Here is a 141668-nt window from a genome sequence, read left to right on the forward strand (position 1 = left end):
TGTCCAATCTGGGTAAAATCCTATTTTCCTAGTAGCCGGCCAGGTGGAACATACACTCTTGTGGATGGGTATGGGTACGTGTGTGGAGGTTGGATGCCATGCCTCGTGCCATTCAAGCTGTCTACCTTGTTTCTTGTGGGAGACAGGGTCTCCTGGCGTGGAGGAAGGTGGGTTGGGATGGTTGGCTGGTGAGCCCTAAGAATCCACCTGTCTGCCTGCAAAGAGTGGGGGATTACAGGCATACAATGCTGTACCTAACCTTTCAAGTGGATTCTGGGGAATCTAATTCAGGTTCCCATTCAGGTGTGGTAAGCACATCACCGCCTGAACCATCAGAATGGGCTCTCTGATGGCGTTGTGGCCAGGTAGGAATGGCCTGCCTTCTCTGCCTCCTGAAGCTCCTCTCTAAACACCTCTTGGCCCCAACCTTTACCAACATGTAACCAAATTCAGCTGCCAGCATCCATCTCTGCTGTGTTGAGGAGATCTCAGAAGACGGTTGCTCAGAGGACACCCAGCCACACATACCTGGGCCACTGGACTCCTATAGCTCTTGAATTTTCTAAGCTTAATCATTTGTTTGGATTTTTGTTTGTTTGTGTGTGTGTGTGTGTGTGTATTACAATTTACTCCCCATCTCACCTTCAGTTCTAAGTGATCTGCTAATACACGATTGAAAAACGATTTACATTTATTATTACATAAATATGGGGCATACCACGGTCCATGTGTGGAGACCACAGGATAACTCTTAACTTGGGTTCTAAGAATTAGCTCAGTGAACTTACCCACTGAGTCACCTTGCTGGCCCGAATAAACCATTTTTGTTGCTGTTGGGTTGGGTTTTGTTTTGTTTTTTGTTGTTGTTGTTATTGTTGTTTTTAGCTCTAGACTTCCACTTTGGTTCCATCTTATACTTTTGGTACAGCTCCTGTTTTTGCTGCTTCAAAAATATTTAGCAAAATTATATCCATGTGCCCGATAGCTGAGGACACAACTCACTGTTCTGACCAGTTCATTTCCGGCGGTTTCTGTAGATTTGATCACGGGTAGTGTTGCCCTGTGTGTGACTTATTACTCACGAAAATGGAACTTTCTAAGATCCTAAATTCTGGCCTCCAGAAAGGAATGACTCACATCACCTGACTGTTTAAGATCTTCTCTCTCCCACCAGATCTGGTTTTAAGGTAGTTCACCATATTCTGGGAATCTCTTTTCTATCGGGATCCCTTTCCTCTGTGGAGTATGGTGTGGTTTAGGGTGTATGCATAGTTGACCGACCTCCCAGAATGCCCAGTTGTGCAGGTTTCTAAATGGGTAGGGACAGCCTCCAAGTTTCCACATTCGGAGCGTCTATGCCGAATCAGGCCCCGTTCTCTGCTTTGAACCCTGTACCCGGAGCCACGATCATGGCACTGCTGCGGCGGCTGTTTCTACGCAGGCGCAGAGGTCAGCGGTCGGCTCCGGGCAGCCTGTGGCCAGAAGGTCCGTGGCCCTGGAAGACGGTCCGCTCAGCTGAAGCACCGCTCAGTCTCCTTCGGGTCCCCAAGCCCTCCCAGATTCCATCCGCCTACCCTCTCGAAGTCTCTTTCTAGCCTTGTCACCCACCACAGGCCATAAGCGCACGCGTACCAAAGCCACCCCACCCCCCCGCCCCGCGGCTTGACGCCCTCGGGCCTCCGTAGGGCAGCTGCGTCTCCGTGGCGACAGTCTGGGTCGCGCGGCTCCATTGTTAGTGCCTGAACCTCTCGGAGGCGGGGCAGCCGGCGTGCCGGGGCGGAGTCGCAGGTGGGCGTGGAGGCTCGTGGAGAGGAGGAGGGGTGCTGCGGCGTCAATCACCGCTGGCTGGGCTGGACTGGAAGGGAGCGGGCACCTGACTTCGCGCTGTAGGACGGGCCCCCGGGATGGCGGGCGGGGAGTCCGGGGTTGATGGGCCACCGGGCTGTGGGTCTGTCTGCTGGGGGTCCTTTGAACATTGACCTCTGATAGCGCGGTGGTGGGAGAGGACTAGGACTTGGTCCCCTGACCCTCTACAGTGGCCACGCCCCGAGGATAGAAATTGAGGCCCAAATGTTGAGTTCTGCCTAACCAAGTCCCAGTGTGGAAACCGAACCACCAGTCCCTTCAGCTGGTGGTTCTCTCCCATCAACGCATCTTCCTTACAATGTAATCTGTTGGAGGAAGAATCCTTTCCTCCTAATTCTAAGGTGTAGAAAAACAACAACAACAAACCACAGACTATGCAAATACCTGGAGACCTTAGGGAGCCCCATCCCGGGTCAGGAGCAGACCTAGGCTCCCCATGAATTGTACACTCTTGAGGTCAGATCCTTCACTGAAAGTTACCTTCTCATAAAGGAGTGACAGGCAGTCTTTGGACGGAGTAGATGACAGATTATCTCAAACCTATAAGCATTCCGGCCATCGTTTTTGCTGGGATTGTTTTGAAAGTACGCGCTGGTTAAGCAAAAGAATTACTGAACTTTAAGATGCAAGATTGTCATTGCCTAGGCAGAGAATCAAGGCGGAAACAGGAAACAGGCTTACCAGAAACCCCTCCCCATTTTGCTGGTGGCTTGCAGACTTCCCCCTTTGTTTTTATTCTATCATCCTTGCTTTCGCGGGGGTATTTCCCAGTTAAAGTTATATTGAAGCCAGGTATGTACTTGATTATAATTGCAACATTTTCAAGGTAGATGCAAGGAGATTAGGAATTCTGAGCTCACCACAGTGAGTTGGAGGCCTGACTGGGCTGCCTGAACCTATATCTCAGATCATAATAATCATTTTCTTTTTTAAATTTTGTGGTACAGTGTGAGGAGCAAATAATTTAACCAGTGCCTCCTTATGTTCCAATATTTACAACTTTGAAAGCCAAAATCATGGTACTGTTGCTTTTTCAGCAAGTCAAGTCCCTGCAAATGTGCCCTGCTCCCATCCTGTCATGCTCCCCCCCCCCCCCCCCCCCCCCCGCCCCTCCCGTGACTTCTGGTTGCTAGGACCCTCCCCCTTCCTGTTTTCAGGTGACTCCATACCAAGAAGGATGAGCTGTGGCCACTGGAGGGCATCCAATGGAGGACACGGAGGAGGCTGCCAATGATCCGGAGAATGCTGCTGTTGCCAAGGGCATACCTGCTTCCTTTTCCAAAACTGATGAGTCTGGTTTTGAGGGAGTCATCTCTTCCTCACCAGTTTTAGACCTGAGTCAAAGAGGCCTGTGCCATTTGGGAGAGTTATTTAAAGTTCCCACCCTTCAAGTAAGTGTCCCGTTCCTGGGAGGGTGCGGCACACAGGTCTGCCTGCAGCCAGAAGCAGAATCAGCACTGGGCTTTTTGTCCCTCTTGTTAGGAGAGGTGAATTGTAGAAGGAGCGGGAGGGTTAGCTGGGGTTTCACAGGCTGACCACAACAAAGAGCAACTGAGATGCGGTGCCAGGCAACAGAGAGAGCCAGGTGTCAGGATGGGGCAGCCTTCTCTACCCTACAGGGTGTGTTTCTTCATGGGAAACACTCAGGCTGAGATCAACCAGGGTAGAGAGACCACTGTCCAAATAGGTGGGTCTCTGATTTAAACCACGTGTCCTTCTGCAGGGCCTGGGGACTATGAAAACAGTCGGAAGCTTTCTCTCGTTGTCTCGGACTTTACTGATGTACACTGCTTTCCTTTGTGTCAGGCCTTCCTTCAGGGCACTTCCTAGTAATATTGCATTGTCCCCAAGTTTTCTGAAGCAAGCAGTGTTGATGGCAGACAGAATAGAGGATCCCCAGCAGTGCTGGCACGGCTGGCACTGCCCTTGTGTCACAGAATGCCCTTACGTTGCATTCGGCTTCATCTGGAACCTAGAAATGGTACTGTGGTTTGTTGTAAGGTGGCACGGGAACACACGTAGAGCCCTTGTCAGGGACAACAGCGCACTGAGGTGAGCTGCTCATTCCCTCTGTGCATGTCTGCTCTCAAGGCATGCGAGCCAGCTAGCACCCTTGCCCTTCGAGTTTTGTAGACAGGATCTTGCTACGTCGCCCAAACTGGCCTCAGGTTCACAGTCCTCCTGGCAGTGCCTGGCTGTTATCAGCCTCCAGGAGTGCTCTCTTAGTTACAGGGACCCACCTCCTCAGGCGACTGTTGTTTACGTCGCTAAGAAGTGAAGCTCTCCATTCTCAGGAGTCCAGCTAAGCGATGAGATAACCATTGCCTTTATCCAGAAAGGAAGGAGGAAATTCCAGCGTATTTTAGGTCTAATCTAGACTCATACCTGAGAAGACAGGTGTTGCTATGAATGTATTTCTATGGGAAAAAAATCATCCAAGTGGTGGTGGTGGTGGTGGTGGTGGTGGTGCACCTTCATTGTGGGAGCGTACAGAGAGCTGAATGTCCCAGTGCTGTCCGTGGTTCCAAGCAAAGTTGGGACAGTTTCTCAGGGCTCGGATCAGGCCTCACGGATCATGTCTTCCTACCTGGGTGATGGCTTCTTTCTGTGTGGCCGGTCATCACAGATCATGCCACAGCAGAATGTGCCTGTGTCCCGTAGCTTCCTCCTTAGTGCCAACTTGGAATGAGTCAGGCAGGACTCTTACTGTTTGCTCAGTGGGTTCGCTGCGAGCATGGTACTGAGTGTGGCCAAGGAGAAGGAAGACAGTGTTAGGTTTTAAATCTCTGATTCTTGTGTCAACTGTTTATATTCTTTAAGAGCAGCTTTTTTTGTTTGATATGTAGTTGTGGTTGTTTTAATCCTTTTGGAGATGGTTTTTGGATACATCCTGTTTTAAATTTCACTGGCTGATAAAGCATCCTCTGGTCCCCTTCTGTGGAAGCAATTACACCTGCAGAGGAATTCGCTCAGTGAGATTCCAAAGGATTTCTTCCAGTTGCTGCCCAACCTGACATGGCTGGACCTCCGTTACAACAAGATCAGGGCCCTTCCATCAGAAATTGGCTCTCACGGGTAAGCATCTGCTCCTTGGATGTGCAAGTTGATCGTCTTCAACTGGGCTGAGCACTTAGGAAGCAGAGGCAGGCAAATCATTGTGAATCTGAGCCAACTCAGGCTGCATAGTGAATTGCCATCTCAAAATAAAAAATCCAGATGGTTCAGACACTGCTCACAGGTCTGTGGCCAGCCATCCCAGGTGTGGCTAATCGTGTTGTGATGAGCTCTTTGACATGGTAGAAAATGGCAGCCTTAGTGCCCCTGCTATAGAAAGTCCACATTGCTTCCTGAACAGCTGATTCCACCCTGACTCTGCTGTGGGAAGCTGACTGAGATCAAAAGTACCCTGGCTATATAAAAACCCAGCCAGGCATTGCCTTGGGCCCTGGAGAATCCCCCCTGGCTTTTGGGGAAGAGTTTTACCCTGTTTTGGAAAGCTAGAAACCCCCAGGCAAGCAGTATAGACTGTCTTCCCACATTCCTGCCCCTCGGCTTCCCAGGGTTTCCCAGAACTCCCAGTTGCGGAGCCCAGTCCAGCCCACCCTCGACAGCCAGGCTTCCACTCCCTACCCCAGCCACAGACTCACTGCCTCCTTAACTGGGTCTACTCTCTGTGCCACCGCCCCACTCTGTTAGATCTGCCCGGGCTACTCACTTCAGACCCTCCTCTCCCCTCACAGAGCTGAGCAAAGGGAAGGGCAGACAAGTCCCCTAAGTACTCAAGAGCTTACCAGGGGTCAGGGACAAGGTAGGAGACGAGGCTGAGGAAGGTCTTCAGGGTTTGGGAATCTATGCTCTCAACTTTGAAAGAACTGGACGTGGATAGGAATAGAATTAGACTTGGCGCCAGATCACTGCCTGAGGATGGAAGCTATGGGGCAAAGGGTAGAAGGAGTTGGCAGGCAGCCAGGGCAGTGGTCCATGTAGGAGGCTTGGCCAAGTGATTGTAGCTGGGCCTCAAGGAACCTCAGAGCTTTTGGGATTGGCATTGACAGCAGACTAGAAAACAGATGTGTCTAAGGTTGACCTAGTTCCCATGTAACCTCCCAGGGAACTCATCAGTCCGCTGTGCATCAGCATAAGGTTTGCAGAGTGCCTTGCTTGCGCTGAGGGCACCATTTGTTAAGTACTGATCAAACTATATTGTAGCCGGGTGGTGGTAGTGTGCGCCTTTAATCCCAGCACTTGGGAGGCAGAGGCAGGCTGATCTCTGTGAATTTGAGGCCTGCCTGGTCTACAAGCGCTAGTTCTAGGTCAAGTTCCAAAGCTACAAAGAAATCCTGTCTTGAAAAACAAAAACAAAAGAAAGAAAAAAAAAAGTGTGTGGGGGTGGGGAGTGAGCTCCCGGCACAAATAATGGTGAGAGCAAATGCCTTGCCCTTGCCCTCCACGCTCCTGCTCAGCAGTCAGCAGGAGGCAGCTAGTTTTGACACATCTGAGCTGGGGATGCACCAGGAAGCCTCCTGTGGAGTCCTGGAGACCCTGGAACTAGCAGGGTAAGCTGTGCATGGACTGGTGGACTGGTGAGGCAGCAGCACATGCCTGGCCAGCGGGTGGTGACACAGCAGAGCTGGCTCTTGGGATCTTTGGGTTGTTTCCACCCAGTTGTACCTTCCTGGCCAGGCCACCCGGTCTTCTGGGCCTGTGTCCTGTACAGAGTTGCATTCTTCCTCACAAGAACACCATCTTCTGTGCTGGGACAGCTGAGTGGTTTTGGCCACAAATTATTTTGTGGTTAGCATCCATTCTGTTGAGTAGTTGTCCCTGACTGTTAAGGTCACATGAAGTCTGCTGCTGAGGGGTCCACTTCCTGTTTCTTCCACCAAATAGTGCTTAGTTCTCAGATCTGGAATCCTTGGATTTTGACAGCCAAAGCCAGCTGCTTTGTGTTGTTTAATTTATAATTGAGTCTCTGATTTCATACCCATTATGTCATTAAAACTGGATCCACTTGCTCAAGAGCTGAATCATATTCATTAGAAATTTTAAGTAATTGTGGGCTCATTAAAGGCTTTAAAGTTAAAAAAATATATTTAAAACAATAGTATCGTCAGAGCCCCCCCCCCCCACTGTGTGTGGATGTGTGAGTGTGGGTGCAGAGATTAAAACAAGGCATGCTGACTCGTTCTCTGGAGGCTAGAAGCTGGCAGGTGTCTGCTCAGTTGTAAGCTGGTGCTGAGGTAAGCAGCAAGGACAGTCTGACTAGTGATAGAACATACAAGACCAACACAGGTTTATCACCATATGGATATTGTTATATCAGGTAGAAATCACCTGCATACTTTCATCTTAATATTTGGTAAATATTAAATATTATAAATATTCTTCTAAAAGAACTCAAGCGAAATAGACTGGAATGCCTTTGGCTTTGGTGCTGGAGAAGCCCGGGGCACATTGCTGAGTGTCCTGTCTTGAGTCACAACCAGCTCATAGAGAGCAGGCACATCCCTGCTGCCTGTTTCCTTATGAGGCGTTTTAAAGGGCATCACAGCCAAGCCGATGAGCTGAGTCAGGAAGGCTCACATAACCGGCCTTTGTACACATCACGTTAAGTTTCTTAGGGCAGAAGAGACAGTTTGGTGGTTGAACGAGCTTGCTGCACTTGCAGAGAAGTAGGTTAGGTTCTCTGCAAACGCCCACACGGGCCGTTCATGACCATCTCTAACTCCCAGGTTCAGCAGATCTGACACCCTCTTCTGGCCTCCATGGGCACATGGCGCTTGTTCATACAAATAGGCCATAAAAACATGCATACACGTAAAACATTTATTTCAAAAGAGACAAGTTTTTTCATAAAAATATCAAATAAGGCAAGATGTGGTATGTACCTGTAATCTTAGCACTGGAGAGGTAGAGGCAAGAGGATTGTTGAAAATTGGGACTGCCCTGATCTGCATAGCAAGGTCAACCATGCCATAGAGTAGAACTGTTTCAAAAACAGACTTCAAAGCATAAGAATTCCTGAGAAAGTCCACTGTGGAGAACGATAAAGTCAGCAGACATGAGCCTGACCTGGGTGCTGAGGCTGCAGTCCCCCCCCCCACGCCCAAGCACGCCTTCTCTTTATTTCAGGCCCAATCAGATATGGTCACTGTGAGCCCATCAGTCCAGAGGGCAATGGTTTCAGCATCATTCAGAGTCTATGGGGGTAGCTCAGGCCCAAAGCCCTGCCTTCTGCTAGCCCTGAGATAGCCATGAGATAGACCCTATTTTCAAGTAGACAGCACATGAAGGAATAGGCCATCTGAGACCTTGTGCCAGATTTCAGCCGAGGGTCCTAGTAAAGAGAAGGAGAAAGCAATAAATTAATAATGGATACAGTCTTAAGGATTATGATAATCTCAACACTCGGGAGGCAGAGGCAGGCATACCTCTATGAGTTTGAGACCAGCCTGGTCTACAGTTAGTTCTAGGACAGCCAGGGCTATGCATAGAAACCCTGTCTTGAAAAGCAAATAAAAACAAATGAAAAAACAACCAGAATCGGTGCAGGACAGAGTGCAGTGTAGCTCTTCTGCTGTGCTCCAGATCTGAGATGCTTGCTAATGGTACATAGTGCGTGTGCGTGTTAGGATATCCACGACCAAGAAAGGAAAAATTGACACAATATTTTACAGGTGGTCATTTAATCTTCTGTTTTCTAAAGTATTTTGTTGTTGTTTTCTTTTAAAGACATTTGAAAACTTTGCTTTTAGAAAGAAATCCTATCAAAACGTTACCCATTGAGCTAGGTAAGTACCACGACAAAGTGAAAGGTGGATTTTAATGCTTTGAAGTCCGGGGCTTGTGATGGAGGGGAGAGGCATGATGGAGGAAGGGAGGCAGCGAGGTGTTCCAAGGCCCTTTCCCAGGTTGTTAGTTCCTTCTCCAGTTGCTGTGGTAAGGCACCGTGACGAAACAGTCTAAGGGAGGAAAGGTTTGTTTGGGCTCACAGCCCAAAGGTTCATGGTGGCCAACTGAAGATAGCAGGGGTGGGCAGAAAGGAGCAAGTGCTGGTGCCCAGCTCATTTTTCCCTTTTCTACAGTGCAGGATCCCAGCCTGGCGATGGTGCTGCCCACAGTGGCTGGGTCTTTCTCTTCTGTTTAACCTTACCACAACACTCACCCACAGGCATGTCCAGAGGGCCGTCTCCACAGTCCTTCTAGAGCTCATGCCTGTTCTCGGGCAAAGGAGTTGTTAGCACTCACGTGTGTTGTTCATGCCATGGCCAGACAGCTTTGCATTTTGCACACAGCCTAAGAAAACCTGGTCATACAACGCTGCGTGCTGCCGGCATGCGGCTTTGCTCTCCGTGGGAGCCAGGCTTGAGTCTTAGCTGCTTGGGTTCAGTGCCCTCCTTTGGATTTGAACTCGGTTACTTGATTCTTTGACTCACATGTGCTTCTGAGGCCCGAGAGGATGTGAGGGGCCATTGTGTGTGTTTTCTCTGCTATAAATGAGGAAGACACTCATTTCCTCCTTACATACTGATTTGCCTTGGTTTCTGCTTTCTCTTATCTTTGTCTGTTTGAATTTGATTTGCTCGTCTCCCATCTTTGTTGAGTTGAGTTGAAAACTTGGAGTTTGATTTCAGATCTCTTTTCTAACACATTTGAGCTGCACTCTGTCCTAAACACTGCCTTCACCGTGTCATTCAAGGCCTCATGTCTTCTGGTGCGATTCACCCATGGGCTATGTTAAAGTTATTTTCTTCACTGCTCTGACCAGAACAGCTTGAAGGTGGATTTGCTTTGGCTCATGTCACAGAAGGTATTACAGAGTTCACTGGGACAGGATATGCAGCTGGGACAGGTCAGGAAGCAGAAAGCACAGAATGCTGCTGCACATGGCTTTCTGCTTTTTACCTTGATCTATGGGATGTTGCCACTCACATTCAGGTTCCCTTTCCCCTTAGTGAAACCTCTCTGGAGACACTTCAAAGATGCGCCAGAGGCGCGTCTCCTAGGTGATTCCAAATCACCCCAGTTAATTATGAGGACTAGCTGTCATAGCTTGCTGCTTAGATTATATGCAACTAGAGATTCTCCAGCTGGCTTTCTGTGGTGCGTGATGCTTTGCCGTTTAAAAGGCAGAGACTATCAGGCCAGATAAAAATGAGAAGTCAGCTGTATGCAGCCCACTCGCAGTTACTAAAATGCAGGAAGTTTGAGCACCCTCAGCCGGAAGGGAAGGGAATCAGCAGGCAGACAGGAGTGACTTCATGATAGCTGCTTACCATGTCACATGCTCTCAGTAAGCAGGTGACAGTGCTCAGTGTCATTCTATCACTAAAGCACTGTGTGTTTTCAAAAAGGTGGACAGCCATCTTTGACTTCCCTCAGTCTTTCTTCTCAACATCAGTTGGCCATGAAGCCCGTCTAGAAGTGAGAGTGTGGGGGAAGGTGCCCCAGAGGCACACATACGGGAGCAAATCTAGAAGACAATGGCTGGATTTCACCTAGGCTTGAGACTGGGCTGGGAAGTGGATCCCTAGGACATTCTTAGACTTTGTCAATTCAGCTAGGTTTGGAGACTCAAGCCTGTAACCCCAGCACTTGGGCTATGAGACAGGAGGATTGCTGCATGTGAAAACAACCTGAGTTAAATGGTGAAATCTAGGCCAGCCTGGGCAACAATGGAGTGGAACCATCTCCACGGAAACAAAAGAATGAAGGAATGAATGATGGATGTCAATCACCCTCTCCCATCTCCCCATCTCTTCCTTCTCCTCTTCCCTCTTTTGACACAGTCTTTTGTAACCCAAGCTGGCCTTGAACTCCCCAGTTGAGCTCAAGATATCCTTGATTCTACCTGGAATCTCAGGCATGTGCCACCATCCCTAGTTTATGCCTGGCATGGAACCCAGAGCTAGGCAAGAGCTCTACCAACTTAGCTGCATCCCTGCTCCATCTAATACCCACGACTGAGTTCCTCTGCTAGACTTTTTGCTGCAATGATTGCCATGTTCAATTCTAAACCTGTTGGTAATTTTTGATTCTTTGTTTCATTAGCATTCCTATTTGTTTAGGTATTTTGTTACATTCTCCTCAAATTAGCTAGGCATCTCTACTTTTCATTTCCTTGGCTGTGTTTGTAATGGCTGCTAAAGCCTTTGTTTGCTAATCCTGGCATCTGGGCTGCCTGAGGACAGTGACTGTAACACCTGTCTCCTCAGTACAGGTCCTATTTTTTTTTTAATAGTTCATATAGCTTATATGTTATAAAGGGGCATTTTTGGTAATGTAGCCGCTTTCTGCTATGAATTTGACTTGAAGGTTGCTGTTGTTTGGCTTGCTTTTATTATCATCAATTATCTGTCTCCCCTGAAGAGTTTTGCTCACAATTTTTATTACATTTATTTATTTTGTGAGTGTGCAGTTTTATCATGGCATGCGTGTGGCAGTCAGAAGACAACTCACAGGAGTGAGTTCTCTGTTTCAACTAGGTGGGCCCAGGGATGGAATTCAAGTCATCAGGGCCATCTCGCCAGCCCCACCTGCAGAGTTCTTAAAAGAAAACCTCAGGTGTCCGTCACCTCCTCTGCTCCGCAGTCCCTCCTGGGCTGCCCTCTAAGAAGCAGGCAGGGTACTGACGCTCCCCCTCTGCTGCAGGGCAGGTCACTACACTCAAGGCGCTGAACCTGAGACACTGCCCTCTGGAATTCCCACCTCACCTGATCGTGCAGAAAGGCTTGGTAGCCATCCTGACCTTCCTACGGATCTGCTCAGTGGAGAATGCCTTCCCTGGAGGTGAGTCCCCTCAGGGTTTGTAGAGATTTCTATGACTTGATGAAACTGCAAGGTGTGGATCAGAACCAGGAGAGCTGCTTCTCCAGCCTCTGTGGGGCTCACATGGCAAATGCCAGCCCCTACACCGGCCCAGATGCCATGCCTTTCCCTGGCTCAAGTTCACTCTGAACAGTCACACCTGTCTGGGTAGATGTGGTAAAAGTTCATGGGAGAAGCCGGCTGTGGCAGTCTTCACCCCAGCCACTAGCAAGCAGCTACTTTGGGGGTCCTTGTGCTACTCCAGACAGCTTTGTAAAAAGCTCCATGAGGCATATCCTGTTCCTTCCTAGATGCCAGGAACTAGCTTAGTAAGCATGGTGTCCCCCTGTAGGATACTTACTAAACTGTCCCATTTTGTCAACATATTGACCAGCCAGAGAAGAAGGGAGGGAAGGGGAATGGTGACCCAGTCTTTGCCTTGACCCATCATAAATGTCCTGGGTTGTGATGTTTAAAACAGTCATGTTCATAAAAGGACTTAGTTTGTGTCTCCAGAATCAACTCTGAGACAGGGACTCAAGGGCCTGTGGATGGTTTTGGAGGTGTCCCAGGAAACTTGAGAGTGGCAATGGGCAGCCAGGGAGGGTGAGAGGGGCTGCATTTTAGCAAGCTCCTAGGAGACTTTTGTACAGGACAGCTTACAGAGTGCTGGTGCTGAGTCACAAGGGTTCCTGTGCCTGCATGGGGACCTAGCTGAGGGTTCATCTTCGTGTGACATCTAACTGCGGTACCTTAGACTGGCATTGTAAAGGCACATAATTTAGGGAAAGGCAGCATGTAGCAGGCTCTGAGAGGTTGCAATGGCATCCTAAGCCCCTGAAGGACAGGTCGACAGACTAAGAGAAGAGAGGCAATGTGGAAAGCTCTTCATGCCTGGCAGGAGCAGGAGTGAGCAAGGGATTATGGGTTACTGAGAGGCCGGAGTGAGAGTCTGGATGCAGCCACCACTGTGCTAGGGCTTGGGGGCAGGGACTCGGGGCAACACCTGGGCACATGGGCACTAAAAGACGTACATGTCAGACCCCAGTGGAAAAGAAGCACCCTGGCAGTTAATCTGTGCTGTCGAGAAGTGAGGATGCCATCAGGAGGAGGTCAAGCTCTGCTCCACACTGGAGAGGCGCAAGGGCATAGGAGGGTGAATACACAATATGTCCCGGACAGCTTGGGTCTGGTCTGGAGATGGTGCAAGAAGTGTCTCTGGCCCAGCTGTGGGGATGCAGGTCCACCATGACATAACAGATGCCGGGAGTCTGTGTGACACCCTGGCTCTGCAGTAAAGTTTGTGACTGGAATTCACCCCTGCTGTGTGTTTTACCCAAATGTAAGGAGGGGGTTACCAACCATAGTCAGAGTGGCCAAGATGTTTGGTATTTAAGATCAGAAGATGTTAGATGCTGAGGCCCGGTTCTGTCCAGTCCTGCACTTTTTGGCTTGTGGTGTGGAGCCTCTGTCCCTAGTGGGAGGGAGCCACGCTGACTCAGCACTTATCTTTTCTCAATAGTTCACACAGAACTAAAGTCTCTAAAAGTCAGCAAAACATCGCCAAAGAACAGCAGGCACATGGTATAGCCTTTAATTGGAAATAAAGACTCAAGATATCTTGGGTGAGGGGAGCAGGAATGTTCACAAGGGTGGCAAAATTGCCTCATGCACATAGGCTAAAAGATACCAGAAGTGGAGAAGGCTCAGTAGCTCAGGGATCTTCAGTGTGTCCATGCCCTGCCCGGCAGCTGCTGCTCTGTGGTAGCCTGTGGGGTCCAGCTAGTCCTGACCTGAGTGGACTCCCTCCCTCCCTTCTAGACGCCTCAGCAAAGGTACAAAGGCTGTGGCCTTGGCTGGTAGGTGATACTGGAGAGTAGTGTTGACTACAGGCTACTGTTACTGCCAGCTTCTCCTTTTGGTGTGACAGAATGCCTGAGGACTAAGGATAAAGGATAACTGGCGCCTTTAATCCCAGCACTTGGGAGGCAGAGGCAGGCGGATCTCTGGGAGTTCGAGGCCAGCCTGGTCTACAAGAGCTAGTTCCGGGACAGGCACCAAAGCTACAGAGAAACCCTGTCTCGAAAAAAAACCAAACAAAAAAAAAAGGATAAAGGCTATTCTGGCTCCAGGTTTGAGAAGATACAGTCCATTTGGAGGAGTTACAGCAACAGGTACATGAAGCAGCTGGTCACAGTGTGTCTGTGGTCAAGAAGCAGAGAGAGATGAAGGCTGGTGTTGAGCTCACTTTTTTAAATTCAATCAGGATCCCCAACTCATAGGATTGTGCCCCCCACATCCAGGGTGAATCTCCCCTCCTAGTTAAACATCTCTGGAAATGCTCTCATTGTGACAGAGGTGTGTCTCCAAGGTGATTCCAGGTCCAGACAAGCTGACCGTGAAGACTGCCCCCCCCCCCGCAAGGTCTAACATGCCGTTTTACTCCACCAGAAGTCTCCGCCATTAGGATGGTCTTCAATGACCTTCCGTACCCTGTGCTGCCTCAGCCCCATAAAAGCACGTCCAGTGAGAAAGGCCTTAATGTCCCAAGCCATGAGGCAGCCGCGGTGAAGGAGAAGGCTGACTTCTTCCCGCCTATGGACAGGCTAGACCTGAGTGAGCTCCGCAAATCCAGCGCCTCCTCCGAGAACTGGCCCAGTGAGGAGGAGATCAAGCGCTTCTGGAAGCTGAGGCAGGAGATCGTGGAGAACGAGAAGGTGGATGTTCTGGAGAAGAAGCTCTTGGCTGTTGAGCTGCCTCCAAATCTCAAGGCAGCACTAAATGCCAAGGAGAAAAGGCACCGGAACCGGAAGCCAGTACCCACAGGCAGGTAAGGCAGCGCTAAGGTGGACTTGCCTGATCTCCCAGAGCTGTAAAGCTATTTCACAGTCGTGTGAAACACAAGGTCCACTTTCTAAATCCATTATTTAGGGTATGTTGAATAAGACCTGAGTATAGGACCAGAACAGACCAGTGTCACAGAACACACTTGGCAGAGTAGGCCACGTAGAGGAAATTCAGCTCCGGTGTGGTATGTAACGTGTGTACATGCAGCAGGTGTGTGTGCTGAGTATGTATGTGTGGTGCTCATGTATAGAGAATGGAAATGAGATGTGCCATCATATCTCAGGAATCAGTAATGGGCTCCTGAGGGTGACGGAGTCTTAGAGCTGACAATAACCAGTAGTTTAAACTCTTGTCTGAGCATTTGGGAAGATATCCACAGGAGCTGGGGCGTCTGAAGATGACAAGCAGCTGGCCCTTTAACTATACTGTGGTTTTGGATGTGTGTATGTGGGCGGTGTGCATAGGTATGGATGTACTTGCCCATGTGTACAGTATGAAGACTAGAGGGTGACTTCAAATGTCTCACTCTCCACCTTAGAGACAGGGTCTCTGACTGAACCTGGAGCTTGATATTTCTGTTAGTTTATCTGGTCAACAAGCCCCTAGGATCCATCCGTCTCTAGCTCTGGCCTCACAGTGCTGGGGCAGCAGGTGTGCCACTACTCTAGGTTTCTACATGAGTGCCTGGGAGTCAAGCTCGGGTCCTCACATTGTCCCACTGCACTGTCTCTACAGCTCCTGGGCTCGAACAGTCATCTACGCCTTAAAGCATTCATGCATGTTACAGCCAGGAAGTTTTAGAGTTTTTTGTTTGTTTGTTTGTTTGTTTTGGCCCTCTGCACCGTACGTAGCCTGTAGTCCTCGTGGCTGGGACTGCTGGAATGTTCTCATCTCGAAGTCCCAGGCAGAGAACAGTAGCATCTACTCTGCTGTTTGGAAGCCTCTTTCCTCTCCTTACACTGTCGCGATGAATAATAATGATAATTTACTCCAGCAGTCATGGCCACTCTCTAGGAGTACTTCATAGGTCTGTCTCTATGAGACGTAGATACCAGATCTCAGCCCCGGGAGACTGATGTGACTTGAGAGCTTGGGGCATTCAGTGTGTGGCCACACTCCCTCTGGTTCCCTGCTGATACTGTGTCGCCTTCTGGGAATGGCTTAAAGATGTCCGTTCCTATGGACTTGAGCTCAGTAGCTGGTGGGCATCTAGAGGACAGCATCTTCTGCTGACATGGATCAGTACTGATGCTTCCCCTGGATTGCTATAGCTGGGACCACTGACTGATTAGTATCCAGTGCACCCACCAGGCCTGCTATGGAGCTTTTCTGTTATTCACTGGGATCTTGGTTTTGGTTTTTTGGAGTCAAGATCTTAAACTATAACCCTTTAAATCTGCACGTGCTCAGCACTGTATCTCCCGCAGGTGGGAGGGGCCATCATAAAGTTACATTTTCAGCTATAATCATTGTGTGATTTTAGAAAGAAGTCCACCTCCTTCAAAGGAATCTTGCCCAACCTCCCTTCAGTGTACCAAAACACAATGCGTACGAAAAAGCTGGATGACAGTCATATGGCGACTCTCCGGGAACTCCAAGAAAAGGAGACACTGCTGGAGCAGCGGAGGAGGTACGCCTGGGATGGATGACGTCAGGACTGGGGCCCAGTGGCCAACTGTGTGGGTATGATATTGTCTCCAGTCTCAGAAGAGGCCTGATAGCTTCTATTCTCCTTGCCTCGTTTGGAAGCCCTCATACCCTTTGTATGGCCTGTAGTTTTTGAAAAGCCCAAACTCTTGCTTAGCAGTTCAGAGACTTCTCCTTGGACTTGCACAGAGTGGTAGTTCATGGGCATCCTGTGGGCAGTGTACTGTCCCCCGCCTGCTTTTCAAGTGCCTTGAGCTTTTTTGTGTGGGCCCCACCCACCTACCCACCCACCCAAGTGCCTTTTTCCTCCCTTGCCCATCCCTAGGGCCTGCCATCATATCTAAGGAATGTTGTCAGACTGGTCACCTGTTAGCTTCCCTTGTGTTGGTGGCACAATGTCACACTTCCTACCCTTGGTTTCATGCAACCTGCTTGTCACCTATCCCATTCTCAACAACTATTCTCCTTTGCCCTACAGCTCCACTAACAAGCCAGCTGTGTCCTGTCATGGGCCCCCTGCAGCCAGTCAGTGTGGACCACATCCACAGTACCACAGTAGCCCAAGCTTCATGGTTGGGTTTGGACAGTGGGGGATCCCAGTGGAGCTGTGCAGGATGCTGAAAGCCAGGGTCAACTCCCCATGTCCATAGCCACTGCGAGCTCCCTAGTCACATCCCACATGATGCCTTTGACTTCTCTCCTGTTTTGTGTTTCTTACTGTTCTTCCCCTGTCCTATCAGGATCTGGAATCACATCAGGCTTAGATATTTGAAGCCTCTCACTCCTCCCTTCTGAAGCCTGGCTATAAATAAACCTCCCGAGGCCACAATCAGGAATTCTGCCTGTTTGTCTGGGCCCTGATGAGGACAGACTGCTCACAAGCAGCATCTGTGCTAGCCCATGCCAGCATCATACCAGACACCCTGTAGTCAACCCGGTTGTCTTCTTCCATAGCGGGTCACTCACCGTTGTTGAGAACGTGCCTTGTGTACAAAGAACCAGTGAATTATCTCCATTGTCTTACCTCTGTTGTGGTCCCTTGCTGAGCAGCTATGGGGGTTCTTACTTCCCCAATTAGGAGCTTCGTGCAGGGTGAGCAGATCCCTTCTGCTCCTTGTGATGGAGAGGTGGCTAAGTAAATAGAATCCTTTGACCAGGAGCAAGTGGACGATTTGGAGCATGTCTGAACACTGGGAGCTGGGGATTGGGCCATCTAGGCAGGAGGTATAGGGGAGAACTCAGCTCTGTATCCCGTATTGGAACCAGGGAACTTTGGCATCTAGACAGGGGATAGTTCAGAAGAGAGATGGGGAGGCCCAGGCAGGGTAAGCATGAGCCAGTGCACAGGTGTCTCTAAGGAGGGCAAGAAGAAGCTGATCTGGAACAGGATTTGGGGCTCCAGCCACTGGAGCCAATGGCTAAAGTTGGTGCCAACAGGCAGGTGGACTTGAAACAGCAGAGGTGGTTTTAATATAGCAAGGTTTCTTTGTATCTCTGCCTCTCTGGATCTTGTGAACACTCTATCCCTAGAGGCTCACTTGGTCCCTGAGGTTGAACAAGATGGAAGATATACACTATTTAGACCAGTATCCTTGTGAGAAGCTGCCATGATTCTGAGCAGGGTCTACAGCCTAGCTGGTTCCTTCCTGGCCAGTAGGGAACTTGGGGAACTTGGCTGCCACAGCAAAGTAACAGCCTACAGCAGGAAGTACAACCCAAGTCCAGGGGGTCTCAGTTGGAATCTGTCTACCCTGTCTCTGCTCAAAGTGGCTGGAAGAAGCCCAGGAGAAGGGAGGGGCTAGGGAATGGAGGATACTCCCAGCCTCCCACTAGCTCTAAGGACAGGTCGATGGGAGAAGGCTGTGAAGCTGAAATGACAGCAGATCTTGCGAGCTCTGCTTAAAGTAACATCTGGCTTGTGACTTTAATGTGACCGTGCTTTTTCTCCAGAGACAAGAGAACTTTGCAGGAGTGGAGAGAGCAGACCCAGCTGATGAGGAGCAGGAGGGAGGTCAATAAATTCCAGCCACCACATAGGAACATGGTACGTGGCAGACCAGGTGGCTCTGGCCTCATGTGCGAGCTCAGTGGGGCTCACACACAGTGTCTGGGCCATCCCTCTAAGTCGGTGATGCTGCACATAGCCCCCACCCTGTGGCACTGTGGCCGAAGCCTCTGTGTGCCGGACCTGGCCTTTGAGGTTGCCCCCTGCCCACTGACTACTGGCTCCATCTGAAGGACTTGATGTTCCAAGAGGAAATAGGAAGGACTTGAGGGGGAATGATCAAACACCACTAGGTTGAGGAGGAAATAGGAAGGACTTGAGGAGGAATGATCAAACACCACTAGGTTGAGCTATGTTGTGGGCATCATCCTGTAAACTCTGCACCCTCTCATGCCAGTCACCTTGGGACCTAAAGAACAGCAGCCTTACAAGCTATCCCTGACCCCAGGGTCGCCCCCCCCCACAAGGCTGTGTTTCACAGAATGTCTGTGCAGCACCCCTTCTGAATTCCTCCCAGTGCACTTGCAGGTCATGGTCCAGTAGGGCACAGGAAGCGGTCAGCACCAGGGACCCGACTGCTCCTCCAGAATGTGCCTGGCATACTTGTACAGGCCGAGTGCTTCTTTAATCCCTGTACTTAGGGAGGTGGATGGATCTCTGTAGAGTTCCAGGCCAACCTGGTCTTCAAAGCGAGTTCCAGGACAGCCAGAGCTACACAGAGAAACCCTGTGCCAAAAAAAAACAAAAAGAAAAAGTTCCTTGTTAATCAAGCCATTGGGGGCTGGAAAGATGGCTCAGAGGTTAAGAGCACTGGCTGCTCTTCCAAAGGTCCTGAGTTCAATTCCCAGCAACCACATGATGGCTCACAACTATCTGTAATGAGATCCGGTGCCTTCTTCTGACCTGCAGGTGTACATGCAGGCAGAACGCTGTATACATAATAAATAAATAAATCTTTAAAAAAATCAATAGATCCCAAGATTTTGCACAGGCTGTTCTGACCAAACTATGCTGGCCTGCAAGTGAAGTCAGTGTGCACAATTCAAATCTTTAAAACAAACAAAACCCTAATTTTAGAATTTATAGTAAAGTTAGGACATCAATTCAGAATCCATATGTCCCTTCCTCCCTTCGTCTGCTGTTGATATCTTCCCAGATCACAGAGCATTAGTCAGAATAGGCATGCCTGGTGCTGCAATATGAGGACCCAAAGGAAGACTGCACCTCACAAACTTCTCTGGTAGGGTTCTCTTGTCACCTAGCATTCATGTTCCCTGGTGTGCTCTGGCTGGGTGGCTCTGTCTTACTACGTCTTCCTTGACCTGATGCCTTGGGATAGTGCTGAACAATTGTATCTCCATCTGATTTCATCGGATTTAGGTGAGATTTGTTTTCGGGGCAAAGATACCACAAAACGATGTTGTACCTTTCTCTGAGCAGCTTGTGGGTTCATAGTTACCCAGCTGTGGTAGTTTGAATGAGAATGGCCTCTATGGGTTCATATATTTTAATGCTTGGTCTATAGTTGATAGAACTGTTTGGGAAGGGTTAGAATATGTAGCCTTGTTGGAGGAGGTATCTCTAGGGCTGGGATTTAAGGTTTCAAAAGCTCACACCCCTCTCAGTTAGCTCTCTTTCTGCTCCATGGTTGTCTCAACATGCAAGCTTCCAACCACTGTTCCAGTGCCTTGGCTGCCTGCCTTCCTGCCACCATGTCCCCACCATGGCAGCCATGGACTAACCCACTGAAACTGTAAGCAAGCACTCTTCCTTTCATAAGTTGCCTTGATCCGGGTGTCTTTTCACAGTAGTAGAAAAGTAAGACACCAGTCTTGATCCTTTTCAGGGTAGCAAGCTTGTCCCCTGCAGTCATGCTGACCTCTCCTCCATGGCTGATCCAGGCCTTGTGACTCATTCTTACTGATTTCCACCAGGACCCTTCATCACCAGATCTGCAGAAGGGCCTTGCTGGCAGTGTGTCATGCATTCCCCTTGGTCACTGAGTTCTAGTGCAATTTGTCTCAGTCAGCGACCATTGATGGTGTCTTAGCAGGACCCGTTGTCACTGATGTCTGGTGGGTCTCATCTGCAGCAGGGCTGCAGCCGATGGCCAGCTAGGGTTCTGTCCCTGGGTTCCTTTGTCAGCTAACATTCCCCAGGCTGCCATTGTTCATCCAACTCAAACAATGTTTTGTTACTTTAAGAAAAAAGAAAAAAAAACCATGGAAATGTTTGCTACAGTAGAATGCCCCAGGAGAGTGACAGAAGTTAGAGGGTGGGGCTTTCAAGTTCTGTGCAGTTAGGGTCCATGAGTGGTGTGGGCCCCTGCTCATGGTCAGTAGAGGCACAGCTCTATCACCTGTGTGCCACTACTCAATCTCTGGTCAGAGGGTGGCCATCTCTTGGGACGGAAGTTCAAGAGATTTGGGCTCCTCCAGTCCAAACAGGACCCGTTACCTCATGTTATATTGCATTTCTTATCCAGGAAGCCTTTCTCGGGAGTAGGCCCGAAAGTCACCCTGGACCCTGAAACGGGATCTTCCTAAATGATGTAGTCAGGACCATAGAGGCTTTGAGGGAAAGCATGCTGGAGCCAGCCTTGATCCCTCTGTTCCTGAAGGCTGCTCTGTTCTGCTCCAGTGGGGTACTACCTTCTGCATTGTATGTGATGTCAGAGAGGGCTGTGTGTTCCTTGTTCACTTAACACTACACTGTATTATGAGAAGTGTTCACGTTTGTGTCTGTCTTGTTTTCTGTTCCCCAGTTTTTTCATATGTATAAAACGTTAAGGGCTGGAGAGATGGCTCAGCGGTTAAGAGCATTGCCTGCTCTTCCAAAGGTCCTGAGTTCAATTCCCAGCAACCACATGGTGGCTCACAACCATCTGTAATGAGGTCTGGTGCCCTCTTCTGGCCTTCAGGCATACACGCAGAAAGAATATTGTATACGTAATAAATAAGTAAATATTTAAAAAGTATGAATTTAGAAAAAAAACGTTAAAAATATTTCATCAGCTAGGTAGTGGTGGTGCATGCCTTTAATCCCAGCACTGGGGAGACAAGTTTGGTCTACAGAGCAAGTTCTAGGACAGCCAGAGCTACACAGAAGTCCCCTGTCTCAAACACCCCCCCCCAAAAAAGAAGGAATGAAAGAAAGGAAATAGAAAAAGAAAAAAGAAACTGAAGAGGCTTGGAAAGAACAATCAGTGGTTAAGAACACTTGCCATTCTTACAGGGGACCTGGATTCAGTGCCCAGTACCCACATGGCAGCTCACACTGTTACTCCAATTATGAGGGATCCAGTGACCTCTTCTAGTCTCCTTGGGCACCAGGCATACATATGGTACATAGACATACATGTAGGGAAGGAACTCAGTGCACATAAAATAAAAATACATTTTTAAAAAATATTTTTAAAAAGAAATCAAAGATTAAAAGAGAAGTGGACAGAGGAGGAGACGAACAGTTCACAGAGAAAATCCAAAGAGCTAGAAATCCATTTGGTACGCTCTGTCCCACCTGTCCAGTGAGGACCCTGAACAATGAACAGTCTATGAGCACAGCCCCCAGCAGCCTCCTTAGGAAACATCTTAATAATGAGGCAGCAGACTGAGGATGTTGTTCAGCTGAGAGTGCTTTCCTGGCGTGCACAAAGCCCTGGGTAAGAGCCCCCAGCACCACAGAAACTGGGCATGAAATTGGGAGGCAGATACAGGAGAATCGGCTGTGGACTGAGTTTCAAGCCAGCCTGGGCTACATGGGGCCTTGCCTCAGAAACAAACAAACAACAACAAAACTAGTGTTCTTTGGACACTTTTGAGAGTTCATTTTTCGGAGATGACGGCAATCTAATTGAAGCATGTGACAAAGTTGTGTATTTTGTCATCTGCACAAACACACAGTAGGGACTCACAGTAGATGGCATGACCCTGTGCCAGCCTAAGGGAAGCTCTCAGCCTGTACAGGCTCCTGCAGTTGGGCTGGTGATGGCTAGAGGGTGCCAGAGTGCTGTGCATGGCTGGAGGCTGCTGGGCGGAGCTGACGCTCCAGCCTGGAGCTCTGTGTGCCAAGCAGGGGTAATTACCACGTGGAGTGAGGAAAGGCCTTTGCAAAGCCCACTTGCCTTACCTGTGCTTCCTGTGACATGTAAATGTGCAGCTCTTACCCCATGCAGGCGCTGACTGCTAAAAGACTTCTGAGATTGGACACTGGGTGGGACTCCAGGTCTGCCACCCGATTGAGAAAAGGCATACATTTTTCTTCTCCATGTTGTTCTGAAGCCAGCTTTGTCTACAACCTTTGAACCTGTTTTTCTGGGCCTCCATAGCAATTGCATGTTTGACACTCTCTTATAAAGCTGGGAACCTCCCCCAGCACCAGCATTCCCTGTGCCTGAAGGTTTGCCCAGTTTTCAAGCATTTGCATTCTTTTTGTTATTAGGAGATTGGGTATTTGGATGATTTTTTTTTCTTGCCTGTTTTTCTGTAATAGTAAATTATATATAGATGAGCATCCCCCACCCCCAAGCATGTCTTTAATTATTAAAACAAGTAATATCTGGCTTTAATGAGGAAAAAAGGAAACCACCTGGATTTAGCATCATGCATTCTTTCTGTTGGAATTTCTGTGGAAGATTTTTGACCTCCTATGGTAAAGCAGCTGTCACAACCAGCAAGCATGTGGAATTCTGCTGTGTCCCAGCCCTATGCATTTCCGGGGAAGAGCTGTAAAAGAAGGGTGTGGCGGCTCCTGTCCCCTAACTGTATCTTCCTGGGTTCCAGGCCTTTCAGAGAGCCAGGAATGCTGGGTTTGAACTGCACACCCTGGCAGATAAGACCCCAGCCCTGGAAATCTTCAACTGAGAAGGGGAGATACAAGTCTGATAGGGGGGCACAGTCTGGCTGAGCTCAAAGTCCACCCTGGCAGGCAGATAGCACCCAGCAGGAACCCCAGCAGGAGATTCACCCCTCCCCAGGCCTCACACCCTCCACTCATCTCACTCTGTTTAGTCAGCCTTGGAGTCTAACAGCCTGCCTCCCACGAACAGGCAACCGCGCACACACCTTGCACATTGCAGAGATAGACACACACACACTTAAGCTCCTGAATCTGGGGCTGGGCTAGTTCCCCACCTCATCCCCTGGAGGCAGCAGTGAGCAGTGCTGGTCACGTGGTCTTTGTTGCCCTTACCAACACATCCTGTCCAGGCATATCTGCTTGCTGGAGCTGCAGAAACAGCTTCAGATGCCATCTGATGGCTCTGCAGGAAGCCAGCCACTACAGCAAAAGGCCTGGGAGTAAGACAGAAATGTTTGTTTCTGTAATTACTAGGATGAAATCCCTTTACCTCTAGTATTAAGAGGGGACAGGACAGCTCAGGTTCCAAACATTAGAACTGAGCCTTAGGTTGGCTCTGAAGACACATGGGGACTGGGTGGGCGTGGGGAGCTGGGATCAGACAGGAGGTCTCTTTCATAGCCCGAGAAGAATTCGAAGACTAGCCTGGAGCTGTGTCTGTGACATGGAGTAGAAGGGCCCTGCAGGAAGGCCATAGCAGTCAGGAGACAGGGTGACTCAGGCTATAGGGCAGAAGGCAGGACTACTAGGAAGAGAGGCTATGTCTACATAAATCACAGTGGATAAGGAAGGCCAAATGGGGAATGGGTGGCCATTAATCTGAGTGACATCGGGCTGTCCAGGAATGAGGAGTGTGCCCAAGATGCTGCGAGGAGTGGGCTGTGTTTCCTTAACACCAGGTGGCCCATTAACATTAAAAGATCACACGAGCTTCCTCTCTCAGCTGGGCTGATCTCCCATGCTCTGTTCTCACTTCCTACAATTTAGGGAAATCTGAGATGGGAACCACTCAGGCAACATGGCCGAGCGGCTGTGGAATGTCCTAGAAAGACACTGAGAGTACTCTGACCTGTGGAAAGATCTAGAACTACTTGGCCTTGAGGGCCATGGAGTGCAGGGGGGTGGGATGCCAATGGGCACAACCGGATATGCCCTGGTGTCCCTCAGGATGCGGTTTCTTTATGGGAGGGGGGAGAACTGAGTCACTTGTAGGTTGTTACCTGTTCTACTCACGATGTCTAGATCTATGGCCTGCAGGCTAGCCAAGTTCAAGGCCTGTACTTGGTTTGTATTAGCACTTACATATTAGCTTGAAACTTTGTGATTTAAAACTAACTCACACCTGTCTAAACGACTGGAGTCCTGTTACAGTAATGTGTTTTCTGTCACGTGACAGCGTCTCAGGGTATCCTAGGTCAACTATAGCAACTTTGAGCTCACCCAGGGTACCTTGCTCTAAACTGCCTCCACTCCAACCTGGGCTGCTGGGACATTTGAGAGATGCCTGCACCAAGGACCAAGGTGGGAGCGGCTATTAGTCAAGCTATAGGACAGGGAGGCCTATAAAGAATGTCCCCTTGGGTGGCCTAGCAGGGCAGGTGGGCCTGTGGGGAAGCGCAGCCTTTGCATGCATTGCTGGAAATAAGAGCAGCCTTTAATCCCAGCACTCGGGAGGCAGAGGCAGGCGGATCTCTGTGAGTTCGAGACCAGCCTGGTCTACAGAGCTAGTTCCAGGACAGGCTCCAAAGCCACAGAGAAACCCTGTCTCGAAAAACAAAAAAAAAAAAAAAAAAAGAGCAGCCTTTGCATGCATTGCTGGAAATAAGAGCAGCCTTTGCATGCATTGCTGGAAATAGCTTTTTTCATTTTTCTAGATGGCATCAAAGATCCCCTTTGCCACAGATCTGATAGACCATGGGAAAACACCAGCGAATCCACTCGGGAAAATGAAGGCCAGCAGAGAGAGGACAGTGCAAAGGAGTTTCAGGTTGGTGGCAGTTCTGCATTCCCGGCTCCGCAGCTCAGTGCCACAGGCTGCCCAAGGCATGTACCAAGTGCCATGGAATGTCTAGCCTTGTGTGAGCACTCAGCATAGTGGATGATCTAGAAAGACCTGATCCCCATGCTTGGTATTCCATTACCCTACCAGATGACCGGCAGGACTCAGAAGATGCCCACTCCAGGATATAGCTGCAGGCACCACCAGCCTCACCCTTCCCCAGTTGTTCTGGTGCCTGAGCCCTTGTCTCACCCTAAGTCCTGTCTTTTCAGCCCTTAGGACTACACCTAGCCTTCCCATCAGGGTGTGTTGGTCATGGCTCCTGCCAAAAGATTCCATGAAAGAAAGGCAGAACACATGAGAAGGCTGGTTTATGGTCCCTTAGCATTTGACACCCTAGTATTGGAGTCTCTGGCCAAGGAGTCGCCAGGTTGCTAATTGGGAGAGAAGTGTGGCGATTGTCCTAAGAGCTTAGGCTAGCTAGCAGACCCATCTGGAACTCAGGAGAGCATTGAGGAAAGTTGGTGCCAAAAAGGACCAATATTGGGGGTGGGGGATCCCTGAACCAAGCCAGTGGGACAGTGTAGAAGCCCTGCAGGGTCCAGGGCAGGTAGCAGAGAACCAACTGTGTGGGAAGGGAGTGGGAACCTCCTGGCATTTAGCCAGAGATTTCTGGCCTCTTTCTGCCATTCTAAATCATTCTGTTTACGGTCCACAAATAGCAACCTTGGAGTCTCAGCCTGATGTTAGCAGAGATAGAGATGTATTTAAAAATCTCAGGTCAATGAGATGTTCTGGTCTGTCTAAAGGTTCAGTAAAACTGTGTTACCTATGAAAAGGAATGCTGTTCTCCGCATGCACAAATCAGACTGCTAAAAAACAGGCACAGCCACATAGCTCTGGATCTGAAGTTATAGATGGGTGTTAGCCTCCAGGGGGTGCTGGGAACCAAACCTAGGTCCTGATAAGCTCTGGGGTGCTTCTAACCTCTAAGCCACCTCTCCAGCCCCAACTTGAGGGTGTTTAAGCATAATGACCTTCTGGGAAAGATGTCGCCTCAAGGCCAGCATCTCTAGGGAAGGCCGGGAGCCACATGGTACCTCAGATGGCTCATGGGCTGTGGGGAAAGGTTTCTCTATGGTTGGAATGAGGGCTGCTAGCCTAAGGCCAGCATCCAAGCAGTAAGTGTCTGTGTCCCAGCGCCTCACCGTTAGCAGACCTGGAGGAGAAGATAAGGCGGCATACAGAGCAGATCTGTGCTCGCAATTTTCTGGGTACCAACCCACTACAAGACATGAAGATAGCCAACCAGGACCTGGAAACTGTGAGTTCCGTTGCCCTGTTTACGAATGTCTCATTAATGAAATGGAACTCTTTGTATCACTGTGGAGCAAGTGCCCTCTAATGCCTGCCATGTGTGTATGTATTAGGGGCCTCCAGAAAAATATCCTGGCCACATTGTTAGCTCTCAGCTGCACTAGACATAATGGGATACGCATGACAGCTTAGGGCCTCTGAGGACTGATGACAGAACTAGTCCATTCCTTAGTCTGCGCAGTCTTTGCTTAAGGCTTCACACCCAGAGAGCAGGCTGTTGGCTGAAATGGAGCTTCTTAGAGAGGGTTCATTGCTGTTGCCTGGGGAGAGAGCAGTGTGCCAATTCACAGGGATCCGAATGACCACACCTCTGAGCTCCTAAACAGAGCAAATTATACACCTAAATCCTTGTTGTCTAACCACGTTGCCACCTAATGGCTGAAACCATCTGCACCCACCTTTCACCTCAGTACCCTGCTTGTGGGAGAATCCAGAGCAAAGGCCCTTCCTACCCTGACAGGAAGCTGGTAGAAGGAAAAAGAAGTTTTATGATAGTGGTACTTGGGTGCCCATGACCCCACCTTGGCTTAGTTCCAGGTTAATCTGTCATTAGTTCAAAGCAGGCTTTCTTCACAGCCTCTCTGTGGTTGCATTTCTGTTCTGTCCAGACGGACAAAAGTCAACCCTGGCCACAAACCCACCACGCACCCTCCACATTGGCACATCGGCATGTCACATTTTGCACCTAGATTAATCAACACTGCACCACAGCAGGAAGAGAGAAAAAGGCAGAGACAAGACAGCTCTGCGGTGAAAGCCATGAATACCCAGTAACAGCTGCAGGGAGTCTACAGCCCTGGCTCTGGCCTCGCAGAGATGCCACACCCCCTGGTTTTCAGTCACTCTTATCTGACCTTTGCCATAATAGCTGAGCCTGAAACCTAACACATACTGAGGCCAGCAAAGTTTTGTAAGAAGAAAGTCCCTGGAGGTATAGTATTAGGAGCCTGCTGAGAGATAGAGAAAACACCAACCAGTTATGAGGTTCATTCTACAGAACCCTAAAACACAAGACTGCAAACCCAGACCAAATTGTGGCAGCCACATGTCCAGTATGGATTTGTTACCAAGTCCCAGTCTGAGCAGAGAGGCTATTGACAAATGTTAGGTATGTGTGGATCCCCTAGGGGTCTGCCCCTGGTGATAGTCAGTTAACCACACTTCAGTAAGCCACACAGCCAAGAATATTTAGGGGGAACACAAAGTCAGGTAGGTAGGGAGGGAGTGTGAATCTGTGAAGATTGGAAGAGGGTGGAAATACAATGAAAACATGATGGACTTCTGTTTTGGTTTTATTTGTTGTTGTTTTGTTTTTCGAGACAGGGTTTCTCTGTAGCTTCAGAACCTGTACTGGAACCAGCTCTTGTAGACCAGGCTGGCCAAACTCACAGAGATCCACCTGCCTCTGCCTCCTGAGTGCTAGGATTAAAGGTGTGTACCACCACTGCCAAGCTTAAAAATTAAAAAAAAAAGAGTGAAAATCTGGGGACAGTGGGTAAAAGCTGAAAGTCTGTCCCCTGGAGTCACCCACCCAGCATAGCCTGCCTAGGGAAGCAGGATAGAGGTGTGGTGACAGGAGCCACGGGATGCCTTCCTGGCTCTGATAAGGACCTGTCACCCTGGTGTGTGAGGGCACCCTGAGGGTCTGCCTCCAGGTGAGCTGGTCGATGTAGAGGAGCTACTATGGGGTCCTGGGGACCCAGTGTCACTGTCACAAAGCCTCTGCTTTTCACCACCTGGAAGGGCAGGAAGAGCCTTCTCAGTGCACTGCTCTCCGGCCCTCTAACTGACAGATGGCATGGGTGCTCCCTGGAACTGTCCCAGCAGAGTGGCCAGTGGGTTCCCAGCAGCACCTGTAAGGTCTGGTTGTCTTCTGAGGTCTCATCCCGATGCATGGGGAACCCGCCTGTGCTTGGCCTTTCAGGAGAGGCCTCAGCAAGCCTGGAGGAAAGCAGAAAGAGACAGAGACCCAATTAAGAAGTGCACAATAGGGCTGGAGCACTTGCTGCTCTTCTGGAGGATCTAAGATCAGTTCCCAGCACCTACACAGCGGCTTACAAGCACCTTAATTTTGTTTTTGGTTTTTTTTTTTCGAGACAGGGCTCCTCTGTGGCTTTGGAGCCTGTCCTGGAACTAACTCTGTAGACCAGGCTGGTCTCGAACTCACAGAGATCCGCTTGCCTCTGCCTCCCGAGTGCTGGGATTAAAGGCGTGCGCCACCATCGCCGGGCTTACAAGCACCTTTAACTCTTCATTGCAGGGAACCTAGTGCGATCTCTGACCTCCATGGCACCAGGCACATGTGGTGCACATACATTTATGCAGGCAAAACACTCACACACGTAAAACAAAAACATCTAAAACTTTTGAAGCAGTAGCAGCAACAACAGCAGCAGCAGCAACACTTGACAGTGTTAGTCCCTGGGCATTGGTGGAAGCAACTGCTACCATGAACCAGGGCAAGTGCCCGGAGGTGAAATTAAATAAATCCCCCAGGAAGCAGAATGAAAAGAAAATGGAGGTGGATGACAGAATGGAAACAAGATTTTAAGACAGCAACAACCAGAAGATGGGTCTGAGAGGTTCAACACGTGCTGGCATATTTTAGGAGATTCCAGAGCAAGTGAAAGGAACATTTAGAAAGAAACAAATTAGCTTTCCTAGCATCCATGAAACCATGAGTTTGAGCTGAAGTACATGGGACATGATGGCACGTGCTTACAGTCCCAGCACTTCGGAGTAGAGGGAGGAGGATTAGGAGTCCCAGGGTCATACTTGGCTGCACAGTGAGGCTCAGGCTAGAGTGGGGTACACAAGACCCTGTCTCAAAAAAAAAGTACAATTAGAGAAGGGGCATCATAGTCCACGTGTTAGTAGCTCGATGTCCTGACCAAGGACTAGAAAATCCCACCACTAGAGAGCTCGTAGAGGTCAAGGCCAGAGCAGTATAAATTCCACTCAGTCCTTTAAAAATGCTGCTTCCTGCCCAGCCTCTTCAGGGCCATTGGAATGAATTCTGCCTGAAGGGAGTTGTCAGAGGGCTAAATAGAGCAAGAAAAAAATAAAATGCCCCAGGCTGCTTGCCAGGGGCTGAGCCTCTGGCCCAAAGTTCCCCATGACAGGTTTGTCCAGGAGAAGAGGCTTGGGAGGGGTGTCCAGTTTGGGCACACTGAATGGCGGGCACAAAGGACACAGCAACAGCGCAGTCTAAAAAGAGGCAAAGCTATAGACGGGCACTAACAGGACCAACAGCAGACAGTACTCCCTGGCGTGGTGCAGACCTGAGACGGTGTGGCTGGGCTTGAGGAGACAGGCAGAAGAAATGGACAGATGAGCTAAGGTCTCCACCCAAGGATCGGGTGACCTCAGACAGAGACATGACCACCCCGTGGCCTCAGCTTTCCCTTTTCCTGAGTGGCAGATGGGCTGGGCACTATAGGACACAAAGCACACGCCTGATTCCAGGTTGGGCAGTGTCCTTCCTTGGCCCTCTGTCTCTCTGGCTATGTTCGTGGCTAGATTGTGCTTAGAGGGATAGCCATCACAAGCCCCAAGGGTGTTATGGCACCGGCCTCAGGATTCTCTCTTCCTGAGAATGAATTCTTCATTCATACTGCTGCCTGCACGGTATGGGGATGCTGTGGGGACACAAATGCCCACAAGGTGGTTAACTCTGGGGAAGCATCCACAGGTACAAGAGCTGTCAGGAGCCCAGGTTGAGTGGCCCCTCCGTATCAGTGAGGAGACATCACTAAGATGCAGCTTGTGGGCGCTTGGAGGAAAGGCAGCCTGAGTGCTCCCACATATACCTCATCCGCGCCAAAGTGGGGGTTCCTTTGTCCTGCCTGTCTAACTTACACCTCCTCGTCTTCTCACCAAAGGCCAAGAAACTTCAGGAGGAATTAAGGAAACTGAAGCTGGAGATGACCTTGAACAAGGAACACCCATTTGCAACTCTGTCTGAGAACCTTTCGCTTCACCCACCAGCATCACAGCCTCAAAATATATTTTTTAACACAAAATACTAGGAAAGTGGTGTTGTCAGCAGGGATGACAAGTACCTCCCACAGTGCAGAGCTGCAGGCCCCCATGTGGTGTGGGGATTGGCAGGAGGGCAGCTAGTGGGTCTTCAGCTGCTCCACAGGCTGCGGCTTTTGATGGACCCGACTCCTTTCTGAGGCATAGGTTTGTTTAAGTGCATTAAAGGAAGAATGTTGTGAGCAAGCCTAAATGTTCTCTTGTCACTGTTTCCACCAGTCCAGTTGACAGGGGCCTTCAGCCAAAACCACAGAGGTGTCCTAGTTTCCGTTGACCCAGTGGGAAGGGGAGGCCACTGGCCTGACTCCATCTTCATTCAAATGGGACTCAGTGGAGCATGGAGCATGCTATCCTGTGCAAACCAAAGTGTTCTTAGGCTTAGACCCTTTGTCTACACATGCACAGTGACACCTAGCCCCAGGCATGCCTTTGCCCTGTAGGATCCCTAGGCACCCATCACCACCACCAAAATTAAAACCTCCTCTTGATGCCACTCCCACCCCACCCCTGTAATCCCTCTGCCACTCACTCAGGGATTACATGGCAGGTTCCAGCTCTTGGATGTGACTGTAAACTCAGGGCTTTTCCTTCAGGATGTTGGGAGCAGGCATAGAGTTATTCAGACTTTCTGTTTCCTCTTGTGTCAGTTCTTGTTAACTGGGTTCTGTTTTTAATTTCCTTGTCTTGTAAACAAAATAATTTGAAAACATATTTGAAGGGTTATAGAGATGGCTCACAATCATCTGTAACTCCAGTTCCAGAGGATTCAACACCCACTTCTGCCCTCTATGGGCACAAGGCACATTCATGGTGCACATACATACATGTAGGCAACACACACTACCAAAAGTAATTAAAAAAAAAATTGGAAGGAAGTTAAAGACCATTTTTTTAGTGTTTGAGAGAAAAACAAGGCAGGAAAACTGAACATCACAGCAGCTTCTGAGACAAGAGAGAGGGATAAGAAGAAAGCCATCCCTCTAAAATGTCATTACATTTGTGTTGTGCGTGCACATTTGTTTGCATGCACGTGCATGTGCAACAAATACATGGAGATCAAAGGACAATTTGAGATGGTCAGGTCTCTTCATCATGTGGGTTCCTAGGGAATGGAGTTCAGGTCGTCAGGCGTGTCAGCCTTTACTGGCAAAGCCATCTTGCTAGTCCAAGAGACATTGTCCTTAAATTAGAGGTAATCAGCAGTGAGCAGCTGCTTGGGGGTGGAGGTGGGCATTCAGAGAAGAGTGAGAATGCCCTGTGGGTTAGGGCAAGCGGGCTTAGGAGTTTGGCTGACTTTCAAAACAGACATAGAAAGAGGGAGAAGGAGGCCAGAGAGATGGCTCAGCTGTGACCACAGCTTGCTGACATGCCTGATGGCCTGACTTCAGTGCCCAGAGTCCACATGGTAGGAAAGAACCAATGTACACTAGTCTTCTGATCATCACGGGGTTCCATTCCTGCTATCTCCTTAACAAGTCTTTAGATTTGTTATTTGGCCAAGTGATTGGTAGGCCAAGTAGTTAACTCTTTGTAATCTCATGATCCTTTGGGCAGTATAGAATGCCATATCTTTACCTGGGGCCAGAGGCGTAACTCAGATCTTATTTTTTTTTTCTGAGACAGGGTTTCTCTGTAGTTTTGGAGCCTGTCCTGGAACCAGCTCTTGCAGACTAGGCTGGCCTCGAACTCACAGAGATCCGTCTGCCTCTACCTACCAAGTGCTGGGATTAAAGGCGTGCACCACCACCGCCCAACTAAGATCTTATTCTTTTAACCAAAAATCATTTAACAGGAAGCATTAAAAATAAAAGAGAGGGCTAGAAAGATAGCTCAGAGGATAAGCACATTGATTGCTCTTCCAGAGGGCCTGAGTTCAATTCCCAGCAACCACATGGTGGCTCACAGCCGTCTGTAATGGCATCTGATGCCCTCTTCTGGCATAAAGGTGTACACAAAGACAGAGCACTCATACATAAATCTTTTAAAAAAATAAAAAAAGGAGGACTTTTGAGGTCCTAGCCAGCCTTCCAACCCAAGTTCAATCCCTGAAACACAATGTTTAAAAATCATCTTTCAAGCCATAGGCGGTGATTTACATCTGTAATCCCAGCACTCCTACAGTTGAAGTAGAAGGCGAGACAGGAAAATTACACAGAAACTCACAAGCCAGCTAGTATGAAGTATGCTGTATAGCAGCAGAAACAAGAGACCCTGCCTTGACAAGGCAAAAAGCAAGAAATGACTCCCTAAAATTGACCCCCAGGCTTCCATATGTGTGCCAGGATTCATATAGACACATGCACACAATTAACATATATGTATTGGTTTTTTCGAGACAGGGTTTCTCTGTGCTCTGACTGTTCTGGAACTCGTTCTGTAGACCAAGCTGGCCTTGAACTCGCAGAGATCCACCTGCCTCTGCCTCCCAAGTGCTGGGATTAAAGGCATGCGCCACCACTGCCTAGCTTTTTAAGTCATAAAATAGCCAGGCTTTTCCAAGCCCTGCTATCTCCACTTTTGTCTCATAAGGCACTATAAATCAAATAGAGTATTACAGTATTAATGGACCATGATTAAGGTTCATGTGTATACATGACTTTCACAGATGGCCTTGCTCTTTTCCCAGATAGAAACCAAAAACTTTCTGGGAATATCACAAAGACCATAAAATTTTTGCAGTAAGTACTCAACGTCCACATGATTCCGTGTGACCTGGGGTTTTTCCTTATCTGCTGTTGTCCTAGCCGGTGGTACACCAGGAACCATCTCGCTCTTATTTACTGAAGAAAAAAAAAGGCTCCTTAGCAAGCCCTGAGACACTTCAGAAGCTGCCAGATTCAGGATTCTTGGTAAAGACACAAGTGTGACTTTCTTAAGAGGGCCACACCCATGCTTGGTTTTGCCTTATCCTTTCCCTGAGTGTTTTCCCCTTCCCACACCTCAGCCACTATTTAAATGTTAAAATCTCCCCAACTCAGAGCTCCACCTGAATGAAGGTCTCTGATCCCAGGCTGCTCTGAGAGCTGCTCGGAGTGGCGGCGTGGGGTTGTGTTTCCAGCCACTACTCTACTGGTGCCCCCACCCCCTCCAAGGTCACACTGAATACAGCAATCTTAACCCAAAGTCCATACCCTTAGTCAGTGGTTTTCTGGTGAGTTCTTTTCCTAATCATGAGACATTTCCTAATGGGAGAATGTCACAATTATCCCGATTTTTAGAGGGCAGGATCTCTTCAGAGCAGCCCTTGCAGAGTGGTCAGAAGACAGTCTAGCTTCTAACGCTCTGCTCCGTGACCTGTGGGAGGACCAGGATTTCCAGCTACAAAGACTCAATGAGGCCTTGCCCTGAAGGACATCCAGGGAAGTGTGGCCTGCCCACAGTGACCCCCCCCCAATCCCGGTGTACTCCAGTGCCCACTCTACCCAGTACCTAGGAAACCAGGCTTTAGGGCCTGCATACCACCGGCCTTACTCTGTGTCTCCGCCCAGACCAGGCCCTTTGATTCTATCTCAGAAGCCTCAGCTCTGGCAAAAGGGACTGCAAGCCCGCAGGGCCTAGTGAGTTCAGAACAAAGCAGCAGAGGCAGGCCCAGGTATGCTGGTGTGAGTGTGTGTTGTGGATCGCCAGTGGTCTGGCCAGGCAATCCTGGGACAGGCCTGTGGCTGGCTGTGGCAGCACCCTTCATGGTCATGGGTTGGGAGTACTGTGAGTCTCCCCAGTAGAGCTGGGGAGTGAGTCAGTGAGACTCAGAAGGGCCGTGCTCTGCCAAGACCTGCAGAAGTCATCTGTAAGATGGAGGCTAGGCACAGGGCTAGTGACAAGTAGGGGCCAGACAGCTGTACAAGGTGAATCTTGAAGCCAAGCCCAGGCTCCAAAGGGGAAGCAGCTTGCTGCGGGCCTCCTTCCCTGTCCAGGTGGATGGGGGCTGGGAAGAGGCCCTGAAAGGCCTGTGTTTAAATTGCAAATCCATCTCCTTGTTGGCTGCTTAAATATTCTACCGAACTGGTTTTTAAAAATGGCTTCCAAATACACCATTAAAATACACACTACAAAGCTGGCAGGCAGATACAGAGAGCAGCATAAGTGGGCTGTGGCCCCTTCTCGCCACTCCCCGGCTCTGGCCACCGGCAGCCTAGGAGCCTCCTGCCACGGGCTGAACCCTAGGTTCTCTATGTCCCTTGTGTCCCTTACTACGACCGAACTACTCCTGCTGACATCAGGAACTAGTAGAAGCCCCTCACCCACACAATAAGCTGGCAGTTTTCAAGGTGTCCCTCTGTCCTTGCCCCACAACCGAGCTTGACATCTAGCAAACTTACTTTCCAGCCCTTGCCTCTATCACCTGAGGGTCCCTCCACAAGGGCGCCTGCTTGCTCGTGTCTTTTCCCGACTGCCTTTTCCTCACAGCCCCAGCTGCTCATAGCCCGTGGGTGTCCCCAGCTTAGGAGCTACTGAACTGGGGGAGGGGGTCCTGCTGTGGTCTGTCCTCCGCAGGCACCCCCGGCACTCAAGAACAGATGCTCAGTTGGTATCTGGGCTGAGGGAGTGGGCAGCCTCCCACCAGCCATCCACCTGGGACTGGGCTGGCAATGGTTCCTGCAGCCACCATTTTTGCTCCAAATTCTGCTGCATCCAGCTCTGAAGACGTGAGGATAACAGACGCTTGGCGTGGGGGGGGGGGGGCGGGCGGCGGGGGAGTTGCCCCTCAGCCGAACTCCCCCCAGGCTTTCTCATCTGCTCTGAAACTAGGGCTAAGAGGTAAAGAGGCGCCAGAGGCAGCCTCGATTGTCCTTCGCGGCGTCAGTGCCCCGAAGCAGCCCCAAAGCAGGTCCTGCGGGGCAAGAACTCCATTCTCAAGCAGAGAGGAGCATGGGCTCAGGAGACCGGTAGTCAGGGCCTCGTTGCCCTCCTGGTGCCACCAGTGAAGGTGATGCAAACCAGGCTTAGGGGACCGGGTCGCAGACGCCGCCGTTGGTCATTGCAACACGGCCGACCCTTGGGGATAGTCCGGTTACGGGTTCCGAATCCGGATCCAAAGTGCAAGTGCTTGCGGAAGCCGGAGGAGGTCTGGGGTGGCGGTCAGGCGTCCGCCGGGCGCCACCACCTCCCACTCGCTGCCAGCCTACCCCCGGAGGTTCGGCTGCGCGCGCCTGGGAGCCTGGCTCTTGCTCTCGGGGGGCGGCTCTTTGTAAAGTACACTAAGCGAGGCGCTCCGCGGCGCCTAGTCCGAGGAGACCCAAGAGACTGGTCCTAGGGCTCTGGATGGAATTAGCCTCCCCAACGCTAGAGCTGGCCACCCCCGCACACTGTGAGGTCCTCAAACTGCCGCGAGCCCTATAGTCTCTCAGGAGGCGTCGAGCACACCTGGCTAGCCCAGTGCCAGGTCGCCCGTGTCGTCATAGGCCTCTTGCAAGAGTCCCACTGGTGTCCCTCGGCACCCCGAGTCTCCTAAGCCAGGCCGGACTCGCTTCAAACACACGCACCCACAGACTTTCCCAAGTACCGAATGGGCACAGGAGTCGCGCGTAGGAGACGCTGCCAGGGTACACTAGCACAGACTGGTAGGCAGGGGACCCCAGGGTGCATGGGGGAAGGGCCCCAGGCTGCGCCGGGTTCAGGGAGTGGCCCCGGGACAGGATCAGGAAGGAGGTGGGGCCCGGGGTGGGACCCAGAGCAGCGGAGTGGGGGAAGGGCCTGGGCCCGGGGAGTGTCCCCGCCACCCCTCGGTTCCTGGCAGGGCCTCGTAGGGGGCATTCCTAGCCAGCGTGGCAGCAAGACTAACAAACCCTCCTCTCCGCCCGGTGGGGCCCCGCAATGCGTTGCCAGCCCAACTCTGAGAGCCGGCTGTGGGGCTCACGCTGCGGGCGGACCGCCCCACGCCCTCCTGCTCCCGGGAGCGCAGCCCGCGGCCGCGCGCCCCAGCCCAGCTCCGCGGTGGCGGCCGGCAGAGAGAGCTTTGTGACGTCAGGCGGCGTCACGCGGGGCTGACCCGGCGGCGGCGGCGGCGGCGGTGGCGGGCGGGGGCGGCCTCCGGAGGCGGCGAGAGCATGGAGCCGCGGGCCGGCTGCCGGTTGCCGGTGCGGGTGGAACAGGTCGTCAACGGCGCGCTGGTGGTCACCGTGAGTTGTGGCGAGCGCAGCTTCGCCGGGATCCTGCTGGATTGCACGAAAAAGTGAGCGGGGCAGGGTCGCGGGCCCGGGACTCCTCGGAATCCCCCGGGACACTCCCCCGCCGATTCAAGGTTCTGATGCGGGCTCTGGGCAGAGCAGCAAAGCCCGGCGCCCGCTTTCAGTTTTTCTCCGGCCGGGGTTTCGAGGCGCGCCAGCTGGCCGCCGGTCTGGGTGCGAAAGTGGCTCTCTCCCAAAGTCGCGGTGACTTTCGGGGCAGGAGAGCATGCGGTCCCGCATAGGGGCTGCGGGAGCCGGCCGGGACTCACGGGAAGCATTGCCTGAAACTCCGCGCATCTGCCATAATTAACGCACTTTTCTTTGTTCAGAAGCACTGTTGATTCGACTGTTAGCAGAATTGTGATTCGTTTAAGGGGGTCAGTTACTCGGTGGCCTCACCTGTCACAAAAGGGAGAGAAGCCCTATCTCTGTCATGGGTCCCGAGGCTTGTAGGTGTGGCTGGTGGGGACCAACTGCGACGACTGCGGGGTGTAGAAACACTACCGTGGGCGAGGTGCCTCGCGGGGGAGTAGAAGATACAAGTTACAGGGCCAATGCCTCTAACTGGAGGGGCGCGTTGGGCTCAGCTCCTGAGACCACCTGTGCACCCTTTGCAGGGGTTTCTGCAGCGTAGAGCAGCCACCTGAACCCGGAGTCACATGGCAGTGCGCTGTCACTGCCGGATAAATGATTAGGCATTAATCAGACAGTGACTCTTCTGCTCCAGTCTGGCTTTATTCTGGAATTGGGAATGGAGGAAGGCTCTGCTTTCAAAGATCCAACTTTTTCCCTTCCTAAAGCCCAGATTTTCCTGGGTTCCCAGCACAGAGCAGAGCCCTTCCTCCTTTGACAGTTACCCTGCTGACATTATGTCTTCATTAGATGTGCCAGAAGCCATTTATGCACAAGTCACGTGACTTAACATATGGCCTCCCGTGTGACTGGTGCCCCTCTCTTGTTGGTTAGCACAGGGAGTGCCTATGTGTTGGGGTGACATTCAGGGGCTGCCAAAGAGCCCACCTGAAAGCTTCCAGAGAAGGCCCTCCCCCACCCTGCTGTTGGCTGCCCTGGCCTCCCTGGGCAGGCCTGGCTCAGTCCTGAGGCTACAGGGCTGCACCCCTGCTCTACCTGTGCAGCCTGCTCTAGCCTCTCTCCCTAGAGAGTGTCTGCAGCAGAGGACCCGCAGCTCTTCAGGCTCCAGTGCTCAGAATAAGACAGGCCTAGGTAGTCCTAGCTTGTGGCTGAGACTTGTGGTATCCCTGCCCCGAGACCCATGGCTAACCTGGCTTACAGATCCACGCATCCTTCATGAAAAGAAGCTGCTGGGATCTTGAGCATGGGTGATGGCAGCATAGGATGTGTGGATGTCTGTGCCCCACCGACTACCATAACCAGAGCCCCTTGGAGCCCAGCCTCGGTGGTCAATGTTCTCTGCAGTGGCTTTGCTTGCAGCTGTGCCCTTGCAGAGAATCTGAAGATTAAAACTGCCGTTCCCTACCCCTCCAGCCTTCCAAGGCTTGGCCTTGAAACTATTCCTCTATCTTCCCAACCCCTAATCTTTCCTGCAGGCCACGGCCAGTTTTTGTTTCCCGTGTTCTAGCCACAGTATTGTGAGTTTCAATGTTTACAGTCCTCCTTGTCAGGCAGGATCAAATACAGCTTAGGAACCATCTGGGTATTACTGGCAGCAGGGTCTGCTTTCAGCCTACAGGGTCCACACACTGACCTGCCCTCCTCCCAGGTACCAGTTTCTCCTCAGGGTCCAGTACCCGTCCTTGCTCCTATGGAAGCCCAGCCCTTGGATGTGAGCCAGGGAAGAGCTCCCTAGTGCTATTTCCTCCTACCTCAGGGAAGCCTCTAGGGCTCCAAACAGCAAGAGGTCAGCATTCCTGGGGTACTGGTGGGGTTTATAGGCATCAGGGCTCCCATAATTTGGGTACAGACCCAGTGGCCTGGTTGTCCTTTATGGTTCCTGATCACCGTGTGTCTCCCTTGCTAGATCAGAAGTGTCTCCTAGATGGCCCCATTCAGATGGGCTCCTGGGTGGAAAGGGTTGAGACTGGATCCAGCCACCGCCAGTGTTCATTATGGAGTCAGACTGAAAGATGTTTTCTCTTTCAATTCCCTTCCCTGTCTGCAGATGGCTGGGGAGCTCTGAGGGGGTCTTGCCTGCAAGCCACCTGGTACAGTGCCAAGTGCCACCTCCCACTTAGATCCTGAATCTGCTGCCTGGCAGCAGAGCAGCCTGAAGCAAGTTCTCTGCTGCTCTGGGTACCTGTGCATTCACTGCGCAGCCACACTGGGCCAGGGAGTGGGCTGAGCCTCTGCCAAGCTGCCCGTGATCCCTACTTGCAAACTTGAGGATCCCTTCCGAGGTGTGCTGACCCAAGTCATTGACGAAGGGTTGGGATTGACACTATTCTGCAGATAGTGTAGAGGTAGGTCTCTTCTGACTGAGTACCAGGTGAGGTAACCTCGGCTAAAGGGTAGCCTGCAAGCAGCCAAGGCTCACTGACTCAGGACTTCTAATCTGAGCTGTTGATTCTTAAACGTCACCACGCAACCCCTGAGCCCATCTGCTGGGGTGGTCAGCGTGGCATCCTCTGGGACTAAGACCACAGCCACTGCCTGTTACCAGACTAAAGGGCATCAGGTTCTGTCCTGGAATATACCGTCCAGGATGGAGGCTCAGCTGCTGATGGGTAGTCGTGAGATTATGTGGTAGGCGCAGAGGTTACAATAGCGCTCCTGCTTCCTCCTTGCTCTCAAGGAACTGGAGGGTCCCAGGTGCTTTGTGCATCACAGCTGGTGTGCTGCGGTCCAGGCTGACATGCTGGTCTTGGGGCCTTTACCATAGAGATGTAGGCTGACTAGACAAGGAAGACATGGAGGTGGGATGGGCTTGGTCTGAGCTTGTAGGGGAGCTTAGGGCTTTGGGACAGTATTGGTGCTATTGTATGTATGTAGGGACAGGCAGGTTCAATTGGATGCTCTGGAGAAGGGTCCTCTGGTGTCCAGGCTGTGACTTATCCTGAAGATCTACTCACCTTAACTCCCAGAGCAGAGGTGGCCCCTAGAGTCCTTGGTACACTTAGCAGTCCTGAGCAGCCCACCCTGCAAGACCTTCCTGCTCAGAGCCCTGTCCAGTTCTAGTCCTATTGCTCCCTGGCTGTTTGCTGGGCTATGGAGAGACTGCATATACTTTCTAAACTAAGCAAGCCCTGGTGAACAGCCCAAGGTGGGGCCTTGGGTGTTTGGACTTGGGCCTTCCTGGGGCTTGCAGGCTCCTGGCAGCATAGCTCTGTAGAGAAGTTTCCGCAGGCTCCCGCCCAGCTTTGCACATCCGCATGCCTCTGCTCCAGGAGCCTGTTGACTCAACCCTCAGGCAGTGGCGGGATGGCCTCTGCCACCACAAGCTCAGGGAGGAAGGCCCCAGACAGACGGAGTGGGTGGGGGCGGGGGGCTGCCACTTGGGCGCCAGCAGCCCCATGAGTCCAGGGTCTGCCTGAGGATCTGGGAAGCAGGGTGGAGGCAGCTGCAAGCAGGGGCAGCCCAGGGTTCTGGCAAGCAGCCAGAACTGTATTCTTACTGTCCATGGGCTGGTCTTAGCCAGACTATTCTGGGTGATTGGCTGAGACATATACCCTTAGGTGAGTCCCCAGGGACATGATTTGGTCCCTGGTGTCTTGTTGAAGACTTTGGGTCTGGTCATATGCCCCTAGGACTGTGTGTCCTCATCTGAACACCATGCAAAACAGGAGAGCCTCAGTATTCCTGGGAGCTCTGTTCCCCGTCCCCATAGTTAGTACTGCTTTTGCTTTTGGATATGGCCCTGAGCTGCTTAACCCTGCTCAGTTTCCTGAAATCAGAGGTTCTTTGCTCTGCCTCAGAGTTCCCGAAGATGCTATGCTTCTAGGAGATACTGGTTCCTACACCGGGGAATCATTCCCTAATCTCCAGGCACCTCTCCTGCATATCTACCCTCTACCCAATGTTAGCCATCCCCAAAGCTGCACCCATTCAGCAGGCCCTCTTCATCTATGTGAGCCCTATCAGGCTCCTCTCACTGCCAGAGCCGTTGCACTTCTTGTAGGCCTCTGTCCTTGAGACTGACCAGCTTGGGCTACAGCCTGGTCTTGCCAGGGTTGCCAAGCCTTGGGAGCCACAGGCTGTAGCACACCGCCCCCCATGGGCCCCAGGCCAGGTCACAGTTTGTCCGCTGGTTTTTCCCTGTGCCGTTTCCATCTCCATGTTTGGAGGTCATGGATCTCAACATCATAGCACTGGGCTGCTGGGACTCATTTGCAGGTCTCCTCTGTGAAGAGGGACAGTCACTGCTCGTCATTCTATGGAACTTCTAAAGGGTTAAGGGAGCTTAAGTCATAGCCACAGCCTCTGCTGCCTACAGGCTGGAAGCGCTAAAACTGAGCCCTGGAGCTCCCTGGCCTCCCAGAGTTAAGCTGTTGGCCTCAACTACTTTCAGGACTCCTAGGGGAAGGTCATCCGCCAGCCTGCCTTGACCTAGGGTGAGCTGTTCAGCTGTTTACCCACCAGGCAGGCCTTGGGTGTGGCCGGAGCAGGGGCAGGGCAGCAGCTCTGGGAAGGAAGAGTGGCTGCCTGCTGCCAGGGCCCTGTCATTTCTGAGGAGAAGACCAGCCCCAGCCTGTGGTGGTGCTTGAGAGCCCTGGCCCAGGTCAGGCCCTGGGTTTGCAGCCAAGCACTGGGTGTCTTCAGTATGCAGTGTACCTAGAATTCTGGAGCTGTAGCAGGCAGACCCCCTGGACAGAGAGCCCTCTGCTACAGCACCTGTTAGGTGGTCAGCACAGGAGGCTGGAGGGATGGACAGAGAAGAGGAAGGGCTGGAAGGAATCCCTGCTTCAAGTCCTAAATGACTGAAGAAGCAGGCAGGGAGGTGGCTTTGGATAGTAACCCTCCATCCCGGGTCTCTTCTCTGTCCTGCCTCCAAACCAGCCACTTGCCATTCCTTCCTGTTGTCCTATGGCTTCCTCTAGCCCCTAATCATGTCTGGGTAGGGTACCATGTTCCCCGGTTCCTGGGATGATCTTCTTGCCCTCTGCTCCCTTCCTGGGACCTGATGTGTGTTACTCTCACAGGAATGCTGGTGCTCCCCGGGGTGGATATTCCAGCTTCCCCTTTCTCCCAACATCCTCATTATGGCCCCGTGTTGTTTTCTGAGGGTGGAGCCCAGGGGTGACAGGTTGGCTGATGAGCCTTTCTAGGGCCCATGGAAGCTCAGGCCAATTGTGAGACTTTGGGAGGTTGTAGAGCCCAAAGGCCCTGCTCCAGTGCCTCTGGCCTCTAGGCAGCAGAAGCTGTGGCTGTGGCTCTGGATCTGGCCACATGTGGCTTCCACCCTGCACGTGTGTACTAGGCATCTGGGACCAGGGTGCTCCATAAGATACTCTTTGGGTTGGGCTTGCATGGGGTCCCCAACAAGCTGGGTTCCTAGGTCTCTAAAGGGAAGGGAAAGACAACTAAGGCACATGAACAGGGGCCTGGGCTCTGTGACTCCTGGTCATAGGGTAGGTGGACGCCATCTCAGACCACGCCCAGGATGCAGATGTTCTTCTTAGGCTTCTAGAAGCATTGGAAACCTTCAAACCATATGTCATAGGACACGCAGGGCCTGGAGTACCTGTTTAATGTTAACCTACCGCTCTGGATCTAGATACAGAGAGCCTCCCAGGCCTAGAGTGTGTTAGGTGACAGGTGCTGGGTGTAGCTGGAATCCCCGCCATTCTCACCCCAATTTTGTCCCTTTCTACCAGGTCCGGCCTCTTTGGCCTATCTCCATCTACTCTGCTGCCTCTGGCTGACAACCCCTCTGTCATCAGCTGTCATGGCCAGGGGCCTGAGGAGAGACCTGGAGAAGTGACACAGCCGGGAACAGAACCTCTGCCTCCTCAGCACAAAGACCAATCCCCTGAGAAGGATCAGCCTCCCAAGACAGCTGGGCCCGAGCTGCCCCCACCTCTCATACCCCCTCTGCCTGCTGGGAACCTGCCTCCCTTTCCACCCTACTTTGAGGGTGCCCCCTTCCCCCACCCACTATGGTTGAGAAACACCTACCAGCAGTGGGTGCCGCAGCCCCCACCCAGGACCATCAAACGGACCCGGCGGCGACTGTCCCGCAACCGGGATCCTGGCAGGCTCATTCTTAGCACGATCCGCCTGCGGCCACGCCAAGTGCTGTGTGAGAAATGCAAGAGTACTGTCAGTCCCCAGGAGGCCAGTCCTGGTCCCCTGACCACCTCCAGACCCCGCCGGAGGCTAGGCAGTGGCCCCGACAGTGAGCACCGGAAGCCAGAGGAACCGGAGGACAGTGACTCCATAACTGCCGCCCCGAGGAGGAGCAAGAGAGAGAAGCGGGAGGAGGATAGGGTTCCTGGAGAGCGTGTTCCACGGAGCCCAGTCATCAAGATCTCCTACAGCACACCACAGGGCAAGGGTGAGGTGGTTAAGATCCCATCCAGAGTGCATGGCTCTGTGGAGCCCTTCTGCCCTCAACAGTCCCTACAGAACGGCAGCCAGGACTTAGAGGTCGCGAGGGATGTGGAGCCCAGGGGTGGTGGTGATCGACCGCCCAGCGGGCATTCCATTCCCAAGCTGAAGCTGACTCGTCCAGTGCCTCCCATCTCAGACCTGCCGCCTCCCAAAATCCGCTTGAAGCCCCACCGGCTGAGAGATGGGGAGCATGAGCCTCTATACAGGGCTGAGCTGGTAGAGGAACTGAACGGATGCCCACGAGGCCCCCTGAGCAGCTCTTCTGCTCTCTTTGCTGATGGCTCTAACCATGGGCTGGAGGACTTGTCTTCTGGAAGTTCTGGTGAGGACGATGACCTCAAGAGGTTTCCTCAAAGTAAACACGGACGCAGTAGCTTGACTTTTCTCGTCGACTGCCCTGGGAGGAGAGCAGATTGTACCAGTGAATCTGTGTGCAGCACCGACAGCCTGGATGAATTGAAATCATCTGGTTCAGAAGTGACATCTCCAGACACAGGAGACCTGTCATCTGGTGACAGTGCCTCTGTTCCTTCCTCTTCTGCTGACACTCGCCAGACAGTCCCTCCCCTCACGGTCAGGCTGCACACGCAGAGCGTCTCACAGTGTGTGACTGAAGATGGCAGGACGGTGGCTGTAGGGGACATTGTGTGGGGTAAGATTCATGGTTTTCCTTGGTGGCCAGCGCGTGTCCTTGACATCAGCCTTGGCCAGAAGGAGAATGGAGAGCCCTCTTGGCAAGAAGCGAAAGTCTCATGGTTTGGGTCTCCAACTACATCATTCTTGTCTATTTCAAAACTGTCCCCTTTCTCTGAATTTTTCAAACTGAGATTTAACCGTAAGAAGAAGGGGATGTATCGGAAAGCTATAACTGAGGCTGCCAATGCCACACAACATGTGGCCCCAGAAATAAGGGAGCTCTTGACCCAGTTTGAAATGTAACTTTGGTTCCGGGAGCAGGTGAGTGTTGTGTGCACTGAGTGCCTGCTGTTCCCGAAGCAGTGATCCTGAGCCTGTGTCAGCATCCGGCCACCAGGGAGCCAGACTTTGGTCCTGTGGCTCAGCAGGGACTGTCCTAAACACTAGTGCCCTCACTGATGTTATCCCCGAAGCCCACACATCCCAGCAGATTATCGGGTGTGTTTGCGATTGAGTCTTGCAGCCAGTTAATCAAAGGAAACCCTCCCTGTGAGTTTTCTGCTAGGATGTTGAGAAAGGGATGCAGTTTGCCTGACCCTGACGGGGTAAAGGGAGAGCAGAAGGACAAAGGGCAGTCTGTCATCTTCTGTCACTCTGGGGGAACTTCTTTTACTCTCTTCCCTAGTAGCCTTAAAGCTCCTGCTTACAGGGGTGCGTGCCGTGCTGGCCAGGCATCTGACTGGCAGGGAAGGGGGGGCATGGCAAGGAGCGCATCTTAACCTCCAGTGGAGCTGGCCTCAGCTCCTCAAGTGGGCTGTTCCCCTCGGCACACCCCCTCCCTCCTTCGCTGCAAGTGTGATGGTTCCTGGATGTAATGTGGCCAGGTGTACCCGGTTCTGAGGGATGGGTGTTTTCCGCAGTGTCTTAATCTCTCACAGGAGAACTCCGTAGCAGTCAGTCCTCAGATGGGTCTGGGGCATTGTGCCATGTGTGGCAAGAGAGTGTCATCATTCAGCCTTGTAGGGTATCACGTGGTGTGATCACGTGGAGTAAGAGACTCCGGTGGATCTGTAGTCACCATGTGGGGTATCTAGAAACATGAGGGCTACAACCTGCCTGTACTTCTCACTGGGAGTACTCACATCTGAGAGCCTCTTCCAGCTGTGACTGACTGCCCTGTTGATGACTCTTCAGGCTGGCCTAGCGCTCCCTTCTTGGCTCCAGGCAGCCTCTTTGTTTCTTCTTAATCCTTGGCTTCATGTGATCTCATAGTGCAGAGGCATGTAGGTCGGGTCGGAAGACAAGAGTAATGCATCTACCTCTAGCCAGACCCTTGACTTGAGGTCTTAGTGCCTTCAGTGACTTATGTGCCCAGACCACTCGCTCATTCCACCATTTTGGTGTCATTGGTTTCTTGGATGATAGCCTTTCGTTGGTCTTTCAGGCCTTAGCAGGTTCAGGAGGTCTAGTTCAGGAAGAGGGGTCCGGGTTACCTCTCAAGCGCTGCTCTGCCAGTTGCATTGGAGGCGCCAGAAGAGGAAGCAAGACTTGAGAGCAGGCTTTGGGGGGGTCAGCTCTCAGGCTATTCTGGCACCTACCCTCTCCTCTCCACTGGTCCCTGGTTATGCATAAATGCTTTTTCTCTATGCAACCAAGCGAATTTCTACTCAATTTTGGGACCTTTGTGTAGAATGAGGCAGGTACAAACAGGCATGGTAGCTGTGGCAGCAGCCTCCACATCACTTTTTTGGGGGGTGGGGGAGGCGGTTTCAAGACAGGGTTTCTTGGTGTAACAGCTCTGGCTGTTCTGGAACTCTCTTTTGTACACCAGGTTGGTCTTGAGCTCACAGAGATCCACGCGCCTCCGCTGGGATTAAAGGCGTGCGCGACCACATCTGGCATTTCTGCTTATCTTAAGGCAGCACTTCCAGCAGGCTAATCAGAGAAAAGTCAGCTGACCTGCCCTGAGTCCTGGTGCTGTATCCTGGCCCTAGTAGAACCTCACCTGCAGCCACACCCAGCCTTGCGTGCTCCTCCCCCCTCCCCCTGGCTGTGCCTTGCTGGGCCCCTGCTCTCTCTCTTCCCTGCCTCAGCCCCTCTGTTCAGCAGCTGGTCATAGTACTGGCTTGGCTGGAGACAGTATGGATGAAGGCTGAGAGCCCCCCTCATGTGCCCCCAATTATGTGGCATAAACCCAACTCCTGGTGAGAGATGGAGTGTAGTCTGACTTTCAATTCCCATCATAGCAGCTGTGTAGACCAGGAGGCGACCCCTGGGCCCTGGAAGCCCAGCCAGGCCTTAGCTGCACTTTGGAGAATGCTGCCTTGTAGGTTCTGGGCTGGCCCTGCTTATCCGGAAGCAGAGGAAAAAAATCTCACCCAACTGGTTTGCCTAGCCCCAGGTCCTGGGCTGTGCCTGGACCAGCATGCACCCAGAAGCCCTTTGCTTTCTGGGAGTGTGGAGCCCTGGGTCTCTATAGCAGCAGAGTGCTCAGCGGTGCTTGTCTGGCTGGTGTTTTGGTTTTGTAAGGACTTTATAAACATGGAGAGGAGGCTCCTGCCAGGCAGGTCAAGTGCTCATCAGTGATCCGAGCTGGCGGTTGCAGCCAGAACCTCCTGCTGTATGAACTGGGGTCTCCTGGTGGACAAAGGCACTTTGCAGTGTCCCTGGTGTTAAACCCTTCCAGCCTACACTGGTGTGTGTGTGTGGGGGGGGACCTGGGGACCCGGCCCTCCCTAAGTAGAAGCTGTTGAAATGGTGATGGGATCCAGTGGAGGGTGTAATTGCTGGCCTGGACATTAGAGAACAGGCAGCTGCCCAGGGATGGAACTCAGGTAGGAGAGGCCGGATGGAGGAGGTCGGCTTCCTGGTCCAGCTCACTGGCAGGCCATATCTGGCCCTGCAACTACCTCAAGACAGCTGTGATGGGACTGCAGTTCTTCAGGATTTGGGGGTGTCTGTGCCACTCTCGGGAAGCACGGCCACATGGTGCCTTCCAAAGGCACTGAACTCAGTATCCCACTCCTGAGAGACCCTACACCTTGACGGATGACTGAAGGACCAGCTGAGGGGGACTTGGTGTGGACACCCTGCACACTAGACTGGGAGGGAGGTGCCCTGGCCCTTATCAAGGACTTTCCTGGGACCTGGTGTCATTTGTGTGCCAGACTCAATGAGTCCTTCAAGTAAGTCCTGATCCAGGTGCACCGGCTAGGCTCCCCCCATTCCGTCCGTGCACAGAGATCCCAGTTTCCTGGTGTGCCATGAGGTGACAATGGCAGCCATCTCGTGGATGAGTGATGGGTATAGCAACACTATGGGCTTAGGAACGAACTTGGAGGTGATCATATCTTCTCTAGCTAGGCACCAGGGGTTGTTTACCCAGGGGCTCTGGTATGAGTTTAGTAGCTGGGGCAAGAAACTCTCGGGGTATCCTTTATGTAAGTAGGGCCTACACCCCTGGGTGGGCAGGACAGGCTTCTGCTCCCACCCATGCTCCTGCCTGAAGCCTTGTAGAAGCTGACGACCCAACTTTGTCCTATATATCAGTGGGTGCTCCCCAAATGGAGGGCTTGACTTTCCCTACCTCCCAGACCAGCAAAGATGGAGAAGGGTTGGTTTGAGTCCACATTGTTGAGGCCGTGCTACTTTCTCTCCAGCCCCTGGTCCTGTCTTCCTCCTCTAGCTAGTGTGTCTGTCACCAACCCTCCAAATACTCAGTTGGATATGGGCTAGCAGGGTGGGTAGAATCCTGGAGGCATTTGTGAGTCACAGTTCCCAAATTAGCGTGTCATAATCACACAGGCATGCTCCGGGAAGGAAGGGACAAGGGATTTGGAGCAGATCTTACGGTGGAAACCCAGACCTGCACTGTTACCTGGGAAGGCTTCCTGGAGAAGGTGACTTGAGATCTAAATAGGGTGTAGGGGATTGTGGGGGGCAGTTCCAGGGCAGACCCTGTTCCAGGTGATGTGTGACCCCCATAGACCTCTGCAGTGGAGGACTCAGAGCAGTGAGCAGGTTCAGTTATTTGTGCTGAAACAAGCTGGAGAGGGTGGGCAATGTGGTGTTAAATCCTCAGATGAGAGGGTGCTGCCTCTCCCTGCCCCACAATCCTGACCTCACGGTGACCCTGGAGGTGACGAAGTGCCCACGGCCTGGCTTAAAGTGTCTCTAATGGAAAGCTCAGAGCTCTGGTACCACAGGCTAAAGGTGAGGGGTGGGGCATTGGTGGGGACAGTACTGTGGGAGACAGAGTAGGAATGAGGACCTTGCTATGGCTGGCAAGGTTCTATTCAGGGCCTCAGTGAGGAGGGATGTGGTGGGGGTGGTAAGATGTGGCACCATGGAAGCTGGAGGGTCCAGGAGAGAATGACATGACTACCGCCAAGGACAGGAAGAAGTATGGGATCAGAGAGGAGGGCTCAGGGCTAACAGCAATAGGGCGGGGCCTTGCTTACCCTGTGCTGCAGCACTCTTAAGAGGTACAGCATGCCTGCCCTGGTATCCTGGGAGCTACAAGGGTTGATGACGCCTCTTTTCTGTTTTCTGGAGTGCCCAGACAATCTGTGGACAGAGTCACAGAGCTGGCAGGTAGCCAGCACAGTGCTTGGCTGCTGCATGGGCTAGAAGCCATGCCACCTCCCCACAAGGACGATGGGGTACCAGCTCAGGACCTAGCCCTAGGACTGTGGAAACACCAGATGCCCCAGACATGGGAGCATGCAGGCCCCAACTTTTGAGTGTCCAGGCTGCTGGCTTGAAAGCTTTCCCAGGAAGCACAGCACACCCATGCCTTGGACGTTCCACTTTGCTGGACTGTCATCCTTCCTAGAGTCAGTTTGTCCTGTGGCCATGGTAACAGACCCCCACAGAGTAGGGCCTACAAACACCCCCACGTCCTTTAGAGTCAGAGGTCTGAGAGCAAGGCTTGAGCCCAGCTGGGCTCCCTCTGAAAGCTGGGGAGGGGAGCCAACTCTGGCTCCTGGTGGCTTCGGGTGCTCCTGGCTGTGGCAGTGCCCCTCTAGTTGGCTTCCGTAATCTTGGAGCTTCCTCCTCTTCCTCAGTGTCGTGTCATAAGCTGCCCTTCTGACAAGGACCTGTAGTGACTTTGGGGGCCACCTGCATAGTTAGTATAATCATCTCAGAAATATCTAACTGGTTATATCTGCAGAAGTAAGCCATAGACGTTGGCACGCCCAGGCTGCAGAGGCGAGGGTCTGAGTCTGAGGGGTACCATCCACCTCTCACTCATCTCCTTCAGGCAACAGTCCCATGCACACTGATTGCCAGTGCCCAGCCTCTCATGTAACAGAGGGAAGACTGAGCTTCAAGGATAGACGAGCCCAGGGCCCACGGCGGCAGCAAGGGCCACCGCCTCCGTGCCCCACACCACCAGCCTTTTTGTAGAGTAGCACCTGCAAAGAGCCATTGTATTGTGGAGATGGAGGGGGTCTGTGCTCAAGGGGAAGCCACTGTTGTTCCAGAAAGATCCGCCTATGAAGGCATTTGTGACAGCCGGTTCAGGGAGTATCATGGCCCCTCTCGCTCTCCTGCTTCTTGATATTTATTTCTCCAGGGAAAGTAGATATTTTCAGGATCCAGTCTATCGCAGGTGCTAGTGCATTGTGCGTGCTGGGTGGAGAGGAGAGTGTGCCCCCAGACCCCGAGTGCACTGTGCACTGCCCTCAGTGCACAGTGTCTCTCCCATCCAGTCTTTGAACAGCATCCCTTAGTGAACTGCGCCGAACCAGCTCGCTTTCTTCCAGCACTTCTGCTCCCCCGATGCGCTGTCAGCTGACTTCTGTGTTGCTTTCAGGGAATTCAGGTCCTCTGGGAAGGTTGTAATTATTTTGTTCCAGAAGGAAACTAAGGCCTATAATTCCAGGCCTTCTACAGGGGCTCAGGCCTCCCCACCCACTGGCTCCCAGTGGCCTGTCCCTGCCACTGCCCCTGGGTATCATGTGGGAGCCTGCAGGCAGCCAGGACAGTTTGGGGGAGGTAAGTGGGAATAGCAGGTATTAAAGTGTCTGGGGCATCAGGGGCCCTGTCCAGAGCCTCCAAATGTACCTGCCTGTCTGAACCTCTTGGGCCAAGTACTGCTAGTTTTCTGTTGAGAGGCCATGGTCTCAACACCCATCTCTCGATGACGGTCCCTGAGTCCATCTACTTTGGGCTTCATCCCCTCCATGGACTGCCCATCAAGAAGTCACTGTCTTTGGTCAGTCAAGGTTCTGACTTGAGGCTGCCACATACCCTGCTGTCTGTAGAGACTGTAGACACTTGTGGTGGTTTTGAGACTCACCTAGTCACTGGTAAGCTCACTGGGTCACCATTCCTCAATTACCCCTGTTCTCCCAGCTTGGTCTAAGTGGCTATCCAGGATGGCCTGTGTGAACCATGGGTAGATTCCGGACAGACTGTCAGGACAGGTGTCCAAGCCAGTGTTTCCTAACAGCATAGCGCTTGTCACCATCCCCACTGCTTGCAGCCAGCAAGAGCTCCCCTGCTGCTGGGCTTGCCCATTCTAAGTCGCTTGCCCCATCAGCCCCAGGCCTTCAGTGGCCACAGCATCTGGTAGCAGCCCTGCTTCCTGCCGCACCCAACATCACACTTTGGTACTCTGTATGTTTTCTGGCCAGGCCTGAGGCCCTCACACTTCCTGAGAGCCCAAGCCTGGGTCCAGGCTGCTCAGTGCTCCCAGCTCACTCTTGCTCCCGAGCTATTTATTGGCTTCTGGTGTTAATACTGGGAATTGCTTTTTTTTTTTATTCTTATAGCAGAGCTTTAACTTCTAATGGTATTATAATAATGCATCACTAATTTTACATATGCAAAACTTAATTGCTCTTAATAATACATATTATACATACAAACTTTTCCTGCATTACAATACGATTGTTTCGGCACATAAGCTCACTAATGCCATCCTCCATGGGGGAGGGGAGCTGGCCACCGAGGTTGCTCCAGGGATAGATAATACAGCAGTCTAGGGCCTCCACATTCCTGGGCTTCAAAGGCCTTGAGGACAGTTCCTCTCTGAGTCAAGTTGTGACGCAAACGTGACAATACAGGCTTGTTTCATTTGCGTTCATTACTGGATTGTTGAAATCTGTCTTGAAATACTGTGAACATTTCTGCTTGGCATCCATTCCTCATGGTCCCTCCTGACCTGCTCACAGCCAGCATCCTAGTCTGTGAGCCTTGTCCTTCTGATGTTTGCATAAGAGGATCCTGAGCAGCAGCCCCTGAGGGCTGAGCAGCGTCAAACATCATCTACTTCCCAGTTGTTCCTGTCCTTTCTTTGGGGATCTGAAGGGTGAGCCCTCTAGGTTTCTTGGCTATGGAGAAGGCTGGGTCTGGGTAAAGAGGTGCTCCGAGCTGCAAGGTGGGATGTGCTGGGTAGAATGATGATCTGCAGGTTTCTGGGGAGGTCTGGTGTTCTAGGGTGTTGACAGCCCAGAGCAGCTAAGCCTGCTCTGCCATGCGTGCTGGTCACAGTGCTGGTTAGGGGCCAGCTCCCTGAGAGTGGGAGGGAAAGGCTTCTTTGAAGTCTACAGTTGTAGGACAGAAAGGCTGGAGGCCAGGAGTCTGCTCCTCCCTGAGCCTGTCCTTTTCCCCAATGAAGGCTTCTACTGCTGGGTGTTTAAGAGCTTTTCCAAAGGTCAGGCCGTGGTGACTAGAGAGACTTTAATTGTCTCCCAGGGCTGGCTGAGGGCTTGTTTGTTGTTGTTTGTGTTCGTTTGTTTGCAGTAAAACGTGGCGTCAATAGGAGCCCCTTTCAAACCTAAAAGCACTCATGAAAAGGGGATTTTAGTCATGCTGCCCACCTTCACCCAGCTATCCCTGTTACATCTATGCAGATCCTAGCCAGACCTTATAGGCATGCCAAGGCCGTGCAGACATCTGGGACTCCCTACACACAGTGGCTATCTCTCCTCATGTGTTCCAGCCTGAATACTGGGGTAGTGTCAGCTTGTGGGGCCAGGGTAGGTCAGCATACTGGGCCCCAAGAGCGTTGGGTGATATATTTATGGGCCACCTTCACTTTGCTGCTGGGGTGATGGAAGAAGCTCCTTGCCCCAGGACCTGTTTGCACACGGCTTTCTAACCAACATAAGCATCTTGGTAATTGAGTTTCTCCTTTGATTTTTAAGAGCCTTCAGGGGCCCTTTGGTTCTGCAGATTGTTGACTTGCTGCAATTGCTCAGTGTGTACATGGGGACATGCACAGAAACATGCACACGAGTAGAGGATCCCCTTTATGCCTGCTGCAGTGGAATCGCAGGTAGTCGCCACACCCATCTGGGTGCTATGGCTCCAAACTCCACTCCTTGAATTTGCACAGTAAAGTCTCTCCAGCCCTTGGTTTCCAGATTCTTTCGGGTTAGGCATTTCCTGTAGCCCTTTTCCTAGGGAAGCGGGGGATTTTGTGTTCTCTGAGCATTCTTCCCCATCGACCGATGCAGAGGCTTAGCTTGCCGAATGAGAATCGGGTGGGTGTGAGTAAATGGAACCCCTCCTGCAGATCCTGCAGGGTTCTGCTCTCCGAAGTTGGCTGTAGCCCTACTTCCTGTCTGATTTGCTTTATGGTCAGTTCTGCTGCCTGCCTGTCTGCAGCTCTGAAGAGAAGTCCTTCAGTGCTTCAGACCTGTTCAGTATCCATTTTAGTTTAAGGCTGCTGAGTTGACACGTTTCTCCAAAACACCTCAGCTAAGCACAATGCTTACAGAGATCAGTGCTCACTGTATAGTAGCAGCGGTCAGATTTGGAGCTGCAGAATGGCTGTATCCATAAGCTAGACACCCCGGGCTGGTGCCACACCCCCTCTCCGTCACACACACACACACACACACACTCATCATCATCTGTTTCTAGGTCTGTCTTTCCTCATCTTGGGGGCAGAGAACGTATCCTGGTGAACGGGAGATCAGGATTCCTTGTCCTGTGAGCTCATTGCTAGAACAGCAGACTTTCCCCCACAGCGTCCTAGGGTTTGGCCCTCCTACTGGACTTGGCAGATCCTGTGGTCAAAGCCTCCCACCATCTCGGACCCGCTACCTTCCTCAGGCATGGCTAAGCCATGGGCACCAAAAGCTATGAGAAAACAAAGGAGGCATGGTCAGCAGCCTGGGTTCAGCAGGGCCGGCAGGGAAGCTGCAGCCTTTGGAATCTCTGCAAAGCCACAGGGCCCAGGGGAGAAGGCCGAGGAGACACTGATGGAAGCACGGGCGTGCTCAAACCCGCTAGGGTCCTGTTCCCTATGCTTGACCGCTTGGTAATGTCTACCTTTTCTGCTTCTTCCAAGGTCACCGACAGTGAGGTTGGAGCTGCTGTCCTGGAACTTCCATTCAAGGGCCCGTGTGCCTCTGGCTGGCTGTGTGCAGAAACCTGCTGGGCACAGCGGTTGGCCTGACTCCGGGTCCCCAGAGGAGCAGGTGTGCATGGGGAAGAGCCCAGCTCAGGGCACCTGGCTCCTCTCGGCTGAATGTATCTGTTCTTATGACTCAGGCTTCAGCATTCCTCACTGGGAAGTGTCCTGGAGCTTGGTGACATGTTTGCTGCTTTGTGTGTTAGCAGCTGCAAGGCTTAGGCGTCCTCAAACAGAAGCAGGGCCTTCTGCCCAGCCTGTGAGACTTCTGAGTGGGTGCTGGGCATAGCTACAGGGCACCTTTCTGGGCCTGGCCTCGGCTATTCAGCTAGAGCCATTCTGCAGGCTTGAGGAAACCAAATTGCATTGCACGTACGGGGTTCTCCTCCTCCAGCCCTTGGGTGTCGGGGCTCTGTGCACTTGAGCCAGGAGCCAGCCTAGTTGCATCTCCTCCACATTCCACTCAAAGCATGGGTCCCTGGGCTCGCAGCCCTGGCCTGCAAGGCTGCCTCCATCTGAGATGCTGCTATGTCATCTACTGTGAGGGGGAGAGGGGGAGGGGAGGGCAGAACTGAAAACAGGCCTCAGGTTAGGACATACCAGCTCTGCCCTGTGAGGCCGCATTCCTTTCCCCTCTGTCACTTCCAAGACCAAAAAGAAAACAGAAAGAAAAGAAAACTGTCTCTGCCCCTTTGTTCAAGCCTGAAGAGGAATAAACAGGAATCTGGGTTGAGGCCCTTGCCTGGATAGCCTCAAAACTGCACCTGCCTGACCTGTGAGAGAGGCTGCGGCCCTCTAATGGGATGAAGGAGGGCCAGGGCCATCCCTGTCGAGGTGGCCGGTCACCTGACCTGATGGGATGCAAATCTGAAGCAGGCACCACTCTTTGCTCTAGGTGGTGGTTTCCGTCTCCTGCCTCGGGCCTCCCTCCTGGTGTTCTGTTCCACCCTAAGTCCCTCAGGCAGAGGCTGGGGGCTGGAATGGTCTGGCTGTTTTCTCCCATGGAGCCTTTCATCTCCCCTTTCTCTCTTTACTCAATTAGAGCTAAGGGACATCCTGAAATGGCGGTAGTGGCTTTTCTTGTTCCTGATTTTAATGGAAAACATTCTGGGTGTTGAGGGTGCCACAGCCCTCAGGAGGAAACTGTGGGCAAGGTGGGAGCACTGTCTGCCATGGAAGTCTTCCCCAGGCACAGCAGAAGGAGACTGATGCAGATCCATTACTGACCAGCCCAAGGGCTGCGCTAATGGTGCCCCAAGGTTCAGGTTCTGCTCTTTGGAGTCAGGAGAATGTTTTTCCAACTCCTTATAGCAGCAAAGCCTTCGCCACAGTCAAGCCCTCCAGGAAGAAGCGACACCAGACACATGTCCCCAAGAACCTACACACACACCATCTCTCTGTTTTCAGGGTCTCTCCCCACCATCCTGGAGTCCCTTGTGTCCGGAGGGATGTGTCTTAGTGAATGGGGGATTCTGGGGTTCCTTGTGCAGTCGGCCCATGGATAGAGCAACAGATCTTCTCCCCAGCACCCCAGTGTCTGACCCTAAGAACCTTTAAAAAATCACACTTAGAAGGGGGGACCTTGCACAAGAGGGGACTTTGGAGGAATGAGAGCAGTCAGCCTTGCCATTGTGCCCCCACCACCTCTGCTCTGAGAGGAGGTGGAAGAGCCACCCACAGCTGTTTCCTGGGCATGGCCTCCCCACCTTTGGCCAACCAGCCCCCCCCCCCCCCCGCAGTTGCTCTGGCCAACCAGGAGCCCTGCAGTCACATTCTGTACCAAGCCCTTAGCTGTGCTTCCTCCCAGGGGTTCCCCAGCAGAGGCTGAGCTGGGGGAATTCATGCTTCCAATTATCTTGAGCCAAGTGGTCCCTGTCATCTGGGCCTGGGACAGAGGTTTGTCTCTTCAAGAAGCCTGTTCTGCTGGGCAGGGGGTGGGGATCTATCTGAAGCAAACAACCAAGCAGAACCGTGTCTGTGCTTTGTCTGCGGAGTGCATTATACACCCTCAAGAGCATTAGTTCAGAGCCGGGTATGGTAGGCAGAATGATCTAACAGTGAGGTTCAGACCAGCCAGGACTCCACAGTGAAACCCTTTCTCAGAAAAAAACAAAAACAGATCAGGAAAGGTCACGGGCACCTGCCCCCCGGCTCTACAGAAGACTGAAGAAGGAAGCTAGCGTGATGTGTAAGCACTGTACCCTGGCTACTCCTGCAGCAGCTCAGAGGGGGCTGGCCCTGCCTTCTGCCCATAGATGTCTACAGCACCCACATTCTTGAACCACAGGCCCTGGCTGAGCCCAGTAGCGCCTGAAGAGAGGAAGACGAGGAGTTTCCTCTGCAGTCTGTCTCCAGGCACCCTCTTTTAGCCGAGTCTGTTGGGAAGGTACTGTTCTAGGGGCCCAGTATCTCTGCTGAGGGAGTTTAGGCCCAGGAGCACCTGCCGCTGCGTAACTCTCAGCCGCACACAACCGTTACTAGGCCAGAGCTCCTGACAGGACTTAGGCCAGTGACTGTGGCATGGTCTGGTGTCTGTGAAAGCAAGCTCTGTGTCAGAGCAATGTGAAAACGACTCTTAGAACTCGGATCTGGGCGTCAGAGGATGGGGTCAGCTGTTGTCTTCTCGCATGTGGAGAGGGCTCTTGCAAGCTACCCTGCCTAGTAGGTCTCAGAGCAGACAGCCGTGGGCACCTTATCCTAAGGAATCGAGAGACCGCAGTGAAAAACAGTTCTCTGGGTACGGGGTGTCCTGGGAACATTTGCCCTGTGTAGTGGTCAAGGAGCCTGTACCTGTCCTAGACAGGGTCACTTGCTATGATTAACCACCTTGACTAAAATCACGGTGGGGAGGAAAGGGTTTATTTGGTTTACATGTCCACTCCATAGTCCATCATTGAAGGAAGTCAGATCAGGATTCTGGAGGCGGGAGCTGATGTAGAGACCATTGAAGGGTACTACATTCTGGCTCGCTTCCTCTGGCTTGCTCAGCTTTTTTTTTCTTTGATTAAATATTTTTTATTATATTTTTTCATTTAAAACAATTTTTAGGGGGCTGGCGAGATGGCTCAGAGGTTAAGTGCACTGGCTGTTCTTACAGAGGCCCTGAGTTCAATTCCCAGCACCCACATAGTGGCTCACTACCATATAAAGTGGGATCTGATGCCCTCTTTATTTTTTTGATTTTTTTTAATTTATTTATTAAAGATTTCTGTCTCTTCCCCGCCACCGCCTCCCATTTCTGATGCCCTCTTCTGGCATAAAATTGTCCATGCAGACAGGGCACTCATACATAAAGTAAATAAATAAATCTTAAATAAATAAATCTTTAAAAAAACAAAAAAAAACAATTTTTAACTTTAAATATATTTGATCATATTCTTCCCTTCCCCCAATACAATAGCCCCCTAAATCAAGAAAATGACCCCCCAAAACAAAAAGAAATCATCAAACTGTAACCAAATAGAAATACACACACAATAAACTGTAGCATTTTTTGTATGTTATTGAACTACTCTGAACATGAGGCCTGCCCTCGAGTGGTTGATATACCCAGTGGCACTCCATTGGAGAAAACTGGTTTTCCCTCTGCTAGCAGATATGAATAACAGTTCAGTTGTTAACCTTTACCCTAATGGCTAGGATTTCATTCATTTATTCACTTTTTTAAAAAAGTAACAGTAAAGTATACGATTAAAAAAAAAAACACATCAAAGTTGGTCAAGACAAACCAGCAGAAGGAAAAGAGCCCAAGAGAAGGCACAAGAATCAGAGTCCCGCTCATTCAGCACACTCAGGAATCCCATGAAAATTAAACTGGGAGCCATGACATGAGCCCAGAGGACCTGGTGCAGACCCTGTGCATGCTCCCCAGTCTCTGAGTTCGTATGAGCTTTGCTCATGTTGATTTAGAGGGCTTTGGTTCCTTGGAGTCCCCTATCGCCTCTGACTCACACTCCTGCCTCCTCTTCCACAGAGTTCCCTGAGTTTTAAGAAGAGGGAATTCATTTAGCCTGCTTTCTTATAGCACCTGGAACCACCAGCCCAGGAATGGCACCCCTCACAGTGGGACTCACATCAGTCACTAAGATGACCTCCTACAGGCTTGCCTACAGCCCAACTGATGAAGCATTTTCTTGCCTGAGCCTGTCTCCAATGGCTCTAGCGTGTGTCAAGTTGACATAAAACTAGCCACCACAGATGGGGTGTTCTACCTTTGTGGATACTACCTGTATGTTCAGCATACCACTGGGGAGTCCTGTCACCAAGCAGAAAGAATCCTTGCATGCCTGACATTTCCCAGAATCACGGAAGTCCCTCTCATGTCCCTTGGTGGCATTTCCTAGAGAGGCCAAGGCTGTACTGATTACACAGATGGCTGAGTCAGTCCCTTTGTCTAGTCACTAGAACATGAATGCAACCTGATCCTGCTCAGTTCCTTGTCCTAAGGACTTCTTGCTTGCCCACCGAAGGTCAGTGCTCTCTGCAGGTGTGCACAACCTCAGAGGCCCAGGACACCAAAGCTTTCAGGAAGGAGTCCTGAGCTAGCCTGCGCTGCCTGCCACCCTGCCCCCGTCCCCCACCCCTGGAGAGAGCAGCTTTCCTAGGGCATAGATGATGCTTCAGTTCTAATGAGAAGTGCAGGTAGCGTTAAGTCTTTAAGAATGTCTTTTTAAGCCGGGTGGTGGTGGCGCACGCCTTTAATCCCAGCACTTAGGAGGCAGAGGCAGGCGGATCTCTGTGAGTTTGAGACCAGCCTGGTCTACAAGAGCTAGTTCCAGGACAGGCTCCAAAACCACAGAGAAACCCTGTCTCAAAAAACCAAAAAAAAAAAAAAAAAAAGAATGTCTTTTTAAGAAGTATGTTAGAGCTGGGCAATGTTGGTGCACACACTCAGGAGGCAGAGGCAGATGGATATCTGAGTTCAAGGCCAGCCTGGTCTACAGAGATAGTTCCAAGACAGTCAAGGCTGCACAGAGAAAACCACCCCCTCCCTTACCCCAAGGTTGACCCCAATGGAAGAGTCCCCCCAGAAGGTGACATCTGACTCTTCTCAACAACTCTCAGGATGACCCTCCTCCTAGTCCTGGTGAATTGGCCCTTGAAGAAACCCAGACACAAAGGCTTGTTCCCCACAAACATTTGATACAGCAAGCCTCTGTGTAGTCAGTGGTGGAGAGGTCACTCCATGTGACTCTTGCTTCCCAGCTGTCCTGGGTGCCATGCTCTGCTCTGGCTTCAGATGACTGATCCATGATGGCCTGTCGCCAGCACTTCCATCTGATACACAGAAGGGCTGTCCAAGGTTGCTAGCTCCTTTTCCTCTCTCTGGGAGGGGGAGCTCCCAGGGAGATGACAGGTGCAAACATTTGGATTTCAGGTACTAGCCAGGAGTGTGGGGAGTGTGCCTTGTGTGAACTTGGAGACATGGCCAGAGAGAGCTGGTACTGAGCCCCGCTCCACCCCCTCCCCCCCCCCCCCCCCGCCCCGTGGACTCCAGAAGGAAAGAGCTGGTCCACTTAGAGCAGAAATTGATTGGGTCTCTTCTGTCATCTGCCCCAGAGCATCGCCAGCGAAGCTCCAACACCTTCACCTTTCGAGGCAGGTGGGTTTGAGTGATGCTGTAGCCAAGGGGGAGAGGGTGCTGGTGTAACTCCTTCCCGGAATGGTGACAGCCTAAGAGCAGGCTCTGTGCCACCAGTCAGTCACCCAGCGTCTTTCATGTGAGCAGCTGTGCCATGACCCTCACTATTCTGACCCTGTGGAGCCTGGGTAGAGAGTGGCATGGAGCATCTGTGGGCAGAGCCCCAAGTAATAGAGTCCCAAGCATGCCCAGGGCTCTCTCTGCCCTGTCACTTGCCTCCCCATCCCCCACCCCTGCCTGAGCTGCTCCTACCCAGCTTCTACTCCCCCAGCACCTCCGTGTTGCATCCAGGGCTGGACAGACCTGACATGGCTCTGCACTCCTAGGGCTACCTCAGCTGCTCCTGTGCACACACACACACACCTTGACCCCACAGCCCAGCTCTCTCCGGTCTCTCGTGGCTCAGGAGGAGGTGGGAAAGGAGGTAGGCTGGACACATGGTTACACCATGGGCCCCATATCAAGCTTGAAGTCTTACAATATAACTGTAAGAAAGGAAGGCTTAGCCCCTCCCCACCCCAGCTATCTCCTGGTCTCTGTCCACTGAGAAGGAAGGCCCCAAGCCTGGACACTTCCAGATGCTGCCGAGCGCTGCCACACCCCTCTGTGGTTTCTCTTTCCCTCATACTCGGAAGTAACCACTGTTGGTGGTAGAAAAGTAGTAAAAATAAAGTAAAAGAAGATAAAAGTATATGGGTTCTGCCCGTATGTGCTTTGCTCCTTCTTCCCAGAGAGTCTTCTGGAATTCACAGATGTTTGCTCTTCAGTGTTGGCCTCCAGCCACCAAGAAGCTCCGCCTGTCTCTCCCTTCCATGCTCCCCATGTCCTGGGATTCCCCCTGCCTGCCCGACTCCTGGGCTGCTCGCAACACAATTGCTTGGTATTTGATGGCATCTTGTCCCTCTGGACACTGCAGTAAGAGCAATGGCCTAAATGGGATTGACTCCCATGAGAGCCTCCTCCTCTGTCCCTGTCTGCCACGGAAGGAAGTGAGCCAGGAAGAGAGAAGGTACACATGACCTAGCACACACACACACCACACACACCACACACACTACACACAACCACATACACACACAGACACACACACAACACAACACATGCACCACACACACACCACACACACAGACACACAAACACCACATTCACACACACCACACACACACCACATACACACACCACACACACAGCACACACACACAACACATACACACACAACACATACACACACACACACACACACACACACACACACACGTGGTGGTGGTGGGCTGTCTGAATAGCTAGTTGGGTCTGTCCCTGGCTGAAAGTGGCCGCCGTCATCTGTTCAGGAGGATTAAGCTGTTTTGTGCCCCAGAAACCCAAAGCAGCTTCCAGAGTTGACCAATGCCCAGCCAGAAGGAGGGGCTGTGGCTGAAGGGGGAGCTGCCCACAGGTCTGAGCCGGGACTGACTTCCTCCTCCCACAGCCTCTGTGGATTCAGGGAAGAGTCAGTGCCCCCATACCCCCCGCCCCCCCCCACACAGAGGCTCCTCCTAAGACCATGGCTACTGCTGTCACCAGCCCAGGCTCCCTTCCTGCCCGCCTCCAGAGGCGCCAACCAGCCTCTGCCCCAGCTGTTTTATTTTTAGCTGCTGCCTGCCTGACACTGCCTTGGGTTTTGCACTGGGATCTACTGAAGCCTGTCCTAGGACGGGCAGGCCCTCACCACCCTAGGGCACAGGGAGGGCTTCCTTCCTTGTGATTCCAGGAAGTAGCAGGAAGAGTGGGATCCCTGACCTTCCTGACCAATGGAGAAATGGAACCTGGGAGTGGAGCCCAAAGAAGCCTATAGCAGAACAGATTCTAACTGTGGACATCCACAGCTAGAGGGGACAGTGGAGGCTAAGAAGCTGGAGTGCCTGTCTGAACAGAGCAGGGAGGAGCAGTCATAGTGGCAGCAAGAGGCCTAGTCTGTAGGGCATAGGTGGGAATTAGAAGTTGGGAGCATAGAAGTCTGAGGGTAGACATTAGGACAGAGAGGTAGCTTCCCAGAGAACAGGGTTATATGATGACTGGACTATACAGGAGACAGGATAGCAAGGACCATGCGGTGGTGATGGGGTAGACATGAAGAGTAAGGGAAGAAGAGGGGCTAGGGCAAAGGGACCTGAGATGGCCAGGGTTTCTGGAGCATGGGACTGGCTCCTCCTGCTCCCAACCTTGCAGAAGGGTTACATCCTTGCACAGGAGAGGGTTTGAGACATGAGTGCACATACATATAGCAGGATGCACATACAGCAGGCTGCACACTCAGCAGGATGCACACACAGCAGGATGCGCATACAGCAGGCTGCGCATACAGCAGGATGTTCATACAGCAGGCTGTGCATACAGCAGGATGCGCATACAGCAGGCTGTGCATACAGCAGGCTGTGCACTCAGCAGGATGCACATACAGCAGGCTGTGCACACAGCAGGCTGTGCATACAGCAGGCTGTGCACTCAGCAGGATGCACATACAGCAGGCTGTGCATACAGCAGGCTGTGCACTCAGCAGGATGCGCATACAGCAGGCTGCACACTCAGCAGGCTGCGCATACAGCAGGATGCACATACAGCAGGATGTGCATACAGCAGGATGTGCATACAGCAGGATGCGCACTCAGCAGGCTGCGCATACAGCAGGCTGTGCATACAGCAGGCTGCACATACAGCAGGCTGCACATACAGCAGGATGCACATACAGCAGGATGCACACTCAGCAGGCTGCACACTCAGCAGGCTGCACACTCAGCAGGCTGCGCATACAGCAGGATGCACATACAGCAGGATGCGCACTCAGCAGGCTGCGCATACAGCAGGCTGCGCATACAGCAGGCTGCACATACAGCAGGATGCACATACAGCAGGGCCTACTTTGGGACAGATCTGTTTAAGTCCTACAGTTCATAAGAAGGTTCCTGGAAGATCACTGGGAAACCACAGAAAGCATGTCTACCTTCTTCAGTCTTGCATGAAACGGGGAAGGGCAGAACCCAACAGGTGGCACAAGCAGTGAAGACATCAGCCCATGGGGGTCCTGGGTGGACCTTCTCAAGTATGAGTCTTACCTGGTAGCCACTCCCCACAGAGGTCCATCATGATCATTTGAGGGGCTTGCTGAATGACTGGTACAATGAGTGGGTTTTATTTAGTGTGTTCACACACACACACCACTGTAGCCTATTTGAGGGCATCACCATGTCCTCTGATGGAAAATCCATACCTTTTACCTGGGCTACCCCTAGACCCTAATGACCACTACTCTGACTTCTGCCACAAGAGTCGTTCTGTCCTGGGTGTTCCTGTCCTGTGTCGTCCATGATTAGGGGGTTTCTTTTACTGTGCTGTCACCAGTGTTAGCTGTGTGCGTCCATGCTCCATCCCTTCTAAGACTGAATAGTGTTCTGTCACATGGGCGCGCCACATTTTGCACTAAGATTTTTGTAGTTTTGGGTTGGTGTTTTTCTGAAGTGATAGAAATTGAACCCAAGGCCACGCAGCCCAAGCTTGGAAAACCCTTTATCTCTGAACCACATCCACAGCACCCCATTCTGCTGGCCCAGTAGTCTATCTACTGGTAGACCTTACACCATTGTGAATAAAGCTGCCAAGAACGCTGGTGCATGAGTTTCTTGTGGACACAGGCTTTCATATGGTTGCTGCCTGTAGGTCACAGATATGGGTCATTTCCAGGCAGAAGCCATCATGGTGACTTACATGTGACAGGTGAGTCACTGTGGCCAGTCACCAGCTCTACTAAGGCAAAGGCAGGGCTGAGCTGTACTTTAGCTCCAAGGCCTCACTTGGGCTTCCTCTTTCCTGTCCAGACTTGAAGGATTGAGCACCTACCACCAGATTAGCTGCTAAGGGTGGTCACTAGGTATGGTAACCCTAGCGGGAGGCCCAGTCAAATCCTCCAGATAATTCCTGCTGCAGACCTGCGGCTCAGAGTGCTTTAGGCCAAGGGATGAAGCAGGAGGCCCAGTCCTAGGCTCACAGTAACACGCTTTTGGGATGGTGCCCAGGACGGCATTTTTCTGAGTCATCGCCTTCCTTGCACTGAGCCTCCTCCTGCACCTGCAGTTTGGGGCCGGTCCACACCCTCCCGGCCTCTGCAGTGAATATGAAGCAGGCAGGGTCAGAACACATGGTGCCTGCTGAGCTGAGCACAGTCCGCACTGGCCCTGATGGGTCTTCTCCTGCCTGTAATCCTATCACACGTGGTTTGGGTTCCACAGAAAGTGAGACACGGTGCTGCTTTCAGCCCGGCGACCGACTGGTTGGGAGTATTCTGTCTTGCCTGTCGTTCCCTAGAGCTCCTGCTAACTGGCAGCATTCCCACAAACAACAGGCCTCTTCTCGGCTTGGCAGCGTCCTCCTCGCATATTGTACGTTTTCCTCTGAAATGTTTAATGTGCTAAAGTCTAGCTTCAATCACATCAGCCCGAAAGCAGACTAATCACTTAGCCTGATTGTCGAGCTGCATTTGGTTCTGGGGTTTTAAAATATGGAAGGAAACAACCCTGTCAAGCCACACATCCATGGCCTGCTGCACGGCTGATCTTTTGCAGGGAAATGTATTGCCCTCTCCGGGGCTTTGTGGTTGGGTTAGTGTTTACTGGGAGTGAAAATTGTTTTACCCTCCAGCACAGTGCCTGGAGTGTTGGACAGATGTTAATTACGCAATCAATGCCAAAATTGGAAATACCTTGCCCCTCCCCAGAGTTGAGCCTTTTGGTTTAATTGCTGTAATTGCAATGGCTGAGACTGAAGCACGTGTGCATTCAGAACGGGAAGCACTGATGTTAGAAAACAATTTCAGATCTTCATAGCGGAGGAGAGAGCATGGCAGGTGTGTCAAAGAGCAGGGCTGCTGGCTGACTCTGGCGTGTGTGTGTGTGTGTGTGTGTGTGTGTGTGTGTGTGTGTGTGTGTGTGTGGTGGAAGGGATGGAGCGGTGTGATGGTGCCTTCTATGCATGCCCACGGTTGCTCACTAGGCTGTGTTTATAGCTGGCAATGGTTTCCCCTCTGCAGTGGCTCCAGGCTTTTTAGCCTATTCCTTAAATGCAGAGGCAGACAGCAATCTCTTCTAGCAGCTGCAGGCTGCAGGTCAGTTGTGGTGGACTTGCTGGCCTGGTCCAGGGCCTCTTTTTAAGACTCCAAGGTGGTGGAACGGGGGAGGAGGGGTGCTTTGGCAGCCAAGGGATCTTTTTATTTCACAATTAGTAGATGCAAAAAAGGTAACAGATTTGATTTTGTTGAGTCATCTTTGACTTGCAGAAAATTAGCTGATAGTTGGAGAGTCCCGGGTATATTTCACGGTTCCCCTGTCCTTCCTTCTGGCGGTGGGGTGACTTGTCTGGCAGAGCTGGTATAGACACTGTTACCAACAGACATCCCCTCGCCACATGAGAGGAGCTGCACGTTCTATGGGCTTGGGCACAGCCACCCTATCACGTCTCCCGTCGCAACGCCATAGAAGCCTCTGTCCACAAATCCTGCAATCTACCGTTTCAAGTGAGCAAACACAAGGTCATGGAGAGCTCCAATGACAGGGACACTTTTGTTTTTGTTTATTTATTTTAAAACAATCTTTTTTCATTTTACATACCAATACCAGTTCCCACTCCCCCCCCACTCTCCTCACCCCACCCCCATTTGCTCCTCAGGGAGGGTAAAGCTTTCCGTGGGGAGTCCGGCACATCACTTTGAGGCAGGACCAAGGCCTTCCCCACTATATCTAGGCTGAGCAAAGTATCCCTCTAAAGAGAATGGGCTCCAAAAAGCCAACTCAAGCACTAGGGATAAATCCCAGTCCCACTGTCAATGGCCCCACAGTCTGCCCCAGCCACACAACTGTCACCCACATTCAGAGGGCCTAGTTTGGTCCTATGCAGGTTTCTCTGCTGTCAGTCCAGAGTCAGCAAGCTCCCACTAGCTCTGGTCAACTGTTTTTGTGGTTTTCCCCATCATGGTCTTGACCCCTTTGCTCATATTATATCTCCTCCCTCTATTTGACTGGACTCTGAGAACTACAGTGCACATTTGCTCCAAACATCAGAAGCACAGGTGTGGGGTATAGCAATGTGTGCACTGGATTCGACAGACCCTCCCTGTGGCTCTGAGGCCGGAATGGGAGTGGACAACACTTGAAATACAAAGTACTGGAAACAAAGTTCCAAAACTGCGAATATTCTTAAGAGAAGGACATGACCATTTGAGTCAGAAACCAGTGAACATAAAACGTTAGTTTTCCCTGTCCAAGTTCCTAATCCCCATGGATTAAGTCTCTGCTCTGTAGACATATGGAAATATTGTAAACCAGAGGAAATAAAATGCTAAAAGGAATAAAAAAATGTGTTTTCAAAATCAGACATGCTGCTTTTGAAACTCCACCTTCATTAGCACCAGGTGGGCTTCGACTGCTGTCTGCGCCATGGCTCAGTGAATTCCCTGATCTGCCCTGAGAAAAAGCGGATTGATGATGAGAAGCTGATTAGGCTCTGCGGAAGGGGGTGTGATTAATGCCAACTCACAGCAAACAGGATGATTACATTTCACCGTCTTTCCGTGACTCAGAGTCAGTGGCTAAAGCCCCCAGAAGGAAAGGGAGACATCCATTCGAGGGAGGGACCCTGGGCGTCCGACGAGCAGCAAGGGTCACTGGCGGCTGCATGCTGGAGGCCTAAGAAGTTGGTTGCAGGTGCTCCACCATCATCAACATCATCATCATCATCCTCCCCAGTATCATCAGAACCATTATCTTAGCACCATGATCACCACCAATACCGCCATCATCTTCAACACCACCATCATCACCTTCATTATCTTCATCAGCGCCTTCATCTTCGCCTACTCCATCATCATAATCCATAATCTTCATTTGTACTTGCAACTCTACCACCATCATCATACCCACCACTTTCGCCACCGCCATCTTCAACTTAACCATCACAACCATCTTCATGTCTTCATCACCATCACCGCCATCATGACCACGACCTTTATCATTCATTGTCATAGTCACTGTCATTACCGCGGGCAAGCCAGGTGGGAGAGGTGGGAGGGGCCTGGACCGGGCTCCTGTTGCTCAAGTCTCCTTTGGAGAGAAGGGTGTACTGTGCGAATGGACACACAGGTCCAGAGGAGGGAGAATACTGCTGTAGAAAGGAAGTGAGACGAGGAAAAGGAGCATTGACAGGGTAGCTCTGAGAGTCCTGCCAGCACTAGGCAGCCTTGATTTTGGTGTTGTTTCGGAGTGCGCAGTCACCCAGGGCCTCCATTTTCTGCCCTCCCAGGGCCTCTACTGTTCTCTCCTACCGTCTATTCATCCTGCATTTTTTACTCTTTTGTTTTAACTTCCTCCCTCCAAGGAGCACATACACTCCCTGCCCCCTGCAGATCTTGGGGCTCAGAGCCAGTCAGAGCCAGGGATTGGCATCCAGTGGAAGAAGGACGTAGAGTTGGAATTCTGCCTATGAATGTCCCCATCCCTTTTCTGGTGACCCATACTCCATCCACACACAGCTCTTGGCTTGAGGGTGCTCTGGGAGATAAGACCCCTCTAGTAAGAAGGGTGGGGTCTGCTGCATGCTCATTCCAGCCTTCCGTGATTAGCATTCTGAGCCATCCACTGCTCCCTGGTGTCCAGGCCTCCCGGAAGCTACCAGTATGCCCCACAGAAAACCCCAGTGGCAGGCCCTGACATGCTTTGTTCCCTGGAGCTTGGCAACCATGTAGTGGACACCCTGTCAACATTCCTGGGGTCGCTCTCATCCTCCTGGCCCTGCCTAGTCTCCATCAGCATGTGAACCCACACTTAAGATTTTTTGGGGCAAAACTGGGACCCCCTTCAAGTCTGTTATTCCTTTCTGCACGTCCTGGGCCTCATAGCTGTCCACCCTCACCCTCTTTCTTCTGGGCAAGCTGGGCTCTAGGGCCCACTTTCCTCAGCTCCTTCTTTCCTTGACTGGTTTTTATTTTGTTTTTGTTTTGTTGTTGTTTTAATCTCCAGTAAAACAGGTGTTTCGTGAGCAAAACTCTCCGTGGGCACTGCAGACCAGAGTGGGGACAACTGGGTGCGAAAGGGTACTTACACCAGTGTTCTCCTGCTGGTTCTAGCACAGGATGCCAAGGGGAGCAAAACTTTGGGCTTAAAGGAGTGATACTTGTCTACCTGGGTCCTGGAGTGAGCATCTCCCTTCATCTGGTACATCCTCTGTAGCCTGAGCTCCAGATAGGTTCTAGGCTCATCCAGCATATGCCCCAAGCCTCCCCAGGCTCTGCAATGACATGGTAGTGACAGTGTTTCCTAGGCAACTGCAGCTTGCTGCCAGACCAATATGCCTGTGCCCCTTGGGGCTGCAGTGGGTGTAGACTGAGATGCTCCAGAGAGAAGATATGTGTCTGTGTGTAGGGAGAGGAGTGAGGGGATGCGGGGGAGGGGCACATGTCTATGTGTCCACAGAATACTCATGTGAGTGTGTGTTACTGTGTGTGAAGCATCCCCATGTGAATCCTGTATTTGGGATCTTCAAAGGGTGCATGTCTGAATGTCTTGAGTTTATGTCCTGCAATCCTCCGTATGGATGTGTGAGCTTGTGTGAACTGGGTGTTGGTGTGCCTCTACATCCATGTGGGTATCTGTATCTTCATGTGTCTGTTTGTCCATTGCTGTGTGTACAGACATGTTTGAGCAACTATGTACATGTGTGTGCAGCGTATTGGGTTTCTGGAATACTCTTGTGTTCTCTCTGCAGGCCTGAGACTTCCTGACTGCAGCCTCATGGGCCCAGAGCCAAGCTTGCTATCCAGCCAGCAATGCACCACTTGTGCCCTGGAGCCTTCAGGTAAACTAACTGCCTTTAGCAAACAAGGGAGGTTGGGGGCATCAAGCAGGGTCACTAAGGCAAGCACAGACCTGGCTGAGAACCTTAAGGGTGGTACCACTCTCCCAGGCTGGCTAGCTGACAGCAAGAAACAATAACGTCTTCAGATCAACCCCCTTCCCTGAGTGCCACCTTCCTCGAGGAGGACAGGATGTGGGAGCAGTGTGAGTATGAAGGAGGAGCCACTGTCAGGGAGGACTTCCTGGAGGAGGTCCGTCCCAGGGTGCCTGAGCAGGAATCAGTACGGATCCTAGTGCCTGGGAAGGAAAGAGGGAGGGGCTTCCAGGGCTAGGGTTGCAGTTCACACAGGCCTCAGGGACACAGGTCTCTTCTAGATGCCAGGGTCTCTGCTCCTCCTCTGCAGACTAGACCCCCGGTAGAAAGATCTGAGAAAGCACCGGCCCCTCCAGGCACAGACACAGAAAGGGGTAGATAGGAAGGGCTCAGGGACCGCAGCCTTCAGGCTACCAATGGTCTGCTCCCACAGATGATGACACTGAGCTTGGGCTGCTGAGAGGGGTTTAGGGTACCTCCATAGATGGGACCACAGACCTTTGTCTAGTCAGCAGACATGGGCTCAGGAGAGAAGGAAATGCCTTCCCCACCACAGCCAGCGGAGAGGTGGGCCCTAGCCAGAAAGAGTGACAAGCAGGGAAGACAGCAGGACCGGAAGGGACAGGATCAATCAGGCCCTCATTCTACCCACCCCCTCCCCCACCGTCCCCTCCCCCGCCACCCAGTTTCTACGTCACCCTAAGAGAGTCAAACAGGAATGTTTGACTCCACATAAGGGACTTCCTCTTTGCTGATTAGAATGTCTTCTTTAGGAGCAAATGGAAGAGATAAAGCTTGCGGAATTTACATAGTTAAGCTAGGTGTGGTGACACACACTAGCAACCCCAGCAGTCAAAAGACAGAGGCAGAGGTGAGGCCAGCCTGGGTTACAGAGTGAGTTTCATAAGATCCTGGGCTCTAGAGGGAGAACCTGTCTCCAGGGGAGAGAGAGAGAGAGAGAGAGAGAGAGAGAGAGAGAGAGAGAGAAGGAATTTGCATACTTAAAATTAAAGTCGACAACCATTTACCCCCTTAGGTGAATACTGGGCTAGAGACAGAATGGACGTCGATGCTGACAGGTATAAACTGTTCTTACCGTGTGTGCTGCCATCTGGCTAGGGTTAGAGGCCTGTGCTGCCCACGTGGGTATCTGGTGCCCTCATAAACCCTGCACCTGTCTGCTCCCTCACTTGTTCCAGGCAGAACATAAAGGACAGGGCCAGGGAAAATCTTCCTGCTGACCTCAGCCAGGACCCTTGCAGCTTCTAGCTTCCTCCCAGAGGGCCCTGGCTCAGGGAACATTTCCTTACGGCCTTACTGAACGGGACCACCATCAGCTCTAGAGTGCTTCTGTATGTTCCAAAGCCTGATCTTTGTGCATCCTGTCTGGGCAGCCTGGGTACCTGACTGGCACAGGATATGCTAAATAAAGTTGTGTCCGGAGGGAAAAGGGGGCTTTTTCTCCTGAGATGGATGCCCGGTGGTGCCCTGTCGAGTGGGAGACTCCAACAATGTCTGGACTATGTCCCAGTGTGGGCAACTTGAGCAAAGAGCAGGCAGGCCAGGTCATGTTTAGGCCGGGTGGGTACAATGGCTGCCTGCTACCATCCCAGGACCTATTGTAGTCTCAGCAGGCCTTCATAACTGTCCTTGTTATCGTTATTTTGTAACACAATAAATATTAGACCTGCCAGGTGGTGGTGGCGCATGCCTTTAATCCCAGCACTCGGGAGGCAGAGGCAGGCGGATATCTGTGAGTTCGAGACCAGCCTGGTCTACAAGAGCTAGTTCCAGGACAGGCTCCAAAACCACAGAGAAACCCTGTCTCGAAAAACCAAATAAATAAATAAACAAATATTAGACCTGAAAACTGAAAAATCATATAATTTTTACGATTTATTTTTATTATTTTAATTGTGTGCATGTGTGTCTGTGTGTGGTATTATGCACATGAATGTGTGTGCCCTCAGAGGTCAGAGGTGCCAGATCCCCCTGAAGCTGGAGTTACAGGCAGCTATAAGGTGCCTGACGTGGGTGCTGGGAATTGAACTCACTGTTACTCTTTTTTTAAAAAATGCTGCAAGATCCCCGGTGGCAATAGGCAGCAGAAATGCTGTAGGTCCCAAATGGTGGTGGCGGGCCATGTGGTGGCAGGCAGCGGGCCCTGGGAGCAGCCAGTCCCAGGCAGAGACAGCTGCTGGTCCCAGAGCAGTGGTGGAGGGCCATGTGGCAGCAGGCAGTGGGCCCCAGGCAGAGACGGCTGCTGGTCCCCGAGCAATGGCTGGTTCCAGGCAGGGAGACACATGGCGGGCAGAAGACAGAAACATGGATAGACAAGACATGCAGGGTGAGGTTGAATGTTTATTCAGGGGGTTATGGAAGAGGAAGGGTGAAGGGGGGACAGAGAGAGAGAGGGAGAGAGAAAGAGAGAGAGAGAGAGAGAGAGAGAGAGAGAGAGAGAGAGAGAGAGAGAGAGAAGAGGAGAAAGAGACAGAGAAGGGGGGAAGCTGAGAAGTGGGGAGAGAGGCAGAAGCGAAGCTGCCTCTCCGAGAGGAAGATGGAAAAAGAGAGCGAGCTCAGGCCAGAAGCTGAAGATCAGCCTGCCTCAGCGGATGGGGAGGGGAGTGGGTGTGGCTTGTCTCTTAAAGGGACCAAAACCATAACATTCCCATGTCTTCCTTATAATAAAAAGCGCACGTCAAGGAAGCAGAAAAGGAAGGGCCCAAGATGGCGGCGGGCAGGTCAGAGGTAATGGGAGTGGGTGTGGCTTGTCCCTTAAAGCAACAGGAAAGCACAACACTCACGTCCCCAGGAAAAGCAGTATGTGCTCTTAACCACTGAACCATCTCTCCAGCCCCTGGTTTGTTTGTTTTTTTCCCCCTCTAACCTGGGAAGTTCATGACTGAGCCTCAGTTGACCTGGTGTCTGATGAGGCTGCTGTTGCTTCCAGAGGGCACGAGGGTCCTCACTCAAGGAAGGTGGCCCGCATCCCTCCAGGCCTTCTACAGGGGCAGCCCCCAAAGACCTATTTACTTCTAAAACAAACCTCACAACGTGGCCCTCTTGGGAGTTAGGTTCTAACGTAAATTCAGCATACATGAGTGATTCGTCTGCAGTAGAAACCAGGAGGGTTGATTTCCTGGTCCTCCATGCATGGTGCTTAGCCAAACACGGGTCTAGAGGGCACAGCAGAAACCCTGTAAGAGGGAAGACACAGTAGGATCCAACCATAGAGCCAGACAGACTCAGGGATTCACTGGGAGAGGTTGTTAGAAGGCTCCCTCCCGTGACACAAGCTTGTACCTTTCAGGACTCCAGGCATTGGAACATCTACTCAGCCAGAGGACATCCTGCATTTTCCGAACACGGCCTGGGCCAGAGACTCCATGGCACTCAAAAGCAAGGATCCAGGAAGTCTCTCTTTTAGTGTGCATAATGACAGACAACACGGCATGGGGAGGGGCTGGGCTTGGTGATTTGGAGCCCAGGGAACATCCCACTTGAGTCCAGAGCCACCATAACCTTTAATGCTGCTCTACCCACTGCTCACTTCAAAGTACAGGCCACGTGTCCAGGGCCGCTAAGAACAGAGAAGATGAGCAGCAACATCACCCTAATCCAACCACAAAGGGGCAGCCAGAGTCAGGGCAGCCTTCTGAGGGGGGGGATGAGGCCAACAGACACCCTGCTTGTCCCTGAGACAATTGTTCGCTCTACGACCCCAGAGTGTGCCTGGGGACAGGGCAGGTGGGCGGTATCCAGACAGCCCCAAGTATAGGGAAAGACGTGGAGCTCTCTCTGAGCCCCACAAGGGACATTCCAGTGTACCTGCCAGCAGGCCTGGGTAGAGAATTTCAGTAGGTACCCACAACCTCAACTCACCCCAGCCACACACCTGACTTCTATTGGGAGACATGGTGGGTGCCCTAAAGGTGCTGGCCTCTGTGCAGAGCGCTGGGGCTCTGTGAACTCAGCTAGCTTCCTCATTTAAATATCAGTCCTTCCTGGAACCACACTGTGGGGTTATTTAGGAAATTCCAGGCCTCTTCCTGGAGCCTGGGGGCAACTTTCAGTGTATCAGTTTACTCATTGCCTTGACAAAATTCCGGTCTTAAATTCCTCCAGCACTTAATGGAGGAAGGGTTCATTTCAGTTACAGTTTGAGGGACACAGCCCATCGTGGCATGGATGTCACAGCAACAGGAGCCCGAGGCCCCTGGTCACATTGCACCCACAGTTGAGAAGCAGTGTTGTACATGCTAGTAGCCGACTCCCTGGCTCCTCTGTGTGTCTTCTACAGGATTCTAGAATGTGTCTAGTTGGCAACGTTAACCATCAGTGATTGCAGTCATGAAACACCCTGTCCCCAGAAGTGCAGGCCCATGCTGGTCCTCAGCAATGCCGGCCATTCTTGAATGTTCCTTGCGTTGCTCTGTTCTCCCCATAAGACTTGTGGCTGTTCTTTGTAAGCTGTTTAGAAGCTTAAGGATGGAGCTGAAGAGATGGCACAGTACTTAGCAGCATTTCCGGTTATTCCAGAAGACATAGGCTCAGTTCCCAGGCCTCATGTTCGGGGCCCCGTGAACTCAAGCTCCAGGGATATAATGCCAACCTCTGGACTCCTCGGCACCTGTACACACTGAGAACATATTCATACTGTAAATAAAAATAAATCCTTAAAAAAAAACAAAAGTAATAAGAAAACATTCTAAAAAGAAAATTAAAATTACCAACATTCAACTCACTAGAGATTAAATCAGTTAGCCACTTCGGTGTATTTCTTTTGGGGACATGTGTGTGCACGCTTGCTCACACACACTCACACGTGTGTGTGTGTGTGTGTGTGTGTGTGTGTGTGCATGTGAAGGCACCTGAAACAAATCTGAATATAACATCCTTTTACCCCTACTTCAAGCACTGAGGTTCGTTTACACTAACAGGCTCTTTAGAGTAAATCTCACACCCAACCCCAGTTGGCCATTTGATTTTGTTCTGAGTCACCCTCTGATGGCACATCCCCCGGGAATGTGGCCCTCAGGGAGGGTGTCCTAGCTACTTCCTGGCTCCAGGTAGAGTTGTTTCTAAGGTGCTGGTCGAAAGGACCACATGGCCTGCTGGGAAACATAGCTGCTCCGGATAGGCTTGCAGGGAATGTTTTATCTATCCAAAATGCAAAAAATAATGGCAGACGTGGTGTTGAAATGAGAACCATGACATTTCCCTTTCTTTCCTGGAACATTAAGAGTGACATACGCTCTGTGGAAAAATCACAGGAAAATGTCAGTTAAGTAGAAACTATTTCCCTGGTCCGCCTACGCTGAGAGCGGCTGTCCTTTCAAGCCCTGTCGCTCCTCCTCCTCCTTTCTCTTTCAGGAGCCAGGGAGCACGGTGGAGGTTTCAGACTTCCTTACTTAGTGGCCACCAGGTCTTGGCACGTGACTTGAGTTCCCCGAGCCTTGCCCCATTGCAGAAGAAGTGTGAAGAGGTTTAAGGAGCCAGCTGCAGTGCGTTGGTCTCCACCTCTCAGCCCGTTCTGTCCCCAAATGCCACACAGGAGGTATCTTCCCACAGGAGCTGCTGCTTACCCTGGGGCCTTCTGAGTGACCCCCTGGCATTCCAGTGTGTGGGTGCAGAGAGTTATATAACCTGACTTCCATGGCTGGAAATGTAGATGGCTTTTAGATTTGACTATTATAAGCAATCCCGTGATAAGTGGTCTCCCGGTGAACTGTTTATACTAGTCTGTAGTTCTTGCCGTGGACAACCTCCCATCTAGGGAGCTGCAGGCTGCAGGGACGTAGGACCCAGGCTTTGAAATAGTATGCAGACCATTTACAGCATATTGCCTCTACCAGCCCCGCTTCTGTCCAGGGCAGGGTGTGCACGCGCACCACAAATGTTCGTGTTCATGTGCTGTGTACCTGTGTATTGACTTTTTACAGGACGTCAGCCCTGAAAAACAGCTGGGAGAGGCACTAGCAAAAGGTCAAGGGGGGAGCATGACTGGGTGGGGGGAGCCCAGACCACCGTGAGGGTCTGATAGCAGGGCAGCCAGCATGAGGAGAGGTTGGGGCGGGGCCTATGTGCAACTGCATGGTCAAATAGGGCATGCCCAGTGTGGTATGCAGTCCAGGCCAGGGCCTGCTGGGGAGAGTATGATAGCCTCCGTACAACGGCATTGGATTCTGATGCTCTGCAGGCTGGTACCTGGCAATCTAGTAGCAGCTAGAAGACAAGGTCTGTCTGTTTGAAGGGAAGCTGCACATCTGCACAACACTTGGTTAACCCAGGCCCATTAGTGCGCAAGTCCATGGCCACTTGGGAGATAAGTCATGCTGTTTACTGTGCCATTTGACTTCATTCTGAGAGCCCATCCAAAAAAAATCCCTGATGCTTACATTTTCTTATTTATTTATAGGATGACTTTGTATATTTCTTCTACTTTGGGACAAAACTATTTATTTTAGGAAGCTTAGAAGTTGAGGCAGTATGTGGTGATTAGATTAGATCAGGCTTTGGGCTCAACTGTTAGGACAATTTACTAACTTTGAAGCCACTTTGGCATCCGGAGTCAAGAAGGAAGCCGGTATCCTCAGACCGTAGGTAGCAGTAAGGGCTGCAGGCATGATCTACAGACCAGTGGGGAGCAACCTCTTTGCTGTATCTTAGAATTCCAAGCAAACAACTCAGAAGCCATGAGAACTCCAAAACTCACTGATGTCTCAGCAATAGGCAAAGGACTTGAGTAGACCTTCGTGTCATGGGCGGGGGCTCCCACTGCAGCTTCCTAGTGCTCCCTAGAGTACTTTGGAGTCCAGGAAATTGGAAAGACCAAGAAGGAATACGAGTCACATGGCCTGGGCAATGGGTGAGGTCAGAACACCCTTCTGTGGGCTCCCTGTCCTGCACGGGTCCTGAGACCAAACTCTTTCTGCCAGGATCGTGTGGAGGGCTCTGTTAGGAGCACTTTTGATTTTTATCCGTTGATTCTCCTTCCTGTGTTAACAGGAAGGGCACATGTAGGGACAATGCATTGGGAAGTACACACTCTTTCTTTTTTTTTTTTTAAAAAAAAATATTTATTTATTTATTTATTATGTATACAATATTCTGTCTGTGTATATGCCTGCAGGCCAGAAGAGGGCACCCGAACTCATTACAGATGGTTGTGAGCCACCATGTGGTTGCTGGGAATTGAACTCAGGACCTTTGGAAGAGCAGGCAATGCTCTTAACCTCTGAGCCATCTCTCCAGCCTCCTACACACTCTTTCTTTACCCACAGGGGTGGGGCAGTGGTCAGTAATAGCAAGGAGGGCAAGGAGGCTTTCAGTCATGTGTCCTGGGCACCGTGTTGTTTGATTAACCCAACACACGCTCCGGGCTCTAGGTGACACTAGATATGTCAGTACTGAGCTGGTGGCTCTTCCCATGTAGCGTTGACTCTCCCCTTGAAGGCCTGCTTGACCTGCCAGGAGACCAGAGGCCAGACACAGAGCAAGGTGAAGCAGAGAGCCTGTCAGAGATGCAAAGAGTGGATAAAAGGAGAACTGGAGGTGGGGTGGGGGAGGATAGAGAGCAGGGTTTTGGTGGGCTGTGACAAAAGGACCCAGAGGCAGCAAAGGACAGAGTTCTGGATATCTTGGACATGCTGACCCCACAGGCACATGGTCCTTCTTCGCTTACCACGTGCCAGGCCTCAGATTGTCTCCACGACTCCTGTTTTCTGTCCTATGAAGGGCTGGGCTTTGTCCCTCTGAGTTTCTGTTGGGGAGCGACTGGGTACTGGGTCTGAAAGCTGGGCTGGCTCTACAATTGACCATGGGTATGGCATGCTCTTGGAGAAATGGCCCCTGCTACCATCCACTCCGAATGTCCGTAACTTTCCACCTGTGGTGGCCATTCTTTGTTGTCAACTTGACTCAATCTGGAATTAGCTGAACCCCCAATGGCCCGGCACACCTGAGAGGGATTTTCTTCTTAATTAAAATCATTTGTAATGGGGAGACCCACTTTTTGTCTGTTTGTTTTCAGACAGGGCTTCTCTGTGTAGCAGTCCTGGCTGTTCTGTAGACCAGGCTGTCCTTGAACTCACTGAGATCTGCCTGTGTCTGCCTCCCAAGTACTGGGATTGAAGGTGTGCACCACCGCCTGGCAGGGAGACCCACTGCTAATCTGGATTTTTGAAGTGGGTCTACCTTTAATCTAGGCTACACCTTCTTCTGGCAGCCAATATTCATGGAAGAAGGAAACTAGCTCTCTCTTTGCCAGCTTGCTCTCCATAGCATGCCCATTCCTTTACTGGCATTAGTCTACTCAGGATTCTCCAGTGCACTTAAGACCAGTGAGACGTCCAGCCTTGTGAACTGAACAGCTACTGGATCCTGGCACTTTCTGTTGGTAGACAGCCGTTGCTGGGCTAGCTGGATCACAGCCTGTAAGTTCTGTTCCTCTAAAATAAACCTGATGAAACATAACCCCTGGCCCCACATAGTGAGCAGACATGGGATTCATCCAGAGAAAACTTAGGGTTGCCCCTGCCAGGCCCTCCCATACAGACTAAACTGCAGAGACTTCCGCACCGCCGGAGCTGTTGTTCAAGGTCTAGAACAAACTCTTCCCCCACAACTGTCCTGAGAGGCTATGATCAGCAAACTAGCACAACAGCCAAGACTGCCTCCTCCCACGTAGGCTCCTCCACGCCTGTCCAGTTGCTGTGGCCTTGATGGAGTGAGGCTGTCCTCTGGCAACACAGGGAGGGCTCTGCTGAATCCAGAAATCCTGCTGTCCCTGACAGGTGACGCAATCAAACACCCACCATTATCTCTGATTGCTCAGCAGCCAATCAGATGGTTCGGAGGTTGGCGCACGAATGGGGACCAGCTCTGCCTGACCTCCACTCTATTCTAAGCAAGAGGGTCTAGAAGAGAACCGCCTGACTTGTGTGCTGAACACTTGGAACACTTGGTCCCCAGTTGATAGCACTATTTTGGGAGATTCTACAAACTTTAGTTGGTAGATCTAGTTGGAGAGACAGGTTACTGGGGGCTGTGCCTTTGAAACTATAGCTGGTCCCCTCTCCTTTTCTCGTTCTTTGTTTCATGTCTGACTTGAGGCAAACATCCCGCTCCTATACCCACTCTCCCACCAGCACGGTAGTCTGTCCGAGTGTACAAGGCCAAGAGATCAAGGACTGAACCCTGAGAAACCATGTCCCATAGCAAGGCCTTTCTCCTTCAACTTATTCCTTTATTTTGGTTCACAGTGACACAGGAAAACTAATACAGGCCAGGATGCTGTGCCCACCCCTCTATAGGATCCAGGTTCACGGCTTTCTCTGGGAGCATTCCTAAATGGTCCACTCCATGTTCTGTGGACCCTGCCAAGGTGTAGATCTTTGCTTTCAGGACTCCTCTGCATCCTCTGCCGTCTCCACCCTGCAAGTTCCTTCTACTGGCTGCCAAGTGATGCTCAATTCCAGTTACATCTCCAAGTGAACATTTGTACCGGGCACCTTTGTGAGCCTTGGAGACACATTCTATCCCTGAAAGATACTTCAGGCTAGAGAACAGTTAAGCAGCAAGTGATAGGCTGTTAGGAGTGTTAGCCCGTGGCATGAGTGATGAAGGGAAGGGAGGTTTTATGATCCAATATTAATTTTTATCAAAAAATAAAAACAAAACATGCTTGTTAGTATTTGGTCGCTGTAACAAAACACCTGAGATGGTGAGAGGATGAAAAGTTTGCTCCAGTTCACCATTTCAGAGGCTTCAGTCCCTGGGGGGTGAGCTCTGTGGCTGTGCCAGCTGAGGACATCATGGCTGCTGCATGTGGCACATATACTATATATAATATAAGACACATGCTTACTATTATGTTACCAATAAGCCACGAGAGGAAAGGACTAGGGTCCTAATAGCACCTCCAAAGGCACACCCCACTACCCTACTCCCAGTAGTCCCCTTCTAAAGATTCTAGCATCTCATAGAGCACCAAGCTAAGGACCAAGCTTTCATCACACAGCTACTGAGAAGGCAGTTAAGACGCAAACTATAGAAGTGTGAGAATTCCAATAGCACAAAATGTTAAGGGGAGAGCTGCCAAGTACCCCCCTGGCCCTCTGAGGAAGCAGCTTCTGCTTCTCCCCACTGTATGCTCAACTACAGGGCTGCAGAGCCTGGCCACATGGCAGATGTTCTGTGGCCCTGGAACTCCTGCTCCCTTCTGTAGTCTCCTCCCAGTGCATCACTGAGGCAGGAGAATGTCAAACAGTAGGAGATCAGACAACTAAATCGCAGGGGGTCACAAATAGAACACGCAAGAGAATGACTTCTAGAAACTCGAACCTGGAGATTGAAAGCATTCCTTGGAACAACTTGAAAGGCCATAAAGCTGAGCACAGGAGCACATGCCTAAAGTCCCAGTGCTGAGGCTGATGTAGTAATAGGGGCGACGGGGCTTCGTCCCTAAAACCCCAGCCGCCGGCTCGGCTAGCTTATGCCCCGAAATAATTACACAGACACTGTATTCTTTTAAACACTGCTTTGGCCCATTCCTATCTAGCCTCTTCTAGGCTAATTCTCACATATTAATTTAGCCCATTTCTAATCATCTGTGTAGCGCCCCTAGGTGCGCTTACCGGGAAGATTCTAGCCTAAGTCCATCCTGGGTCGGAGCTTCATAGCGTGCGTCTTCCCTGGAGCAGGTAGCATGGCGTCTCTCTCTGAGGTGTCTGCTCAGGAGAGGAGAGCTGTCGAGTCTGACCTCACTTCCTCTTCCTCCTGGAATTCTGTTCTGTTTACTCCACCCACCTAAGGGTGGGCCTATCCAATGGGCCTAGCACTTTCTTTATTGCTTAGCCAATGAAATCAACAGATTGATATATGACACTCCCACATCAGGCTGAGGCAGGAGGATCCTGAATATGAGGCCAGCCTGGACTATATATCAAAAAACAAATAAAAACAAAACAAGATCATCGAACACTGTCAAAAGTTTATGGTGGAAGACAAATTTAAAATGAAATAAACCCCCACTATTCCTTGTTTCTTGATGAAACCTATTTTCTTAATTAAAAAGTAACTCAAGCCTCTTATAAAGCAATCACAGAGCACCAGCAGTGAAAAACGTATGTCCTAAGCCATCCTCAAAGCTGGGTGCACGCAGAAGTAATTCTTGTTCACCCTGGAGACTTCTCAGGAAAGTTTGAGGGCACAGCACATGCATACTCGTGTGTGTATGTGTGTGTGTGTGTGTTTCTTTTGGAGCTGGGGTTGGATATAAGATAAGATGTTTAAAGAGACAAAGAAGGACCAGAACAAGTTTGGAATCCCAGGAGCGATTTGGGGATGGTACAAGGTTGCACAGCTGCTCCCATAATGCTCATCCACCAGAGCTGGGATGTTCACCTCCAACCTATTTCTTCACGATTACTTTGTTTCTTTGCCATTTCTCCGTGAAGTCACAGGAGCTGATCTCAAGTTCACATGGGCAGTCAAAGGGGATCCGCGAAGGAGAAGAGGATCTTATCCTAGCGAGATGGATACAATGGCTCAACTCTTCCAATGAGTTCTTAGGAAAGAGCAGAGCACTACTAAATACTATAAAAATACTGCTGACATGAATGACAGATGCTTATTTTCTTAGTCACTATTCTATTGCTGTGAAGAGACACCATGACCAAGGCAACTTTATAAAAGAAAATATTTAACTGAAGACTTGCTTACAGTTTCAGAGGGTTGGTTCATTATCATCATGGTAGAGAGAGTGACAGCAAGCTTCGTGCTGGAACAGTAGCTGAGAGCTACATCCTGATCCACCAAGCAGAGATGGGGGAGGGAAGTTGGCTTGGCATGGGTTTTTGAAACCTCAAAACCCACCCCCAATAACATACTTCCTCCAACAAGGCCACACCAATTTCAATAAGTCCACACCTCTAATCCTTCTCAAATAGTGCCACTCCCTACTCACTAAGCACACACCCATTTATTTTTGTTTTTGTGAGATAATTTCTCCAGGCTGGTCTTGAACTCTCAATACAGCTACTTAACCTCTGATTCCTGGGTCACAGGTATGAGCCTCTGTACCCAATTTTGTGTAGTGCTGGCGACTAAACCCCGGGCTTTATTCATATTAGGTCAGCACTCCACCGAGTACAGCCCTAGCTCTTAAGCACCTCTTTTAATGTTCATTTTTTTTCTTTAAAGTTAAGATATAGGGACTCCAGGGAGTGTTAAATCCATAGCCAAAGGCTGTTAGACTCTCCCCTGGGGCCTGGCTGGTTGGACCTGAAATCAGTCAGATGAGCAGGCCCGCTTTAGAAGCCAGGGAGACAGCTCTCACAAATGCCCAGATGCTCCGAATGCCTCATGGACACCCAAGGAAGCTGCACCGCAGCCCCAGCTGCTCAGTGCCTAAGCAGCTCACCAGTTCAAGAAGGAAGCATTCCAGCCAAAACCTCAAAACAGCTTATTCTAGATTTTTGCTTACCACCAGCCTCAGTGAACTCTAGAAACCATTTTTTCTTGTGGCCTAACAGAAGGACAGCAACTGGTACAAACGCAGTATTTTATTTGCATAACATAACTGCACCCTTTCCTGACTGGCTGAGCAAGCCCTTCAGCTTACTGCTCCCAGCAGCCGGAAGGGATCCTCTTATGCTGCGCCCGGTATTGCAACATGAGATCCCTTGATAGGTTCCTCCAAAGTGTTTCTTTTTGCTTGCCTGGGTTTTGATTGTTGTCGTTAGTAGAATGGGAAGAGTCACTAACAAAGAAGAGACAGGAAGTTTGAAGAGTTCCGCTGAGTGGTGCAGGGCAGAGAGCAGAAGTGGCGGTGGCAGTGGCAAAGCTTACAACAGGTTAAAAGACAAGAAACTGTAAGCCTCGGTGCCTCAAAGTGTCAAGCCACTGGTTTCCAAATAACCCACTGGTCATTGAAAGAACTGAACGGCTTAACCCTGCCTGCTGATGCTACTCACTTGTTATGGAAGCCACAGATGACATCAGCCACCAAGTGTAGGGTGGCTGTGTCTTATTGCCCAGAGTGATAAACCTCCAGCTTGGACCCTGGAGCCACAAGGCTCAGGCTTCTAAAGCCTGAAGCAAGGGACTCTCGGGTCTTAGGGTTTGATCTGTACCCCTCTGGGTCTTCTGGGCTTCTCTGTGAGTCTTGGGCACTCAAGGGTCTAAGATTGATCAGCAGGTGTCCCTTCAACATCTCACTGTTTACTTCCAGGTACAAGAAAGGACCCCGGCCCGGCTAAGTGGCACCACAAAGACCTGCTTTTGTGCCGTGGCCGCAGACATGGTGTGGGAGGGTTCCTGTCTCCTCACTGCCTTTGAACTGCGGCCCCAGATACAGTGTGAGCCTCCCCCCCATCTCTTCACTGCCTTTGAACTGCTTCTTGAACTTCATCCCCTACTACTAAATCTTTTTAGCACAAAAATAATTTGCAAATATCAGCAACCAGTTAGCTCTTTAATGGAGCTTTAATTTTTAAATGAATATTTATGAGCTGTTAGGAGCCAAGCTGAGTCAGTGGTGGAGCCTGGACGTCCCTGAGCCAAGCTGAGTGCTTAGGCCTGGTTATCCCAGCAGAAGCTGCAGGAGGGAAGCAGGAGAGGCCTGGGTCCTGTCACAGCTTCCAGGCCCCAGTTCCCAAGCTCCCCCTACTCCTCATGTCCCATTCACTATGACTCTTGTCCTCCTGGTTTATCCTCCGTCCTCTTAGCCATCCCCTGTCATACTGCTGTATCTAGACTTGCTCTATATCCCAGCCCTTGTCAGGATCCCAGCAGGAGCCAGCAGGGGCCCTGGTCCTTATTTGACTGCCACCAAGAAGTCCACTGCTCATGTCCTCTCTGCCTCAAATACCCAGCGCTGAGATATGGGGAGAGAGGGAGCTGAAATGTCCCTGCCAGCTGGCTGTCAGTGCTTCCTGGACACAGTGCCTTAGCTAGGTAGGTACCGTCACTCCAGGCTCTGTCCATAGCCCAGAAGCCTGGGTGGCCTCGTGAAAGCTCGAGGACCAGAGGATGGTCACAGTGACCTTAGAGTTGTCCGGGGACACCCTCATACAACTGGACCAGGAGTCGATTTTAAGGCACGGGGTGGAGTCTGCCGAGGCCTGGGCCTTTGGGTAGCAAAGCAATGTGGTGGGCTCAGACCTGGGATGAGGGGTGTGGCCTCAGCTGCGGGCCATGGGCACGCGTGCTTTGCAGGAGAGCAGTGTCTCTGGAGGGGCCCAAGGTGGAAGCCACTAACAGGTGAGCAGCTGTGGTCCCATGGTAGGACTGAACCTTGAGTGTGGCACAGCACCCCACCCCCACCTGGTCCCTGCCCCATACTGCCCCTCTGCTATGACAGGCCCACGGGAAGGGGGGCACTCAAAAGTACTTTTAGGTACCAATCAGCCTTGGAGCCAGCAGCAACAGAAGGCAGGCCAAGGGTGAGAAGAGAACTTGGTTTGCCTCTGTAGATACAGAAGGGTCAGGGTAAAGGTGGGTGGGACCGCCACATCTGCCTGCCTGCCCAGGAGGCCTCAAGCAGGGATCGTTCTGGAAGAGCAGGGTGGCTAGACTACAGGATGGCCATAGGCCTTCGGCTCCCTGCTGACTCATTCAAAGAGGACAGAGGAAGTTTGTGCAGGGGAAGGAGTGCACAGAGGAGGCAGAGGAAGGGGAGGAGGAAGATGAGGAGCAAGCAGAGTGGAGGGGAAGAGGTAGGGAGGGGAGGGCGACTGGGTCCTCCACTGCCCCTTCTGAGCAAGGCCATCCAGGTTGCTCCCCAGGGATTCTGGGCAATTAGGGTAGAAAACAGTCCAGAGATGGGGAGAGAGAGAGAGAGAGAGAGGGAGGAGGCCACTCAGGAGCACAGCCTGGCCTTGGGAGCTCACTGTGGAAGTCCTCGGGGCTACACCTCTTAAAAGACCCACCTGAGCTTGGAACCAGGGGCTAGTGAGACCTTCTCTAGAATTTCTCTAGTGTTTTGTGCCAGAGTGACAGGCAAGGCTTGGAGTAGCTGCAGGGGTCCTCCAAGTGGTATGGGCCTGCTTCCAGGCCTGGAATCCAGCCCCGCTCCTATCCTGAGAGGCGGTGGTCAGAGTGGACCTGAGAGTGGTCCAACATGTGACCCAGACCCCCAAGGGTCAGGGGTAGCAAGTGAGACTGCCACAGTGCACAGAGGGACTGTGTCCTACCCATTATTCATGTCACAGTGCAGAGACAGGCTTAGGCCTGAGCTTCTGGGTGCCTTGGGCAGGGACTGGATGTAGCATTAACATGGGCCACTGGCTTCTACCCCTCTGGCAGCTTTCCCTGCAGGAGATAGGAGAGGCAGAGGTTTAGTATAAGCAGCCTTGATGAGAGCCAGCCCTGCAAGCCTCCCACCTCCTCCCTGCCCTTCCCCACCCCTTCTTCTCCCCTCCTCCCTTCTGAATCAACATTTCCATCTCTTCCCCTGGAAGGCCAGGCACTGGAGGGTTGGTAGGTTCCTGTTCTTACACAAACCTCAGACAAGAAGCGCATTTCCAGATTCTCTCCAAGGCCAGCCCCAGACCCCACAGCAACTGTCTCCTCGGCCTCCTACACACCAGAGGCCAGAGGCCAGAACCTGGTGAGGCTGCCTCGTTGGCAGCTGGAAAAGCCGGTTTGGGCCTGTGTGAACAGGTGGCCTTAGTCTGCCTTTCAGGAATGCAGCCTGGGGAGGCGGCCATATCTAAGACCACTCTTGCTCCCAATCTGGGGAAGTTGGGGAGGCTCACCTGGCACCCTTCCACCCATTCCCAGGACCCCAGATTGTTTTGGAAGGGTTCCCAAGGCCCTTCAGATTATGGAGGAGGAGCTGTCTGAGAAGCTAAGGGCCTGCTCAGGCAGAGGCAGGAAACAAATTGCCTGTCAAAAACCCTAATTAAAACACAATATAAGCAACACTGGCTCCCTCTCTAAGAGACAGGGTGGTTGAGGGAGGTGGGGATTAGGGAAGCCAGCCCCCAGACACCAGTCTAAAGAGCCCTTGAATACAGCAAGGAAAGCCGTACCAGCACTAATTAAACATTACGTTTGTAAGTGGGGATTCTAAACAAATGAAGAATCCCCCGAGAGAAGCAGAACGGGGGCCCCTTTCCCAGATGTGGTCCTTGTGCTCCCTCCAGGCTCCACTCCGGCTGGAAAGGGCTGCCCACTCTGATCAGCAAGGGCTGCCCACTCCAACCGGCAAGGGCTGCCCACTCTGACCGGCAAGGGCTGCCCACTCCGACCGGCAAGGGCTGCCCACTCCGACTGGCAAGGGCTGCCTCCTCTAGGCCTTGCACAAATTCTTCTGTTATTTAGGGTTTTGTCTTGGATTTTTTAAATTATAGATGTTAATAAGATAAAATATACATCATTAAAAATTCTGAAAATGCAAAAAGAAATATCTATTTAGGAGAAAAAAAATGAAGCCAAGAAGATGACGGGCTGGGGGGGGGGGGCTGGAGTGTTTGCTTTGTCTCCTGGGAATCAAGCCTCTATTTGCTCCCCCTAGAGCAGGGGACCCCAGAATGTTGATATAGGGAGTTCTATTACTTTATCTGGGACCCCGCCTAGAATGGCTGGGAGGAACCATTGGGACACCAGAATGCAGACCCTGCAGCCTTGGAGGACAGCGGAGTCAGGAGGGTAGCTGAGAGGCAGGTAGGGACCGAACTGTAACCTCGAACTGTAACCTTAGGAGAGCAGAAAGCGTGGCTCTGCAGAGACTGTGCCAGAAGTGCCCCAGGCCACCACTGCCTCCCATGTGACCTGCAGGCTACGCCTATAACATGGACCATTTTAAAAATTCAACTGCACGTCAATGTATAAAAGATTCACACTGTCTTTCTGCGTAAGTACATTATTTATGTTGCCACCCATGAAATATTCACATCTGACTTTGACTTCCAGTCAGTACCTAGGGGTGACAGGCTGTCCGAGGTGGTCATGGGAGGCTGCAAGGCTAGAGCAGCCGGGCTCAGGGAATCCGGGTACAGATCCCTGGGGAGATGGGGCCAATCTGGAGCTTGGGCCCCACTCCTCAAGGGAGCGCTCCTGAGAGAGTTGAGGTGCAGTAGCTCCACAGAATCTGACCCACATTCACCCGGGTACCCAGCTGCTGGCAGGTGACACCGGTGTGTGTGTGTGTGTGTGTGTGTGTGCTGGAACCTGCATATTGTACTGCCTGTCACAGCTTGGCAGTGACACAATGAGCTGCAGCATTTTGCAGAAATCCAGGCACGTCACAGGGCAGCAACGGGGAAGGGAATGGCCCGGCAGAACATTGATTCCCCAGGCCCTTCTAACAGAGGCTACCAGAACTACCTGGACCCGGGGGCGGGAGAGGGAGGAAGACTCAGTTCAGAGAAGCCCACAGGGCGGGTCCCCAGAGGCAGACAGGCTGGCTTACCTAACACAAGAGTCTCTGCTGCCCAGTGACCTGGTCCTGTGTGTTCAGCGAGCCTGAGGGGGTTGGCAGAAAGAGGAAGCCTCTTCATGCACCTCTTGTTCACACTGCACAGGGCTCCCTCATAGCATGCTGCCTGTGGTAGCCAGGCACACACTGCCTCTATATTCCTAGGACTCTGCTAAGGAGAGGCAGGCTCCCTCGTCTTGATCTTCATGAAGCTCTGGACAGTCTGGCTACTTAGGCTGAGAAGCCATGGAACAGGCAGATGGAGGTTTGATGGCTCCAAACTGACCAGTCTGGGGGTAGTGCCTAAATTGTCCTCTGACTCCCATCAGGCCTGGCCTCCAATGCCCAAGGCTGAGTCCCCTCCCTCGCATTGGCTTTGGCCTTGTTGGCGCCTCTGGTCTGAGGGTCCTTTGCCTAGGAATTTCCCCCGATCCCAGTTGAGTAGAAACTCTAGGTTCTGAGGTCAGAGTCCCTAGTGGAGATGCCTTGTGCATACAGTACTGCCTGTGGCCAGTCTACCTGGGACTGAGGTTTGGGGTGTGGAAGGGAGGATAGAAAGAGCTAGACTCTTGGGTCCTGCGGGGTCGCTTTAGGAAACTAGATTTAGAGTAGGCAACAGCAAACCTGCCCTACCTCCTTTCCCCAGGATCATAGTAACGCGATTTCTAGGTACGTTTTAAAAGCCGCAGAGTCCGGAACAACTCTCAGCTGTCCCCCTCCCCCCAACCCCCGGAGCACTTCAGCTTTCAGAATTTCCCAGGGTGGGGCCACATGCGGGAGGGGGCCGGTGGGGGCGTGGGACTGGGCGGGGAGGGGCTGAGAGGCCTTGGGTGGTCTTCCCCGTGCCTCCAGCAGGAAGGGCCCAGATGGTGCAGTGATGCCACCTACCGACACTTCACAGAATTGCACAGCTACTGGGATGGGGGGGGCAGGTTCAAGAGAAAGGACACAATTGCTTCTTCTCAAAGTAACCTGTTAAGGAGAACGGACACTGACGCGGCTTGGATAAGACCAGGTAAAAGGTTTCCCGGACAACCCCCACCCCCACCCCGATGTAAGAATCCAGGCAGCCATGGGTGAAGCTGGAGAGACACCAGGAACAGGGGTCATGGTCAAACAGAGGAAGGAATCAGTGCTGCGTGGCCAGAGCCAGGCAAAGGTCTAGGAGGTGCACATGAATTTCCTTTCCTGATAAATTTAAAGATTTTGGAACTTTGGGGCTGAGCTTAGGAGCCCTTTTAAAGCAGAGACTGCAAGCATCAAAGATTAAGAGAAGACATAGTGTCCCAGGGATATGGGCATGGGGTAGAGACAGTGCCAGAGGTCAGATGGGTGTGGGATCTTGGGTGATGATGGTGGGTAAGTTCTCTAGCCCAGGCTCCCAGGGTGAGCACCAGAATAGTTCAGATAGCACAGCAGGGTGGGGGTTGGGCAGTGGGAGGGATATGGTTACTGAGCCCCTGTGACTCTCCTTAGCTGCACAGACTTGCTAGAAAAGTAACAACCCCCCCATAGGAAGTAGAGTCCTGGGGGACAGTCCTGGGGGCATCCTGAAGGACACAGAACTGGAGTGACATCGTCTTAAGGGCACAGTCATGAGGGAGCACACTTCCAGGGCAGATGGGTTATCTCTGAGGCTGCAGGACTTGGCTCTGATGTCAGGGCATCCTGGGTCAATGCAGTCAGCTCGGGAGATGACGGCATCAAAGAAGCTGAGATGTAGCAAAGCTCACACTGTGTCCTTGGCACAGGGTGTGCAGGTCCTGGGAGAGGAACGAGGTGACATCTTCATTTCCATAGCAACGGTGATGCTTGGCAGGGTGACAGCCAGGCTAAGAGGTGGCAGGTGCACATGGAAGAACCATGTGAAGCGCACAGTCTGAGCAGACAAGACATGATGGCTGCTTTCTGGGCCAGGCACTAAGGAAGCTGTCCAGGACCCAAGTCGTTCACCCGGCCCACCTTTAAATGGCTCCTAAGTGCTTCCTGATCTTTGCTCCAGGGTGCTGTGGCCCCGAGGGCCCATGCCAGAGCTAGGGCCACTGTCATCTTGCCTGTCCATAGCCCTATTCCAGCACTCACGTCCTGGCCTGCTGAGCTACTCAGCTTTCCTTGGTCTATAGGTGGACTGGTTAGTACTCTCACAGGACCCTGGCCCTCCAATGATGCATCTGTGGACATGTGCGGGGACCACTCGTGTCTCTACATCATCTCTCTTGTTTTCAGCTCACATAGATAGGCTGGACCATCTGCCTGCACTCACTGCATAGCAACTCATAGTAGGAAGGTGGGGCTCTCCCTGTGACACAAAGCTGGGAATTGAACTCAGGACCTTTGGAAGAGCAAACAGTGCTCTTAACCACTGAGCCATCTCTCCAGCCCTGTTTTTTTTTTTTGAGACAGGGTCGTGCTTTGTAGCCCTGGTTGTCCTGGAACACGTCATGTAGACCAGGATAGCCTCAAATTTACAGAGATCTACCTGCCTCTGCTTCCCATGCGCTGGGGTTAAAGGTGTGTGTCACCACACCCAGCACAAATTTTCCTTTCATGCCTGCTTCTTTGCTGAAACCTGAGCAATACTGTCTTCTAACCATAGTCTTGATCTACGCTAACAATCAGACATAGCAACCTGGGGTGGGCGGATGGAAGCCCCTTGGCTAAGAGGCACCTATTGTTACCAGATACTGGGCCCTCTAAGGCTACCTTGTCCGTGTCCCCTGGCTGTGCAGAGCACGCCTGACTAGGACACTGTGCTAGGGAGTGGAGGGTGAGGGTTGGTTTACAGATAATGTTATCTGGTCATGAGAGGGGCCTTTGCATTTAGAGTCTATCAGTTCCAATTCTGTTGTTGTGATAAAAACCCTGATAACTTATGGGAGCAAGGGTTCATTTGGTTCACAATTCCAGATTACAGCCCATCACTTCTGGGAATTCACAGCAGCAAAAGCTTTGAGAGAGCTGGTGGCTTTACGTCGATTGTCAGAGGACAGAGGCGCCTGCATGCTGGAGCTTAGCTCCTAAGCCCTTTTCCTTCATTCCAGGGCTCAGCCCATGAAATGGTGCTGCCCACATTCAGAGTAGGCGTTGTCTTAGTTAGGGTTTCTGTTGCTATAAAGAGACACCATGACCGTGGCAACTCTCATAAAGGAAAATCTTTAATTGGGTCCGGCTTACAGGTCAGGGGTTTAGTCCACCATCATCATGGTGGGAAGCATAGCTGTAACACAAGTAGGCGTGGTGCTAGAGAGGCAGCTGAGAGTTCTACAACTTGATCCACAGGTAGCAGCAGGAGACTATGTACTGCACCTGGTGTAGTTTGAACATAGGAGACCGCAAAGTCTGACCCTATAATGACACACTTCTTCCAACAAGGCCACACCTCCTAATAGTGCCACTCTCTATGGGCCTACCCAGGGCATTTTCCTTCAAACCACAACAGTCTTCCCACCTCAATTAACCCAATTAAAAATTCCCTCAGGACTGGAAAGACAGCTCGACAGGTAAGAGCACTGTCTGCTCTTCCAGGGGATCCAGGTTCAATTCCCAGCACCCACATGGCAGCTCATGACGCTTTGTAACTCCAGCTCCAGGGGATTTGACACCCTCACACAGTCATACATATAGGCAAAACACCAATGCACATAAAACAGAATTGAAACAGGCATGCCCACAGGTCAACTTCATCTAGAATGTTCCTTATTGAGACTTTCTTCCTTGTTGACTCTCGACTGTATTAAGTTGACAATAAACACCGACTGCCACACAGGTGAAAGCTGCTTGTGGTACCTGGTGACAGAGAGGATGCTACCCACCTCACACTGAAAGCCTCACCTGTGATCTGCCCTTCCTGCAGGCATCCCCTGGTAGGCCCCAGCTCTGGCATCTCCTCCAGGCTGCGTCCTAGCTCTAATGCTTGCTGATTGACAGAGATGGGGGAGGAGGAACCAGTGCTTTGCAGGCAAACTTCTCCATGATGGCCTTTTAGCACTGCAAGCCCTTGTCACGTTGTCACCCCCCCACCACGCCTTACCTGTTCTGGGCCTCTACAGAGGACACTCCCAGGGATGAATGACTGGTCATAGGGTCTGAGCATGTACACTGGATAAAGATACTGCTGCACCCCACCCCCCGGGGTTGGGGAACCATCCAAACCCAGAAGGAGCCCAATGAGGCCTGTCATGGGAGACAGAGTTTGCAAGGGTGAACTATACAGACACCATGTGTTAAGCTGCAAGTGCAAAGTCTGCAGCTTCTGGGAATGGTGAGAACTTACACGAGGACTTTTCCAGGCAAAGCATCAGGAAAGGGAAGACTCCTTGACACTACGTAGCATGAGCATCCATCCAGCACATGGCAGCCAGCGCATGGGCCAGTCTGTGATTTAGCTAGGCCAGAGGACCCACTGATTGCCAGCTCAGAGGGAGTCCTTACTGGGGAATAAATAGGGAATGTAGCTCCTACTAAATCCTTGTCCCTGCCTACCAGTGTGACATGGGCACAGACTCATGATATGTTGGGTGGAATCAGAGTCGTATTATTGACAAAATCCTTCTCAAGAGAAAGGTCAAGAGGCTCCTGAGAAGCTTGTCCCTTCCAGGCAACCCTTCTTAGATACAAGAGCCCAGAGAGTGTGTCCCTGAGACAGCAGAGGGGAGAGGAGCTACCTACAGGAGGAGCTTGAGATGGCAAGTCTAAATGGCATCTCTAGACCAAGATAGGCACTCCAGTAAGTCATAGAGAGTGCCCACAACCCACAGGCTTAACCCATCCCCATAGCTTAGCCCATCCCCACTGATTCAGCAAGGAGTCCAGAAAAAAGAAAAGAAAAGAAAAGAAAAGAAAAAGTGACATTTAGGGCTGCAGTCATGCTTAGCTCTGCCAGCAGAGGGCACCCCACACTTGTGTGAGCAGTTCCAGAATACCTGGCGCTCTGTGAAGACTGCTCTGGAACCAGCAGTACACAGTGCAACTCCAAAAAGCCCTTCTGGCTGCAAGCCTGCAGGAATTCATGACGGGTACTCCGAAGTTTACAGTCAAATGTAGCCATGACCTGGAGTAACCGCAGAAACTTCTTCCCAGATGTTTCTCTCCCAAGGGCACGTGTTCTGTATCCACATAACTGGGAATGAGCTAAGTGCTGGGTACCCACTCTTTTCAGGCAGTCCTGGAAGTGGCAGGCTGTGTGGCTCCATACACCAGGCTGGCTTGACTCCAGGGTGGTGCAGATGGAACGTTCCATTATCCTTGACCCCCCTGTTGTTTTGCCATGTGACCACAAACGGAAGTGCATGATCTCTGAAATAGGTAGTGACTGATGATCACAGGCGGGCAATGTGCGGCCTGCTCAGTGCTTCTCTGTTCCTTCCTATTTACTATCTATCTATCAGCCTCCATACCTGTCTGTATGTCTGTCTGTCTATCTATCTATCTATCTATCTATCTATCTATCTATCTATCTATCTATCTATCTATCCATCCATCCATCTATCTATCTAGATATCTATCTTCTATCTATTCATTTTTTTTGTATTTTTGGTTTTTTAAAAAATATTTATTTATTATGTATACAATATTCTGTCTGTGTGTATGCCTGCAGGCCAGAAGAGGGCACCAGACCTCATTACAGATGGTTGTGAGCCACCATGTGGTTGCTGGGGATTGAACTCAGGACCTCTAGGAAGAGAGGCAATGTTCTTAACCTCTGAGCCATCTCTCCAGCCCTTTTGTTTATTTTTTGAGACAGGATCTCCTTACATTGTTCTATCTGTCACAAATGATGACTGTCCTTGAACTCGTAGATCCACCTGCCTCTGTTTTCCAAGTTCTAGGATGAAAGGTATGTGCCACTACATCTGGCTCTCCCTCTTTAAAGACAAGAGCTCACTATGTAGTTTGGTCTGAAACCTACCCGGGCCCTAAATATTTTTGTTACGTGTGTGTGCATGTGTGCGTGCACTCATGCACATGCGTTGAAGCCAGAGGACAGCTTATGGAGTTCGCTTTCTCCTTCCATCGTGCAGGTCCCAGAGATCTAACTCAGGTTGCCAGGCTTGGCATCAGGTGCCTTTCCTTCTGCGGCATCTCACCTACACGGTGCATCTTTAGAAGTGAGAGTGAAAGTCTTCAGGGTCCTTCCAGGTGGCATCAAAGCTCTCTTAGAGAAGTGAGAGCTACAAAACTTGGTGTGGTGGCTTATGTCTGCTTGTAATACCCTTGCAGAGGCTTCCTGAGAGATGCAAGACTGACTTCTGATACAGATGCCCTTCCCCCATGGCTGCCTGGACAGTGGATCTAAATGGACTCTGCCTTTCCTGGGGCCAGTGAGGGGCCCCATGAGCTGCACCTGATTATGCCTGTAGCTCTGTTAGGTCTTCCACTTTGAACCTAAGGTTCTAAGAGAAATAATGAGTGCTAGAGCCCTGGCCTCCTAGTACCTGAGAGGTTCTGCCTGGCCCTAAACATACAGGGGTTGTATGTGTCTCCTCTTGATCCATAGACAGGTACTACAGTTGTTTCATGGCAGGTGCAGTAACACCAGGGTCCAGGTCTATACCCCAGGCCAGGCCAGCACTCAACTTCTTCTCTTTGTCTTCCCTCTTCTCCCTGTCCCACTGGCTAATGCTTCTCCTGTTCCTGACCCCATCTTCTGAATCGCTCTCTTGTACCCCGCCTTTCTCCCTGGTGGCAGCCTCGCCTCCTCCCTCTCCACTCTCATTCTCCAGGTGCTCCCCTTCCCTCGGCCCCCAGCAATTGTTTTGTTGCTTGTGAAAGTGCTGAAATATACCAGATGGATGGATGGATGAGTAGATGGATGGATGGGTAGGCAGATGGACAGACAGACTGACTGATGAATGAATGGGTGTGTAGGTGTATATATGTATGGAATGTGTGGATGAGTGGGTGGATATGAATGGATGGCTGGGTAGATGGGTGGATGGGTGGATGGATGGATGGATGGATGATGTGTGAGATGACTAGATGGATGGGTGGATGGATGGATGGATGGATGATGTGTGAGATGACTAAATGGATGGATGGATGGATGGATGGGTGGGTGGGTGGATGGATGGATGGATGGATGAGTGGGTGGGTGGGTGGATGGATGGATGGATGGGTGGGTGGATGGGTGGATGGATGGATGGATGGGAGGATGGATGGATGGATGGGTGGATGGATGGATGGATGGATGGTGGGTGTGTGAGATGACTAGATGGATGGGTGGATGGATGGAACATGTCACAATGATCTGGCCTCTGGACTCCTGTGGCAATGCATGTATGCAGAGAAGCACTTTCGACTTGAGGACCTCAAAACCTCTAAATTTTCTTCCTTCTTTTGCAGTAAAAAGCCTGTGTGTGGCCCTGCTTCTTGACCCCTGCCCAGGTACAGCTATCTAGCAGACCAGCCTGGTGCCCTGCATGCCCCTGACTGCTCCGTGAGTGTCTACATCCTTTATCTTCTCTAGGATGGGTGAAATCGGGTTACACAGCTTTCTAGAGGGATGGGGAGGCAGCCTCCAAAACCAGGACAGATGGCAGTGCTTCTCCGGGGAGAGCTGAGAATTAGGTCCATTAGGTTGTTTCTAAATTAGTCAGAGGATGACTGAGCTCCATGGGCCTCAGGAGTCATGTTCCAGTGTCCCAGCACAGGTAGGAGGCTGTGTTGTGGGTAGGTGCCCCCCCCATAGGTAATGATAGTGGGAAGGCTGTGGAACAAAACAGCCAATACAGCAGGCTTAGGCTTCAGCCAGAAAAGGGGCAACACAGGAAGAAATAAGACTGGAGAGATGAGGATAGGAAGAAAGGGGGGGTCTCTATGTAGGTGGGGAAGCCAGGTATTTGTGCATACAGGAAAGTGGCCACCTGTGTAGTCCAGGGAATAGGCTCCCGTACAGGTGGGGAGATGGGCACCTGTATAGACGTATACAGGCAGGGAACCCGGGCACCTGTCTAGACAAGAGGGTGCTGTAGAATTTTATCCTCCAAGCAAAATAGCCAGCACTTTCATCTCATCTTGCAAGAGACTGTCATAACCCCGCCAGTGGACTGCTGATACTCCCTCATGGAGGGTGTTGGGAGGGTAACTGGGCCCTGACCTGAGACTCCAGATTCTTTCCCCAGCCTGATTGCACATGGCGTTGGCAGAGAAAAGTTTCCTTAAGAGATGTTAGGGCACAGGAGCTGAAGAAGGTTATCTGGAAAGGGACTTTATCTGTGTGCCTATGGGGAAGCCACCGTTTATGCTGGGGACAGATTTTCTAATGCAGTTCTTTAGGGTCACCCACATTCTGGCCTGTAATTCCTCCTCCCAGCTTTGGAAGCAAACCCAGTAAACTCATTGGTTCCCCAGGGTGAACTTTGGTTAGTGGTTGTCAGGGTCTTTGTCAGGATCTTATGAGGAGAAAGCTGATGCTTCCATCTATCTCCTCAGGGAAGGAACTGTCAAAACAGGGGTAACTCCCACCAAGTAGCTCCTTGTTGCCGGGAGAGGGCTGGTTCTCCAGGCTACAACAGCATTAAACGACATCAATAACTGCTCCTCCTACCAACGGTGAACATTCAGAGTGACTGGCAGGGACTTGAGGGCCTGGGAAATAGCCTGCTGCCCTCTTGTGATTAGGCATTGAGCACCCTTGGGTGAACACTAGCACTCATGGGCCAAGTCTGGACGTTTGTTTGACCATTGCCAGGGTGAGCTGAGCAGGAAGTGAAGGCACTGTCTAGGGTTCCTCTTGGGGACCATGGCTCAGGAAGCACCCTAATAGAAAGCTAGGTGTGAACACCTTGTATTCTTCTCCCCCTGGATGTTAGGCCCCGTCCTGGGGAAGCATGGTAACCACACTGTGTCCACAGAGAGTGTAGCTGCTTGGTCTCCTGTATTCCAGCCCTTCCTACTTTGTCCTCACCAGCAGAGAGGGTGGGGGAAAAACAGTGGCACTGGGTGCATCAAGAGGCCTGGCTGGAGATGGGGATACATTCATTCCCTGGTGGCAGGCAGCTGCCGTTTTTCAGGGCGCACTGTGAGCAGAAGGTGAGACTCACATGTACAGCTCCTGCTTTCTGACCCAGAGCAGGGTTGGAGCCCCGCCCTCAGCGGACAGTGGCCAGTTGAGGCTGAGGGTACGGGGACTATGGTCAGTCTCTGACCAGGTGACCCAGGTAGTGCTGGATGCACTAGAAAACTAGACAGTGAGAACGTCTCAGGATGGATTAGACAGTGAACAGCGCCTCATGTCTTCCCACCTACCCCCACAGGAGGATGTCCTAACTGTAAGAGGGTGTTATGAACTGGGAGGGTGTCGTGTTTCTGGGAGGGTATCCTAGCTCTGAGAGCTATCTCATCCCTGAGAGGGTGTCCTGGCTCTGAGAGGGTGTCCTGGCCCTGGGAGGGTATCTCATCCCTAAGAAGGTGTCCTGGCTCTGGAAGGGTTTTAAATACTGACAGTGCTTTTGCCTAGTGCTTTCTGAAGTTTTCCCCTGACAGATGTTATCAAGGATGTTCAGGACAGATTCAAGTGTTAAGAAATGGGACAAGTGTTGGCCAAGTATTGGACTGTCTCCTTCTCCTGGCAGCAGCCAGAAAGAGCTGCAGAGGTTACCAGCCCTGGTCCTCCTTCCCTTAAGCTAAGTGCTGCCTGAGACTCATCTTCCAGTACCCTATCATCTCAGCAAATCAGCCAGCACCAGACACCATGTGACACCAGGTGGGATTTCCTGGTCACCGATTCAGTAGACTTGTGCCCCAGTATGTCTTGTCCCCATGTCTCCTTCCTTTTGTGCATCTCTCCCAGTCTTAGCCATAGAGAGGAGCTATTGGCTGTCTCTTCCCCCAGCATCCTTTCCCTGCTTAAGTAACAAATTTCCGGTCCTATTAGCTGTGCACCACTGTGTGTGTGTGTGCATGGTGCGCACGTGTGTGTGTGTGTGTGTGTGTGTGTGTGCATGTGCGCGCGCACACATGTGCATGGGGGGGCATTGAGGAGTGTCACATCCAAGCCTCCAAACAGGGTCTTTCCACTAGTGGGCGGGCCTACTCTGGTGAGCCTGTGCAGAATAGTGCTTTTAGCTCCGTGGTTCTCAATCATCTTAATACTGTGACTCTTTAATACAGTCCCGCATGTTGTGGTGACTCCCAACCATAAAATTATTTCCACTGCTGCTTCATAATTTTGCTACTGTTATGAATTGTAATGTAAATATTTTTGGAGTAAGAGGTTAGCCAAAGGGGTCATGACTCACAGGTTGAGAAACACTGTTCTAGAGCTCTCTACAGTCCTGGGGACACCCCAGATCCATAGCCTACCTCCAAGTGCACCAAAGTGGGCCTTTAGTGGAACAGGACCATGGTGTCCCTTCAGGGAAGTTCATGTTGTCCTTACACCCCAGAGCTCTGCATAATCAGAGAGGTAGCCCCTCTCCTGTGAGAGGCTCAGGAGCAGGCTCGATAGGGCTAAGGTGGACCATGTTTGGAAAGGTGACATTCCTGATACTCCTGCATCCTCCTGGAGGCCATCAGGGAGTCATGCCGGGGCTGCGTGGCCCTGCCCATGTATTTGGAAGAGCTGTTGCGGCCTCAGCCAACTCCTCATGTTCTCTGACTGAACTGGAAGCCAGCATGTTCTTCCAGGCCTGGAAACTCCCAGCAGGAGGAGAGCTGGCCTCACTGTAAGGAACAGAGCCATCTTGAGGTTGGCCCAGGAATGGCCCTTGTCTTCCAGCAAGTGTGCAAAGAAACTCCACACTGTCTATGCCGACTGAAGGGTCATTGGCAAACCGAACCAGGGAACACACAAGTGGATCTAGGTGACCTATTATTACAACTTTGCATTTGTGAGTGAACCTTGGCCATTAGGTGAAAGTCAATGCTGAAGGGGATGAAAAGGGAAACCGAGTCAATTAGCTCCAGGAATGGTTAAACTGGCCCTGGCTCCTCCCTTTCATCCTCAATGTCTCAGAAAACCCACTGCCACATCAGGGGGCCTGGGACTCAGCAGGTTACCCCCACCTCCACAGCAGAATGGATGGGATTCTGTCTCTACTTCAGCCCCTGGGCACAGGCCTCTTGGAGACAATGCAACTGCTGAGGTCACTGTCTTAGGACAGCACTGCTGGCCCTGGTGGTGGGAAAGGAAGTATCCAGGCCTGGCCTGAATGAGCCCATCTGGTTTTCTTCTCTGGCCAGGAGTCTAAAGGAGCCTGGGCCTGCCCCAGCTTAGAAGCTTCCAAGATGTTCTGCAGGCCAAGGCAGGCCCCTTCCACTCCCCAGGCAGGGCCTGAAGTCACACCATCAGTCAGCCACTTGCTGACCGAGGCGCCGAGCCACACTGACCTCTCAGGACCTCCTGGCTTTTCCTATGAGTTATGACAGGGACCATGAGGATCTTAAGCCCAGAAAATCCCCACCCATGCAGCACAGGGGGCCACTGGCCCGGGGCTCTAAGTTGCCTCCTTCCTGGCACCAGCCCCAGGGCCCTCTGTACAGGCCTGGCCTAGAAAGGCTATATGTAGAAACCTGGGAGCCTCAGTGCCAACCCTTTGCCAGACATGGCCCAGAGCAGAGCAGACCCTCCCTCCCTTCCTCCCTCCCTCCCTTCTTCCCTCCCTCCCTCTCTTCCTTCCACCTCCCATCCCCTGCCTCTATCTATGGGTGTGTATGGTGTGTGTGTATGGTGTGTGTGTGTGTGTGTGTGTGTGCACATGCATGCTCTTTTTGAGACAGTGTCTCACTATGTAGTCCCAGCTGTCCTGATATGCACTATACCAGGCTACCCTCAAACTCACAAAGATCTGCCTATCTGTGTCTCCCTAGTGCCGAAATTAAAGGCATATACTACCATACCTAATCCTCTGCCTGTGTTTTCAAATCAGGTCCCTTTATGTAGTTCAGGCTGGCCCAGAATTTGCTATGTAGCTCAAGCTGGCCTGGACCTTGTGATTTTTCTGGCCCTGCCACTCAAGTGCTAGGATTATAGCGATAAGCCAGCACTTTGTCAGTCCCAGAGCCTCTCTGTCAGCTCCTGAGGCTATCCAGCCTTCATTCCTATCAGTCTTAAAACCTTGTGGGGGTAATGAGGCTAAGTTGAGAAGAACCCAACGGTGCTGCAGCTGTCAGAAGGGATCTTGAGGCTGGGAGTGGTGGCTTAAGCCTTAAATCCCAGCTCTCAGAAAGCAGAGGCAGGTGGATCTCTGTGAGTTTGGTACCAGTCTAGACTGTAATAAGAGACTATTTCAAAACAAATAGTCAGACAAACAAACAAAACAGACAGACAAACAAAAACAAATGGAGCTGGAAAGGCCCTGCAGGTACCCAGATGCCACAGCAGTCATCAAATAAAACAGCTTAATGGCGGTACCCTGGCCTTCCCTGCCCTTTGTTCCAAAGCAATGTCCCCAGAACATGCAGTAAGCATCCCTCCCATTCTCACATCACCCTTCACTCTCCATCAGCAATGCTCGTTAGTGGCATCCTGTCCAGGACACTCTCTTGGGAAGCTCATTACCAGTGAAAGCCCTGTGCCTTTGAAGTCTCTGGATGCATGCCAGCACTGTCCACCCCTAGATGTGCAGCTCCTGCATGGCCTCTAAGCTCTGCTCAATGACAGCAAGACCGCCACATGCTCTACCAGCCACACGGTTGTAGCCAAGAACAAGCAACCCTGCAGATCCCTCCTGGTCCCCAGTTCTTAGCATCCTTATTTGTGTGCTCAGAGTAGGAGAAAGGCCTAGTGGGAGACCCTGAAGCTCATAAGCCCTAGTTACTGGGTGCTGCTATCCTGAGGAGGAAGAGGAGGTGGGAGATGCCATGGGCTGTGCCAGTGATGTCAGATGGGCCTGGCCAACTCAGGGAGTCTCTGCCATCCATGGCCCCAGAAAGGAGCACCAGGTAGAGTTACAAATAAACTAGGGTTGCCCTGCTGAAGCCTCTCAGTGTGCAGCTGTGAGGGTCAGCACCTTCTGAGAACTCTTTTCTGTCGCCCGGAAAGAAGCCTGTCTGAGATCAGGAGCACAGTCCTCATTTCCTCCTCACTGGAGAAGCCTAGGCACATGGACCATGCGGGAAGCATGTGAGGCTGTACCCAGGCAGGGGTGAGGCCTGACTATGCAGGCATTTTTTTAATGTATACAATATTCTGTCTGTGTGTATGCCTGCATGCCAGAAGAGGGCACCAGACCGCATTACAGATGGTTGTGAGCCACCATGTGGTTGCTGGGAATTGAACTCAGGACCTTTGGAAGAGCAGGCAATGCTCTTAACCTCTGAGCCATCTCTCTAGCCCTGCAGGCATCTTTTAAGAGGTGGGGAGAGGTGACTTAAGACTTGGGGGTCAAAGGATAATGCCTACCAATCCACTACCCTAGAATACCCAACCTAAGAAAGGGTAGGTCAGGTAGCAGGTTCTAAGGAAGACCCAATGTGGGTGGTCTGTATGAATCGCAGTGATAGAAGCAAGATTCAAACCTTCCTCTCCTTTAGCCAACATCATTCCTGCTCGCTCATCAGGATGCAGAAGCCTCAGCCAGGCCACCTAGTGAGGATACAGACACCATGCTCTTGCTGCACCACATCTCAGGATCTACCCAGTATCTCGCTTACCATGCTGTACCTGGCCCCAGAGTATCTCTTTACTCCACACAAGGATCTAAGACCCCTGAGACCTCTCACCGGAGGCCGGAGGGTCTCCTCCTCCCACATGTAATTAGAAATAAAAGCAGTGCTAAGACATAAAATACACATAAAATATACACATAAAATAAGGCCAAAGTTCTGATCTTTCCCATAGTGTCAACTTGGGTGACTTTTCTGCAATAACAAATATGGAATCTATACTAAAACAGTACCTTCTGGTCTGACAACTTATAAGGGACCCTCCAGCTAACTCCTAGCTATCTGAGGCTACTGTGCCCACCACCAGGGTGGGAACCTGGACCCCTTCACTAGCTCTCTTAGAAAGGGGCTTAGCCCTGGCACTAGAATTAGTCCTATCTAGTTACATCTTTCAATTGTAACTCCTTCCAGGTCAGGTGCAGTTGGTAGATGATAGACGCAGCCCTAGAGAGACTCACTCCGCAGGACTCAAGACCAGTGGTGGGCCAGTCCTATCCCAAATGCACAGCTTAGGCTAGTCGCTACCTTGTGCCGGCTGGTGGTCTTTGTCGGGGAGCACTCACTAGCCAGAGGGCTCTTTCCCAACAGGAAGGGAATGAGTGCCCAGGGAGAGAACACACTTGACTCCACAGTAGAGTCATTGCCTTTGGCTAAAGGCCTTGCACCCCACCCCTACACTGGCCAGTCCTGCACAGGCTCCACCGTGTGTCCCATGCAGCTGGACAAGCTCCCTGGTTCTCTGAGCACACCCAGATAGGCACGGCCAGGACTTTGTGCAACTCTTGGTCTCATCAGATCAGCTCCTCCAGTGTTCTTGGGGCCACTGAAGCCAGAGAACAATTTCTCTGTGAGATCCAGCTGCTGTCGGACTTTGGCATACTGGGCAGAAAGACTCCTTTTCCATTCAACCACTTTTTTTTTTTGCTCTTTTGAGACAGGGTTTCTCTGTGGTTTTGGAGCCTGTCCTGGAACTAGCTCTTGTAGACCAGGCTGGTCTCGAACTCACAGAGATCCGCCTGCCGCTGCCTCCCAAGTGCTGGGATTAAAGGAGTGCGCCACCACTGCCTGGCCATTCAACCACTTTCAAGGCTCCCAAGTCCACTCCCAGACTGTCAGAGGCCTATATCAACCCCTGAGCTTGGATATTCTTCCAAATAGACACGAAGCAGGGCTGCAGTCTGAACGATCTCAGGTGACAACCCAGCCCTCGACTATCTGCCTCAGAACCAGGGTTGAGCAGAAAGGGGCTGCTGGCCTGCTGCCCCTCTAGCTTGGGTCTTGGAGCCAAGAAAGGGGTAGCCCTGGCAGAGGCTCAGCGCTGAGCTGGCTGCTCATCTCACGCTGAGTGTCCCCCTAAAGTTGATCTCTGCCTGGCCCAGGTCTGCTGTCTTAGACAAACCGCTGAAAGTGGGGAAAGACCCTGGGGGCCGGCCCCTCCCACAGCCCAGCCCTCCCCGCAGGCCATCATGCCCCAGATACACTTCTGGAAATACACTCACAATTAAATGGAAAGGCCAGGAGTGCTGCCCGCAGAGGAGCGCAATGCAATTACACAACATCTCATTACTGCGCTCCCAGCGGCCCAAAAAGATACTTGCCCGCCAAGGCTGGACAGCAGCGGTCCAGCTTGCCTGTGGCTTCCGTGCCAAAGAGTTTGCTGACTGGAAGCAACGGAAGAATAGGGCCCTACTGACCTCTCCCCAGGAAGGTGGGTGACCAGAAGCTGCCTGCATACCCTCAAGTCTTTAAATGTAGGATACCCTCCTGGACTGGCCACAAATTAATGTATAGGCTGTAGGGACCCTGGGAACAAAGCCCTCTCCCATTTCCTGGGCTCATGGCAAGAACAGCCTATTTGGTAAAGAGGTGCGTACAGGGGGCAGATTCAGGCGGGAGAGGTAACGCGCTAAGAGATCTTAAAAGCAAGGAGTGTGGTTACTGCAGGGGTACCTAGGTTCCAGTGGGGTGGAGAGCCTAACGGGAGGGTTGAGGCACAAGATGAGTCCAAACCTGGGGTGTAGGGCGGGGTGTGGGTGAATTAGCCAGCAAAGATATTACTAACCAGGCGGCTGACGCCCTTTTGCTCTGCCTGCTTAGGAATTGTGGGTAGGTGAGGAGAAGTCTCTTTTAGGAAGCCTGGCCTCTTGTGTGTCCAAGAGGTTGGGGGTGAACTGGTAGACCCAGAACATTAAAACTCTAAGCTCTGAGGACGACAGGCTTATTGCTCCAGGCTTCAGCAAGCCACAGGTATCATGGCTCAAGGCACTCAGGCCGGAGGCTTACTGCTTTGGACTTTAACTACCAGTGGCCCCATCACTTGGTAAGTTTGGCAGTCCTTGGTTTCCAGCAGGAATGGGGCAGGAGCAGCAGGCAGCAGCTGGCAGCAGCTGGCAGTACCTTCTAACGTTGCAGCTCTCAGACAAATGCCAGGTTCTGGGATTGTGTGTCCTTCAGTGGTAAGTGTTACCGCTTTCGGGCTGAAAGTGTTGGGATCCTCCATAGAAGCCAGTTCTGTACTTCTCAGCCTAGGGTCTTAGGGAATTGTTACAGTTCTTAGGGCCTAGAGTGTGGAGACTGCAGTGAAACTGTTTCCTTTCTCTGTCTTGGAAAAGAGCAACTGTGATGACCCACACGAAACCCTCAGGAGAGGGTTAGCTCTCCCTCATGGAAAGGGTGGGAGGGTGAAGAGACTTAGGAGCCTTACAATGTTTATAAAGCTTGTGAGGACCATATGACCTCCACTCCGAAGTCCCTTCTATCCTGGCTGCTGCTAAATAAAAGGTAAATAATGGATTGGTGTTGGGAGCTGTGAACCCCCAGATCCTGAATTTCTTGTAAACAACTTGTTTTCCCCTGATCTGAGTGCCTACAGCTGCTCCGAGTACAAGACCCCCAGGAGTTCCTGATGGCAGGGGAGTGGTTTCTGGTGCATTTGGCTGGGGCTTGGCTATCCCTATAGAAGCTGCCCCTGAACACATAAAGGGGGCATTCTTGGGGCATTCCTGTTTCAGGGATGACCCACATCTCTGTCTGTGTGTCTTTGTGTGTTTCAATCTCCAGCCCCTTGCCGGGTTCACGAACTGTATGGCGGCGGAGCATAGAGCGCAGACGGGCGTCATGTGCTACAGATTGGGATTCTTCTGGGGGTGCAGCTGACTAGCTGTCTGTTCATTGCCGTGGGATTTCTCAGTGCTATAGCTGATAATAAAGTTATTAATTCACCAAGCGGGACTCGAACACAATCTTTTCTTTTCACATTGGTGACCCAGAAAACGTCATGTAACAGAGATCCTGGAGCTCACTGTGACCAGGGCCCACAGTTTCTCATCTTCTCACAGCCTTCGTTGTGTCCATCATTCTGCCTGGCCGGCTGCTACAGTCACCATTGCCACCCCTGGAGCAGAGGCGACTGCTACCTTCACCTCTGTTGATGCTGTCCTTTCTTCGTGTTAATGATAGAGATCACAAGCAGGCAAGAGAAGATGATCTGAGAGCAGTTTTGCTTCTTTAGGTGGGAGAGGGGGAGCGGGAGGACAACATCAGGGTGCAGTGCAAGAGGGTGTCCCGAAGCTGGCTCACAAAGTGAGTCAAACGGCTTGTTTATATAACCAGAAAAGGGGTGCGGCAGGGGTGTCTACTCCAATCACAGCAGACACAAGCAAAGGATAATGATTGCACCAATTATGGCATGGTCCCACGAGCAAGCACCAATTACAGTAGTCCCCCATGTAAATGGGGGCCGCATTTCCACAGTCCTGCCATAGTCCCTCATTCAAATAAGAAACCACGCCTACACCAATCACACCAGTCTCTTATGCAAATGAAGGGCATCATGCCTCAAGCAAAATGAGAAACTGCTCTGGCACCAGTCACAGCGGTCCATTATGGCAACGAAGAGTTGTGCTTACATTAGCCATAAGCCTCTGCTGGGTCACCAAGTAAGTACTTGCTTCAGGGTTTCCATTTCTGTGATAAAACACAATGACCAAAAGCAACTCACTTACACTTCTTACATCACAGTCAATCATCAAAGGAAGTCGGAGCAAGAACTCAAGACAGGAACCTCGAGGCAGGAACTGAAGCAGAGGCCATGGAGGAACTGTACTTACTGGCTTGCACTTCATGGCTTGCTCAGCTGCTTTCTTATTCTTCCTAAGACCATCTGCCCATGGGTAACACTGCCCTAGTAAGCTGGGCCCCCACGCATCAATGATTAATCTAGAAAATGCACTAAAGACTTGTCTACAAACCAATTTTATAACTGCATTTTCTCAATTGAGAGTCCCTCTTTCCAAATGAATCTAGCTTCTATCCAGTTGGCATAAAACTGACCAACACAATTGATTTCTAGTTATCTTTTTTTTTTTTTGAGGAAAACCATTTAATTGGGTGGTTTTCATTTTCAGAGTTTTAATCCATTACCATCATGATGGACATGGCAGCATGCATGCAGACTTGGTGCTGGAGATGACACTGAGAGTCTTAGATCTTGATCTGAAGGCAACAGAAGTGCAACTTCTAGTCTTCTTCTTCTCCTTCTCCTCCTCCTCCTTCCCCTTCCTCCTCCTCCTCTTCTTCTTCTACAGGGTTTCTCTGTGTAACAGCCCTGACTATCCTGGAACTCTCTTTGTAGACCAGGCTGACCCCAAACTCACAGATATTGCCTGTCTCTACCACCTATGTGTTGGGATTAAAGGCGTGTGCCACCACTCCTGGCTGGCACTGTGTTCTTAATCACCACCAACCTCTTAGTTCCAGCTAACTAGCATCAATTATCCCAGAAAAGGAAAGATTTCACTCAGTGATTCTAGTCTCTTGTTAATCACAGTTCCAGCTGAGCAGACCCACAAATTATGGACTCAAAATTTCACTCAAACGGCCCTAATAAAGTCTGTATTTCCCTTTGAAACTTCACATACCAGATCTCCACTGTCCACGTTGTTCTCAACATGCTTATCTTCCAAGCTCCCACAGAACAGTTCACTGGCCTCTGAGAACTCCATTTTCTTTTTTACAATCTAATGTTCAAATGTCACCACAATCCTCCCCAATAAACATGGTCAGGTCTGACCTGACTCCACTCTTGGTACCAATTGCCTTAGGCTTTCTACTGCTGTGAAGTGACACCATGACCATGGCAACTCTTATAAAGGAAAGCTTTTAATTGGGGCTTGCTCTCAGTCTATAGGTTCAGTCCATCATGGTGGGGGAACATGGTGGCATGCAGGCAGACATGGTGCTGGAGAGGTAGTTGAGAGTTCTATATCCATATCAGCAGGCAATAGGAAGAGAAAGTGAGTCACTGCACCTGACTTGAGCTTCTGAAACCGCAAAGCCCACTCCCAGGGACACACTTCCTCTATTAAGGTCACTTGTACTCCAACAAGGCTATGGATCCTAATCCTTTCAAACAATGCCACTCCCTATGAGCCTATGGGGGCCATTTTCATTCAAACTATCACAAGAAGGAAGGGTTTGTTTTTCTTATATTTCCTGATCACAGACTATCATCAGTATAGATGTATACAGAAGCCAGGGCAGGAACTCAAGGCAGGAACTGATGGAGAGGCCATGGAGGAATGATACTTACTGGCTTACTCAGCCTGCTTTTTTATATCATGCAGGACTATATTCCAGGGTGTGGCACTGTCTCTAGTGAGCTGGTTCCTCCCCCCATACCAATGTCTAATGAAGAAAATACACAAAAGACTTGCCTTTTGTAAACAAAGACTGCTTGTTCATTTTCCGGTTGCCCAGACTTGAATAATCACACTTGAAACTATATTAATTACAACACTATTTGGCCTATTAGCTCAGGCTTCTTATTAGCTAACTCTTACATCTTAAATTAACCCATTTCTATTATTTTATATTTTACCATGAAGCTAGTGGTTTGTTACCTCTTGCTTCTTGGGTGGCTACATGGCATCTGTCTGACTCTGCCTTCTTTCTACCGTATTCAGTTTAGTTTTCCCTCCTAGTTCTATTCACCCTTCTATAGGCCAAAGCAGCTTCTTTATTAACTAATGGTAATAAAACATATTCACAGTATACAGAAGTTAATTTCACATCATCTTCCTTTTTCTGTCTACATAAAAAGAAAAGGGGGCTGGAGAGATGGCTCAGCGGTTAAGAGCATTGCCTGCTCTTCCAAAGGTCCTGAGTTCAATTCCCAGCAACCACATGGTGGCTCACAACCATCTGAAATGAGGTCTGGTGCCCTCTTCTGGCCTTCAGGCATACATGCAGAAAGAATATTGTATACATAATAAATAAATAAAGAAAGAAAGAAAGAAAGAAAGAAAGAAAAGGGTTTTTTTAGAGTTTTATTTATTTATTTGTTTGTTTTTGTTTTTTCGAGACAGGGTTTCTCTGTGGTTTTGAAGCCTGTCCTGGAACTAGCTCTTGTAGACCAGGCTGGCCTCGAACTCACAGAGATCCGCCTACCTCTGCCTCCCAAGTGCTGGGATTAAAGGCGTGCACCACCACCGCCCGGCCGAAAGGCTTTAACTTTAACGTCGTAAAATTACATATAACAAAACAGGTATCAAGGAAGAATTACAGTTATAATATTTCTTTGTGAGTCTAAAGTTTCATATCTATTGTCTTTTATCATAACTAAGAAAAACTATACCTATCTGTCTTCAACTCCATCAAAGACCCCAGAAGGATATAATACTACCTAAGTAAATAGGAAGTGCATTGTAAGCAACTTTCAAAACTCTAGAACTGATAGAGACATTATGCTGCCTGGACAGTCACCCAAAGTTCTTCTGTAACATTGGGGCATCCATCTTCAGTCTATAGGCCCATAGTGTCTGATAGACTTTTCCATGATGCAGGGGATTTAATAGATCGTTTCGCCTATATTGACAGTTTGTCAGTTACGTTCTTCTGTGTCCTGCAGAATGTCTAGCAGTTTCTCTGTGAAGCAGGAACCCTAAAGGACCATCCCATCTTTTGGAAAGTTTTATGTGGGTCCTGCATGTCCAGTTCATACAGCATACCATCAAGTAATCCAAGCAAAAGCAGTTTCTTGCCGAAATGGCTAGCCTTCTCAATTGAAGGCAAATTGCATAGTGAGTTTCTTCAATGCCCATAAATCTCTCTGAAGTAATTGGTGCTACCAGAAGTGGTCATGTCTCACTGTTGAGAAAAGTCTAAATTCTTAAAACATTTTAAATTCCATATTCTGTACACCTTTGAAAGGTTTGAAGACTATCTAAAATATATATCTGTATAATCTAGAAAACCTAACATGACTGTAAGCTTGACTATTATAAATAACTATTAATCTGTAATTTTAAATTATATATTACATTTTTAAAGGAGCTGTATAAACATAATACCTTAAATAAGCAGAAATACATATACACAGTGTAACAAAAGCAACCTTAAATCTGTATCAATAGACCAAGGTCCATACCAATACATATCCCCCTTTAAATGAAAATAAACATTTATAAGTAATCATTTTGGAAGTTTGGGCATTGTTTTCTACAAACTGCTTCCTGATTTTGTTGGGCAAAGTGTTTTTAGGGTTCATGAAAACCTTTTGGAGGGTCTTGTTTCATCAAATTGCATTAGCCTGGAAGGAATCCACAGGTCCTAATCCTCTGTGGAAACAAAAGCATAACCTCTTTTCCAAAGCAACAAATCCTTAGACCCAAATTTTGAAGTCAAGATACCTTTATGTTGGTTTAACTTAGCAGCCCCCAAAATCAAATATATCTCTACAGTCAAAAAATTTAAAGAAAACACAATAATATACATAACACAGACTCTCTGTATATATTCCACCTTTACAAGGCTTATTTTTCTTTACTCTTTTAATCTATGAATTTATATACTCTTTTATATTACTTTTACTGTCTCTTTAAAGAATATGTTTTCTTTTTACTTCTTTTCATAACTGTCTACACTCTTTTTTTCTCTCTCTCCCAAGCCTATATACATTTTTTTAAAACATACTGTGTCTCATTTAGAGGTCTTTTATGTCTGAATCTGTCCTATTGTGTATCTGAAATCCTTTTATGACAAAAAGCATTTTAAAATGGTAAGCAGTGTGATTGTGGAGGCCCTGGATGCCAGATTTTCCTTTCTTAGCACCTTTTATCAAGACAGAGGTAGTTCACCACCAATTCTGGGACCACCAGGTGGAAGCTGCGCTCATCACCTCAATTCTGAAAGCAATTGGCCCGTGCCACCACTAAGTAACTTGTAGCATGCTCTGAAAGAGCCAGAGGCATTCATACCACCAGCACAAACCAGGAAGTTGCACAACTTTTGCTGCTAATGCTGAGTCAGGGAGCCTCTGCGCACTGCTGGCAAACAGCTTATCTGAAAAAAAAAATGCAGTTACCAAGAAGCTGCACTTGGCTCCCGTTTCTGTGGGTCTAGAAGCTCCCTCCCCTCTCTCTTTCTTAAGGTTTTTTTTTTTTTTTTTAAATCTAATGTGGATCCATGCCCCATGTTGGATGCCATTTTGTAAATGGAGACTTCTTGCTTTTCAGGTCAGGGTGCCTGGGAAATGAACGAGTAGTCTCTGCTTCCATACAGGCAAATTTTATTGAGGTATTTTCCAATTGAGAGAGTCTAGGTTGTGTCAAGTTGACATGAAATTAACCAGCACCGTGCTCCCTGATTGGTCTGGGTGGAGAAGGCTGAAGAGTCATCTCGAGTTTGCTGAGACTTGTGGTGGTAAAAAGTCCAGCGCAAAGTGCTGGAAACAGTTGTAGCTGGAGCCGAGCCTTCAGGCGCTGGCATTGTGCTTTGGCAGCAAGCAGCTGCAATTACTGAGTAGCTTCCTCCAGGCGTCTGTGGAGTACTCGGAACATCTGGGGCTCGCATGCAGGCAGTCTAGCCGGGCCGCTTGGCCGAGGGTTCTTTGCTCAAGTCAGCAGGGACACCAAGAAAGGAATAGTTAGACCCCACCCTTAACGTCTAAAGCTTATTTAAAGGAAGAATAAATACTAACAAGGTGCTTACAACAAATACCACGTCTTAACAGTAACAGTGATTTAACAGTGTTCAATACTGCCATAGCGATGCTGAACTCTTGATCTGGAACACTCGGGAGAGATGGGTCCTTTAAGTCTGTCTTGAAGGGACTGGTGCTCACATTTTACCTCACATGCAAGTGTGGCTATGTTCCTTTGTGCAGGCTATCCCCTTGTGTGCCTAAAACAAAAGGAGGAAAGGAGGAGGGAGAGGAAAATAGATGAGGGGAAGGGAACGCTGGAGGGCACCTCGTGCTATAGCTCTTTCCTTGGCTGGAAGAGGCAACAGCTTTGGAAGCTTTGGGTAGAGGAGGCCTCTCTGAGCCTGCCGACCTCATACCAGCCCCTTTGCCTCTGGAATTCTTCCTGCCTCACAAATAGGGTTGGTAGTGTGGCTGGACAGCTAGGGCTATCTCTTGAATCATAAATGTCTCAGAAAGTTCTGCAGATTTGGCACCATGTTCTAGGTCACTGGCATTCCTGTTTATTGGCCCTTCAGCCAGGAGTTGCCAGCCTAGGTCCTATTACCCATCTGACGCCAGGTCAGCTTTCATGCCAGCCCAGGATCAGCAGGCCCAGAGATCTAGAGGATTCCTTTAGGCTGCCCACGTCAGGATAATCTCTGAGCTCTTTGTTTGTAAGATATTTGCTCAGATGAAAACACACTTTAAAGTTTTCCCATAAAATCTTGTTTCCTGACTTAGTTAATGATAAACTGACTTATCGATACTATAAAAAAATATATAAAATAGAAAACACAAAACCACTCCAAAAAAAAAAACCCCAGAGCTGTCAAGAACTATATCAATAGAATAGCTATGACCTTCTGGCCTGCCCTTGACCTGTCTTCCTTGAGTGTATTTGCTGTTCAGGCCTCCTTCTGGCTAGCTCATGCTATGGCGGTGATAGGAATAGACAGACTCCCCCAAACCACCCCAATACTCCTGTCCCAGGAAGGAAGTTGACAAAACCGTGCCAGGCAATATCAGCCACCAGCACAGCCTCCCGTTGTGATAGTACAGGCTTTCAGAGAAATCCAGGCAGGTGTCTAGCCAAGCTGTTTCCTCCCGGGCATCGAGGAGAATACTTGAATGAACTGAGATGGCGCAGATTTGGTAGCCGGCCTCCTGAGGTGACTGCTGAAGCAGAAGGCAGAGCTAGAGCTAGAGCCCTGGGGCTGAAAGAGCTGGTGACTAACTGCTGGGGCAGAGAGTGGTGTGTGGGGCCATGATAGTAGAGAGGGGATGCTTCCGAGGCTGAGAGGCCCAGTCCAGGGTGAGCAGCAGAGGGCTGTAGGGTGCGGTGTCCAAGGCTCACCAGGCAGCCAGACTGCAAACATCTATCTGTGTTCTGACTTCCAGCAGGCCCCAGTGTTCTGGAGTGAGTTTGTCACCAAGGGAAACGGTCTATGTTAATGAGCCTTTGGGAAAATCTGGTCACAGTCTAAACAGGAGGATCCAAGAGGCCTCGGGAAAGGGAGCATCGAGCAGGGCCAGTGAACCGCTCAGGAGGACTTGACACTGGGGAGGGGAGGAACTGTGATCAGCAATAACTGGTTTCACCTTAGTGGCTCTGTGACCAGAGAGTGACATTTCATTTATTTCTGTCGCTTCTTCCTGCTCTTTCTCCATCCCTCTGGGACATTTGTCTTTTTATTGGTTTCAGAGTTTTGTGTCTGTCACAAATACTCCCTTGTTTTTGTCACTTGGCTGTTAACTTACTGAAGGAATTTTTGAATGTCTCTCTGTGTGGAAATTGCAACCACTTAGATTTATCCATCCTTTCCTTTGATGATTCTCCTCTAGGCTTATGCTAAGAGGTTTGTATCAGGCTGAGTATAGCGAGATAATCCCAGCCCTTGGGAGTCTGAATCGAGAAGACTGTGAACTCAAGGGCAACCTGAGCTGCATAATGAGATTGTGCCTAAAAAGCAAGGGTTGGGATGTAGCTCAGCGGCAGAGGGCTATCAGAGTTTGTGTATGTGAACATTTTTCCCTCTTGGCAGCACCTTTTCCTTTGATTTTTCACTAATCCAGCTGGGATCGATTTATATGAATATTTGGAGAAGACATAACTTCATTTTCTCTAAGTAATGAACTATCCCATAACTATCTAAACAATTATCCCAGAGTAAGCCTCTGCACATTCCTTGGGTAGCAGAGTTATGATGGAAGGCATCTTGCATTATGGATAATAAAGGCTGGGTCTATAGGAGACAGGAGGATAGAGCTGGTCCCCAAGCTGGGGGAGAACAAGGAGTGGGGTTGGGGCCGAGCCTGAGGGAGCCAGGAGAGCTCTGGGCCTATAGGAACTTCTCAGTGTGGACTGTTCGGGGGACCCCTGTGTGGGCTGCAATCTGTCCAGCACAGCCAAAGTGGCCTGGCGGAGACACGCCAGTGTCGGAGGTCTGCTCTCCCTCCTTTCCCAGTTCCCTCCATTCAGTACCAAACCAACTCTGCATGCAGCCCATACAAGGACCTGTTGGCCATCGCAGGCTGGAACTGGGACTTCATCCAACACCTTGCTAAACTATAATTTAAATTGATTTAAAACTTAGGAGTTGTAAAATCTTTCTAATTCTGAAGTAAAAAATAAATTAAGCCAGAATTCTTTACCTCGCTGAGCTAAGCAAGCAACATGAAACACAGACTCAGAAACACCAAGCAGGACAGACAGACAGGGCCAAGGAGAAACAAGTTCAAGGAGGGAGCCAGAGGATTAATGCGTGGCCAGACCAGGCAAAGAAGCACACGGAGGTTCCACACAAAACAATGCACAGTGGGCATGACAGACCACTGCTTCTAGAAATAGTCAGACAAGGTGCAAAAGCAATACCTCCTGAGAGCTATGCAGGCAACAAAAGTTGCAAATAAGCAGACCCCTTCCAGACATACTGCCTGTCCCAAAGGTTACTGCACCATCACCTCCATTACCACCCAGCCACCCACTTACCCACAGCACACACCCTCCTGTACTGACTGAGCACCAGTTTGGTCTAGCAAGGATCCTCTTCTAGAAAGAGAAACCGCTAGAACTCCCAACGCTTGCTCTAGCTGAATAGCTGGTCTGGGAGTCTTAGGCTCCAGCACATCCCGGGCTTTTCTGGCCTTGAACTCACAGAGATCCGCCTGTTTCTGCCACCCGAGTGCTGGGATTAGAGGTGTGAGCCATCGCACCCCAAATATTTAATTATTTTATTCTATCATTGTGCGTATTCGTGTACACATGTATGAGTGTGTGCATACACGTGCTATGGCAGGTTTGTTGTGCGTATTCCTGTACACATGTGTGTGTGCATACACGTGCTATGGCAGGTTTGTTGTGCGTATCTCTGTGCAAATGTGTGTGTGCACATGTGTGCCATAGCAGGCTTGTTGGGGTCAGAGGACAATCCTCTGGAGAAGGTTTTCTCTTCCCCTTCCTGTGGGTTCTACAGCCCCCAGGCTTGCTTGCCAGATGCCTTTTGCAGGCTTCACTATCAGGGAGGTTGGGAGCTGGTGAGAGATCCCAGAGCAGAGCGACATCTCCAACCACCCTGTCTGTCAGGGAGGAAGCACCTTGGGTGCCACAAATCTCTATCTCTGCCAAGAGCATCACAGATAACAAAATAAGAGAGGGAAGCTGGGGAGTGCAGTGGCAGAGACGGACCCTGCTCGGTCCTTACTCCCTCTCAGAAGGCCGCGCCTTGAGCAGACAGACAAGATGTTGTCATCTGTCACCACCAGGCTCTGTCTGGACTGTTCTTATGCAATGGACCCTTACCCCACCTTCCTGTGAGAACAAGAGACCCTCACTAGCGAAAGATAATGCCACCTGGTTCTCGCTACTTCCTCTATACACAATGTAAGACATGATAATCACCAGACGTGGTAGAGTCTATTATGAAGGAATAATTATGACAAATTGTTAAGAGAAAAGAGACAGCTGGGCAGTGTGTACGCCTTTAATCCCAGCACTCGGGAGGCAGAGGCAGGCAGGTCTCTGAGTTCAAGGCCAATTCAAGGCCAAGTTCTGGTCTACAGAGCTAGTTCCAAGACAGTCAGAGCTGTTACACAGAGATACCCAGTGTCCAAAAAGAACCTAGAAAAGTCCTTTTAGAAAGAAAAGAGACAAGAGAAGTAGGGCAACACAGCTCTGGCTATCAGGCTTTAACACAGCCGGCAGCAACATTTCAATGAAAGTGAAGAAAAAGAATGATCCAGTTAAATAGAAAGATGGGAAATCTAAGTGGAGAAACGAATTCTTCCAAATTGTAGACGTTGACCCTTTTCGTTAAGATGGCGCCGAAAGTGAAGAAGGAAGCTCCTGCCCCTCCCAAAGTCGAAGCTAAAGCGAAGGCCTTGAAAGCCAAGAAGGCAGTGCTGAAAGGCGTCCACAGCCACAAAAAGAAGAAGATCCGCACGTTGCCCACCTTTCGGCGTCCCAAGACCCTGCGGCTACGAAGGCAGCCTAAATACCCCCAGAAGAGCGCGCCCAGGAGGAACAAGCTTGACCACTATGCCATCATCAAATTCCCCCTGACCACCGAGTCAGCCATGAAGAAGATAGAAGACAACACACTTGTGTTCATTGTGGACGTCAAGGCCAACAAGCACCAGATCAAACAGGCTGTGAAGAAACTCTATGACATCGATGTGGCCAAAGTCAACACCCTCATAAGGCCCAACGGAGAGAAGAAGGCGTATGTTCGGTTGGCTCCTGATTATGACGCTCTGGATGGTGCCAACAAGATTGGAATCATCTAAACTGAGCCCAGCCGGCTAATTCTAAATATACACTTTTTCACCATAAAAAAAAACAAACAAAACAAAATTGTAGACGTTAAATTGTTAAGTTAAATGGGACCCAGTGATGGGGCTCAGAGGGTAGAGGTGCTTGACAAGCAAGCCTGATAACCCAAGTCCTAGCTCTAGAAAACCATCTCCAAAGAGTTGTCCTCTGATCCCAGCAAGCTGATCTCTATGAGTTCAAGCCATTCTGGTCTACATAAAGAGTTCCTTGAGGGGGCTGGAGAGATGGCTCAGTGGTTAAGAGCATTGCCTGCTCTTCCAAAGGTCCTGAGTTCAATTCCCAGCAACCATATGGTGGCTCACAACCATCTGTAATGAGGTCTGGTGCCCTCTTCTGGCCTGCAGGCATACAAGCAAACAGAATAATGTATACCTAATAAATAATAATAATAATAAAGAGTTCCTTGATAGCCAAGGGCCACACAAAGAGAGAGAGACCCTGTCTCAAAAGTCAAAACAACAAAATCTAAATATGATAAAAATAAAGTTTGTCTTTTGTCAATTGACTCCTTTTTCTTTAATTTATTTATTATGTATACAATATTCTTTCTGTGTGTATGCCTGCAGGCCAGAAGAGGGCACCAGACCTCATTACAGATAGTTGTGGGCCACCATGTGGTTGGCTGGTAATTGAACTCAGGACCTTTGGAAGAGCAGACAATGCTCTTAACCTCTGAGCCACCTCTCCAGCCCCAATTGACTTCTTTGTTTGTTTGTTTGAGTCAGGGTCTCACTATGTAGCCATTTCTCTGATGTATTGCCAATTTAACATGGTGATTGGACTGAATCTGCTAAGGATTTGATTTCTTATATCTGTATTCATAATTGAGATTGTATTGTTATTTGGAATGGAACGCTTGTCAATTTTTACTATTGAGGTTATATTAGACTCAAATAATTCTTTGCAGAGTTTAATACCAATTGTCTTTAGCACTGTTTGCACCTTCAAAATTTTAAATGTCCAACCCATAAAACTGTGTTGGTTGGTATGGTCTGTGGAAGGAATTGCTTGGCACGCTGCTGCGATCACCCCACAGTCCTTGTCCACTCCCATTTCAGGTCTCTCCTCGAGATGCTTTCAGAAAAGAGCCCTGTTCCTAGAAGATCGGCTCCTTGTCTTTCTCAGGCTGGTTCTTACTACATAGTCCATCTGGGGCTCACACTTCAGTCTTCCTGGATCAGTCTCCTGAACGCCGGGGTCACAGCCATGTGCCAGCACTCATGACACGCTTTCCCTCCAGGTGTGCAACTATTATAGTGTTGTACCTGACTCCACTTGTATTTAAGGGCTGCTTTTTTATAGTCAATTACTTTTGGTAACCTATGGGTTAAGCCATTTCTGTGCCTTATTTATTTCAAGACCCATTATAAATATTTTAAATTTCAAGATGTGCCTGTCCTCTCTCTGATATCTTTTCTCTGGTGTCATTTCTCAGCTGCCGACACTGGGGACAGGAATAGATTTCTCCATTCCCTATCCATACAGATGTGCCTTCCTCTAATCTCTCCTGTCACACTCTGCGTTCTTACCTGACTTGTAGACAGCTCCCCTGCTTTAAAAATAATTCTTACTTTATGAGGACATCTTATTTATCCTTTTGTGTCCTGAGCCCATTTTTCTTGTTTTTTGAGCAAAAGTACAAAGCAGGCATTTAAAAAATATTTCTCTGCTAGAAAATCTCTCTAAATGCTTTTCATCATCTTTTTTTGTTGTTATATCCTCTATCTTGCACGACAGAGAATCTTTTCACTAGTTCCACGTAAGTTTGTTTTGGGCGTATACATGTGTATGGGTTGCATACACTTGTATATATACACATGTGCAGATGTGTGAACAAGTGTGAATATATATGGGTATAGGATGAGTGTGAGATACATTGTGTACCTGTGTGTGCTGGTATATGCAAATGTGTCCCCCACACGTGTTCATGTTGCTTTATGGGAATGTGCTGTGTGCATGCTTGTGTGTCTCCTGATTGTTTTACCCTGGAGGCAGGAGGCCTGACCCACTCAAAAGGGGTAGTGCTTCTTGATCTTTTATAGACTTTGCTTTCACACCTAACCTGAGCAGGCTCAGCCATCTCAACATCTGTCAACCTTTCTCATGGAGATACTGCTGGCCTTTGCCCCTTTTAAAAACTGAGAAAGGGAAGTCTTCCTTCCAGGAGCAGAGGTGAGCCAGGCTCTGAGAGGAGCCCCAAGCTTGCTAACATGCAGCATCCTTCACAGATCAAGCACCTGGGTTCAAAGTATCCCATTTCCCATGCTAGACTGTGTCCTGGGAATCCAGGTTTCAGAATGGCCATAGACCAGGTAGAGTGCCCAAGTCTATGAGTCCAAGCCGGGACACCGCTGCCCCCACCCTGGCTGCCTGCTGTCCCTATGATCTGGCCCTTGGAGGATGCTCTTTAGATTTCAGTGAGCTCCTGCTGGTGATCAATAAGCTATTTACCACCACCGACAGAGAAGCTGTGTGTCTGACAGCCTGTGGCATTTTGCTGGGTAAGAATTAATCAGCGGCAACCTTTGCGACTGTCAACCGCTCTGTTCATGATACATTCCCAAATCTAGGGCTTAACCCAGTGCTAGTCAGAGAGGCTGCTTAGGTTCTTAGCTGGAAAGGCCTTGGGCTGAGGCTGCCATCACCTTGTCTTGTCACTCCAAAATAAGGCCTGTTCTACACTACAAGCCCAGGGTCTCATTATCAGAGCTCATAGGGCAAGTGGGTTGCCAGCAGCTTGGTGAGGGGCTGGCAATGCTCTGAGTCCCCCACTACCCTATATTCACTCCCTTGGGGAATGAATACCTCTGTTATCATCCAATTGCATCCCTGTCTGAGGCACTGAGGGATGCGGATTCGGGTACACTGGAAGGTGGTACAGGGCCCTCCTTGATGTCCCTCAGGTTGGTGGCCAGCCCTCACCGGTGCGTCTGTTCTTGTCATCTTTCTCCACTTGACCTCTTGAGTTGCGTCGAGTATCTATCTCTTCATGTCTCTAATGCCTCTAGTCACCCCTAAAACCCTCCTCCTGAGGACATAGCCCCAAGACTGTACTCAACCTTTTGAAGAATCAGCTCTGACATCAGACTACCCTAGGCATCCCTTCCTGTCATCTCTTACCTCTGACCTTCAGCCCACCTGGAGTCCATTCTGTCTCTGTCTGGACTATCAGCCCTCATGGCTTCAGAATGCCCTCCTCCAGTGGTCTGGCCCCCACATGATTTACTTGCTCCCCCTGGTGGCTGAGGGCTCCAGGAGGCAGAACAAACAAGTCCTGACATACTGTGCCAGAAGATTCAGGGAGCTTCAGGAAGCTGCAAGGTACACATTGGGCCCCTACATGTTGAGTCCATCTTGCTCCCATTGACCACAGAGATGACCTGGAGTGAATTCACAAGAGATCTCTTCTATCCAGTTCTCAGGAGTTTCTCTTCATTCCTGCCTGTTCTGCTTAGGTGGGACTAGCTGCCACTGAAGGGTGTGTGTGTGTGTGTGTGTGTATGTGTGTGTATACAAAGGAGAGCAAGCAAGAGTAGGTGAGTGAGTGAGTGAGAGAGAGACACAGGGAGAGAGAGAGACAGGGGAGATGGAGGGGATGGAGGGAGGGGGAGAGAGCCTAGGCGCCCGAGCATGTGGAGGTTGGAAGACACTGACAACTTGGTCTGTTATTACAGGCACTGTCTACTCTTTTCACACACAGGATCTCTTGTTGGACTGTAGCTAATCAGCCAGGCTAGGCTGACTGGCCAACAAGCCCCAAGGATCTTCTCATCTCTGCTTCCCTAGTGCTGGGATTACAAGGGCATGACCCCAAGACTGCCCTTTTCCTATGAAGTATCTTGGTTATGTTACTGAACCTGTGATAAAATACCACAGCCAAGGCAATGTGTAGAAGAGTTTGTTCTGCCTTAAAGTTTCAGAGGGTTAGAGTCCGTCACGGCAGGGCAGAGGCAGCCAGCAGGCAGACACGGCAGGCGGAGAAGGATGCTGCGACTTTACATCTCGAGCCATAAGAACAAAGTGTGTGTGTGTGTGGGGAGAAAGAGAGAGAGAGAGAGAGAGAAAGAGAGAGAGAGAGAGAGAGAGAGAGAGAGAGAGAGAGAGAGAGAGAGAGACAGAGAGAGAGAGAGAGAGAGAGAGAGAGAGAGAGAGAGAACTGGAAATGGGGAAGGGTTTTTACTCACAAAGCCCACCCTCCAATGACACGCTTCCTCCAGCAATGCTATTCCTCCTACCACCCGTCCATCCCCCAAGCAGCAGCACAAACTGGAGACCGGGCATTCACATGCCATAGACTGTGGGTTCATCCCGTTCAAAGCACACCACATGGGCTCTGCAATTGAACTCAGGCCTTCAGGCTCACCTCTGCCCCTGAAGGCCGTCTTTTATAGATTAACTTCACACTGAAGGAAGGAACAGGAACACACAAAGCTTCCCTTCCTCAGCACCTCCTACTTTTATGGCATGGTCAAGAGTCACACCTGGAAGGGTGCGTGCCAGAAGTTCAGTCACAACAAAGACCAGACGCAAGTCCTTTTCATCAGCACGGAAGCCGCAGTCTTTCCACAGGTTGGCTTGGTGTTACTAAAGAACATTCTTTCCCTATCTCTCTGCCTCTTGATCCAGTGATCCTGTCAGATATCCATAAACTGACTATTGCACAGTTCCAGGGTGATTTCCCCTGTCCTGTCCTCACTGTGAGTCCCTCGAGGCACTGCGAGAAAGACAGTGAGCCTTGAAGTTAGGATCACCCACTTTACAGAGGCCTCCAGCCAGAGGTCACCCAAAGACAGCTGGGATTTCTGTGGGTTGCAGGACAGGCCGGTCCAGCTCTCCACACCCAGAGCACTTCGGAGTGGATAGGCAAGGATCTGGACTGTGGAGGCTGCCAAGGGTCCAAGGCCACATTGAGGGCACACCCTTCTCTAAGGGAAAGGCATCCTGGGAGGAGGTCACCGAAGATCAGCCTGATTATTGCTGCCCAAACCACTGGTGCCTACAGCACTCGAGCACAGCACACACCAAAGCCCTGGCTATATTTAGGCCTAATTTGTGCACTTCCTGGTGTGCCGCCCTCTGCCAAAGTGGCAGCTGGGGCTGGACATGCTTTGCCTCTCGCTTTCTTAGCAAGCAGCTGGTGGGCCCTTCTTGACAGCTCACTTGGTTTCCGGGCCAATGGGGATAAGGCTGAGGGGGATCCCCAGACCACAGTCACAAAGCTGGGGATACAAGTATTCTGCACACTGAAGCTGGGCAGGGAAGGGTAGGACAAGATAAGGGAACCAGAGAGCAGGGCATGGCTCTGTCTCCCACAACACCCCTCAGGGCACCAGGGACACAAAGGCAAAACAGGAGAGGCTTCTGCCCTCCAGGCCAGGTTGTGGGTGCACAGAGACACAGGAGTAACCACCAGCTGCCCACCCGCTGCCCACCCTGCAGGTGCAGCTTGCCTGCCCTCATGGTATAGGAGGAATTGAGGAAACCACTTCAGTAGCCATTTTCAGGTTCTTATTCTGGGCTTTTCCCTCCAGGATCTTGAGCTCTGACCGGGGCAGGTCAGAGAGGCAGGGGCATACCTCCAAGGTCCCAATGCTTCCCTTGCCCACATTCCTAGGCCTCTCCACTCGATTCCCTGCCGTGGTTATGTAGCCCTGCAGGAGCAGGGAAAGACATGGAGAGGTGCCCCCCCCCAGTACCTTCTGCCCTCCAGACTCTTGGGCATCAAAGCTGCTCCCTAAACCTTATAGTTTGGCAAAAACTTCTTGGGGAGAAGCCAAAGGCCAGACAAGGTCTGAAAACCTCAGGAGGTGGATACAGATGTCCTCTTCTCCTGACATACCTCAGCTGTAACCAGTCTTCTTTCACTAAACCCAGTTGCTAGGGTTTGAACAGAGAATGTCCCCTTCATCCTTATGTCTTAAATACTCGGTCCAAGCCAATGGTTTTATTTTGGAATGTGATGGGAACTCTAGGAAGTGGGGCGTCACTGAAGGAGATTGTGTTCCTGAGGGCTATGTATTGACCAGCCTATTCCCACTCCCAGTGTTTTGATGACCTTCCAAGCTCACAGGAGCTAACAAGGACTGAACCCTCCAAGTCTGTGAGCCAACATCTGCACATTGTTTATGTCAGCTATTCTGGGCACAGCAATGAGGAAGGCTAACACACCCACTGAATCCCTGTAGAAGGACCTAGCGTCACACAGGCTGATGCCAGGGCAGGCTCAACTTCATGGGGAGATCTGAGGGAAGCAGTGGGGCCTGAGACGTTCAGAAGCTGACCAGACGGAGCCCACTCAGCAGGAAGTACCAGGCTATCTGCCCCCGTGAGCCCCACTGGCTTAGAGCCCTGCAGGCTTGGTCCTGAGCATTCAGACAGGGCAACCCTGAGTGGGCTGTGCTGTGCTATCTGAGCCAAATCCTGCCTTTGCTTCTTTCTCTGTCACAAAATCCCTAGTGAGGCTCCCTGAACCTCAGGTCAACATGCTGGGAAGCTATATATCAGTGATCCTAGCCTACCCAGGACACAGTTGTATATTGGTGGCCCTCGTCTACACGGTAGACACAGCCCAGGGGCATTAGGATAATGGTGACTAAGTCACAGCTCTGGAGGCCAGAAGGCTCAGCTCAAGGTGTCACAAGACCCCGATCTTTCTGAAGGCTCCAGGGAAGATTCCCTGGACTCTCAAAGGACACAAATGGCCAAGCCAAGGTGGCAACATTGGTGAACTCATGGGACCCTGGTCAGGATAGCAACCCAACGGCAGACTGAGAGGGCAATGAAGCCCCATCTGCATGACGGAGACCTTTTGGTGTGGATACTAAAGAAGATGAGAACTTGGCCCACCCCCACACGAGGAAGAACGGCATGGCCTCTTTGAGATGGAAGATAAGCTCCCAGGGACAATGTGTTGAGTAGAAACCAGCGTGCCAAGTGGCATAGAGTTGAAACTGGCCTCACCGGGGCACCCTCCTTTGCCTCCTCATCCCACAGACTGGTGGCCCCTGACATCCAGCTGGAAAATAGCCCCTGAGCCTTCAGTCACTGGATCTCTTTCTTGGCCTACATGGGTGGGGTTTTCATCGCCATAACATGCATAACTTAGGTCATAGGTGGACACAGAATGTCCTTACATGGGGCATCCCCCTGCACCACCACACACAGTGATAATATACAAGATGACCTGATTAGGGCTACCAGCTTGAGGACACTGGCTCCCAACAAGAGGGTAAGGCAGAGACAAAAGGACACACACACACACACACACACACACCATGTTTGCTCCTGAATAGTGCCAGAGTCCCTTCATCTCCAGACCTGTGTCCAGATTGTACACTGTCCCCAGATGGTACACTGTCCCTAGCTATCAGTGTCCAAGGGCAGTCTGCTCGAAGAAACAAAAGGATCTGAACCAGGCCCTTCCTCCCAGATCCACAACAGCACTTCCCAGGAGTCTTGGTTCTCATCATATTCTCTGAATTTACAGGCACACTGCACATGGAAACGAAGAAGTCCTTTTTCTTCATCTAAGCCACAAACAACATTACTGGGATTAGTCCGTAACTCCTTTCACAGAAAAGGGCTTAACGTTTTCCACATCTGTTCTGAAAGTTCTACTGTACGCATTTAGAATTCCATAAACAAAGGGAAAATGGCCGTGTGTCCCCAGAGCAGGATTGTTTTGAAATGCCTCGTTTCGTTCACAGTGGTGTAGTGGACACCCGCGAGCCGGCTTCTCTGGATCCCAGGTAAGGAAGGAGCCAGGCGTCTACGGTAGAGGGAAAGTGTGGTGTGATGGAGGAGAGAGGGACCCTTCGTCCTTCAAACAGGTGTCTGCTAACTAGCACTGAAGACCAGCAGAAGTGGAAAGATGAACACTTTATAGGAAACACAAATGACGCTGACAGAAGCATCTGTGGGCCCTAAAGCCACTTGGCAGAGCATGTAGCCCCAGACCCAAAGCTCATCTGTGGGAACACTCACTTTACACCGGGGATAAACACATGGCTGTGCAGAAATCCCGTGGTTACTTTAGGAAACTGGTAGTTATCAACGCGGCCCTAGTAGACATGGCGATGTGTTGTAGGCTCTTCCTTTTGTCCACAGCCGCAGACTGCAGTCCTGGTCTGGGGCTACCTAAGAGCAATCTGTCATCCTGCCACATTAACCAGGTCATAGCCAAGAGACCGAATGACTGGCACCAATAAGGCCACCATTGTAGTGGTTCCTTTGCCCCCACACCGAGGAGGAGTGCTGCTGCTCCCTCAGGTGGAGTCCCAGATCCAAGGGCAGACTAAGTCAGTTGGAAGGTGAGTGTCCCATAGCTGAGCTGCATACACTAGCAAAGTGCTATTGTCCCAAAGTCACAATTGAGAGCTAGATTATTACACACCAAACAGACCTCTGTGGTCCTCCATTAGTCCAAATAGAGACACATGCCTCCCCATAGACCTCCAATCAGGAGAGAGAAAGTGGCAGGTGCAGACTGGAGAGCAGAGAGAATCCAGGGCCGAATGCAACCTGGAAACCATTGTGGAGGATGGTACTGGGCTACTGAGCATCTTAACGCAGAACACACACCAAGCATTAGGGATTGCCCGTGGAAAACTCTTGTCAGTTATGTGGTGTTCTGTGGCTGTTTCCTCAGACTGTATGTGATCACTGTCATTGTCCTAGCTACTTTCCTATTGCTGTGGTAAGCCGCCCCGACCAAGACAACTTATAGAAGAGTTTACTGGGCTTCCAGTGAGTTAGAATCCTTGAGCATCACTGCGGAGAGCATGGTGGCAGGCGGGCACTGGAGCAGTATCCGAGAGCTTACATCTTGATCTAAAAGCAGGAAGCAGAAAGAGGGCACACTGAAAATGGCCTGAGTCTTTTGAAACCTCCAAAGCCCACCCAATGATGCATCTCTTTCAACAAGACCACACCTCCTAATCCTTCCCAGTTTCATCAGTTGAGGACCAGGCATTCAAACACATCAGCTTATGAGGCGTTCTCATTCAAAGCACCACAGTCATCTTGAATCATAAGAGCTGTGGTCCCTCACACTGGATCCTTACATGGTTGAACCCATTAACATTTCTTATAGAAGAAGGATCTGGTGGATTTGGCTGGCTTATATTGGCATGCCAGTTAGGTTGATGGGATACTAAGGCAGTCAAAGGGGATGAGTGAGAAAAGAAGGAATCTGACAAAGCAAGATTTGTGCTGAACCAGAGTTTCTAGGGAAAACATTGACAGAGGTCCAGATGTTGTGCTTGTGGAGCCTGGAAGACTTTAAAGTTGGGGTTTTCAACCTTCCTGATGCTGTGACCCATTAATACAGTTCTTCATGTTGTGGTGAATCTTCCATCCCAACCATAAAATTATCTTCATTATGATATTAGAACTGTAATTTTGCTACGGTTGTGAGTCCTAATGTAAATATCTGTGTTTCCCGAATGTGTTTGGCAACTCCTGTGCAAAGGTCACTTGACTCCCAAAGGGGTTGTGACCCACAGGTTGAGAACTGCTGCTTTAAAGCCTGATGACAATTCACTGAAGAAGTAGAAGAGATGCCCATGATCCCCAAGGTACTTGCTACCATGAAGGAAAATCTCCTGGGATAAAAGCTGCACTGGCCACTCCCCTAACCAAGTGACCAAGATGACCATGGGTGAAGACCATACAGGGCAATAGGAGGTCCCACACTGAGTTGTGGATTTTTGGTCCTCTACTGTATGACTTAGTTTTCTCTTGCTGTGATGAAATACCGTGATGAAAAGCATCTTATAAAAGACAGGGTTTATTTCGCCATATGGTTCCAGAGGGAGAATTCATAAAGGCAGGAAAGGTGTCACATCACATGGTGGCCCGAGTAGGAACCATATATCAACTATACACAGAATGCAGCAAGGGAGAACAGGAAGCAGGCTGAGGTTATAAAACCTTAAAGCTCAGCTTGTGACATGTTTCCTTCAGCAAGGCTACATTTCCTAACCTCTCCAAACAGCACTGCCAACTGGGGACCAAGTGTTCAAACACATAAGCCTATAGGGGCATTTCTTTTGTTCATTTAAACCACCACCCCTGCCAATACCATACCAGAGTATATCGTAATTCATAGCAACTCTAGAAACTCCAGGGCAGTGGGCAGCAGTAGGCAGGCCTATAGAAGAGTGCAGAAAAGAAAGACAAACCCTGTCACAGGGATGGGCAGTCACCTCCTACACCTCCTGAGGGCATTTTGTGTATCTTCCTTCCTTGCCAATATTGCAGTGAGAGTGGATGGGCTGCTGGGACTCTCCCTACAAACTATGGTTAGAATTTCACTGAGAATGTGAACTGTGAAGAAGTCACTTTCAGTTGGGTGAAATGGGAGCTTATAGAGTTGCCCAATCTCTGTAGGGTAGTAAATACCAAACAGTGTAGTCAGCCTGGCAGACATGACAAAATTATAGAAACCTGCTGTGGGACAATAATCTTGTACCCTGTCACTTAAATTGTATTGTTTTAATAAAATGCTGATTGGCCAGTAGCCAGGCAGGAAGTAGAGGCAGGGTTACGAGAACAGGAGAATTCTGGGAAGAGGAAAAGAGTCAGTCTGCAGTCAACACAGAGGAAGCAAGAGGAGCATGCCTCACTGATAAAAGGTACCAAGCCACATGGCTAACATAGACAAGAATAATGGGCTAATTTAAGATGTAAGAATTAGTTAATAAGAAGCCTGAGCTAATAGGCCAACCAGTTTATAATTAATGTAGACCCCTGTGTGTTTCTTTGGGACTGAACGGTTGCAGGACCTGGTGGCACAGAAATCTCTGTCAGCAGAAATCTCCTAGGAATTAGAACAGATATCGATTAATTGCCCAGGCTAAAGCCCTTTCTACAGCTGGATGTGGCTGGTAAAAAGAAAAAGTGAAATAAAACCACCCACAAAATGAGTCAGGAAGAATGACTCAATTCTTGAGAGATAATTAAGAATATCCCTCCACCCATGACACTGTGTCCAATATTGTTCTTTTGAGGAAACAATGCTAGTATTAAGGAGACTGTACTGGCCTGCCCTTGGGGTCCTGACAGGCTATGTCCTCAGCTGCAGCCACTAGGAGCCCCTCCTGTGCACATTCACTATGTTCCCTTTTAGAAGGTGGCCTTGCCCACTCCCCATCTCTCTCTCTTTTTCTCTTCTGCCACTCTTGTTCACACGGATTAGTCTCTGCCCCCCCCCTCCTCTCTGCCCCTTCTCTTTCCTCTTCTAATAAACAGGCTACGTGAGCTTTGTTGCATGACGTGACTTCTCTTTGTGACTTTTTTTTTTAAAATCACAACAAGCACCTGTCATGTAGTGGGATCTTTCCCTACTGGGCTGTGCCTTCCCAGTGCTTTCGTTAGTATTCCCTTAGCTGCAGAGGCCCAGGATCAATCCCCATTGATCTGACATAGGCAACAGTTCACCTTAGAGTCTTGCTCCAAGCTTACCCTCACAGTCCCCCTATTTGTTATAGGATGGTGGCTTAGGACCTTGCTGTGTCATCCTGCACATCTTCTATTCAAAGCCTTCATTACACAAATTACGTAATGCTAACTTCTGAGTGTCTTACAGAGTCAGAAAACCCTGGAATGAGGGCAAACACATATGAAAGAATGAGAACGGAAATGGGGGCAGATGAAGCGCAAGGGTTGAGGCCAACTGTGGAACTTGGGGGTGTTTTTTAATTGGGTAAGACAAGAAAGCTACCACAGAAGGTTAGTAAATAGTAAATGTGAGTATAAAAGAGCCGAGAGTGTGTGTGGGGGGGGTTATGTGTGTACGTGTGGGAGTGGTCTGTGTGTGCGTGGGGGGGATCTGTGTGTGTGGGGTCTGTGTGGGTCTCTGGGGGGTCTGTGTGTGTATGTGTGTGGTCTGTGTGCGTGGGGGGGATCTGTGTGTGTGGGGTCTGTGTGGGTCTCTGGGGGGTCTGTGTGTGTATGTGTATGGTCTGTGTGTGTGTGGGGGGATCTGTATGTGTGGGGTCTATGTGGGTCTCTGGGGGGTCTGTGTGTGTATGTGTGTGATCTGTGTGTGTATGGGTGGATTTCTGTGGGGGGGGTCTGTGTGGGTCTCTGGGGGGTCTGTGTGTATATGTGTGTGGTCTGTGTGTGTGTATGGGGGGGTCTGTGTGTGTATGTGTGTGGTCTGTGTGTGTATGGGGGTCTGTGTGTGTGCATGTGGGGGGTCTCTGTGTGTGTGTATGTGTATGGTCTGTGTGTGTATGGGGGTCTATGTGTGTGCATGTGGGGGGTCTCTGTGTGTGTGTATGTGTGTGGTCTGTGTGTGTGCATGTGTGTGGTCTGTGTGTGGGGGGGTCTCTGTGTGTGTATGGGGGGTCTCTGTGTGTGTGTTTTGGGAGTCTTGGAGTGCTTCTGCATTTCACACCTTGCCTTGCTCAAATTGTCTGCCATTTGTATAATTTGATCAAAAGAGGGCTCCTTGTGGGACTGGGACAGAACGTCTTAAGGGGATTTTGAGCAAATTAAGACCCCTGTAGGACAGCCTAACAAGTTATATGGTTCAGTGCCTCCATCATCACGAGAAAGTTGGAAGGTTATGGGGGCTATGGAAGAAATAGCCTAAACAGGTGATTCTAATAGGGTTTTGGTCTCCGTCATGAAAAGGGGCAGGAGCTCAGCATACAGAGCCAGAACAACAATCGCTAACAATTGTATGTAAAACAGTTGTATACATTCTTCCACCTTAGTAACAATAAAGCAGAACTTATTTAATCAAGGTTTGGGTTAAAGTCCTCTGCACAGCAGCCCCCAAATCTGCAAAAGTGGTATATCTATTATAGCAGCATGGTTTTCTGCTTGCAATCCCTGTCATTAATGCCACGTGAGTTGTTCTGGGATCAAGCTACTGAGCCTCCTCTGGTACCTATTGCCAAATTAGGCCAGACACTGAAAAGGACACTGTACATCTTGGTAGATTTCTGGTGCAATAGAGGAAGAAATAAAGGTACCACAGAAGAATGGGTGACTTCGCTGTGGTGGCTTAAATATGAATTCCCCACATAGGCTCATACATCCGAATGCTTAGTCATCAGAGTGGCACTATTTCAGAAGGATTAGGAGGTGTGCCCTTGTTGGAAGAAGTATGTCATTATGGGTGAACTTTGAGATTTCAGAAGACCAAACTCAGTCTCTCTCTCTCTCTCTCTCTCTCTCTCTCTCTCTCTCTCTCTCTCTCTCTCTCCTGCATACAAATCAAGACCTAACTCTCATCTACTTCTCCAGCACCTGTCCACTTACCACCACGGTCCTGCCATGATGATAACGGACTAAGCCTCTGAAGCTATAAAAAGCCCCAGTTAAATGTTTTCTTTCATAAGAATTGCCTTGGTCATGGTGTCTCTTTACAGCAAGAGATTAGTGACTATGATGTTCAGCAACACAAACGAACACAGACATCATGAGGCCAAGAAAGAGGAGAGGGGAAGAAGGCAGTGGGCTGAGGTAAGAGCAATAGGAATGATAAGGGGTCCATGATCATCTTTACTGACAATTAAGCTGTCTGCAGAAGCCTGGCTTTATGGATTGCCCAATGGAAAATAAGTAAAAGCTACTGATTTTATTTTGTTAAATGGATGGAATGTTCTCTCTTACTGGCCGATGATGGGTTAGCCACTGCGAGGATAACAGATGTGGAAAGGGGATATATAACAGGGTCCACCAGAGATCAGTTCCTGGTAGTTTTCGTGTGACAGCCAATAGTTCTTTAGTCCTCTCAGATGAATGGTGGGCGCATACCGTAATGGAGGAAGTGTATAAATATACCTGTCTTGTGTGTAGTTAACAAATAGACGGCACAGGAATACCTATGCTTGTCAGCGAGGGATTCAAATATGCCCTCACCTGTGTGGACACTGCCACGGGCCTCTTGCAAGCATTTACATACAAGCAAACAACAGGTAAGGCTACCCTCAGTGCCCTCACCCAACTCAGTGGTGTGTGTGAGCACACCAAAGGATGGGCAGTCAAAAGAACTCATTTCACAAACACAAATGTGCAGAACTGGGTGGAGGACTTCTACATCAAATGCCATTTCCATCTACCTTACAACCTTATTATTTGGAAGAAAGGATGTATTGCTAAAATAGCAATTCAAGAGTTTGAATGAAAGAATCCTACCTTCATTGCTGAAAAAAAGACCTCAGAAATTATTAAGTTTACTAGATGAAATTCCCAGTGTTGGAGATGGGCCTCCTTTCCATGAGTGCTTGGAAGGGGGGCCCCACACACAATACAGTTGCCACTGCTGTTGGTTGCATGCCAGAACTGAGCATTTTAAGTCCCTACTGCCCAAAATATCACATATTTTGGTTGTTGGACTCGTAGAAATCAGGCTGACTTAGCTGGACTCTCTCACCCTACTGGCTTGTACTGACAATGCCAAGGAGTGCTATGTCCTGTGCTACGGGGAGACAATTGACACAAGTGATTTTTCTTACTTATAGAGTCTGCATATTGTTATCCACACACCTGTTAAATTGTGTCCATTGGTGTAATAGTGGCATGATTGATGGGAGTTCAACCAACTAATTTCTGTTGGCTCGAAATGCCCACTCCACAGAAGGAAATAAATGCTTGGTACTAAATCCCGGGGGAGGAGGTTGTGACTATGGAGGTCATAGGCCCTAATATGGAAGCTACTGCTTTTATTTTATTAAATGATGTGATGTACCCATCAACTCACCTTTAAAAGGTTTCTCTTAAAGATTAATTTATTTCTATGTACATGGATGTTTTGCCTGCATGTATATCTTTGTACGCCTGGTTACCTGTGTATGCTTGGTACCTGTGGAGGGCAGAAAAAGGCATTGAATCTCCTGGATCTGGAATCACAGATGGTTGTGAACCATTGTGTGGGTACTGGGAATTGATCCCAGGTACTCCGGAAGAGCAGCCAGTGTTCTTGATTTATGAGTCATCTCTCCAGCCTCTAAATTACTTCCTTAACATTGATATTCACACCCCTAGATGATTACTGTTGTTAATTGTAGTCAGGATACTCCCTCCTCCTCCTTTTCCTTCTTCCTCTTCTTCTTCTTGAGGCTAGTGTTATGACCTAAAGGTTTTAGATAGGCACCACTTCGGGCTCTGCTGCCTGCTGCACTACACATAAGTTTCTCTTAAGACAGCCTTCAGCTTTCCTTGGTAGATGTTTTATGGTTCTGGGATCTCCAACATCCTGAGGGTCTATATTGTAACTTAGTTTCACCCTTACAGCTTCAAGTAATGGCCTCTCAGGACCTGTTTTCAAGGACTTTGATCCTACCACACACTGTCTTCCTTGGGATGCCGTCTGAAACCATACAGCAGGTTTCCATGACCCCTTCAATCTTTAACCTTCCATAATTGTAAAAGAATAGCATGTGGAGGATGTTCTGCTGTCAACTTGAGATATGACCCCATGGGGCCACAGTTTTATCCACTTCTCTGTGCTGACTCCAAGGAATATTTACCTAGGCATTGGCCTTCAAGACTAGGGAACCCCTTTCACAAGATAAAGATACAAGACAATGCTAAGTGAGGTCTTGCCCTTGGGGTCTTTCCGACTGTCCCAGTGGAGCACAGGAGTTTATCTGTAGTGGTGCTGTTCTCTTTATAATCATAGCTGCTTTCTTAGCACCAATCTGAATGCTCTCCTGTCTTGGAATTTTCTCTGCCAACCAAATTAGTGTATTGCCTTTAAATTAAACTTTACTCAAGTTCTCAGATTATAGGTAGAATGAAACCAGGTTCTTGGCCCAAACACCACATGGATGGCCCTGTCACTGATCCTTACGGAGTTCTTGTTCTCATTAAAAACTCACGAACTGAAGCTCTACAGTCTATTTCTCCTAGCATTCTCGTCTTCCAACCCCCCACTAAAGTGACCCATTAAGCTCTACTTCACACACACTAGGACTTTTTCTAGCCCAAACTACTGAACTCTTCCTCATTCCAGCCATACAACAGTTTGAAAGGCCTCAGAGTCACATGGTCAGGTTTTACACAGCAGTTCCACTTTTTTTTTTTAAAAAAAATAATTGATTTAGTTTTGTTTTATGTGCATTGATGTTTTGCCTGCATATATATAAGGGTGTTGGATTCTCTGGAACTGGAGTGACAGACTGTTGTGAGTTACCATGTGGGTGCTGAAAATTGGGTGCTGAGAATTGAACCTGGGTCTTCTAGAAGAGCAGTCAGTGCTCTAAACCACTGAGCCGTCTCTCCAGCCCCAGCGGTTCTATTTCTTAATGCCAGATTTCCATCTTAATTGCTTTTCCTGTGATAAAATACCCTAACAAAAGCAACTTGAGGAAGAAAGAGGTTTGTAGGGTTTTTTTTTTGCTTTGTTTTTTTGTTTTTGTTTGGCCTCGCACTTTGAAGGTATAGTCCACCATAATGGAAAGACCCTAGCTGTCGGAGCTTGAAGCAACTGATTATGTTACATCCAGTCAGGAAGCAGAGAATGGCAAACATTTTGTGCTCAGCCCATACTTACTTATTGCTTTATTCATTGAAACACGGACTCACTGTGTAGCTGTTGATGACCTGGAGCTCTTTCTGTAGAACAAGGTGGCCCCAAACTCATAGCAATCCACCTGCCTCTGCTTCCCAAGTGCTGGGATTAAAAGTGTGTGCCATCATGTTTGGAACTCTCTCTCTCTCTCTCTCTCTCTCTCTCTCTCTCTCTCTCTCTCTCTCTCTCTCTCTCTTATATAGTCTAAGGTTCCAGCTCAGGAGACTGCCTTGAGAATGGACCTAGAAAATCCCTAGGGGCTCACGTATATCACCAGAAGGGATGACTGTTATCATCCTTGATTTGTGGGCCATTCTTTCCTTCTGGGTGGTAAGAATTTCATTAGGCAGGTGGGCTGGGACAGGAGTGACATGCTACAGGTATATGCACAGTGAGAGGAGAGCGTCATTCAGTAGATGCATGGTAGGAGTGGCCAACAGTCATGTGAGCACACTCTAAGGTTTGGTCAATCCTTGATGGAGTGGGAATCCTATGTTTGCTGGACCTTTGAGTTGTTACTGACGTTCAAAGCTTCTTCTTGCTTGTTAGGGCCTGTGACAGCCTGGATGATCTTTAGAAACCCTTTCTAAGTAGAGGTCTGTGGAAGATTCTAGAAAGAACCTCCAACAGGAGTACTTTCTGATGCTCTCAGTCATCTGCTCTTTTGGACTCCAGAGTGTCCAAAGGGGACACCGCACAGGGAGATGGGCCTCTGCACATCCTAGTCCTGCCACAGAAAAAGGCAGATTTCAGGACACTGCATACCTTGCTGCTGTAGCTCATCAGATGGCCTCTTTCTCAGGGTTTCCACGGGAGCCTCCCTTCCTCTGCCCTCTGTTCCGGGGGCCTCCTCCGGGATGATTTTTAATATCTTTGCCAAATTAAATGTGAGCCACCTAATTACAATGGGGACACCCTGCCCTTGGACGAGCAGACTCGAGGTATAGAACTGTTGCATCAGCATCGTATCCTCTCGGAACTTTGAAAGGCAGGGAACTAGAAGCTTTGTCTGCCTCTGCTCAGGACAGACTCATCAGCCCCAGTGACTACTGTGAGCTCTGTAAGGAGAGCTCGTTGCTGGTCCAAGTTCCTCATGGACAAGAGAGTATAAAGCCCACCAAGAAGGCCGCTGAGAGCCCTTCACGGCTGTGACCACTCCTGTCACTTGGAAGGTGAGCCAGGGAAGCAGGCTTGAAGCTTGAGGTTGGCATGTGGCTCATTGGTGGCTAAGGCCATGGCCGGCATGAGAAGGAGCTAAACAAACTATTTCTAGAACTGCCTCTGGGCCAGACCCTCCTTAGAAGGGTATACTGCAGAGTCTGTATGCTTGAGCCTAAGAAAACCTCTCCAAGCTGGCAAAAACACTAGAAGTCTCAGGGACCAAGAGCCCCTGCCTTTGAAGACTCTGAGCACTCTGGAGTCCAAAAGAAGTGACTGAGAGTGTCAGAAAGTACTCCCGTTAGAGGTTCTTTCTGGAATCGCCCTTGAGTGAATATGGTACAGGCTGTTTCTGGATGGAAACTCGGACCCCTCAGATTTGTTCCTGATGTTTCTGTCCTCCAATGGTTGAGGGTTATCAGAGGTCCTTGCCATGGACTCGGTGTGGCCTCTGTATTGTGAGAGTTCCAAGGATGTCTCTGTCATCAATACCCTATGTCATGTCTGGAGACCACAAGTTTTGTGGAAAGAGGGGAGAGGAGAGATGAACACTCAGAGGCTATGGCTTCCTAGGGGGTGAGAACTACAAAGGGGCTTATTAGAGGTGAGGCTGACCCAGAATCTCAACCGCATAGAAAGAGGAGGCACACTCCAGATCAGTAGTTTCTAGGCACCTCCATCAGAGCAGCCACTCCCCAGCCTCGAAGACATCCTGATCCTGGTGTGGTCTAAATCCTTCCCTCAGCTGTTGTTGGTACTTGTCTTGGAAAAGTCTTCCTTCGGTGTTATCTTTTAAAAACGGCTCTGTTGAGATACAGTTCACATACCACGCAGCCCACCCACCCGTGGTGTGGAGTCTGGGGGTTTGAAGAGATTCACGGACACCAACACTGCCACTACAGTCATTTGCAGAACATTTATATCACCCCCAAGAACAGCCCTGGGCAGCAGCGAATCTACTTTCTGTCTCATGTTCCCTGCTCTGAGAGTTTCACAGGGGTGGCATCATTGGCCTGTGTCAGTCCTTCCTCATGTGGAGTTTTCTTTAGACATGTAAACTCTAATTATGCCTGCTTGATTTGCTTGCAGTGAGTCCTTGAGTTCTAGTAACTACTAGGCACATTTGGGTTAGGAATGTAACTCAATGTTCAAAGCCTTGCATCCCAACTACAGCACACACACACACACGTACACACACACACACACCCCTTGAATGAAAGAATCACTGCTCAGAGGTCAGCAGTATAAAGCACCCTAATACCTGGGCTCCCGGGCTTCAGGTGAGGGAGGAACCACCATGGGTAGAGATAAGGACTTCACTCATCTGTCTTGAGTTTCTTGAACTTGCCACACCCTCTAACAGCGGGGATAGCATGCTCTCTTAGAAGAGTCATTGGCACCACAATTCTCCTCCCAAGCCACCAGCATCACCTTTGACCCTCCCTCCATCCCAAGCCCGATTCTCTGGAGGGACAGTAAACGCTGGACAACTATCCCACAACTGGGGCATGTTGGCAGCTGCCAGTGGTGTGGGGGCACACAGGCAGGAAGAAAGATATATTTGAAGGAAGTTGAGTTGAGGGAGTGATGTGTAAACACTTGCGTGTATGTGTGTCTATGTGTGTGCTTACACATTACATATGTGTGTGGAGGCCGGAGGTGAGCCTCACACCTCAATTCTCCACCTTAATTCTTGATGCAGGGTTCCTCACTGCACCTGAGCTCACAACTGGGTGGACTAGTTGGGCCACTGGGCCCAAGGGCTCCACCTGTCTCCGGCCCACACCCAGGGCTGGGGTTACAGAAGTGCTGCTTGGCCCAACTTTTATATAAGTTCTGGGGATTCAGATTCAGGTCCTCATCCTTGTGCAGCGAGGTCTTTATTGACTGAGCCATCTTCCAAGCCCAAGATGTTTTAAGCATTGTAAATGTCAAAGATGCAAAGCATTCTTCTGGACTGCTATGATAAAACACTCAACCAAAGGAACCTAAGAATGGAATCTGCTCACAGCCAAGGAAGTACACAGAAACCATGGAGGATGCTACTGGCTAGTTGACTTACAGGCTCAAACTTAACCAGCTTTCTTATATAGCCTAGGGTCACTTGCCCAGAGAAGGATGTCATGCCCACCGTGGGATGAGTTAAGCCCAGGAGGACCCTGACCTAGTTCACCACGAATACAAGCCAGCCCAGGGTGATTAGATTCAACATGGTCTGGATCAAGGCTCCATGTGGCAGACTGGGAGAAGAAATTGGGTCACTGTCAGCATGACCCTTTTGGACTCTGGGCTCTGAGAGAGTCTTCATGATAAAACCACAGGCTTTCATGTTAACGGCAGTAAGTCCCATCTGCCTTGACACAGCTTCAAAGAACTGGTCCCTCTTTCTCTGTGAGATCAGTGAATGTGTCCCCAGGGGCCTCTGAGTCTGGAAATCAGAAGGTTGAGAACTGAAAGAACCACAAGACCAAGAGCCCAGCAGGAAGGCCAGGAGAGAACTTGACCTCAGGGTAAGTATGTAATATCCTTGCCACTCCTCTTGCTGTGCTTCAGGAGCCAGGAAAGGTGTCTGCTGCATGCTGCCTCTGCCTGCTGCCAGTGCCCACGACCCCACCACCCGGGACTCAAGTTTCCCACCATATTTGTCTGTGGGTCATCTGCCCATGAAGCGTGAGGATCATGAGACATTCCATACTCTGCCCTGGGTCCTACACACTGGCAGCCATCTCAGGCAGTCCTATCAATCAGCTTCAATCAACCTCCCATCAGTAGGGAGGGGATGTTCAGGGAACCTTCCAGAATGCAGATGGTGGGAGTCTAGCAGCTTCCAAGTAGTTTTGGGTCCATTTAGATGATTCTGGGATCTCACAGAATGGCAAGTTTGGGTGAGGTTATGGCAGGCATGGGAGTGGGGGAATGTTGACAAGGGTTTCAAGTCCCGTAGTCACTAAGTCCCAAAGAAATACACAGAATACATTAATCATAAACTGATTGGCCTATTAGCTCAGGCTTCTTATTAACTCTTATAACTTATATTAGCCCATAATTCTTGTCTGTGTTAGCCACGTGGCTTGGTACCTTTTTTGACAAGGCAGTCACATCTTGCTTGCTCTGTGTCTGGCTTCCTCTGAGTCTGAGTGACAGCTGCGGACTGACTGTTTTCTCTTCCCAGAATTCTCTTGTTCTCGTTGCCCTGCCTATACTTCCTGCCTAGTCACCCCACCTATACTTCATTCCTGGCTACTGGCTAATCAGCATTTTATTAAACTACAATCACAGGTACAGACCATTGTCCCACAGCAGGGGAAGTCACCCATCCTACTGGAGCCAACCATGCCACTATAATTGGTACACTGAATGGAGGGGGGGGGTCTCACACATGACAGTGTCCTCTCCCTCTCCATTCTTCTGCATCTTGAGGCTCAGGCTCAGGAATTGGCACCATTTTCCCTGTCTCAAGCATGGTGTGTGTGTGTGTGTGTGTGTGTGTGTGTGTGTGTGTATGTGTGTGTGTGTGTATTGCACGTACACACACAAGAGGTTGGCTCAATGCAGACATAGAATGGGGATCAGTAAGACTTCCAGAGAGGTGGAAGATGAGATGGAGAGAGCTCTCCTACTGTCAGGATGACCCCTGGGAACTCTCTCCCTGGCATGAACCACAAGGCTCTCGCCGTTCCACTGGTTACAAGAGAAACCTGTCAAGCACACTAAGAGTGGCCATGTTGAAAATGAAGCTTGACTCCTAGAAAAATTGTCATGACCAGTATCTCCAGCCAGGGCTGCTCTTCCCCAGATTGGCTAAGTGTAGGTGGCTCAGTGTCCTGCCCGGAAGACCAGAAGACATGGGTAAGGATAGGCTACAGCCTCAAAGGAAAGCTGTGTGGCTCAGGCTACATCCAGGCACTCTGTCTTGGACATGCTCAGTTTCTGGGGCTGTGGACTTAAATCCTTGAACGTCCACAACAGAGACCGAACCAGCACTATAGAAGCTCCCAGTCAGGGTGTGCCCCAGGCAGGGTGTGTCCTGGGGGCTGGGCTGGCAAGTTTGTGACAGCCTTCTCATGGAAGGCCAAGATTTAGTGGCAGTATCTCTGACCACCTGATGGGTGGTCCTGAGTTCACCTCGCAGGCTCAAAGATCTGTCTCAGATCCCTGTTGGTATTGCTGAGCCGAGAGCCTGAGCACTGTCACTCACCTAAACCCTACAGCAAGCTCTTAAGAGGTTGAACTTAAAAACAAACAAACAAACAAGCAAACAAACGTTGCACTTGAGCCAGGTGTGACGCACTGTACCTTTTGTCCCAGCATTTAGGAGACAGAGAAAGGTGAATTTCTGTGTACTTGAGGTCAGCTTGCTTTATATAGCAAGTTCCAGGGTAGCTAGAGTTATATAGTGAGACCCTGTCTCAGAAAAAAATAAAATAAAATAAAAAGGAGGTGTACTTGGCTTAGCTCTGGCTGCCTCTCCGGAAAGCAGAGCATTTCCTTTAAATGAAATGATTGCTGGCCCCAGCTGGACGCGGTCATCTCATCTCTAAAATCCATTTGGATGTGCCTGTTCTTTTCTGCAAAACGCTTCTCAGAATTTCTATAAAGAAGGATTTAAAAATAGCTGCTAGGAGCCACAGTGAGCTATGACCCAATTATTGATCAAGAGAGGGAAGCAGGTGCTCACTGGGCATGCTCCCCTCTGCCCAGGCCTTCCTTATGGCAGGCTCAGAGCCTGTGCACTCCAGAACCTCTCAGGAGAAGGCGTTAACATCTCAGCATGCATCCAGAAAAAAAAATATGTGTTTCTGACTCCTGAATTTTCTGTACCTCAGGCTCTTTCAGCCTGCACTCTTTCTCACCTGGCTCTTACTTCAGGGACCAGGGAGTTTATGGGTCTAAGAACGTCCATGCACCCACTGGCCCCTCCTCACTGCACAACCACCCCCCAAGTGTTTCCAGAATGTTTGAGTTCCGGGACAATTGTTAGGGGCTTGTTCCTGGTCCCCTACTTCTGAGCAACCACATGACATGAGCACAGGTTCTAGCTACAGCCCTGGCTCTAAAGGAATCTCAGGCCTCCACAGCTCTCCTATTGTTCTACTGTTTAAGACTCTGGGCTTAGATCTGCTGGGACTAAGAAATGGCTCTGAGCTCCATACCTCAATCTGGCTCCTGCAAGGGTCACTCAGCAAATAAGGAAGGCCATTATACTGTGGAGAGATGCTGAGAATAGGATCGGTACGCCCCTACCCTCAGTGGGCTCAGGAACCAGGGGACAATTACACAGCATGAAGATGCTTTAGAAGCAGGGTTCACTACCAGTCAGGAAAAGACGATGCTGAAGGGACTGTAGCAGGACATCATAATTTGGGGACCAATGGTCAACAGGAATTTCTGGGAAGTGCCATTTGAGAAGTGACCTTAACATGGCCTTCTTCTTCTCCCTCTTTCTTTAAACAGACATTTTCTACCACTTTCTCCATTCTTAGGCAGGCAAGGCTTGGCTTCTAGTCCACACCCCAGGAATAGGTTTGTCCAGTGCCTCCCTCTGAGATCAAATACTTCCATATTCAAGCCTCCTTGAAGGAGGTGTGTCACTGTGGGAGGGCTTTAAGGTTTCAAAAACCCACACCATTCATTGCCAGTTAGCTTTCTTCTGTGTCTCAAGATGTAAGCACTCAGCTACTGCTTCAGCACCATGGCTGTCTGTCTGCTGGCATGCTTCCTGCCGTGATGGTCGTGGACTCTCATCCTCTGAAACTGTAAGCCCCCAATAAACTCTTTCTTCTGTAAGTTGCTTTGGTCATAATGTCTTATCACAGCAATAAAAAGTAGCTAAGACACACACCTGCTTCCTCAGTGTGTTGTTCTGGTGTATATTTAATTCTCATACACTCCAAATCTCTTTGAATGTAGGTCTTAAATGTTGTAGTAAGGACGCTGCTTGTTTGTCCGGGCCACCCAAACAGAAATAATCACACAGAAACCATATTAATTAAATCACTGCTTGGCCCATTAGCTCTAGCTTCTTATTGGCTGACTCTTATATATTAATTTCACCCATTTCTATTAATCTGTGTATCACCACATGGCTGTGGCTTACCAGCTAAAGTTCTCTGGCTCTGGCAGGGCTACATGGCTTCTCTCTGACTCCACCTCAATTTCTCCCAGCATTCAGCATAATTTTCCCCACCTAGCTCTGTTCCCCTATAGCTTGCTATAGGCACAAAGCGGTTCCTTTATTTATTATTGGTAATCACAGCATACAGAGGGAAGTCCCATATCAATGTGTAATACATGGAGTTGGTTTTTTTGTTTTTTTCGAGACAAGGTTTCTTTGTAGTTTTGGAGTTTGTCCTATAACTCGCTCTGTAGACCAGGCTAGCCTCAAACTCACAGAGATTCACCTGTCTCTGCCTCCTGAGTGCTGGGATTAAAGATATGTGCCATAACCACCCAATTTAAGGGGTTATTTTGTAATCAGTTCCTAAGATCACTTTATCTTTACTTGTTTTTTAACAAGTGAAGAAAAGGTGTAATCTGTAAATGCTGTTTCTAGACACTTTGGTCTCTGGTTAGAAGGGCAGCTGAACACAGAACCCTGGAAGAGGGCTCTACCCAATCGACAGCCATCACCAGATAGTCTCTCCTTCCTTCTACTTAGTTATTTTCAGCTTGCTTGCTTTATTTATTTATAATTTGAGACAGGTTCTCTATGTAGCCTTGGCTTGTTTGGAGCTCGTTATATAGACCAGGCTGACCTTGAACTCATGGAGCCCTGCCTGCCTCTGCCTCCCAGTACTGAGATTAAAGGTGTGCCACCACACCTGGTTCATTTCTAGTTTTCCCACAATTACCTTGGAGCAGAGTCTTGTTATTTTAAAACTTGATAGTACACAGAAGGAAGTCCCTCTAAGCCAGGAAGGTGCGTGTGTCCTACCCATCTGGCTGCTTCTGGGAACAGTGTCTGGGGCCCGTATGTAGAGCTGGGTTTAGGCTGGGAATAAGTCCTTTACAGAGGGAAAGCCCAGAATCTCAGGGCAGGATGGCTGGGAGCCCACAGAGAGGTACCTGGACATGCTAGGTTGGGACCCTGAGGTCAAATGCCTAAGGTGCCTCCCTATAGTAGGGTCTGGCTGTAGATACAACCTGATGACTCGGTACTTCTGATGGAAAGGCTCACAGTAATGCTAAAAGCATTTCAAGAATTAAACAGAGATTAATAACTACAGGCACATCCTCACAGTGACTTAATCATGGCCTTCCAGGCCAGGCTAGAAAAGCAGGGCCACTTGGCCTACACTAGGGGCCTTTGTTTTGTTTTGTTTTTTCGTGACAGGGTTTCTCTGTGTAGCTTTGGTGCCTGTCCTGGAACTAGCTCTTGTAGACCAGGCTGGCCTTGAACTCACAGAGATCCACCTGCTTCTGCCTCCCAAGTGCTGCGATTAAAGGCACGTGCCACCACGGGGCCCGACTTTTGTTGTTTTGTCACCAGGGACCTTTGATGAACTGGTTAGACCTACCACTGGCTAGGCCGGCAGGGACGGCGGTGTTAGAGGCACAGCTTGCGTGGATCTCTCAGGAACCTCAAGTACACAAATAGCCCTTACTCTCTGGGGTTTCCTGGAACTTCCTGGAACACTAGTAGGTGCCAGCACACCCTGAGGGCAGAGGAAAGGAGGTCACTAGCAGCTGCCAGGACACCTGAGGGTAGGGGAAAGGAGGTCACTAGAAGGAGCCAGCACACAGAAGGGCAGAGGAAGGGGGGCTCAGTAGCCTCAGCCTCCCTGTGTTCCCGGTTACTTTGGGTTACCTCATACTAGAGTTCCTGCAGTAGGGAGGGTCATGTATAAAATGCTGATCCTTAAGAACACCCCAAGAGGCCGGGAGGTGATGGCGCATGCCTTTAATCCCAGCACTTGGACTCGGGAGGCAGAGGCAGGCGGATCTCTGTGAGTTCGGGGCCAGCCTGGTCTACAAGAGCTAGTTACAGGACAGGCTCCAAAGCTTCTGAGAAAACTGGTCTCAAAAAACAAAAACAAAACCAAAAAAACAAAAACAATAACAACAACAAAAAACACCCCCCCCCAAGATGAATCTCTGAGGTGGCAGGAGGAAAGGCAGGGACTCAGGATGCCAGCCGCTTGTCCTTTTTCCACACTCCTTTGAGACCCCAGTCAAAAGCAATGGTAATAGAACTCAAAGCGCCCATCAACAGTTCCACGAGTCCCCAGGGATCCTGGCAAAATGTTGCCATGGGACAGGAGCTCACTGACAGGGCCACTTCTAGAAGTCAAGATCAAGAGAACAACAGTGCAGAAGGCTGGCTGGCTGCTTCTACAGTAGAGCATTGTCCCTATCTCACCAAGGAGGGAGCTACACATGAAACTTGGCATTCTGCACTGGAGACAGGTGCTTTCATGGCTCATTTCCATTCTCATGGATTCCTGGATGCAGACAGCAGTGTGCTCGTCCCTCTTGGAGACTGCTATTGCTAGGCACCTTCAGCAGAGCCTAGGCTGGGCTGCCATGCCTGTAATCTTTGTGGCTAGACAATGCCATTCTGCACGGAAATTCCTTCGGGTCCCACTGTGCCACCCTTGCGCATCTTCTGACGAGTCTTGTAAGAAGGGACCTGGCATAACAGAGGGAAAATGGTTCTTACAAGCAGAAACTTACCACTTCACTTACCAGCTCCAGGTCCCTTCTGTAGTCCTAGCAGTACATCCTGGGCTTTGTTTCTTTCATGGTAAGTGGCCCTTGGGCAACTGACCACAGCTTTCATTCCACAGAGGCCTGACTGCCTAGGAACACAAACAGGACCCCAAGAAAGCCAGGAAGGAAAATCCCTGGAGGAGGGTGAGCGTGCAGGCTCCTGCTGATCAGAGGTTCCCGGCTTTCTCTCCTTGTCACCCAGGAAGGACCTCATCCCAGATCTTCACTCAAGGTTGGAAGAATATCTCAGGGGCCTCCTCCATACCCAGGTGGGCCTTTCCGGGAACAAACATCTCTGTCAGCAGTGTGGGTGTCTGCGGAGGCCCGTGGCTAGGGTGAGGGATACACTGTCCAGAACAGCATGCCTTTTCCTTTAGAAGGGAGTGTGTTTTGTCCAGACCTGGGTCTGTGCTCCCTTCCAGACAGGCTGGGAGCAGCCAGCCCACCAGTTCACTCAGCTGTAACCTCAGTGGCCAGGATTCTAGGCTTCAGATCCAATTCTGTCTGCTAATATCAGAGCTCTCCTTACACAAAATGGGCTCCTTGATCTGATTCCAGGATCATCATGAAATCAACCCTATTCAGAGCCTACTCTGAGGCCCTGGAAATTAATTTAGCTATTTCTTGAGCAAGCTCAACCTTCCCACACTGATGGCTCAGCTTTCAAATGCACTGGCTGCTCCCTGGAGCAAGGAAGGAATGCCAAGGTGTTGTCTGTGGCATGCTGGAGAACATGGGACCCAGACAGGATGGCAATGAGGCTACCAACTCTCTGCTTGATAGGTGCAATGCTAGGTCCAGCAAGGCAGACTCTGCTTCATCCAGAGGAGGGGTGCAGCGGACCCCAGAAGTAGCCTCCCTAGCCAGGGTCCCCTATTGGGGAATGTGTGCTTACAGAGGGGTCCCAGAGTTTGAACACAGGAAGGTCATAGTTCTCAGCTTTTGCCCCTTTCCTTCTCCCATGAGCATTATCACATTGAGAAATAAGTATCCACCGTGGACCAAGTGTGTTTATGATAGACATGTGAAGTTGTTTTTCGTTTGTTTATTTGCTTGGTTGGTTTTTTTCTCTTTGACTCTTTTGATATTTTGCTCTTTTGGGGGGCCTGCCACCCAGTTTCCAAATAAATACACACGGAGACTTAATTCTTACTTATCAGTGCCTGGCCTTAGCTTGGCTTGTTTCTAGCCAGCTTTTCTTAAATTATTCCACCTATCTTTCGCCTCTGGGCTTTGTCTGTCTGTTTCTCTATACCTTTCTTCTTACTCTATGGCTGGCTGTGTAACTGGTGGCTGGCCCCTTGCATTCTCTCCTCCTTTTCTCATTCCTTGATCTCTCCTCCCAGATTTCTCTTTCTACTTATTCTCTCTGGTTGACAGCCCCACCTATCCTTTCTCCTGCCTCACTATTGGCCATTCAGCTCTTTATTAGACCGATCAGGTTTAATTTAACAAGATTTAAACAAAGCACAGTAACACAGTTTCACAGAGTCAAACTAATGCAACATAAAAGATTGCAATACATCTTTGCATCATTAAATAAATATTCCACAACATAAAAAGTGTACCACATCTTAAAATAATATTCTACAGCAGACATGGGATCAGGAGTAAGAGTGGACTGTCCTTTCTGGTCCCGCCTTCACTCAGTTTGTTTCAAATGTGGTCTCAGAGGAGTTGGGGGAGATTTTCCACTTTTCTCTCAGGAAGTGTTTGTTTAAAACTGGAATATTCTGTTCCTTGCAGACTTGGTATAACACATCTATGCAACCTGTGTGAGACAAATAACACCTCCTACAGGTTCTTATCTGGAAGGGACCTTGTTACAAAAGACAGATGAGTCAGAGCAAAGCACATGGGCGCTTATTGACGGGTGTGTTCCACAAGCACACAGACACACTAGGGAACAAACAGCTCTCAGAATGGGCCTTGCATTGCAGCTTGTGTAGCTCTTTCAGTAAAGAACCGTGAGTCTGGGAGAGGTGACAAGGCAAGAAACACACTCAGGGTTTCTAGAGTTGGTGTTGTGGGGCGAGATGATTGCCTAACAGCAAATGAAAACGGATGCTCTCCCAGTCACGCTAGAGCTAGTTGGCGTGGACTCCTCCAGGCCTCCCTGACGGCTTCAGGGAACTCTGTATTAACTTTCACCTCCCAGGGATGGAGGGGGCAATAGTGGGTCCCTTTGATCTGTTAACCTGAGTCCTGCTTTCTGGTGAGCAGAGGGAGGCAAAGCCCTTGCACCTGATGCTTCTTGACCTTTGCACTTGGTGGTGTTCGACAGTTGCCAGCTGGGTTTTCTTATAAGGAGATAATGGCTATAGAACTCTGAGATCATCTCTCTCCTCTTGAATCAATATTTAAGGCATAATTTTCTGGGAAGTGATTTGCTTTATATACTTGAACAACTCATTCATTTTGAAGGAGACTTCAAATGGATTGGTTCGTGGTATTTGTAAGCCTTTAAAACTGCTGTCTATATGTCAATCAATCTCCCCCATTTTTGTCCTAACACCCTCTGACTTCCCTCTCAGTGCTGTGGACAACACTTTTCAGTCAACTGTTCTGGGTCCTCTGGATTGGGCCTTATTTGATGGTTAATTTTTGCTCATGCCTTTATCTTCTTTTCTCCCTTGAACATTGCCCGTAGCCTCCTCTTCTTCCCCTCACTGAGGTTGGATATTTAGTTCATTCTTTCCTTCTC

General features: G+C 50.3%; 3 protein-coding genes and 1 long non-coding RNA gene across 8 annotated transcripts; all 4 read left to right on the plus strand.

Annotated features, from left to right (window-relative positions):
* The first annotated feature begins 1681 nt into the window (after positions 1 to 1681).
* On the plus strand, positions 1682 to 30888 carry Lrrc27 (leucine rich repeat containing 27). 4 transcript variants are annotated; one of them, XM_075972656.1, is made up of 11 exons: positions 1682 to 1788; positions 3024 to 3257; positions 4811 to 4941; positions 8599 to 8657; positions 11518 to 11655; positions 14125 to 14503; positions 16004 to 16150; positions 18118 to 18211; positions 24904 to 25016; positions 26229 to 26352; positions 30287 to 30888. In XM_075972656.1, exons 2-11 carry the CDS (start codon positions 3072 to 3074, stop codon positions 30431 to 30433), a joined length of 1518 nt encoding a protein of 505 aa, XP_075828771.1. In that variant the 5' UTR covers positions 1682 to 1788; positions 3024 to 3071; the 3' UTR covers positions 30434 to 30888. The 4 variants fall into 4 exon arrangements, with proteins under 4 accessions (XP_075828771.1, XP_075828773.1, XP_075828772.1 ...); XM_075972658.1 differs by lacking the exon at positions 26229 to 26352 and having other exon boundaries at positions 30287 to 30887; XM_075972659.1 differs by lacking the exons at positions 1682 to 1788; positions 26229 to 26352 and adding an exon at positions 1796 to 1886 and having other exon boundaries at positions 30287 to 30887.
* Positions 30889 to 36288: 5400 nt separating this feature from the next.
* On the plus strand, positions 36289 to 53793 carry Pwwp2b (PWWP domain containing 2B). 2 transcript variants are annotated; one of them, XM_075972661.1, is made up of 3 exons: positions 36289 to 36615; positions 42400 to 44092; positions 53079 to 53793. In XM_075972661.1, exons 1-2 carry the CDS (start codon positions 36491 to 36493, stop codon positions 44072 to 44074), a joined length of 1800 nt encoding a protein of 599 aa, XP_075828776.1. In that variant the 5' UTR covers positions 36289 to 36490; the 3' UTR covers positions 44075 to 44092; positions 53079 to 53793. The 2 variants fall into 2 exon arrangements, with proteins under 2 accessions (XP_075828776.1, XP_075828775.1); XM_075972660.1 differs by having other exon boundaries at positions 36366 to 36615; positions 42400 to 43787.
* Positions 53794 to 62923: 9130 nt separating this feature from the next.
* Positions 62924 to 71175, plus strand: LOC142850991 (uncharacterized). The gene is made up of 3 exons (XR_012910730.1): positions 62924 to 63047; positions 67567 to 67656; positions 71060 to 71175. It is a non-coding gene; the product is annotated as an uncharacterized LOC142850991 (long non-coding RNA).
* Positions 71176 to 112055: 40880 nt separating this feature from the next.
* Positions 112056 to 112590, plus strand: LOC142850992 (large ribosomal subunit protein uL23-like). The gene has a single exon (XM_075974883.1). It carries the CDS (start codon positions 112056 to 112058, stop codon positions 112521 to 112523), a length of 468 nt encoding a protein of 155 aa, XP_075830998.1. The 3' UTR covers positions 112524 to 112590.
* The last annotated feature ends 29078 nt before the right edge of the window (positions 112591 to 141668 follow it).

The sequence above is a fragment of the Microtus pennsylvanicus genome, chromosome 5 (assembly GCF_037038515.1).
Source record: "Microtus pennsylvanicus isolate mMicPen1 chromosome 5, mMicPen1.hap1, whole genome shotgun sequence".
Classification (NCBI taxonomy): Eukaryota; Metazoa; Chordata; class Mammalia; order Rodentia; family Cricetidae; genus Microtus; species Microtus pennsylvanicus.

What these genes read in the sequence shown, in the direction of transcription:
- Lrrc27 (XM_075972656.1), top strand. Translation starts at nt 3,072, where the DNA reads ATGGAGGACACGGAGGAGGCTGCCAATGATCCGGAGAATGCTGCTGTT. An exon ending in CTGCTGGAGCAGCGGAGGAG is followed by an intron (nt 16,151 to 18,117) that starts GTACGCCTGGGA and finishes CTTTTTCTCCAG; the next exon opens with AGACAAGAGAACTTTGCAGG. An exon ending in AGCCACCACATAGGAACATG is followed by an intron (nt 18,212 to 24,903) that starts GTACGTGGCAGA and finishes TCATTTTTCTAG; the next exon opens with ATGGCATCAAAGATCCCCTT.
- LOC142850992 (XM_075974883.1), top strand. Translation starts at nt 112,056, where the DNA reads ATGGCGCCGAAAGTGAAGAAGGAAGCTCCTGCCCCTCCCAAAGTCGAA.
- Pwwp2b (XM_075972661.1), top strand. Translation starts at nt 36,491, where the DNA reads ATGGAGCCGCGGGCCGGCTGCCGGTTGCCGGTGCGGGTGGAACAGGTC. An exon ending in CTGCTGGATTGCACGAAAAA is followed by an intron (nt 36,616 to 42,399) that starts GTGAGCGGGGCA and finishes CCTTTCTACCAG; the next exon opens with GTCCGGCCTCTTTGGCCTAT.